General features: G+C 37.1%; 13 protein-coding genes, 3 non-coding genes and 10 pseudogenes across 20 annotated transcripts; 11 read left to right on the top strand and 15 right to left on the bottom strand.

Annotated features, from left to right (window-relative positions):
* Window positions 1-12,366: 12,366 nt before the first annotated feature.
* On the top strand, window positions 12,367-19,258 carry LOC109800886 (type I inositol polyphosphate 5-phosphatase 2). Of its 4 annotated transcripts, none has more exons than XM_020361802.3 (12): window positions 12,367-12,566; window positions 13,276-13,610; window positions 13,696-13,801; window positions 13,897-13,989; window positions 14,455-14,542; window positions 14,635-14,739; window positions 15,407-16,196; window positions 16,444-16,628; window positions 16,730-16,838; window positions 17,008-17,156; window positions 17,285-17,533; window positions 17,924-18,309. In XM_020361802.3, the coding sequence occupies exons 2-11, from the start codon at window positions 13,581-13,583 to the stop codon at window positions 17,490-17,492; spliced, it is 1,863 nt and encodes a 620-aa protein (XP_020217391.1). In that variant the 5' UTR covers window positions 12,367-12,566; window positions 13,276-13,580; the 3' UTR covers window positions 17,493-17,533; window positions 17,924-18,309. The 4 variants fall into 4 exon arrangements, with proteins under 4 accessions (XP_020217391.1, XP_082922394.1, XP_082922395.1 ...); XM_083066268.1 differs by lacking the exon at window positions 12,367-12,566 and adding an exon at window positions 12,677-12,768; XM_083066269.1 differs by lacking the exons at window positions 12,367-12,566; window positions 17,924-18,309 and adding exons at window positions 12,860-13,051; window positions 19,235-19,258.
* On the top strand, window positions 18,458-20,576 carry LOC109801355 (Peroxidase superfamily protein). Its single transcript, XM_020362406.3, has 4 exons — window positions 18,458-19,351; window positions 19,433-19,624; window positions 19,726-19,891; window positions 20,076-20,576. Exons 1-4 carry the CDS (start codon window positions 19,139-19,141, stop codon window positions 20,501-20,503), a joined length of 999 nt encoding a protein of 332 aa, XP_020217995.1. The 5' UTR covers window positions 18,458-19,138; the 3' UTR covers window positions 20,504-20,576.
* A 156-nt stretch (window positions 20,577-20,732) lies between these two features.
* LOC145953633 (small nucleolar RNA Z101) lies at window positions 20,733-20,827 on the bottom strand. The gene has a single exon (XR_014430916.1). It is a non-coding gene; the product is annotated as a small nucleolar RNA Z101 (small nucleolar RNA).
* Window positions 20,828-23,030: 2,203 nt separating this feature from the next.
* Window positions 23,031-23,813, bottom strand: LOC145952994 (uncharacterized). The gene has a single exon (XM_083066197.1). The coding sequence runs from the start codon at window positions 23,641-23,643 to the stop codon at window positions 23,164-23,166; it is 480 nt and encodes a 159-aa protein (XP_082922323.1). The 5' UTR covers window positions 23,644-23,813; the 3' UTR covers window positions 23,031-23,163.
* Window positions 23,787-30,403, top strand: LOC145952993 (pentatricopeptide repeat-containing protein At5g66520 pseudogene; annotated as a pseudogene).
* On the bottom strand, window positions 25,304-26,264 carry LOC145953553 (peroxidase 20-like). The gene is made up of 4 exons (XM_083067529.1): window positions 26,112-26,264; window positions 25,842-26,007; window positions 25,469-25,658; window positions 25,304-25,370 (listed from the first exon to the last, which is right to left on the bottom strand). The coding sequence occupies exons 1-4, from the start codon at window positions 26,262-26,264 to the stop codon at window positions 25,304-25,306; spliced, it is 576 nt and encodes a 191-aa protein (XP_082923655.1).
* Window positions 30,404-40,531: 10,128 nt separating the features above from the next.
* On the bottom strand, window positions 40,532-41,155 carry LOC145953552 (uncharacterized). The gene has a single exon (XM_083067528.1). The coding sequence runs from the start codon at window positions 41,153-41,155 to the stop codon at window positions 40,532-40,534; it is 624 nt and encodes a 207-aa protein (XP_082923654.1).
* Window positions 41,156-42,597: 1,442 nt separating this feature from the next.
* On the bottom strand, window positions 42,598-43,999 carry LOC145953551 (uncharacterized; annotated as a pseudogene).
* On the bottom strand, window positions 43,980-45,518 carry LOC145953211 (pentatricopeptide repeat-containing protein At5g66520 pseudogene; annotated as a pseudogene).
* A 99-nt stretch (window positions 45,519-45,617) lies between these two features.
* LOC145953212 (pentatricopeptide repeat-containing protein At5g66520-like) lies at window positions 45,618-47,255 on the top strand (annotated as a pseudogene).
* On the top strand, window positions 47,137-49,571 carry LOC145953550 (uncharacterized; annotated as a pseudogene).
* Window positions 49,572-52,557: 2,986 nt separating this feature from the next.
* Window positions 52,558-53,645, top strand: LOC145953017 (peroxidase 20). The gene is made up of 3 exons (XM_083066341.1): window positions 52,558-52,692; window positions 52,793-52,958; window positions 53,145-53,645. Exons 1-3 carry the CDS (start codon window positions 52,666-52,668, stop codon window positions 53,570-53,572), a joined length of 621 nt encoding a protein of 206 aa, XP_082922467.1. The 5' UTR covers window positions 52,558-52,665; the 3' UTR covers window positions 53,573-53,645.
* Window positions 53,646-53,801: 156 nt separating this feature from the next.
* Window positions 53,802-53,896, bottom strand: LOC114916060 (small nucleolar RNA Z101). The gene has a single exon (XR_003804362.1). It is a non-coding gene; the product is annotated as a small nucleolar RNA Z101 (small nucleolar RNA).
* Window positions 53,897-57,183: 3,287 nt separating this feature from the next.
* Window positions 57,184-60,950, bottom strand: LOC145953018 (uncharacterized). Its single transcript, XM_083066342.1, has 2 exons — window positions 60,282-60,950; window positions 57,184-57,593 (listed from the first exon to the last, which is right to left on the bottom strand). Exon 1 carries the CDS (start codon window positions 60,763-60,765, stop codon window positions 60,286-60,288), a length of 480 nt encoding a protein of 159 aa, XP_082922468.1. The 5' UTR covers window positions 60,766-60,950; the 3' UTR covers window positions 57,184-57,593; window positions 60,282-60,285.
* LOC145953016 (pentatricopeptide repeat-containing protein At5g66520 pseudogene) lies at window positions 60,903-63,397 on the top strand (annotated as a pseudogene).
* LOC145953549 (peroxidase 20-like) lies at window positions 62,420-63,380 on the bottom strand. Its single transcript, XM_083067527.1, has 4 exons — window positions 63,228-63,380; window positions 62,958-63,123; window positions 62,585-62,774; window positions 62,420-62,486 (listed from the first exon to the last, which is right to left on the bottom strand). Exons 1-4 carry the CDS (start codon window positions 63,378-63,380, stop codon window positions 62,420-62,422), a joined length of 576 nt encoding a protein of 191 aa, XP_082923653.1.
* A 3,062-nt stretch (window positions 63,398-66,459) lies between the features above and the next one.
* On the bottom strand, window positions 66,460-67,083 carry LOC145953548 (uncharacterized). The gene has a single exon (XM_083067526.1). It carries the CDS (start codon window positions 67,081-67,083, stop codon window positions 66,460-66,462), a length of 624 nt encoding a protein of 207 aa, XP_082923652.1.
* A 1,623-nt stretch (window positions 67,084-68,706) lies between these two features.
* LOC145953547 (uncharacterized) lies at window positions 68,707-69,917 on the bottom strand (annotated as a pseudogene).
* LOC145953224 (pentatricopeptide repeat-containing protein At5g66520 pseudogene) lies at window positions 69,786-71,436 on the bottom strand (annotated as a pseudogene).
* Window positions 71,437-71,535: 99 nt separating this feature from the next.
* Window positions 71,536-73,173, top strand: LOC145953223 (pentatricopeptide repeat-containing protein At5g66520-like; annotated as a pseudogene).
* On the top strand, window positions 73,055-75,431 carry LOC114916956 (uncharacterized; annotated as a pseudogene).
* A 3,014-nt stretch (window positions 75,432-78,445) lies between these two features.
* On the top strand, window positions 78,446-79,568 carry LOC145953265 (peroxidase 20-like). The gene is made up of 3 exons (XM_083067169.1): window positions 78,446-78,616; window positions 78,717-78,882; window positions 79,068-79,568. Exons 1-3 carry the CDS (start codon window positions 78,590-78,592, stop codon window positions 79,493-79,495), a joined length of 621 nt encoding a protein of 206 aa, XP_082923295.1. The 5' UTR covers window positions 78,446-78,589; the 3' UTR covers window positions 79,496-79,568.
* Window positions 79,569-79,724: 156 nt separating this feature from the next.
* LOC114915737 (small nucleolar RNA Z101) lies at window positions 79,725-79,819 on the bottom strand. The gene has a single exon (XR_003803813.2). It is a non-coding gene; the product is annotated as a small nucleolar RNA Z101 (small nucleolar RNA).
* Window positions 79,820-83,106: 3,287 nt separating this feature from the next.
* On the bottom strand, window positions 83,107-87,381 carry LOC109794842 (uncharacterized). Its single transcript, XM_083066183.1, has 2 exons — window positions 86,199-87,381; window positions 83,107-83,516 (listed from the first exon to the last, which is right to left on the bottom strand). Exon 1 carries the CDS (start codon window positions 87,247-87,249, stop codon window positions 86,203-86,205), a length of 1,047 nt encoding a protein of 348 aa, XP_082922309.1. The 5' UTR covers window positions 87,250-87,381; the 3' UTR covers window positions 83,107-83,516; window positions 86,199-86,202.
* A 145-nt stretch (window positions 87,382-87,526) lies between these two features.
* On the top strand, window positions 87,527-99,640 carry LOC109801384 (pyruvate kinase isozyme G, chloroplastic). 2 transcript variants are annotated; one of them, XM_020362441.3, is made up of 13 exons: window positions 87,527-87,852; window positions 87,937-88,218; window positions 88,553-88,718; window positions 88,951-89,085; window positions 89,223-89,333; window positions 89,596-89,684; window positions 90,542-90,604; window positions 91,728-91,903; window positions 97,504-97,606; window positions 97,735-97,883; window positions 98,538-98,646; window positions 98,734-98,835; window positions 99,248-99,640. In XM_020362441.3, the coding sequence occupies exons 1-13, from the start codon at window positions 87,691-87,693 to the stop codon at window positions 99,272-99,274; spliced, it is 1,674 nt and encodes a 557-aa protein (XP_020218030.1). In that variant the 5' UTR covers window positions 87,527-87,690; the 3' UTR covers window positions 99,275-99,640. The 2 variants fall into 2 exon arrangements, with proteins under 2 accessions (XP_020218030.1, XP_020218029.1); XM_020362440.3 differs by having other exon boundaries at window positions 87,527-87,855.
* Window positions 99,641-99,962: 322 nt separating this feature from the next.
* LOC109801383 (protein NRT1/ PTR FAMILY 7.3) lies at window positions 99,963-106,408 on the bottom strand. Its single transcript, XM_020362439.3, has 5 exons — window positions 106,248-106,408; window positions 105,761-105,875; window positions 102,048-102,265; window positions 101,373-101,935; window positions 99,963-101,164 (listed from the first exon to the last, which is right to left on the bottom strand). The coding sequence occupies exons 1-5, from the start codon at window positions 106,278-106,280 to the stop codon at window positions 100,303-100,305; spliced, it is 1,791 nt and encodes a 596-aa protein (XP_020218028.1). The 5' UTR covers window positions 106,281-106,408; the 3' UTR covers window positions 99,963-100,302.
* Window positions 106,409-123,936: the final 17,528 nt, after the last annotated feature.

The raw sequence follows: 123,936 nt of genomic DNA, 5'->3' as shown, positions 1-123,936 counted from the left end.
AAGAAGATGATTATAAAAATAGAATATAGACTTATAAAACTAGAGTTGGTAATTTTTTTTTATTTACCACGAATAAAATTATTTTTAAAATTATAAAACGTGTAGAGATAAAAGTATCTAACAAAAATAAAACTAAAACATGGTTATATGAATATGAATCCTTTATAGTATATAAATTTGCCTTTTCCTTTGACTTTCAAACTTTCTCCGTTGTTTTTATCCTTTCTGTTTGTTCGGTAGATATATACCTCATTTTTGTGTGTGAAAGGTAGGAAGAATAAATGAATAATAAAAATATAGATAGATAGATAGAGTACAAATGTTATAAAAATATTGTGGAATTGTTCGAATATCATTATCGGTAGATATTTAATTTCATTTGTTCAGTTAAAATCGAATCATGTCACTGTTTTAACAAACAAATGTTTGAACTTATTGATTCTTTTAATAAAGGAAATAAGACATTCCTTTATTATAAACAAATAATACCTTCATATTCAAATCAGATAGCGAAAATTACTAAATTCGGCAAACCGAAAGATAGGTTGCAAATCTCGAATTTATTCTTGGCAGGGTATTATAAAAGAATATTATGATAAAATAATAAAGATAAAAAAGTTTAAATAAATAAATAAATCCAAATATTACATGAGATTATATTGGTGGATTAATTATCATTTTAAACTTTATAACGTTTTTTTTTTTCGTCTCTGGAATATCTAGATCCCAAGATTTAACGCAGCTGCATATACAAGGCAGGATTTGAACTCCTGACCTTACTTAAGCGTGAATCAACCTCTACCGCTAAGTCACACGCTTGAGATTCTTTATAACGTTTTAAATTATAGAAATTAAAAATAAAATTTATGAAATTCTATAAAAAAAATAATTAATTCATACAAGTGAGTTAAAGAAAAAAGGTGTATATATTATATCATTAAACAAGGCGAGGCTTTTTGTATATGAGAACAAGTTCTCAATCAATACTAATTACTTTATAAAAAAAAATTAAAACTAATTAGTAACAAGAGTAACATATTATATCTTCACATTCAAGTCATTATCTGTTTTTGTGTTTGGTATACTAATATATCTATAGCATATAGATTTGGTGTACAATATATATTTTTTTTTACAATTCTTTAAATTACTTTCTTACACTATTTTTTTTCTCAATATTTCTCTTCATTCTATTTTTTTTTTAATTTATATCCTTTGGTCATAATTATGTTCTTAGTTACATGATCCACATATTAAAAGAGAGATGCATTTATAATCTATCATTGATTTTGACTCTCAAATAATGTGAGGCTTTTTAAGATGTTGAAGAAAAATATTATTAAAATTACTAAAATAGATGCTTTATTAAATAAAATATAATTTAAGATAATTAAATAAATGAAAAATAACTTAAAAAGCTTTTGAAAGACACATAAAATCTTGAGAATGTAAGATATTATGTCTCATGTGGGAAATATGTGATATATAAATGGGTTTAATGGAGCAATTATGAGAATAATTGTTATTTGATGGGAATAACAATATTTAAGGGTTATAAATATCCACTAATGTGAAACAAGGTCCACACCCCTGACAGAAAGTATTCTCTCAAACCCTAGCCATCACGAAAGATAGAGAGAGTAGAAAGAAAAGTCAAAGGGAGTGAAATCTTGGTTTTCTTATCAAGAAGATCAAAACACTCTAAGGATCCAAGGAGTTTTCTACTATGGAGAAAAGTACACACTTTCTTATTATTATGTGAGTATCATGAATTTCAAAGATCCTTTAATTTTCTATAATTGATGAAAATCATAGAACTTACATGTGGTATCAGAGCCAGGTTTCGAAATTGAATGATCCTCCGTGAATGATATGTGTTGTAAAATTATATAATTCTCCATGAATGTTATATATATACATATATAACGATTTTGCAATGATCGAGAAGACATTGTCAAATTAAGAAATTTCAAGCAATTTTTTTTTTCTCACCGGAAGTGAGATAATTGTGCAACAATGAAAAATAAAATGATATTTTCTCACCAGAAATGAGATAATTGTACGATAATGAAAAGAAAAGAATATTTTTCTTACCGGAAGTGGAAAAATAATATGAAAAGTGAAAAAGAAAAGGATAGATAAAGAAACAAATATGATATAAATATTATATTTGATCCTTTGAGTACCACCGGAAGTGGAATAATTTTATCAAGGTCATTATTGCAATGTTTAATGATGTTTGGGACAATTATATACATATAAATCCCAATTCATATGAACCCTAATTTTATAAATTAGGAATTATGATTTAATTTTTCGCTGCATGTTGTTTGTTTGGATCATGAATGAAATTCTTAATTTTGAATTATGATCAATATATTAAATCCCACATTATCGAAATGCTAATGGCAATCGCAAAAGAATTATTTTCATGAAATCGAGTGATTGAAAGAAAGTTTCCTTTTTTGAAATGCATGAATTAATATTTCAAATTGGAAAGAATTGATTTTTTCCTTTTGATCAAATTTTGGAATTCGTGACTGCGCATTCTACCCTTATGTATTTCAACGTAGAAATTAATATTTCAAATTGGAAATAATTGATTTTTCCTTTTAACCAAATTTTGGAATTTGTGACTGCGCATGTTACCTTCATGTATTTCAACGTAGAATTTCAATGTTCTCAATTTTTAAAGTATGAAGTTTTATTTTACTTTCTTTTATGAAATTCATGAATGACTTTAAATTGGGACTAGTAAAGTTTTTATTTACTTGGAATTAATTCTATGATGAATTTGTTAGTCACCAAAATGGCCAGATTTTATATTTATTTAATTCCAAATTAATGGTGATTTAATTCAATTACCCATAGAATAATGGATGCTAAATAAAATAATTGTTTGTTTATGGGTATATTGAATTCATTATTATAAGACATTTATGTATCGCCCAAAGGTTGATTAGTTGTTCTCATAATTAATGAATATAATTGTGTGTGACTTATGTGTGCTATTAAATTATTTATATACTCAAAGGTATTAGATAATTTTAATTGGTGCATGTTTAGTTGCAAAATAATGATTAAATTTATTAGCATCATTATGTTTGTATGTTGTGTGTTGATGTATCACCCAAAGGAGAGCATCAATATACTATTGATTGATGTTTGTATATATTATATGTGTAGCATGTGCTTTATGTCTCAAAACACTCATGTGAAATTTTATTATAAAGTATTTGTTCCTAATTCACTGAATTCTCTTGTAGCGTATGTTCCAATTTTAATAGGCTTAACTTCTTTGAATGGAATGAGCAAGTCTAATTTCACCTCGGTGTATTGGATCTAGACTTTGCTATATTGGAAGAGAAATGTGTTGCTATTATTGATTCTAGTAGCGATGAAGAGAAAGCCTATTATAAAGCTTGAGAAAAGTCTAACAGATTTTGCCTAATGTTCATGAGAATGACTGTTGCTGACAGTATTAAGAAAACTCTTCCCAAAACTGAAAGTGCTAAAGATTTATGGGTTTTATGGGAGAGTGCTCTCAAACAACTGATAAGTCTTTTGCTGAGACACTAATGAGTACATTAAACACCATGAAGTTTGATGGTTCATGTACTATGTATGAGCATGTCATTGAGATGACAAATATTGCAACAAGACTTAAGTCTTTTAGAATGATTACGAATGAGAACTTCCTTGGGAATGTTCTGCTTTCTTGTGGCATAAACGTTTAGGTCACATTTCTAGAGAAAGAATGGAAAGATTAATTAAAAAAAATAATAATAATAAATTCTTCCAAATCTAGATTTTATGGATCTAAATATTTGTGTGGACTGTATTAAAGGAAAACAAACAAAACATACAAAGAAAGGAGCTACAAGAAGCACTCAGCTTCTTGAAATTGTGCATACCGATATATGTGGTCCTTTTGATGTCAATTCTTTCGGAAAGGAAAAATACTTCATTACCTTTATAGATGACTATTCACGTTATGGTTATGTCTATCTATTGCATGAGAAATCTCAAGCAGTCAATGCCTTAGAAATTTACTTGAATGAAGTAGAAAGACAATTAGACAAAAAAGTAAAAGTTGTAAGATCTGATAGAGGTGGTGAGTATTATGGAAGATATAATGAAACTGGGCAACACCCAGGTCCATTTGCTAAACTTCTTCAGAAATGTGGCATTTGTGCTCAATATACAATGCCAGGTACACCACAACAAAATGGTGTATCAGAAAAGCGTAATAGAACATTAATGGATATGATTAGGAGTATGTTAAGTAATTCAACTTTACCCATATATTTGTGGATGTATGCCTTGAAAACTTCCATGTATTTGTTAAACAGGGTTCCTAGTAAGGCAGTTTCAAAGACACCTTTTGAACTGTGGACTGGTAGGACACCTAGTTTAAGGCACTTACATGTTTGGGGTTGTCAGGCAGAAATAAAGATTTATAATCCACAAGAAAAGAAATTGGATGCAAGAACAATCAGTGGATATTTCATTGGTTATCCAGAAAAATCAAAGGGGTATATGTTTTATTGTCCTAATCATAATATGAGAATTGTTGAAACTGGAAATGCAAGGTTCATTGAAAATTGTGAAGTTAGTGGGAGTACAATTCCACAGAAAGTGGAAGTCAAAGAAGTTAGAATGCAAGTTCCTTTGACTTATGCCTCTGGCAATAAAGTAAGTGTTCCTCTAATTGTTGAGTCAAACAACAATGAAGAAGAGCAACACAATAATGAACCCATGATTCATAATGAACCTATTGTAGAACAACCACAAGAAATAGCATTAAGAAGGTCACAAAGAGAAAAAAGACCAGCTATTTCGAATGACTATATGGTATATCTACATGAGTTAGAAACTGACTCAAGTATTAACGAGAATGATCTAGTTTCGTTTTTACAAGCTGTAAGTTGTGATAATTCTGAAAAGTGGTTAAATGCCATGAAAGAAGAATTAAAATCCATGGAACAAAATGATGTTTGGGACCTTGTAGAATTGCCAGAAGGTTGCAAGAGAGTTGGTTGTAAGTGGGTCTTTAAGACTAAACGTGACTCTGATGGCAACCTTGAAAGGTACAAGGCTAGACTTGTTGCTAAGGGTTTTACTCAAAAAGATGGCACTAATTACAAAGAGACTTTTTCACTCGTCTCACGAAAAGATTCCTTTAAAATTATCATAACATTAGTAGCCCATTATGACTTGGAGCTACATCAAATGGATGTGAAAATCGCCTTTCTAAATGGAAATTTGGAGGAGAATGTTTTCATGGACCAACCAATGGGGTTCTCGGTTGAAGGAAAGGAACACATGGTGTGCAAATTAAAGAAATCAATATATAGACTTAAGCAAGCTTCCCGCTAATGGTATTTAAAGTTTAATGATACCATTGTTTCCTTTGGATTTAAAGAAAAAATTGTTGATCGATGCACATATTTGAAGGTCAGTGGGAGTAAAGTTATATTTTTAATTCTGTATGTTGATGACATCTTGCTTGCAACTAATGATCTTGGTATTCTTCATGAGACTAAGAAGTTTCTCTCTAGTAACTTTGAAATGAAAGATATGGGCGAGGAAAGCTATGTGATAGGAATAGAAATATTCCGAGATAGATCACAAGGACTGTTAGGCTTGTCTCGAAAAGCATATATCAATAAAGTACTAGAGAGATTCAGGATGGAAAAGTGCTTAGCATCGCCCGTTCCAATTCAGAAAGGAGATAAGTTTAGTCTCACTCAATGTTCTAAAAATGACTTGGAACGAAAACAAATGGAAGCAATTTCGTATGCATCAGTTGTTGGGAGTATCATGTATACTCAAATTTGTACTCGACCAGATATAAGTTTTGCAGCTGGAATGTTAGGAAGATACCAAAGTAATCCGGGAATGAAACATTAGAAAGCTGCAAAGAAAGTTTTGATATACTTATAGGGAACAAAGTGTTACATGCTTACATATAGGAGGTATAATCACTTTAAGGTGATTGGATATTCAGATTTTGATTTTGCTGGATGTGTGGATTCAAAAAATCCACTATTGGCTATGTATTTCTTTTAGCTGGAGGAGCAATATCATGAAAAAGTGTAAAACAAACAATTGTTGCTTCATCGATTATGGAAGCTAAATTTGTAGCATGTTTTGAGGTTATAATTTAGACTAATTGGTTGCAGAACTTTATTTCAAGGCTTGGAATTGTCGACAGTATTGTCAAGCTGCTGAAAATGTAATTTGATAATTCTGCAGCAGTATTTTTTTTTTAAGAATGACAAGTACTCTAAGGGTGCTAAACATATGAAATTAAAGTACTTTATCGTGAAGGAAAAAGTTCAGAAACAAAGAATGTCAATAGAACATATTAGCACAAACCTTATGATAGTTGACCCTTTAACAAAGGGATTACTGCCCAAAACATTTATTGAGCATGTTAAAAATATGGGCATTATTGTTACTAATGATTGCTGAGTATTATGTTTATTTGATATTAAGTGATTGACATTTTGAGCTCATTAATGATATGTTTCTGAGTACCTGTTTTCTATGGTTTTATGCATATTTGTGTTAAAGTAATGTAAACAGGTGTTATCTTGAATAAAGATATAATGTTGGACCAATTATGTGCTCCTTATTAACGATCATATTAAGAAGAAGACTCGTTTGTAGTACACGGAAGGGACTATGTCGATTAAACTGATGTACAATCGCCATGACTCAAATTAGTTCATATTTTTAAATATGAAATTATGATGAACCCAATGTATAAAATGATTTAGCCATTTTAATGCGCATTATGTTAATTTAATTTATTTATTTATTTGTCCGTTGTGAGAAATGTCACATGAGTCAAGTGGGAGAATGTAAGATATTATGTCTCATGTGGGAAATATGTGATATATAAAGGGACTAATAAATAAATAATTAAATAATTAAAGACTAAATCATAAATGAGTTTAATGGAGCAATTATGAGAATAATTGTTATTTGATGGGAATAACAGTATTTAAGGGTTATAAATATCCACTAATGTGAAACAAGGTCCACACTCCTGATAGAAAGTATTCTCTCAAACCCTAGCCATCACGAAAGATAGAGAGTAGAAAGAAAAGTCAAAGGGAGTGAAATCTTGGTTCTCTTCTCAAGAAGATCAAAGCATTCTAAGGATCCAAGGAGTTTTCTACTATGGAGAAAGATACACACTTTCTCAAGAAGATCAAAGCACTCTAAGGATCCAAGGAGTTTTCTACTATGGAGAAAGGTACATACTTTCTTATTATTATGTGAGTATCATGAATTTCAAAGATCCTTTAATTTTCTATAATTGATGTATTAGAAAATCATAGAACTTACAGAGAATCCTGAAGGTTAGATTTAGATATTCTGAGGCATTTGCAGTGCATCTTTTTAGTTTGAAGACAGAAAGCATCAACAGGGTTGTCAATGTCTTAACCTGAAGATTCTGTGACACGCATGCATGCATGTGCTGCTTATTATTAGTGCCTTCATTGTTGAATTCTAGCATTATGAAATGCTTCACTAGTTTTTATCTCTTAATCTAATTTTCTGGGGTGAGTTCAGAATCCACTTTATTTCATTATAAAAAAAGATATATGTTGGAGAAGAGAAAATAATTTGATAGTTCATTTTTTAGTTAAAAATTATTTTTTTTAATAATATTTATAATAAATTTTTCATTATATTTAAAATATTATTTTAATAAAAAAAATCCTTTTTTTTTACTAATAAAACTAAAAACAGGTGATGAGAAGAGACAATATAAAATAGTAGTAGATGAAATAACTATGATAAGATCAATAATAATAATAATAATAACGAAAAATAAAATAAAATAAAAATATATTTCATATATATCTTCTTAATTGTTGATATTTTAGAAGTTTTGTTTCTATTATTTTGTTTTTTCAAAGTTTAAGGTGACATTAGTTTTTTCTTTGTCAATCATATTTTTACTTTTTACTTAACTTTTAATCAATTTACTCATTTATATCTGATATTCATTTATTGTAGAGTAAAAATAAAAGGGTATAATATGAATGTTCAAAACTATTTTATAAAATTTGGAAAAATTTATCATATTTTATAATTTGTGTATAAAACACTAAAATGATACTTAAAAAATAGTTGTGCTGAGGAGAGACTCTACTAAAAATAATTAATCAAAATTTTTAATAAATATTAATTATTTCAAATTTAATGAATATTTCATATCAATAACATTACACAAGATTCAATTACATTTCAAATATAAATTTTATCCATTAATACATACAAAATTATAATATAAAGACTAGACTTGCTAAAATAAATGTCTGTCAATTAATCATCGTAAATAATCTCATAAAATATGCAAGTTTCAATTATTTTTCCTTTTTATTTTGACGTTTTAGCTCGATTGGCATTTACAAAATAAAATAATAAATGCACTTTCCTTATTGTGTTTTAAATATTTATTATCGAGAAATAAAATAATAAAAAATACAAATGAGAGAGAATTTAATTAATATAAAAGATAAAAAAAAGTATGTTCAAATGCATAAAACTTACATGAAGTATTATAAATATTGTAACGACCCGGCTGGTCACTACACACTACAACTCGACTGGTCACTACACACTACATAGTACACCTGAAAATCGGAGAGAAAGGAATAAATATATACATATAGTGTCTAGAATATACATATATACATGGTCCAAGTCTGACTAGATTCAAAATATACAAAAATACATCCAAAGTTACTACACCAAGTAGCTGAAACAACAAAACATCATCAAGGATCAGCTCCGCCTGCCAGCTGCGGACTCACCACTAGCCACCAACCTATCCCTGCTCTGCTCCCATACATAGTATGATCATCGCAGTCCAAAACCACATGGAAACAACAAAGGGTAAGCTAGTATAAAGAGAACAACGTATAACAAAATTTAAGTAATATGAACAGCTACAACTATCAACACTTCGTCAGCATACATCTCATCAGTTGTACAGCATAATCAGCAATAAGCACACAATGCGTCGTCACGCATATCATCTCGGAGATCTCCTACTACAGTTCAGCCTTACGGCCTACATTAACTCAGCCTTACGGCCTACAACAACTTAGCCTTACGGCCTACAATAACTCAGCCTTACGGCCTACAACAACTCAGCCTTACGGCCTACAACAATTTATATCAACATACAACACAGCATAACTTTACAGCACAACATATCATCTTACAGCACATCGAAACATCTTACAACAATATACATCTAATACAGCTCAACATCATCGAACAACATTTTTAGTTGGTCATCACATTATATTCATCAATTTCAGCTTATACTCATCATAAAACAACTTCTAATAGCATTTAGTGAAATTAAAATCTTCGCGCCCGGCGCACTCGTGGTTGCGCCCAGCGCGGTACAACCAGAGAGCACCAGGGGCGCGTTGGCATTCCCGCGCCCGGCGGGACTCAGCCAGAGAGCCCAAGGCTCACACGCGCCCGACGCAATACCAATTGCGCCCAGCGCATGCCAGGCAGAGACTCCAAGGAGTCTCACGCGCCCGGCGTGCCTAAACCCGCGCCCGGTGCGGGGAAGGTAGAGACCTCCCCAAGGTCTCACACCCAGCGCAATTCAAATTGCGCCTAGTGCCCTCAAGGCAGAGACTCTCAAGGAGTCTCACGCCCAGCACGACAAGGGTCGCGCTCAGCGCAGAATCAAAAAGCCCAAAACAGGTTACAACTGGTATCGCGCCCAGCGCGATCAAAGTCACGCCCAACGCGGACCAACCAGAGACCCACATCCTCAAACGCGCCCGGCGCACCCATCATTGCGCCCGACGGGCTTGCCTAAATGGAGTCCCCTAGTGGCCACGCTCCCGGCGCGAAGAACGGCGCTCAGCGCGAAGCTCGGTAGCAACTTCACCAAGTTCGAAAGTTTGCCCAAAACCTGCAAGAATCCACTTTCCAGCACATGCAATCCAGCCAAGATACCATATTTTCATCCAAGAGTTCAAAAATAACATCTTTTTACACATGCATCCACAAATCAAAGAAAAACCAAGAATTTTCTCAAAACCCCAAAGACCCCAAAAACTCAAATTTTCACCCGATTAGTAAAGAATCAACAATCATAAACAACCAAATGAGTTCTTAGACCCATTTTCAGCCAAAACGCAACAAGAAAACTAGCTTCCCTTACCTCGGGCAAGGATTTCGAGCTTCCAAAAAGAGAAACGGAGAAGAAGGTTGAAGAAGGGCTTGAACGGATGAGGAAGGAGAATGAAGAAATCCGTACACCAGCTAGCAATCCAACTACTCAACACCACCACCTTGAATCCAAGAAATCGAAAGTGAAACATCAAAATGAGAAGAAGAGAGTGGGAGTTTAGAGTAAAGGAGTGAGACTTTCGTGAGTAAGAGTGAAAGGGTAGAAATGGGAAGGAGAAAAAAGAAAGGGACCTCACAAATATTGTTATAGTTATCTTTTCATCAGAATTAAAATTTTATTTTAATAATGTACATAATAAAAAATATTTAAATTTGCATGTTATATATAAATTATGGCATTATATATAAGTTTTCTCCGTTAAAAAGTTGTACAAAATAGTTCCTCTAATTTTATATGTAAGATCCAAACTAAGAATTAATCCAAATATATATATATATATATATATATATATATATATATATATATATTTTGCAAAAGGTCCTTTATTAAAATCATTTATCTTAATTTTATAAAATTTAATAAAGTATAAATTTCACTAATATTAAAGATAGTTTTAAAAGAAAATTATAAGTTTAAGACAAATTTAATACTATTAATTAAATTAACTAATTTTTTCTTCTATTTATAATGAATTAGATAACTAAATTTTATATAAAAAACTACATAAAACAATATTTTTTAATAATTTTTTTAACATTTCTCATATAGTCATACACAAAATTCTTAAATGTTAAGCAAAAATGAACGTAAGAAAAGTATAACCTAATAATACAACGAGACAGAGGCAGAGGTTGCCGACAAGCCCATTTAGTCCAAGAATGTTCCTGCTCATACTATCGTGTTTTTTTCGTCGATATTGCAAAAATATTATTATTTTGACTATCTCATTTTCGTGACACAACTCATTTTGGCACACAATTTTTTTCTTTTTTTTCTAAATTAAAATAATTCCTTTCCTGAGATGAGAATCATGTTCCATTTTGACGTAACTTAAACAATTGTCAAATTGTCATGGAAAGACAAGACCGAGTAAAGCTTGACGGTGGTTAATCATATCCTCCTAAACCACTTGTTTTAGTCACTTATCCTTCAATAAAGTCATGTTATTATTAAATTAATTAATTACCGTTAGCGTCATTTAATTTTAATTAATGAGTTGCCATGTTTCCCTGAATTCCAAGGCTCAAACTACCAAGTGGAAAAGAGTAGCCCTGTCGGGTTATACAAAGTGATAAACGCACATTTATGTTGGATTAATCTTTAACTTTTTTTCATTTTTTTAATTTGTTAGATATGAGTCAATTGCCGAACTCTTTAAAAAAGAATTTCAATCAAATTACAGGATATAAAATACATTTTTTTTCATCATTTATATATAGTCTCTTCTCAAATTTTTCTTTTTTTTAAAAAATTAATGTAAATGAATTAAGAAATATCTAATAGATATAATTTTGGACTGAAAGAATTTTATTTAGTATTTCATTATACTAAATTTATTACTGTATCTTATATTTTACAAATAAGTAAAGATTTGATAAAAATCAATTGGGTAATAAGAGTTGGATCTAATTAAGGGATGTTTTATGTGAATTTTGTATAACAGATTCATTGATGATATTTAGGAAAAAGGACAATAACAAACTATTTTTCAAATTATAAAGACTGAAAAAAATATCTTTGAATTAGAAAAAAAAAAACTTACCTCAAATTTAATAGATTAAAAATATATTTAAAATTTTAGTATATTAGTCTTATTTACATGTACAAGGAGGTTTAAAAAATTATGATTATTAAATAAATTAGTAATATTTATTATATTTATCATGCCATGTATTTATTATCAAAAAAATCAATTTTCACTAATATAAAATTATAATTTTATGTTAATTATATATGTATATAATTCCAAAATTAATTACAAGGTCAGCTTTTATTTTCATTATTCGAATTTGTTTCAATCTCTTCTAGATGGTGCCACTCCCTCCTTCAAATCTCAATGAATGGTTAATGTAGTACTGTTCACGTTTCCATGTGGCCATGAATAAAAGAGAAACTTTTCTTCCTTTTTCCTTGCTCAATTCGACTTGTGTGCGGTTGTACTTTTCCTATTGCTCAAAAAGTTTTTAGCTTTTATTATTATTTTCAGTTTATAAGCTAATCACAGTCAAAGGAATGAGTTAAGAGAAGAAGTACTATTTTCTCTTCACGTTACACCCCAACGCGTTGCTTCTTCATTTTCAAAAGTTGAAAACTCAGAATTGTTATCTTCACACATAGTGCTAGTTTGCTGGTCTGCATCCTCCTCATCCTCATCTTTGTGGGTCAATGTCTTCACTCTTCTTCTTCTTTATTTTTTATTAAGTATTTGTCAGTTTCTAAATCAGTACATATATATATATAGAGAGAGAGAATATAACTGTATAAGGTGGATCAGCTAACCAATGGGTCTACAGCTGTCCCTGACATGATGAAATCTTAGTTTACTTTAGTTGTCCATTTTAACTAAGCATCCATTTAATGTAAGTGTCAATTTCTGTTTATTTAATGATAAGGTTGTTCCTTGTTACTGACACCTCACCATTTGTGGGGTCACTAGCACATCTTGGCTGTGATTATACGCTTTATTTTTATTTTATCCATCATGGTTTTTTAATTTCCATTCTTTCATCACTTTTGGTGTCTGCAAATGTGTATTTATTAGCTTCTGCATTTGAGGCATGCTAAATCTAAATCAAACATATGTAGCTCTAGCAGATGATATTATTTGTATCATTGTTCCAATTTTTTATTAAAAAAATCCGGGTTAGTATTGTTATTAATTATTTCATTGCTTGCTTGGTTGAATTGAATGTGCTGATTTTCTGTAAGTTAATGTGTAACATTGATGTTTTTGTTTGATGTTGCCCTGGCCTCTCATGATTTATATTTTTTAGTGAAAATGACATATGGTTTTATTGGACTTGCTTTTGGGTTTGTAACGAAATTTCAACTTAGTGTGTTGTGTTTTATACTTTTATTATTATCAGAAAATTGCGACGTGGTGTGAGGACCAGCAGTGCAATTTTCCTTCTACAAGTTGCGGTTGTGGATGTGTTGCTGAGATGTTCACACATTTTCTGTCTTTTTCTGCTTGGTTCCAATAGGGATCTTCCTCCTCATCGACATTCAATTAACCCCATTTTTCGTATTCTTACAAACGCCTCATATTTAAATATTAACTGCCAAATAAATGTCAGTGACTGGTTCCATATTTAAGAAGTTGTGCTTCCAAAGTCCAGAAGAATACGCAAGTGTGTTTTTGGGTTCTGTTTTGGTCTTTTGATCAAAAACAATGAAGGCGAGGAGAGGAAAACGTTCTGAGGTGAGGCTTAACCTTAGCATGCTTTGAATGTTGCTTTAGATTGAAACCTTGTTCTTGCAGTCTTCATCATTTCATTTTATTGCAGGCCTTCTGGCCTTCCATTGTGATGAAGAAATGGTTGAACATCAAGCCTAAGGTCAATGATTTTAGTGAAGATGAAGTGGACACTGAAACTGAGAGTGAAGATGATGGTATGCTATGAGTTTTATTTCACCATAATCGTTTTTTCCGTTTTAGCTTGATAGTTTTCAATTTTTCTCATTTGGTTCTTTGGGTTTTTGTCCAGCTTGCTCTCTTAGAGGCTCAAGATTGAGTGTGGGTGAAGATAATCCACTTAGAACAGAAGGGATTCAATCCATATTCCCAAGTCAAACATCAGGCAATTCTCCATTCCTTTTGAGAAATCTAGTTCTTTGTGGAATACCAACGGAAAAAGAAAAAGATCCATTTAATTGCGATTTAAAAATTGTTCGACTTTTTCTTTGCTCTTATAGACCTTATTCCATTCTTGGTGGTTAGAAATTTATAATAGTTGCTTTTTATGGAATCAAGAATCTAAATAACATCTTGTCATGCCTTCATAACTTTGTTCCCATCTTTTGGTAGAAATTTGAGTTTTTAACTGGAGCCAAACTTGGCCATGCTACACATAACTTTGTGATGTTTTTGATGCAACTATGAGCTGAAAAATTGATAGAAAAGGTTGTCTAAGCATTTTTTCTTGTGTTGTATTTAGAAGACAAAAAGACTTTTTACATCAACCATCTTGGTTAGTTTTCTGAATTCAAGTGATTTTGTTTTCATCACCTGACACCATCATCCGTGATTTGGTTTTGTAATTCAGTTGCATCTTATAAGGGCCACAAGACAAGACATAGAAGAGGAAAATCAGAAACTCTGCGTGCTCAGTACATTGACACGAAGGAAGTGAGGTATGGTGGTAACCTGGTTATGCAGCATGACATTTAAAGTTATCAATTTAAGGATATCAATGAAATACATCTTAAATTTGGTTATTCTTCAGGGTTACAATTGGCACTTGGAATGTTGCTGGAAGACATCCATGTGAGGATCTTGAGATTGATGACTGGCTTTGTACTGAAGAGCCAGCTGATATTTACATTCTTGGGTCAGTAGTTGCTGATGCTTCATTATTTCTATTGAATCTTTATGTTCTGTATACCAAATTTGCCGTACATATCTTTGAATGGTACCTTGTACCTTCACCTGTTTGTACTTTGATGACATTTGTGGGTCCTACTTTTTCTTCTGACTTCTGACGCATTCACAAATTTTTTTAAGATGCACTAATTAACATTTTATTGAGGCTTCACATACGTTTTCCAGAATAGCTTTTTAGTGGTTGGTTTATGTAACGTACATGCATGAAATTATGCGTTCGTGTTGGGATACGATGCACGACAGTTACTATCTTCAGTGCCCCCTTTGATGATTGTTGTCATTTCTGGTTCTGTATATATCATCTAGAGGAAATTACAGCGACACTCCTTAATTTTCGTGACATTGCACACAATCTCCTTGTTCTTTTTAATTACAATAACTTCCATTATTGGGAGACACACGGTGTAATGTTTTTCAAACGAATTAAGACGGGTTTGTGTAATGTCTAAGGAGTGCTAGTATAATGTTTTTCAAACAATTAAGGAGGTTAGTGTAGGAATAGAAAAACAAGGGTATACATGCAATTTTACGAAATCTCAGGAGTTTTGGTGCAATTCACTCTATCATTTACTGCATGGTGTTCTTGTAACTAAAATCTTCGTGGCGATTCACAGTTTCCAGGAGGTGGTTCCACTGAATGCTGGAAATGTTCTAGGCGCTGAAGATAATACACCTATACCAAAATGGGAGGCAATCATTCGAAGATCTCTAAACAAATCTTCTGAGCCTGACAGTAAACACAAAAGCTACAGTGCCCCTCCTTCTCCAGTGTTAAGAACTTCTTCTGCGGCTGATATTCTAGCAGACACTATAGATGCTGATAATCCAATTGATATGATGATTGAGGAGTATGTAGCAACCGTTGACAATAATGAAGTGGAACAACAAGAAGTGAAAAACATAATTGATATAGAGAATAACTTACAGTTAAGGAGAATATATGGCATTGATATTAACTGGCCTGAGCGTTCATTAGATGCAGTCCCCCAAATTATTGATTCCAATTCAAAGTTGCGGAGAGTACTAAGCAGCTCAGCCAGAATTGGCTTTAACAGAAGTGAGAGTACTTTGATATATGGTGTTGGACTGAAACGTTCACACCACAGTTCTGGAAATTTGGGCTTGTTATGGGATGAACAGCAAGTGATACCTGAAGTTGTTGATGTCTCTGAAGTGTTGTCAGCTGAGGATGATGATGCTTTTAATGAATTACCTAATAACCAAGATGATAATGAATTAGGTACCATGAAATCATGTCAAAGTCCAAGGTATGTCCGGATTGTGAGCAAGCAAATGGTAGGGATATATGTATCTGTTTGGGTGCAGAGGAGGTTGAGAAGGCACATTAATAATTTGAGTGTTTCCCCGGTTGGAGTTGGACTTATGGGCTACATGGGAAACAAGGTAAGACATGTTTCACCCTGAATGAGACATCATTATGGCAGACATGTTTCAAAGCATTCCTGGCCATGAGAAATTTCATGCAAGTGTTAATTGACTAGGCTTCATAAACACTACAGAATTAAGTACTAGTATTTGACTCATGTAATAACAAAGTCTAGTGTATTTTTATGATCACTAACCAATTAACCATCAGTGCAAGTAGTCTTTATACACTGGTCAATGTGATGACACATTCTCACTGATGCAGGGGTCGGTTTCGATTAGTATGTCTCTCTTTCAGTCACGTCTGTGCTTTGTGTGTTCCCATCTGACTTCTGGTCAGAAGGGAGGGGCTGAACATAGGCGAAACTCTGATGTTAATGAAATTCTGAGACGCACTTGCTTCTCATCTGTCTTTGATGCAGATCAACCACAAACAATTCCATCTCATGAGTAAGCTTTACTATATGATCAAAGTTTTCTTTCCTTTGCAGTTTTATGCAAAGTTCTCCTGAAAGATTCTGTGTTCATTGAGTGTTGTTTCTTGCTAACAGCCAGATTTTCTGGTTTGGGGATTTGAATTATCGTATCAATATGTTGGATTCTGAGGTCAGAAAATTGGTGGCTCTAAAGAAGTGGGATGAGCTCATGAATAATGATCAGGTGAGACTTCAACCTGCAAAATATGCTAGTTTTTCAGTTTTTACATGGTATTTCTCAAAGTCTAAAGTGATCTGTATTATAAAAGATTTCATGTTATATACATTTCTTTATAATGAATGCAATTTATCACAGAGGAATATAACTTCTAATTGGTTTTCCTAATTTGTAGCTAAGCAAAGAATTGCGTATTGGGCATGTATTTGATGGATGGAAAGAGGGGTTGATAAACTTCCCACCCACTTACAAGTATGAGATTAACTCTGATAGATATGTCGGTGAGAGCCCAAAAGAAGGTGAAAAAAAGAGATCTCCAGCCTGGTAAGTGCAAGACAACAGGGTTATGAACCTATGAATATTTTGTATGTACATCATATATCATAATAACTTAATAACTATTGAATAGGCAAAGTAAGATGCAGTAGTTTAATCTGGGTAAGAATATGCAGGTGTGATCGTATATTGTGGCTAGGAAAAGGAATAAAACAACTACAATATGGACGTGCAGAAATTAAGCTCTCTGATCATAGACCAGTTAGTTCAATCTTCTTGGTTGAAGTTGAAGTATTTGACCATCGCAAACTAAAGAGAGCTTTAAATTTCACTAGTGCAGCAGTACACCCAGAGATCTTTCTTGATGAAGATGGAGAAATATAATCATATTAGACATTCATTGAAGTACAATCATATTATAACCGGTAAATACACTTCTATTTTTTCATTACAACAATCCAATTCATCACACGCTGTGTAGGATATGCTTCTGAATAGATAACATAGAAAAGGACTAATACATCATTATGCATTTCAAATGTATGATTTGGTTGATCATAACTAAATTCAGTTCTAAACAATTGACTTGATTTTTGAGAATTCTGTGTATAAACTGAGGCTATTTATAAATAAGAATGATCAATCTCTTTTGTTCAAAACGACTATTTAGTTAACTGGAAAATTAACAGACAACTTTGCTTTCTAGAATTAGCTAAAACTACCAGCTTAGCACTTGCTAACAGTGTGTTAGAGTTTGTGCTTGTATATGATTTAGCTTTGTATGCATGTGTTAACATGGATTTATTTTCAAGCAGGGTGTTAAAATCTTGGCTCTTTTTGAAGTAATGTTGCGAATGTGAGACAACCGAACTGTTATACTCTTTTCTAAACTGAGCTTCAAGGTGTCAAATTCAAGGAATACACTTCTAAGCAGAATGAAGCCTCCTTTGAGATTAACTGGGATATCAAGAATTTTGCTAATCTAAGTTGCATAGGAAACCATTAAACTGTATATAGTCATACAAAAGGATGATTATAGGATTTTTTTTTTTTAATCCCTATTCGATTTTGGCCTCATCAGTTGTGCTTCCCATTTATTTTATCTTTTGGGCAATAAACATTGGTGTGGGTGGTTTTTCTGTAACAGTACACAAGTTCTATGTAAACTCATTGATTTGATTTGAGCATTGGTTTTCTGAAATGACCTTGGCTGGTTTCAGCCTGATTGTTGCAAGTTACATATTACCATTTTGCTTCAACACATGCTATGCACGTCTAGTTCTTATTATCGTTCTTTGCTCCCCCTTCACAAAGTTGCCCCTTAAAAACCTCATGAATTCCGTACTGCTTTACATATAAAGTAATTAAGGGTTATGTGCCATTAAATTTGGTTATTTGGATGAGATCGATCAATATCATCCAGCATATCATTTGGTCATTTTTATCATTGTTATCTGAAAACAAGATTGAATTAGAGAAATGATAATTCTACAACTAAGAGGAAGAAAGAGATAGAAACTCAAAATGTTATAAATGACATGATAAACTCAAAATGTAATTAAAATGTAACATCAATATTGTAAACATACCAACTTAGAATTTTGATGTAAGTCTAACTTAATCTTAAAAATTAGCTAAGGTTGTTCTCCACTTGCATAATATTTACTGTCTATATCACTAGTCTATTCATTGCAGAACCGATCTGTCAAATAACAGCTTACGGGATTTCCCTTTTCATTCTTTTTTTTTGATTTTTTTTTCACTAAAGCCTGTACCAAAAGAAAGAAATTATCTCCAAACAGAATTTAAAAAACAACAAGTCAAGTTGGTTGTATCAACTCTTGGTGAAACCGAAAGCACCTGGTAAAATTCTCCAACCTAAAGTTGGTTTGAAAATTTAGAAAAACACTAACGAACGGAACATGGAAACATCTACATCAAACTTTTTAGTCTACACACATAGAGATAGAGCATAAGATAAGACTGCTGCAGCATTCCCTCTCCCTCTCCCTTTTTCATCATTTCCTTCGATGGAGCGTACGAGACTCTCGCTCATCTTGATTTCTGTATTGTTCAATGGCATAACTCTAAGTGGTGCTGAACTTCTTGTTCATGACTACTACAAGGAGAAGTGTCCCTTAGCTGAAGACATCGTGAGACACAACGTTGAGGTGGCAGTCTTAAAAGATCCTCGGTTGGCAGCCTCGCTACTTCGCTTGCACTTCCACGATTGTTTTGTCATGGTATCTAACCATTTCATTTTTCATGGTCCATCATTCTCTCTTTGATTTAACTTCTATTTTTCTTGCATTGTTCTATATAAGGGGTGCGATGCATCGGTGCTTTTGGATAATATTGAGGGCATGACAAGTGAAAAGCTGGCTGGACCAAATCTGAACTCTCTACGTGGATTTGAGCTCATAGACAAGATTAAGTATTTGCTAGAAGAGGAATGTCCCATTACTGTTTCATGTGCTGACATCCTTGCCATGGCTGCACGTGACGCGGTTGAATTGGTAAACACTTCTTTGTATCGAGTCAAATGCATGTTTTATGTATTATTATTATTATTATTATGTTTTTGCTTCACAACAATTTCTATTGTTTGTTTTTGAAGAGAGGAGGACCAAGATGGGAGGTATTGCTAGGGAGGAAGGATTCTCTAGAGTCAAGTTTTAGTGGGGCTAACTTATTCATCCCTGCACCAAATTCCTCTTTAGAGATTCTCATAAATAATTTTAAGCAACAAGGCCTTGACATAGAAGACTTGGTAGTTCTATCAGGTATATTCATTAGATAAAACTTGGTAATTGATTCTATTAAATAACAATACATACCATGATTAACACTCCCATTCCGATAGGAAAGTAATACTAATATTACTTCGATACTGTATTTATAATAACCAGTTAAAAAAAAAGAGATTAAACATCTAATCACATAAAGTTCCTGCTTGACAAAAAACAGGTAGCCATACTATAGGAAGAGCAAGATGTCTAAGCTTCAGGCAGAGGATATATGAAGCCAAAGAGGAATATCACTGTGGCTATGATCGTTATAAGCGATACACAAACTTCAGGAGAATCCTGAAGTCTATATGCCCTGTTGAAGGAAGGGACAGCAAATTTGCACCCCTGGATTTTCAAACTCCAAAGAGGTTTGATAACCACTACTTCATAAACATTCTTGAAGGGAAGGGCTTGTTGGGTTCTGATAATGTTCTGATCAGCCAGGACTTGGATGGAAAAATTACAGAGCAGGTGTGGGCTTATGCCTCCAATGAAAAACTTTTCTTTGCTTCATTTGCTAAATCTATGATTAAGATGGGAAACATCAATGTTCTTACAGGAAATGAAGGAGAAATTAGGAGGCATTGTAGGTTTGTCAATGCTTAGTTGTTATGTATCGCATATGGCTTGTAATAGACTTATTGAGACGTAATCTTATTACTTTGCACCTTTTCATCAACCTCAACAAAAACAGAACAATCGAATTTCAATTCCACATGAAACTTGTTATTTACGATGTTTAGAGAACATAAATCTAGACAAAACGCAATTGATGTTAATGCAGAAAAATATTACAAAAATAATTATTCGTACAAGGATAAAAATAATTAAAAGATAAGGGCATCAGTTCTCCAAGGTGATATATCATCAATGAATTTATTCAGACGCAAATTACCCATTTGTTACTATGAGATTCATCACATGCCCATTTGAAACGAGAGAAAACTTGGTTAACTTCTATGGCCTCAAATCAGAAGCTAGAACACAGCTATGAAAATGAAATTAAAAATTGTTTAGAAAAAGAATTCAGTATCCCTCTCCAACAAATATTAATGATATTCAACCTAACTTGATATTTTTACAAAAGTGGCGAACACAACAGAGACTCGGCTCCGGCACCATGCGATGCTACTTTGTGAGAACAGGGAATGAGGTTTGTGACATTATAATTCTTGAAATAACAAAATAAAGACTAAATTGATCCATACATAATAATTTGATTGAATATATAGTGTTTTTATAATTTTAGAAAATAAATTAATACTTGTGAGTTGTGACTTCGTGAATAAAGTTAACGCAAGATAAAATATAAGTTCAGTATCCACTCATTGAATATGGTTTTAAAATTTTATTTAAACTAATTCTGTTTTACTACAATGTGGTGAATTCTATTTGTAGATTGCCACTAGGCAGCAACACTTATAGTATTAACTTAATTGTGTTTTTATCTCTTAAATATAGCAATTGTCCGATTTTGATCCTCAAAATTTTAATTAGACAATTTTAGTTCTAAAAGATTCAAATTGTGTAATTTTGCTCATTTAATTTTTAATTGAATAATTTTAGTCCCTTAAATATTATAATTATGTGAATTTTAATATTTTCCATTAAAAATTTAATAATTTTAATATATATATATATATATATATATATAATATTTTAAAATTATATAATTATTTGTCATTAACGCATATATATTCATTTTTAATAAATAAATAAAATTTATATATTATTATTTTTATGATATTACTAATAAATTAATATCAATAATATTATTAGTATATTTATAGATAAACTATTAATATATACTAAGTCATATTTATTAAATTATTAGTTTATCTATAAATATACTAAAAATATTATTGATATTAATTTATCAATAATATTAAAATATTAATAATATATAAATTTTATTTATTTAATAATAATAAATATATATCACTTGATATATTAACAAAAAAATAATATAATATACATTAATTTAAATAAGTAAACAAGTGTATAATTTTAAAATATTATATATATATATATATTCTAAAATTACTAAATTTTAAATAAAAAAGACTAAAATCGCACAATTATAATAGTATAAGAACTAAAACTATTCAATTAAAAATTAAGGGACTAAAATCATATAATTATAATTTTTTAGAGACTAAAATTACCCAATTAAAATTTTAGTGATTAAAATTGCACAATTATAATATTTAAAGGATAAAAACGCAATCATATAATATTTCATCAAGTTAACCAGAGGTATTGTAAATTACAGTGTTGCTAATATACAATTAGGTTTTACACTTTAAAAAATTTGAACTAAGGTCCTTTTGTCACACTCTTGCATTCGAGAATCATATCATATCATATGTCAACCAACGGCAAACTGGCTAAGGACTACTTTGAGAATGTCCTGGTTCATTTGTCACTATTAGATCTGGGCCATCTTATGTCAGATACCAAACACCCCAAATTATTAGAGAACCCTTTAATCAGATAATTACCAATTGGCTCTTTAATTACTTTTTTCTCATTGTTCATCATCACCTTTAGACCATGGCAATAATGGCACGGCGATACAGAAGAGTAAACTACACTTCAAGTTTGGAGTAAAATTCCTTTTATCAGACTTTAGCATTTTAGAATCGTTTGTTCAAGCAATGACTGAGAGCTACTTTCAGGCATATATGCCAAATTATATTAATCTATCATCATCCATAACATCAGATATTTAAACACAACAAAATGTTGATAACAACACAACGAGCGTAAAAATTGTAAGAACTAAGAAGGAAAAGATAAGTCTAAAGTAAAGCAGACATTAATTGATCAAATTATCAATTCATTGTTGAACAATGCTACCATCATGAATAGGCCAAATAGTTTCACCCAGTTTGTTACAGAAAGAATTGTTAACTGCAGGAAATAGTTTTTGTGTTTGTAATAATCATCTCCTGAATTTACAACTATGACAACCTCTCGGTTGCAGAAGGGGCTATGATTAATTTATTTAAAGAAAATAAAACAAGCACTTTAACATTATATTATAATCGTTTATCACATTTAATTATTAAATATGACCTAAATGCAAAATTAATGATCAACAGCTACAAAAATTCTATCATGCCTCCTCTCATCCACATAAATGATAATTTGATTATATTACCCTTAACAAACTGGTATAGTAGTAATGTAATTAATCAATTAACAAAAAAGAGAAGCCGAGATTTTATACACATTGAAAAAAAGTAACAAGGAACATGACCTTGCTAAGAGGTAGTAGCGGCCTTGATGGCTTTCTGTAACTCAGCTTCCACGTCACTCTGCGACTTGTTTGGTTGGTTTCTATCATCCTCTTGTTTCCCACTCTTGTAACTTTTCCAACGCTGAAACTCCCCAGAGCCAGAGCCTTCACTCGTTCGATTGGGTTGTTGCAGCGAAATTTCTTTTCTGGCTGTTGAAATCCCCAATTTGACCTCATCCAAAACGCGCTTCATCTCCCTGTTTTCCCTCTCCACGTTCTCCAAGTCTCTCCCCATCCACAAACACATTCCCTTCAACAGTTGCAAATCGTTGACGGAAGCCTCTTTGTTATTGTCATTATTATCCTTTGCTTCCTCAACCCTCTCTAAACGTATCTTATTAACGGTTAAGCTTGGCATTTTGGAGGCGAAGCTCCGGGGGAAATTGACGCCCCAGCGGAAGTTCAAGAGGAAGCCCTTGGCCACGGGCATAACGGTCCGAGCCATAACCCTAATGTGAGGATTTCAGGTGCGGGAGGGTGAGAGTGAGAGTGAGAGTGAGAGTGAGAGAGGGGTTGGGCGTTGTTTTCCGACAGAGAAATCTGCTTTTGGGTACCTGAGCTACTCTCCCTCTGAGCTAGCTATTTGCTATGAGCCCAATCCCTCACACACACAGACACATTCCATCTCCATGCATTCGTCTCTTGGAGCAATGCTCTAGCATGAGAGAAATGAAGCAAATCCACGCTCACGCCATCACCCACGGCCTCGCTCGCTTCGCCTTCGTCGCAAGCAAACTCCTAGCCTTCTGCGCCCACGCCGAACTCCGCTACGCCCTCACCATTTTCACCCACATCCCCCTCCCCACCGTCTTCGACTACAACGCTATCATAACCGCCTTCTCCCGCCGCCACCACCTCCACCGTGCCGCCTCCCTCTTCCCCCAAATGCTAAACGACGCCGTCCGCCCCAACGCCCGCACCTTCGCCCTCCTCCCCAAAGCCTCCCCCTCTCTCCCCTTCCTCCTCCAGCTCCACTCCCACATCCTCAGGCGCGGCCACGTCACCCACTTCCACGTCATCTCCTCCCTCCTCAGTGCCTACTCCAGCCTCGGAGCCACGTGCGTCGCGCGCCGCGTGTTCGACGAAAGTCCCCACGCCAACGACGTGTCGTTTAGCGCAATGGTGTCTGGCTACGTCAGAAACGGCCTCTTCTGCGAGGCGATTCAGCTCTTTCGCGACCTCAAGGCGTTCGTGAAGCCGAACGGCTCCCTCTTGGTGAGTGCTCTCAGCGCGTGTGCAGCCGTCGGTGCGTTTGGAGAAGGGAAGTGGATTCACGCCTACGTGGACCGACAACACGGGGTAGAGAAATATGAACTCCACCTCGGAACTGCGTTGATCGATTTCTACACCAAATGCGGGTGCGTGCAACCGGCCAAGGAGGTATTCGGTAAGATGAAAACCAAAGACGTTGCTGCGTGGAGTGCTATGATATTGGGCTTGGCTATTAACGCCAGGAACCGCGAGGCGCTTGGGCTGTTTGCGGAGATGGAGAAGGTTGGGCCCAGGCCCAATGCGATTACTTTCATTGCGGTTCTCACTGCGTGCAATCACAGAGACCTGTGTGGTGGTGCCATGAGGATGTTTAGATATATGAGTGAAAAATACGGCATTGTGGCGTCGATTGAGCACTATGGATGCGTGGTTGATGTTTTGGCTCGGAGTGGGGAAATCGAAGAGGCCTTTGCGTTTATTAAGAGTATGCCAGTGGAAGCGGACGGAGCCATATGGGGGTGTTTGCTGAAGGGGTGTTTGTTGCACGGTCATGTTGAGTTGGGACACAGGGTTGGCGAGTATTTGGTGGAGTTTGAGCCTGGGCATAGTGGAAGGTACGTTCTTCTGGCGAATGTGTATGCGAGTGTGGGAAAATGGGAGCGTGTTTTGGAGATGAGGAAATTGATGAAAGAGAGAGGTGTGCCACCCGTTTCTGCTTGGAGTTTCATAGAGATTGATCAAACTGTTCACAAGTTTGTTGTTGATGATAGGAGTAGCTCTTATTCCGGAGAAGTGTATCGAGTATTAAACCACCTGGGAAGGAAACTTGAGGATTATTCCAAAGCAAATGATTGTTTTCTGATACCATGATAACCTTCCACCGATCCTCTGGCTTATGGAGGTGGGTTTGTTTGATTGTTTCCGAGGAGTTTACATTGGAGGCATAAGCCCACACCTGCTCTGTAATTTTTCCATCCAAGTCCTGGCTGATCAGAACATTATCAGAACCCAACAAGCCCTTCCCTTCAAGAATGTTTATGAAGTAGTGGTTATCAAACCTCTTAGGAGTTTGAAAATCCAGGGGTGCAAATTTGCTGTCCCTTCCTTCAACAGGGCATATAGACTTCAGGATTCTCCTGAAGTTTGTGTATCGCTTATAACGATCATAGCCATAGTGATATTCCTCTTTGGCTTCATATATCCTCTGCCTGAAGCCTAGACATCTTGCTCTTCCTATAGTATGACTACCTGTTTTTTGTCAAGCAGGAACTTTATGTGATTAGATGTTTAATCTCTTTTTTTAACTGGTTATTATAAATACAGTATCGAAGTAAGATTAGTATTATTTTCCTATCGGAATGGGAGTGTTAATCATGGTAATGTATTGTTATTTAATAGAATCAATTACCAAGTTTTATCTAATAAATATACCTGATAGAACTACCAAGTCTTCTATGTCAAGGCCTTGTTGCTTAAAATTATTTATGAGAATCTCTAAAGAGGAATTTGGTGCAGGGATGAATAAGTTAGCCCCACTAAAACTTGACTCTAGAGAATCCTTCCTCCCTAGCAATACCTCCCATCTTGGTCCTTCTCCCTTCAAAAACAAACAATAGAAATTGTTGTGAAGCAAAAAAAAAATAATAATAATAATAATAATACATAAAACATGCATTTGACTCGATACAAAGAAGTGTTTACCAATTCAACCGCGTCACGTGCAACCATGGCAAGGATGTCAGCACATGAAACAGTAATGGGACATTCCTCTTCTAGCAAATACTTAATCTTGTCTATGAGCTCAAATCCACGTAGAGAGTTCAGATTTGGTCCAGCCAGCTTTTCACTTGTCATGCCCTCTATACCTGTCTAAGGGCACACTCGTAGTCTTCTAGTAACTGGAGGGCCAAACGAGAGCTTCAAGTTGATGCTTCAGAGGGGGGAGGTACCTGCAAAAGACACTCTGAATCTCAAGTCCGGATGAGCATAATTCTCGAGAGTGATAAATGAACAGTGACATAACTCATTTCGTGTGACTTAATTATACTACCTGTCATGGGCCTGAGCGGGGTGGGTCTTCTCTGACATTTACCGAATTAGGTAATACGATATTAATCGGCTGGTTACACCTTAATTGCGTGTTTGTCTTTCGTTAACCATGATTATCATCCTAACCATTCTCTATTGGTCCTTGGCCGAGCCGACAGGGCACGATCGAGACAACCTCTTTGGCCGAGCCGATAGGGAACGGCCGAGACAACCTCTGGCCGAGCCGACAGGGCACAGCCGAGACATCCTCTTTGGCCGAGCCGATAGGGAACGGCCGAGACAACCTCTGGCCGAGCCGACAAGGCACAACCGAGACAACCTCTTTGGCTGAGCCGATAGGGAACGGCCGAGACAACCTCTGGCCGAGCTGACAGGGCACGGCCGAGACAACCTCTCTGGTCAAACTGATAGGAACAGGGTTGAATTCTCCATGCTTCTCGACCCCTTATAGAGCCGAAGTAGTGGCCGAGCCGATAGGAAAAGGTCAGGACAACCTCTTCGTTCTCGGCCTTTGGCCGAGCCGATAGAAAGAGGGTTGGGTTGTCCCTAGTTTTCGACCCTCTGCCGAGCCGAGGTCGTGCTGAGAATTGTATCAAAGTCCGATAGGACATCACATGTCGGTCCACGTGGCCGATAGGTCCCTTCCGGTACACAAGCCCCCCAACCTTGAGGAGCGAAGCGACGTAGAGGGTAATACTTGTCTGGGCGGTACAGTCGTAATCTTCTCATAATTTAAAGGCCAAATAGGTTTAAGCTACCGAGGATGCCGAACGGGTTTAGGCTACCGAAGGTGCCGAACGGGATCAGGCTGTCGAGGGAGTCTTTCAATGGTAATCAAACGGTGAACTGAGTGACGACTCAGTAGGGAAAATTTTTCAAGAAATCTAAAGGTACATCCTTGGTCGAGTGACGACTCGGTAGGGAAACCTTCTCAAGAAATCCAAAGGTACATCCTTGGCCGAGTGACGACTAGGGAGGAAAACCTTATCAGGAAAATTGAAGGTACATCCTTGGCCGAGTAATGACTCGGTAGGGAAACCTTTTCAAGAAAGTCAAGCTACATCCTTGGCGAGTGACGACTCGGGAGGGAAACCTTTTTAGGAAAGCTGAAGGTACATCCTTAGGCGAGTGACGACTCGAGAGGGAAATCTTTTCAAGAAATCCAAAGGTACATCCTTGGCCGAGTGACGACTCGGGAGGGAAACCATTTCAAAAAATTTGAAGGTACATCCTTGGCCAAGTGACGACTCGGGAGGGAAACCTTATCAGGAAAATCGAAAATACATCATTGGCCGAGTGACGTCTTGGGAGGGAAACCTTTTCAGGAAAGCCGAAGGTACATCCTTGGCCGAGTGATGACTCGGGAGGGAAACCTTTTCAAGAAATCTAAAGGTACATTCTTGTCCGAGTGACGACTTGGAAGGAAAACCTTATCAGAAAAATCGAAGGTACATCCTTGGCCGAGTGACGACTCGGGAGGGAAACCTTTTCAAGAAATCCAAAGGTACATCCTTGGCCGAGCGACGGCTCGGGAGGGAAACCTTATCAGGAAAATCGAAGGTGCATCCTTGGCCGAGTGACAACTCGGGAGGAAAACCTTTTCAGAAAAACTGAAGGTACATCTTTGGCCGAGTGACGACTCGGGAGGGAAACCATATCAGAAAAATCAAAGGTACATCCTTGGGCGAGTGAAGACTCGGGAGGGAAACCTTATCAGAAAAATTGAAGGTACATCCTTGGCTGAGTGACGACTCGGGAGGAAAACCTTTTCAAGAAATCTAAAGGTACATCCTTGGCCGAGTGACGACTCGGGAGGGAAACCTTCCCAGAAAATTCGAAGGTACATCCTTGGCCGAGTGACGACTCGGGAGGGAAACCTTATCAGGAAAATCGAAGGTACATCCTTGGCCGAGTGACAACTCGGGAGGGAAACCTTTTTAGAAAAATTGAAGGTACATCCTTAGCCGAGTGACGACTCGGGAAGGAAACCTTTTCAGGAAAGTCGAAGGTACATCTTTGGCCGAGTGTCGACTCGGGAGGGAAACCTTTTCAAGAAATCGAAAGGTACATCCTTGTCCGAGTGATGACTCGAAGGGAAACCTTATCAGAAAAATCGAAGGTACATCCTTGGCCTAGTGACAACTCGGAAGGGAAACCTTTTCAAGAAATCCAAAGGTACATCCTTGGCCGAGCGATGACTCGGGAGGGAAACCTTATCAGAAAAATCGAAGGTGCATCCTCGGCCGAGTGACGATTCGGGAGGAAAACCTTTTCAGAAAAATCGAACGTACATCCTTGACCGAGTGACGACTCGGGAGGGAAACCTTATCAGAAAAATTGAAGGTACATCCTTGGCCGAGTGAAGACTCGGGAGGGAAACCTTATCAGAAAAATCGAAGGTACATTCTTGGCCGAGTGACGACTTGGGAGGGAAACGTTTTCAAGAAATCCAAAGGTACATCTTTGGCCGAGCGACGACTCAAGAGGGAAACCTTATCAAGAAAATTGAAGGTGCATGTAGACCCCTAAAATTGTCCGGGTCGGAAATAAAGCTTGAAGACTCTCGAAGACTGAAGGATAATCAGCCAGAAGGACTCCTCGAAGGCCCTAGGAGGGTTCTCTGTAGGTCCAGAGGTCTTAGAATAGCTCAAAATAAAGAAGTGGAGGGAAAAAGCCCAATACGGCCGTACTGAACTCAATACGGCCGTATTGAAGCTTCAATACGGCCATACTGAAGTCAGTACGACCGTATTGACACTTCAATACGACCGCTGCGAACTCAATACGGGCGTATTGAAATTTCTGACTTTCAATACGACCGTATTGAACCCCAATACGACCGTATTGAAGTTCAAAAATTTCAATACGGCCGTATTGGCCCTGTAGGCCGTACTGCGCCTATTCCCTATAAATATGACGTCAATTGGACGTCATTCCGGACTTTTCAACATAGTTTGAACCCTCTCCTTGAGTATTCTGGGGTTTTTGAGCAGTGTTCTGCCCTAGAAATCACTCGGAGAGTTGATCCGACGAAGTTCTTGAGCCCCGAGCCATTTTGCTTGAGGATCGAACCTAGTCGAGGGGAAATCTCTTTGATTCCCTTAGTTAAAATTTTGTTCTAGGAGAGCGAGGAGCGGGCTTGTAGAGCGAGGGAACGCCAAAACGCTTCCCAGTTCATTTTTTATAAAAAGCACGCTTCAAGAGGTTTCCCTTCAATCCTTCCTTTTACTGCTTTCTGTGTGCATATTTAAACTGTCATCATGTAGATAGTCAATTCATAATTGTTTAGAATAAATAGGGGTAATTTAGTAATTTTATACTGTTCTTTTAAAAATAATCTGTCATAGGGAACCCGAAAGGGGCGCCGTGGGGTGCTAACACCTTCCCCACGCGTAACCGACTCCCTTACCCAACTCTGGTTGTAGTGGCCAAAGTTGATTTTTAAATCAATTGTCTTATCCCTTTTTCCAATGTTTTGAGTAAAACATTGGTGGCGACTCCACGAACCCTCTCTTTATGAAAACCACTAATCCATGGAGGGTCCCGCTTGGGATTAATATGGATTAGTGAGCCTTTTAATAAAATTGCTCGTTTGACGAGATCTCAGTTTGAGAATAAGTCATTCTAGCAATCCACATTTTTTTAAAACAAATAAACGAGTCCAACCATCCTTCGCGAATGCCGAAAGCCCGTTTCGGGCCGGTGGCGACAGATGGCGACTCCGCTGGGGAAGCTTCGAGAGTCAGTCCCATTTAGTGACAGATTATTTTTAACAAATAATAGTTAAAATTACTTCATTACCCCTTGCTTGTATTATAATATGTTTATCTATTTGGCTTTAAATAACTGTTGTTTGTTTAAAATTCCGCAAATTGTTTGGAATAAATTGCACACAAACCTTTGCACACAACAGTTCCCTCTATACCCGGGGGCATGAGTGGTAATCCATAGGGAGTGGATGTTAGTACGGCCGGTTGATGGGTTTATAGGAGCCTATGAGACCGTTGTCGAAAAGCATCACTCAAGGTGATAACCATGAACTTGAGTCCGACGGTGCGTTGGAGCTTTCCATCGACCTACGACAAGAGGAATTGGGTCCCTATAATGGGGGCACCTTGGGGGCCTTTGACCAAGTGAGAACAGTTAGATCCTCCTTGAATATGCACTTTTCTGCAGGAGACCCCTACCTCGTAATTCGCTCGTGACTGTTCGTGGATGAGTGAATTGTCTGTGCATTGACTATGTGACATTGTATGAGCATACATTTGCATTCTTTAAACATACAATATTCCTAGTAAAATAAAAATAAATAGAAATAAGGATCTTCTAGTGCATGGTGTTGACATCTACCCTCATCACATTCATGTAGACAGTTTCCCTTTTCACCAAAAAAAAAAATACAAAATACAAAAAATAATATTTACCCAAACCAAGCAATATCATGCATCATGTTAGGAAAATCCCAAGAAACATGATAATGCCTAGTTAAATAAACACTATGCATGCATATTCATCTCCATCATCTCATATCATGCATTTTACTGTAGATCATGGAGGGATCTAGGGGAGTGCAAGGGCAATTGAAGAAAGTGGACTTCTTATTATACCGTGCCGAGAGATTGGATCACCTCTGTACCTTGATGCCACGAGAGGCTCGTTTGGAGTTTGAAAAATCCTATGGACGAGTTCTCGACTTAATGAAGATTTGTGTAGATCCATCCTTTCTGAGAGCATTGGTCCACTTTTGGAGTCTCGATCTACATTGTTTCGAGTTCCCCCAGTTTGACCTAGTTCCTACTCTCGAAGAATACGAGCTCATGCTACGATGGCCCAAATCAGCTGGGGTCTATATCTTTCATGATAACCATGTGGCCGTGGAGAGAGTTGCCACTCAGGTCAAATTACCATCACGATCAGCTGCCTTGGTGGGGAACGGCAATGTTAAAGGTTGGAAGCTTGCTATGATTGAAGACCACCTTTCTTCCTTGGCTGGTGAGGGAGATTGGTTAGCTTTCAACAAGACTCTAGCATTAGCTGTATTTGGGATGATCCTTTTCCCCTTCTACGCTAACACAGTGGACCATGCTGCAATGGACGCTTTCTTCGCTTGGGACGTACACATGAAGAGTCCCGTGCCTGCCATTCTTGCCGACACCTTGCTCTCTGTTCATTTGTCTCAACAGAAGCAAGGGAAAACCATTCGATGCTGCACCTCCTTGCTGTATGTATGGGGCATTACACACTTCTATGCTTCTAGTCATATGGGGACCTTGCCCGATCCATTGAGGAGTTTCTCCAAGATCCCCGTACGCCGCCGATATGCTTCCGAGTGGAAGGAAGAAATGGAACAGTGGAACATTAATCACTTCACATGGGTTTGCCCTTGGTTCCATCCGAGCCATATATTGACGAGATGCGGCAGTTATCCAAGCATACCATTGATGGGCCTCAGAGGTTGCATAGCCTACTCGCCTAAATTGGTTATGAGACAGCTAATGAGGACCCAAATTATTCCTACTAAAGAGGAGCTTGGAGGGTCGTGTTTCTCCTATGATTCCGAACATCAAAGGGATATGCACTCCGTCATAAGAGCGTGGGAGAGACCAACCTATGAGGGAGATCTCGAACTTGGAAAGCCTCGGGTATCCGTCTCCATTGATTATGAGGAATGGAGGAGCAAGAGGGGGGTGCCTCAACCATCCACTTCTTGTGCAACCACAGCAACAAGGAAGGCATTGCAAGAACAAGTCGACGCCTTGACCAAAAAGCTGGAAATTATGGGAGCTCAAATGAGAGTTCTTGAAGAGAAAAATGAAGAATCCAGTTTTACTATTGACGGTCTTCAAAGGCAATGCAAGAAGAAAGACCACGAGATAGAGCGGCTCAAGGATGAGTGTGCTAACCTCAATGAGGAGACTACTCGGGCATCCAAAATGCAAAAAATTGAACCGAGTAGTCAACTCCAAGAAGTCAACGCAAAGATAGCGCATCTGGAAGCCGAACGTGCAAAGCAGGCACAGTTGATCAGGGACATGCAAGAGGACTTGCTATCGACTCGATCCGACGCACAGAAATGGCGGGAGGTCGCTCAACGACAAGCCGCAAACCTTTCCGACTTCCGCAAAAAGGAAAGGGAAGGATTGGCACGAATGGCTAAACTCCAAGAGGAGAAAGATCGAGCCGAAGACGAGCTGAACGAGCTGCAGGCCATGATCAACTATCACACTCAGAAAGCGAAGGAGGCTCAGAAGACTTGTGATGATATGAGCCAAGCCGTCCACTTGCAAGTTGAAGCAATGGCACGCCATGTTGAGGAAGCCGAAGAAGAATGGCAACGACGTATGAACCCGCCTGTGGGTTTCTACCGGCTTTTCTCTTTTTGTAAAAAATTGCTTCAAAGCATTGTATAAAAAGTTGTGCACTTTCTTCAATGAATAAAATCGAATTCTTGAGATTTATCGCCTTTGCATCTCATTAGTCATTCATTTTGCATTTATCTCTCCTAGTAATTAATAATAAAGATTAATAAAAAGAAAGAATTAATCGATGTGTATGTTCAGAATGGATCGCACGCCATTTGTGATAAAATGCAAACCAACAACTACGCAAAGCGAACACACGACGACGCCGTTGTTGGTAGTCAAGATAGAAAAAGGGGAAGGCCCCACGCCGTTAAGGATTGTCGCTCCAAGACCTTTCCCTTACGAATCAAATAAGGCTGTGCCATGGATATACGACATCCATACTTCTACCGGCAGTGATATCTCCAACATCGCTGGACTTGGGGGCATGACTAGGAGTGGCAGGATCTACACTCCCGAAGATCTGCACGATAAAACTCCCAAGAATAAAGGAAAAGAAAAGGAGAAAACCGAGGAAGATAGAGAATCCGAGGAGGAGACTGATGAGCTGTTAAAATTCATCAAACAAAGCGAGTACTCCATTGTGGATCAACTTCACAAGACACCAGCAAAGATCACTTTGTTGTCATTGATCCTAAGCTCCGAACCGCATCGGCAAGCTCTGTTGAAGGTCTTGAACGAGGCATATGTGTCGCATACCATCTCCCAAGACAAGTTTGAGGGAATTGTTAGCCACATCACGGCTAATGACCACCTCACTTTCACCGATGAAGAAATCCCCGCCGAGGGACCTAATCACAACAAACCCTTGCACATCTCTGTAAAGTGCAAGGAGTACCACATCGCAAAAGTCTTGGTGGATAACGGATCTTCCTTGAATGTGATGCCCAAAAGAACTCTTGATCAAGTGGCAATCAAGGGAGTCCAAATGCGCCCGAGCAACATGATCGTTCGAGCTTTCGACGGTTCTAAGAGAGAAGTGGTGGGAGAAGTCAATCTTCCGATCCAAATTGGACCTACCATCTTCAACGTCGAATTCCAAGTGATGGATATTACTCCTGCATACAGCTGTCTCCTAGGCCGACCTTGGATTCATGATGCGAAAGCTGTGCCCTCTACGCTCCACCAAAAAGTCAAATTCATTGTGGGTGACAAACTGGTGACTGTACAAGCTGAAGATGACATACTCATCAGCAAGCCATCCAACATACCTTATGTGGATGCAGCAGAGGAAGCTTTGGAAACCGCCTTCCAAGCATTGGAAATTGCCAATGTTGAAACGTTTCCCCGAGAAATGAGGAAGGTAGCCCATATGCTCACAAAGAACGGATACTTGCCAGGACAAGGATTGGGCAAGTACTCCCAAGGAATCCCGGAGCTACCTATTATCAAGGACAATCCGGGGAAACAAGGGTTAGGATACAACCCTGTTAAAGATCAAAGAACGAAGAGGAATCAAGATCCTTCTCAACGTTCTTTAAGCCAGATCTTTAAGAAGGCTGGTTCACAAACGTCAAGGCCGGTCGTCGTCATCAAGTGTCCTTTTCCTTCTAATAGGGATGTGTAAATTCAGTGACTATTAGAGATCACTCCTTGGGGACAGCCCGACCCCCAAGCCTCGATAGGGCACATGTTTCCATTATGATTATAATAAAATCATTCTTCATTAATTCTTTATTGCTTCTTTTCTCGCTTGCAATAAAATTCTAGACCACATTATTTTAACCCTGTTTGAATAAACATGAATGAGGTTAAAATCATCTTAATAATAATAAACCCACATCATTTTTATGTGGAAGTGTGTGTGTCAACTTGGAGCACCTTTTCTTGGCCTCAATAAGTGCCATCATGGATAAAGAAATCCTAAAGAGCAAAAGACCCGCTAGGAATCCCACAAAAGGGTGACCTAGGCAAAAGTTAGGGTTACAAAATAAGACCAAAAGACCCGCTAGGAATCCCACAAAAGGGTGACCTAGGCAAAAGTTAGGGTTACAAAAACCCGCTAGGAATCCCACGAAAAGGGTGACCTAGGCAAAAATTAGGGTTACAAAATAATGAACAAAAACAAAAGCCCGCTAAGACATCACAAATGGGTGTTTTAGGCAAAAGTAAGGGTCATCAAAAAGAAAAAGAATAATAATAAATCCATGATGGTACCATCAATTGAATTCAACAAGGGGCTCAAGAAAAGCTATCCAAGTTGTCAAAGCACAATCATTAATAACAAAGATGTGCTTAACCTCATAAGTGTTTAATCGAACAAGCCTAAACACATAAGCCTACCATGGCCAGCCATTCCTACAAAATCCATTTTTCAAAAATAAAACAATCCCCTCTAAAACACAAACTTTTGAAAAATATACCTTTTCCTTCTTTTCTCTCTTGTCCCTAACGATTTTTGAATAATCTAGTGGAAACATGGAGATATAGTGGTCAATAAGAGGGTTGACACATCTTCTAAAGGAAGGGAGAATCATTTGGTTGATAACACCAAAAAACAAATACGCATCATTCCTCGGTTACAGAAATCGGCAAAGCACAGTCTGTCTGGAGGAATGGCAAGATCCAAACAAAGAACGCATCGATTAATTCTTTTGAAAAACTGAATCAAATAGAATTAGGTGCATCTCATTCGCATACATACATACAGATGATAGGTGTACTAGAAGACCACTTATTCTCTGTTTATAAAAAAAAAAAAAAAAAAAAAAAAAAAAAAAAAAAAACCATAAAATCAGAAAAAATCCAATACGCCCGTATTGGTATTAATACGGTCGTATTGGAGTTAACGTTAAGCACAACGTTTCAACTCCAATACGGGCGTATTACAATCCAGTACGATCGTATTGAATCCCAATACGATCGTATTGAATCCAATACGGTCCGTATTGGTTGTAGATTTTGTACATCAACGGAAAGGCCAATACGGCCGTATTGAATCCAATACGGGCCGTATTGGCGGAATTTTGCCTATAAATAAAGGCTTCCCCTCCCTCATTTTGCATACCTTTCTTCATTCTCCACATTCCTTGCTTGTGAGTGCATTCCTAGAGAGATTATCGGAAATGGCAGAATCTTCTCGCAAAAGGCAGAGAGCCCCGGCCAGACGTGTAATGACAGACCGACACCGAGACCGTCTGCAGCTCATAGAGACGTTCACCATCGAGCCGTCAAGAGTGCTCGACTTTGAGCTTCTCCAAGCGGTGGGCTTGGAGAATGATGTCAGGAACTACTTCGACGCTATAGGATGGGGATTTGTCCTTAATCCACCATCCCAGCTATATTTGACGGCCACGAAGGAGTTCTTGGCCACAGTCGGCGTCACGGAGTCGACTAACAGCTACGGGGAGGATGTTTGCGCGGTGGATTTCTGGATGAATGAAGGATACCGCACGCTGACGTTGGACGAGTTCAACGTCCAGGCAGGGTTTTTCAGCCGCACTGATCAGCTGGCCTTCCGAGATGCCATATGTGAGTGGCCTGATCAGTGGACTCCGGTTGAGATGTGGAGTTTGCTCACTGGCCGACGGGATTATCATTCAGGGGTGAAGGGCTCCCGGCTCCCGACTGCTCTTAGGATCTGTCATAAGATCCTCACCAGTACCATTCATGGCAGGTCCAAGAGTCAGGAGTCGATTACACGACCGGATCTGCTGGCCTTATACTGCATGGCCACCGGCCGGAAGGCCAACCCTGGATATTTCTTCCTTGAGCACGTGAAGAAGTTTGGGATACGAGAGGGAGGAGAGTCCAGACAGGGGTACATCTTGGTTGCCCCACTCCTCTCACAGCTGGCGGAGACATGGGGATGTCCCGATGGTGCGGAGCCAGGGGCGTTGGCGCCAAAGTTGATTGGTGCCTCCACCCTGATCAACATGAAGATCATCGCTAGATCGCCAGGAGGGGGGTTTGTGCGAGTAGATGGCCTCGAGACCTTCGACGACCTCCTCAACAATCTCGACTTTGAGGGAGGCGACACCCCGCAGCCAGAGGCTAGCACGTCACGGTCGGACAGGGGATACTTTGACGCCCGCTTCGACACACTGCAGCAGAGCATTGACACGCGATTCGATGCTTTTCAGCAGAGCATCGACACGCGATTCGATGCTTTTCAGCATAGTGTCGGTACATGGCAGCAGAGTACCGATGCTCGACTAGATACCTTGGTGCAGGGGTTCGACAACCTCTCCGTCTGGATGCATCGCCGCTTCCCGGACTCGCCACAGGACCCGCCAGCAGAGGAGTGAAGACTGGCTTCTGTTTTAGTGCTTTTTCATGTACTAGTTTGGTTGGGCTTAGCCCCATTTCCCAAATTTTTCTTGTACAAATTCATTTTTAATGAAATTTGCCACTTTTGAATTCAAAATTCTCTAGCAATTTAAATTCTATACCGCAAAAGCCAAAAACATAAAGAAAAAGGCAAAATACAGAAAAAGCCAAAAAATAAAAAAGGCAAGGATACAGAAAATCCAACAACCAGTTCGCACAGAATAACTGAGCCTGGAGAGGCTTGCCGAAACAATACTCCTCATCCCCCACATCTCAAAATAATTGAGCCTGGAGAGGCTCGCAGAAATAATACTCCCCAGAGAAACCTCAACTCACGCTCTTGGACTCAAAATCCCCAGCAAGAGCTATCAAAACAAGATCGACAACATTCCCAATGGAAGTACGATCACCCAAGCAGAATATCCAAGTCAAAGGACTTAAACTGCCTCAGTGAAGATAGCTCTCCAACTCAAGTGTCGAGTGAGGCTAAGCCTGTAGAGGCTTCCTAAATAATACTCTGGGATACATAAGATCCCCAAATCCCCAGTCGCCTACTCAAGAGGCATCCCTGCAGAAGGAGAAGAAAATAAAAATCAATGATCATTCCCCAAGTGGAATCTGGCTCTTAGCCAATCATTGAACGTCAAGCTGATACGCCTAACAGAAGAGGCTAATCAAAATCAACGACAATATCCCCCAGTGGATAACAGCCTACACAGAGGCAGCAAAATCAGAAAACCAAAAGAGACACCCGAACAAGGATAACCGGGATACTCCACCAACGTCGAAAGGACGTCAGCCAATCATAAGGCACCGCTCACATCAGAAAGAGCATCTTTGTGTCTACACCCAAAGGAATCAGAAATTCCCCAGTGGGAACCAACTACGCTATAGAAAGTTGGGGCACAAGAACCTATGAGTAACTGCACATCCCCTAGACGGATCCCTGCGTTATCCAGCCCTTAGTGGCACAAAATCAGAAACAACCGTCGAAGCAGCACCGTGGACTGTGGAGACAAAATCGTCACGAATCCCTGGAAAGGAGATATTCACGCTACCCCGTCGTCACAAACACGGAGGTATGCAGCTTCCGGCTCGGACAATGAGCGAAGCTATCTCTGAAAAAGGGTACTCACCGCCTACCGTTGTCATAAAGGTACTTAGCTTCCGGCTCGAACAAAGAGTGAAGCTAAGCCTGGAGAGACGGTACTTACAGCTTCCAGCTTGGGCAACAAGCAAAGCAAGGCCTGGAGAGGCAAAACTCATACTGCTCACCGTCGTCACAAAGGTGCTTAGCTTCCGGCTCGAACAAAGAGTGAAGTTAAGCCTGGAGAGACGGTACTTACAGCTTCCAGCTTGGGCAACAAGCAAAGCAAGGCCTGGAGAGGCAAAACTCATACTGCTCACCGTCGTCACAAAGGTGCTTAGCTTCCGGCTCGAACAAAGAGTGAAGTTAAGCCTGGAGAGACGGTACTCACAGCTTCCAGCTTGGGCAACAAGCAAAGCAAGGCCTGGAGAGGCAAAACTCACACTGCTCACCGTCGTCGCAAAGGTGCTTGGTTTCCGGCTCGAACAAAGAGTGAAGCTAAGCCTGGAGAGGCGGTACTCAACCATCAGCGTCATCAGAGGCGCGTTGATGTCCAACTTCCGGCTCGGGCGTCGAGTGAAGTTGGCCTTGGAGAAGGTAAACTCAGCTACCGAGGATGTCAGAAGCGCCGAGGTATGCACCCACCTGGAGAGGCTACTCAACATTTTCCCACCGGAAGACGCTACAAGTCAGAAGGTCGGCACAATACCCAGACAATTGGGTCAACTCCTTTACTTGTCAGCCGATACACCAAGAGGCCGTCCGACTAAGTAAAGGGGGGGCAGCTGTAGACCCCTAAAATTGTCCGGGTCGGAAATAAAGCTTGAAGACTCTCGAAGACTGAAGGATAATCAGCCAGAAGGACTCCTCGAAGGCCCTAGGAGGGTTCTCTGTAGGTCCAGAGGTCTTAGAATAGCTCAAAATAAAGAAGTGGAGGGAAAAAGCCCAATACGGCCGTACTGAACTCAATACGGCCGTATTGAAGCTTCAATACGGCCATACTGAAGTCAGTACGACCGTATTGACACTTCAATACGACCGCTGCGAACTCAATACGGGCGTATTGAAATTTCTGACTTTCAATACGACCGTATTGAACCCCAATACGACCGTATTGAAGTTCAAAAATTTCAATACGGCCGTATTGGCCCTGTAGGCCGTACTGCGCCTATTCCCTATAAATATGACGTCAATTGGACGTCATTCCGGACTTTTCAACATAGTTTGAACCCTCTCCTTGAGTATTCTGGGGTTTTTGAGCAGTGTTCTGCCCTAGAAATCACTCGGAGAGTTGATCCGACGAAGTTCTTGAGCCCCGAGCCATTTTGCTTGAGGATCGAACCTAGTCGAGGGGAAATCTCTTTGATTCCCTTAGTTAAAATTTTGTTCTAGGAGAGCGAGGAGCGGGCTTGTAGAGCGAGGGAACGCCAAAACGCTTCCCAGTTCATTTTTTATAAAAAGCACGCTTCAAGAGGTTTCCCTTCAATCCTTCCTTTTACTGCTTTCTGTGTGCATATTTAAACTGTCATCATGTAGATAGTCAATTCATAATTGTTTAGAATAAATAGGGGTAATTTAGTAATTTTATACTGTTCTTTTAAAAATAATCTGTCATAGGGAACCCGAAAGGGGCGCCGTGGGGTGCTAACACCTTCCCCACGCGTAACCGACTCCCTTACCCAACTCTGGTTGTAGTGGCCAAAGTTGATTTTTAAATCAATTGTCTTATCCCTTTTTCCAATGTTTTGAGTAAAACATTGGTGGCGACTCCACGAACCCTCTCTTTATGAAAACCACTAATCCATGGAGGGTCCCGCTTGGGATTAATATGGATTAGTGAGCCTTTTAATAAAATTGCTCGTTTGACGAGATCTCAGTTTGAGAATAAGTCATTCTAGCAATCCACATTTTTTTAAAACAAATAAACGAGTCCAACCATCCTTCGCGAATGCCGAAAGCCCGTTTCGGGCCGGTGGCGACAGTGCATCCTTGGCCGAGTGACGACTCGGGAGGAAAACCTTTTCAGAAAAACCGAAGGTACATCCTTGGCCGAGTGACGACTCGGGAGGGAAACCTTATTAGAAAAATCGAAGGTACATCCTTTGTCGAGTGACGACTCGAGAGGGAAACCTTATTAGAAAAGAAGGTACATCCTTGGTCGAGTGACGACTCGGGAGGGAAACCTTTTCAAGAAAGTTGAAGGTACATCCTTGGCCGAGTGACGACTCGGGAGGGAAACCTTTTCAGAAAAAACGAAAGTACATCCTTGGTCGAGTGACGACTCGGGAGGGAAACCTTCTGAGTTAATATTCGAGCAAACAGTAAAGAAAAAAGTCCTTTGTGTATACATCATTTCAAACATACATCAGTTTCTCTGTCTCTCCCATAGTTTCAGCTCGAGCTTGGTTGCGGAAATCAGCTAGCTCTTCCATCTGCATGTACTTGTCGGCTCGTCTTCTTAAGTCGTCTATGTCAGTCGGTGGCTTCTTGTAGATACTGTTGGCAAAAGGTCCCGACTTCAACGCTGTGGTGAGGTGGTGAAGTGCCACAGCCAGGTTCAGGTCTCGAATTTCCAATGTCGCTTTATTGAATCGGCTCATGAAAGTCCGAAGAGATTCCTTCTTCTCTTGCCGAATGCTCACCAATGCCAGGGAAGTTAATTGATGAGGCCGGCTAGTGGAGAATTGAATGGTAAATTGGGAGGCCAACGTGTTGAAAGAGTCAATCGAGTTGGCCGGGAGTCGAGTGAACCAGCTTAATGCTTGGCCCTTTAGCGATGTTGGAAAGATTCGGCACAGGACAGCGTCATCGGTAGTGCTGAGGGTAACTTGGGTCAAAAAGATGTCGACATGCTCGTTTGGATCGGTCGTCCCGTCATACTTGTCTAATGGTAGGGACTTCCAATGATCAAGAAATGAAGATTGCATGATGTTTGGGGTGAAGGGGTGTCGGTGTGCTTCGGCCAGCACGGTGTGCATGGGTTGGCCAGGTGCCTGAGCAGTCGAGGCATGGTTTCCTAGGGCGGCAACAGAAGTACGAGGAATGGAGGTATGATGTTCGAGTGAGTGGAATGATCCCTAAGTGTGGGTCGGCTCGGAGGGTTTCTGCGTGGGATCTTAATTTTGGTGTTTCAGGGCGGCGTTCTCTTCCCTCAAGGCGGCCATTTCGCGAGCATCATTCTTTCGTTGTTGCTTCATGGCGGCCATTTCCTCCTTCATTTGCCGTACCACTTCGACCATGTTTGTCTCGTCAACTGTCTCGGCATTGTCTGCCTCGGATCGGTGTTCGTCTTCAGATCGGTGGTCTTCGGTGTTGGTCTTCCTTGTCTTTACCATAATGCTCTCACTCAGTTGGTCTTCTTAAGTGTCTCGGTTCGGCCCCACGCTGGGCGCCAAAATGTACATGTCTAAGGGCACACTCGTAGGCTTCTAGTAACTGGAGGGCCGAATGAGAGCTTTGAGTCGATGCTTCAGAGGGGAGAGGTACCTGTAAAAGGCACTCCAACGCTCAAGTCAGGATGAGCATAATTCTCAAGAGTAATAAATGAACAGTGACATACCTCGTTTCGTGTGACTTATTTATACTACCTGTCATGGGCCTGAGCGAGGTGGGCCTTCTCTGACATTTACCGAATTAGGTAATACGATGTTAATCGACTGGTTACTCCTTAATTGCGTGTTTGTCTTTCGTTAACCATGATTATCATCCTAACTATTCTCTATTGGTCCTTGGTAGAGCCGATAGGGCACGATTGAGACAACCTCTATGGCCGAGCCGATAGGGAACGGTCGAGACAACCTCTAGCCGAGCCGATAAGGCACAGTCGAGACAACCTCCTTGGCTGAGCCGATAGGGAACGGCCGAGACAACCTCTGGCCGAGCCGACAGGGCACAACCGAGACAACCTCTTTGGCCGAGCCGATAGGGAACGATCGAGACAAGCTCTAGCCGAGCTGACAGGGCACGACCAAGACAACCTCTCTGGTCGAACTGATAGGAACAGGGTTGAATTCTCCATGCTTCTCGGCCCCTTATCGAGCCGAACTAGTGGTCGAGTTGATAGGAAAAGGTCAGGACAACCTCTTCGTTCTCGGCCTTTGGCCGAGCCGATAGAAAGAGGGTTAGGTTGTCCCTAGTTTTCGACCCTCTGCCGAGCCGAGGTCGTGTCGAGAATTGTGTCGAAGTCTGATAGGACATCACATGTCAGTCCACGTGGCCGATAGGCCCCTTCGGGTACAGATGACACAGCATAAATTCAACCGATCAGACCAAAACGCCAAATATGATTGGGTATAGTAGAAATCCTCTATTAAATATTAATGAATAGAAATGGTGTCAATCAACTTTCAATAATTTTTCTTTTTAAACAAAGGATATTCCGACTAAAAGTTAGGAACTAATTTACCTACATATTAAAATCCATTTAAAGGATCTGATATCTTCAACAAATGTTATTTGACACACCTAGATCTTAAAATGAAATCTCTAACCACATGTGGACATAATTACCTATTAATTATAACACACTATGTCAGCCAAATAATTTCATTTTTCCCAAATATTACACCTATATTGATTAAGCTTTGTGTGAGATAATAATAATCCCACATACACAACTAAATCTGCATCTGTACAAATGTAAATTATATGGTTGTACGCAGTGAAAAGCAGCTTAACTCATAAACTTGAGCCCACTCCTGAAAGCAATGCAAGTCTGCTACCTAGAGGAGTTCTATCACATAGCATATATCACTACAATCAAAGGTGCACTGTTTTGAACCTATCAATTACAGAGACTATGTGCTATTTCATTGGATTAATGACAACTCAAGGGAAGTTCAAATATAAATATTATCTATTCCCTGAACTGGGAAAGAATCCATGAAGAAAATAAGAAAGATAAAAGATCCCTTCCTCCCTGCCATGCCATGTTTCTTTTTAGGAAAAATTCTTTTTTTTTTTCAGTCTATTTCTCAGACCTTTCAACTCTACTGAGATGAGCTTTCCTGTTGCTACCAGGGCATGAAAAAATTAGCCATCACCTTCGGCGTTGGAAAGGTTAAAATCATTGACAACAAATCAAGGGAAAATTATTGTACTACAATACCATACTACAACACCATTTACGAGCTGTGGGAACTGGGAAGATCTAATTTCTGGTGTCAATTTTAGAATATCTTAATAATAATAATAATAATAATAATAATATGCTACATTGTAATTAAGAATAACATAGAACAAACCCATTAAAGATCATACCCTCCATTTTCTTCATTTCCATTTCAGCTTTTCTTATCTGATGATTCTCCCATGGTTGCATCTTCACCTCTTCACAGTTGAACCTGGCTATATAATTAGCACATTCTGCCTCATCCCAAGGCATTGCTCGGCCTCTAGAGAACTCAAATTTCTAGATTGACCTTCAACCCTCTTGCAAGGGCGTGTTGATCCACCTCCACACTCTCAGAAACTTGCAACCCATTTGAGTTCTTGAGTAGCAATTGGTGTCATCTCAGTCCCCGTGCTCTAAAACATATTGATTGGACTTGGATAGGGTATTCTGAAGCCTCATTGGATAACCAAATTGACTCATCACATTCTAACCTTTCACTAGTAGTCATGAAACCATGGCAAACATCATTTTTTTCCTCTTCCTTCTCGCTACTTAAGTAATAATCATTCTCCTTCTGTGGCAGAGAAAATATCAGACTCAAATCATCTGCATTTGAGTTTCTTGGCTTGCTTTTGGAGTGGCTTTTCTCTTATATGGACCAGAGGAAAATGTAAACTCCTCGGAAACAATCAAACAAAACCACCTCCATAAGCCAGAGGATCGGTGGAAGGTTATCATGGTATCAGAAAACAATCATTTGCTTTGGAATAATCCTCAAGTTTCCTTCCCAGGTGGTTTAATACTCGATACACTTCTCCGGAATAAGAGCTACTCCTATCATCAACAATAAACTTGTGAACAGTTTGATCAATCTCTATGAAACTCCAAGAAAAAACGGGTGGCACACCTCTCTCTTTCATCAATTTCCTCATCTCCAAAACACGCTCCCATTTTCCCACACTCGCATACACATTCGCCAGAAGAACGTACCTTCCACTATGCCCAGGCTCAAACTCCACCAAATACTCGCCAACCCTGTGTCCCAACTCAACATGACCGTGCAACAAACACCCCTTCAGCAAACACCCCCATATGGCTCCGTCCGCTTCCACTGGCATACTCTTAACAAACGCAAAGGCCTCTTCAATTTCCCCACTCCGAGCCAAAACATCAACCACGCATCCATACTGCTCAATCGACGCCACAATGCCGTATTTTTCACTCATATATCTAAACATCCTCATGGCACCACCACACAGGTCTCTATGATTGCACGCAGTGAGAACCGCAATGAAAGTAATCGCATTGGGCCTGAGCCCAACCTTCTCCATCTCCGCAAACAGCCCAAGCGCCTCGCGGTTCCTGGCGTTAATAGCCAAGCCCAATATCATAGCACTCCACGCAGCAACGTCTTTGGTTTTCATCTTACCGAATACTTCCTTGGCCGGTTGCATGCACTCGCATTTGGTGTAGAAATCGATCAACGCAGTTCCGAGGTGGAGTTCATATTTCTCTACCCCGTGTTGTCGGTCCACGTAGGCGTGAATCCACTTCCCTTCTCCAAACGCGCCGACGGCTGCACACGCGCTGAGAGCACTCACCAAGAGGGAGCCGTTCGGCTTCACGAACGCCTTGAGGTCGCGGAAGAGCTCAATCGCCTCGCGGAAGAGGCCGTTTCTGACGTAGCCAGACACCATTGCGCTAAACAACACGTCGTTGGCGTGGGGACTTTCGTCGATCACGCGGCGCGCGACGCGCGTGGCTCCGAGGCTGGAGTAGGCGCTGAGGAGGGAGGAGATGGCGTGGAAGTGGGTGACGTGGCCGCGCCTGAGGATGTGGGAGTGGAGCTGGAGGAGGAAGGGGAGAGAGGGGGAGGCCTTGGGGAGGAGGGAGAAGGTGCGGGCGTTGGGGCGGACGACGTCGTTTAGCATTTGGGGGAAGAGGGAGGCGGCGCGGTGGAGGTGGTGGCGGCGGGAGAAGGCGGTTATGATGGCGTTGTAGTCGAAGACGGTGGGGAGGGGGATGTGGGTGAAAATGGTGAGGGCGTAGCGGAGTTCGGCGTGGGCGCAGAAGGCTAGGAGTTTGCTTGCGACGAAGGCGAAGCGAGCGAGGCCGTGGGTGATGGCGTGAGCGTGGATTTGCTTCATTTCTCTCATACTTGAGCATTGCTCCAGGAGACGAATGCATGGAGATGGAATGTGTCTGTGTGTGTGAAGGATTGGGCTCATAGCAAAGAGCTAGCTCAAAGGGAGAGTAGCTCAGGTACCCAAAAGCAGATTTCTCTGTCAGGTACCTGAGCTACTCTCCCTCGGAGCTAGCTTTTTGCTATGAGCCCAATCCCTCACACACACATACACATTCCATCTCCATGCATTCGTCTCCTGGAGAAATGCTCAAGCATGAGAGAAATGAAGCAAATCCACGCTCACGCCATCACCCACGGCCTCGCTCGCTTCGCCTTCGTCGCAAGCAAACTCCTAGCCTTCTGCGCCCACGCCGAACTCCGCTACGCCCTCACCATTTTCACCCATATCCCCCTCCCCACCGTCTTCGACTACAACGCCATCATAACCGCCTTCTCCCGCCGCCACCACCTCCACCGCGCTGCCTCCTCCTTCTCCCAAATGCTAAACGACGCCGTCCGCCCCAACGCCCGCACCTTCGCCCTCCTCCCCAAAGCTTCCCCCTCTCTCCCCTTCCTCCTCCAGCTCCACTCCCACATCCTCAGGCACGACCATGTCACCCACTTCCACGTCATCTCCTCCGTCCTCAGCGCCTACTCCAGCCTCAGAGACACGCGCGTTGCGCGCCGCGTGTTCGACGAAAGTCCCCACGCCAACGACATGTCGTTTAGCGCAATGGTGTCTGGCTACGTCAGAAACGGCCTCTTCCGCGAGGCGATTTAGCTCTTCCGCGACCTCAAGGCATTCGTGAAGCCGAACGGCTCCCTCTTGGTGAGTGCTCTCAGCGCGTGTGCAGCCATCGACGCGTTTGGAGAAGGGAAGTGGATTCACGCCTACGTGGACCGGCAACACGGGGTAGAGAAATATGAACTCCACCTCGGTACTGCGTTGATCGATTTCTACACCAAATGCGGGTGCGTGCAACCGGCCGAGGAGGTATTCGGTAAGATGAAAACCAAAGACGTTGATGCATGGAGTGCTATGATATTGGGCTTGGCTATTAACGCCAGGAACCGCGAGGCGCTTGGGCTGTTTGCGAAGATGGAGAAGGTTGGGCCCAGGCCCAGTGCGGTTACTTTCATTACGGTTCTCAATGCGTGCAATCACAGAGACCTGTGTGGTGGTGCCATGAGGATGTTTAGATATATGAGTGAAGAATACAGCATTGTGGCGTCGATTGAGCACTATGGATGCGTGGTTGATGTTTTGGCTCGGAGTGGGGAAATTGAATAGGCCTTTGCGTTTGTTAAGAGTATGCTAGTGGAAGCGGACGGAACCATATGGGGGTGTTTGCTGAAGGGGTGTTTGTTGCACGGTCATGTTGAGTTGGGACACAGGGTTGGCGAGTATTTGGTGGAGTTTGAGCCTGGGCATAGTGGAAGGTACGTTCTTCTGGCGAATGTGTATGCGAGTGTGGGAAAATGGGAGCGTGTTTTGGAGATGAGGAAATTGATGAAAGAGAGAGGTGTGCCACCCGTTTTTTCTTGGAGTTTCATAGAGATTGATCAAACTGTTCACAAGTTTGTTGTTGATGATAGGAGTAGCTCTTATTCCGGAGAAGTGTATCGAGTATTAAACCACCTGGGAAGGAAACTTGAGGATTATTCCAAAGCAAATGATTGTTTTCTGATACCATGATAACCTTCCACCGATCCTCTAGCTTATGGAGGTGGTTTTGTTTGATTGTTTCTGAGGAGTTTACATTTTCCTCTGGTCCATATAAGAGAAAAGCCACTCCAAAAGCAAGCCAAGAAACTCAAATGCAGATGATTTGAGTCTGATATTTTCTCTGCCACAGAAGGAGAATGATTATTACTTAAGTAGCGAGAAGGAAGAGGAAAAAAATGATGCTTGCCATGGTTTCATGACTACTAGTGAAAGGTTAGAATGTGATGAGTCAATTTGGTTATCTAATGAGGCTTCAGAATACCCTATCCAAGTCCAATCAATATGTTTTAGAGCACGGGGACTGAGATGACACCAATTGCTACTCAAGAACTCAAATGGGTTGCAAGTTTCTGAGAGTGTGGAGGTGGATCAACACGCCCAGGTCAATCTAGAAATTTGAGTCCTCTAGAGGCCGAGCAATGCCTTGGGATGAGGCAGAATGTGCTAATTATATAGCCAGGTTCAACTGTGAAGAGGTGAAGATGCAACCGTGGGAGAATCATCAGATAAGAAAAGCTGAAATGGAAATGAAGAAAATGGAGGGTATGATCTTTAATGGGTTTGTTCTATGTTATTCTTAATTACAATGTAGCATATTATTATTATTATTATTATTAAGATATTCTAAAATTGACACCAGAAATTAGATCTTCCCAGTTCCCACAGCTCGTAAATGGTGTTGTAGTATGGTATTGTAGTACAATAATTTTCCCTTGATTTGTTGTCAATGATTTTAACCTTTCCAACGCCGAAGGTGATGGCTAATTTTTTCATGCCCTATTAGCAACAGGAAAGCTCATCTCAGTAAAGTTGAAAGGTCTGAGAAATAGACTGAAAAAAAAAAAGAATGTTTCCTAAAAAGAAACATGGCATGGCAGGGAGGAAAGGATCTTTTATCTTTCTTATTTTCTTCATGGATTCTTTCCCAGTTCAGGGAATAGATAATATTTATATTTGAACTTCCCTTGAGTTGTCATTAATCCAATGAAATAGCACATAGTCTCTGTAATTGATAGGTTCAAACAGTGCACCTTTGATGTGTAGTGATATATGCTATGTGATAGAACTCCTCTAGGTAGCAGACTTGCATTACTTTCAGGAGTGGGCTCAAGTTTATGAGTTAAGCTGCTTTTCACTGCGTAAAACCATACAATTTACATTTGTACAGATGCAGATTTAGTTGTGTATGTGGGATTATTATTATCTCACACAAAGCTTAATCAATATAGGTGTAATATTTGGGAAAAATGAAATTATTTGGCTGACATAGTGTGTTATAATTAATAGGTAATTATGTCCACATGTGGTTAGAGATTTCATTTTAAGATCTAAGTGTGTCAAATAACATTTGTTGAAGATATCAGATCCTTTAAATGGATTTTAATATGTAGGTAAATTAGTTCCTAACTTTTAGCCGGAATATCCTTTGTTTAAAAAGAAAAATTATTGAAAGTTGATTGACACCATTTCTATTCATTAATATTTAATAGAGGATTTCTACTATACCCAATCATATTTGGCGTTTTGGTCCGATCGGTTGAATTTATGCCGTGTCATCTGTACCTGAAGGGTCCTATCGGCCACGTGGACCGACATGTGATGTCCTATCGGACTTTGACACAATTCTCGACACGACCTCGGCTCGGCAGAGGGCTGAAAACTAGGGACAACCTAACCCTCTTTCTATCGGCTCGGCCAAAGGCCGAGAATGAAGAGGTTGTCCTGACCTTTTCCTATCGACTCGGCCACTACTTCGGCTCGATAAGGGGCCGAGAAGCATGGAGAATTCAACCCTGTTCCTATCAGTTCGACTAGAGAGGTTGTCTTGGTCGTGCCCTGTCAGCACGGCCAGAGGTTGTCTCGGCCGTTCCCTATCGGCTCGGCCAAAGAGGTTGTCTCGGTTGTGCCCTGTCGGCTCGGCCAGAGGTTGTCTAGGCCGTTCCCTATCGGCTCAGCCAAGGAGGTTGTCTCGACTGTGCCCTGTCGGCTCCACCAGAGGTTGTCTCAATCGTTCCCTATCGGCTCGGCCATAGAGGTTGTCTCGATCGTGCCCTGTCGGCTCTGCCAAGGACCAATAGAGAATAGTTAGGATGATAATCATGGTTAACGAAAGATAAACACGCAATTAAGGAGTAACCAGCCGATTAACATCGTATTACCTAATTCGGTAAATGTCAGAGCAGGCCCACCCCGCTCAGGCCCATGACAGGTAGTATAAATAAATCACAGGAAACGAGGAATGTCACTGTTCATTTATTACTCTTGAGAATTATGTTCATCCTAACTTGAGCGTTGGAGTGCCTTTTGCAGGTACCTCCCCCCTCTGAAGCATCAACTCGAAGCTCTCGTTCGGCCCTCCAGTTACTAGAAGACTACGAGTGTGCCCTTAGACATGTACATTTTGCTTCAGGGTACCTTCGATTTTTCTGATAAGGTTTCCCTCCCGAGTCTTCACTTGGCCAAGGATGTACCTTCGATTTTTCTGATAAGGTTTCCCTCCCGAGTCGTCACTCGGCCAAGGATGTACCTTCGGTTTTTCTGAAAAGGTTTTCCTCCCGAGTTGTCACTCGGCCAAGGATGCACCTTCGACTTTCCTGATAAGGTTTCCCTCCTTAGTCGTTGCTCGGCCAAGGATGTACCTTTGGATTTCTTGAAAAGGTTTCCCTCCCAAGTCGTCACTCGGCCAAGGATGTACCTTCGATTTTTCTGATAAGGTTGCCCTTCCAAGTCGTCACTCGGACAAGGATGTACCTTTGGATTTCTTGAAAATGTTTCCCTCCCGAGTCGTCACTCGGCCAAGGATGTACCTTCGATTTTTCTGATAAGGTTTCCCTCCCGAGTCTTCACTCGGCCAAGGATGTACTTTCAATTTTTCTGATATGGTTTTCCTCCCGAGTCGTCACTCGGTCAAGGATGTACTTTTGATTTTTCTGAAAAGGTTTTCCTCCCGAATCGTCACTCAGCCGAGGATGCACCTTCGATTTTCCTGATAAGGTTTCCCTCTCGAGTCGTCGCTCGGCCAAGGATGTACCTTGGATTTCTTGAAAAGGTTTCCCTTCCGAGTTGTCACTCGGCCAAGGATGTACCTTCGATTTTTCTGATAAGGTTTCCCTTCAGGTCGTCACTCGGACAAGGATGTACCTTTCGATTTCTTGAAAAGGTTTCCCTCCCGAGTCGACACTCGGCCAAGGATGTACCTTCGACTTTCCTGAAAAGGTTTCCCTCCCGAGTCGTCACTCGGCTAAGGATGTACCTTCAATTTTTCTGAAAAGATTTCCCTCCCGAGTTGTCACTCGGCCAAGGATGTACCTTCGATTTTCCTGATAAGGTTTTCCTCCCGAGTCGTCACTCGGCTAAGGATGTACCTTCAAATTTTCTGGGAAGGTTTCCCTCCCGAGTCGTCACTCGGCCAATGGTGTACCTTTGGATTTCTTGAAAAGGTTTTCCTCCCGAGTCGTCACTCAGCCAAGGATGTACCTTCAATTTTTCTGATAAGGTTTCCTTCCCGAGTCTTCACTCGCCCAAGGATGTACCTTTGATTTTTCTGATATGGTTTCCCTCCCGAGTCGTCACTCCGCCAAAGATGTACCTTCAGTTTTTCTTAAAAGGTTTTCCTCCCGAGTTGTCACTCGGCCAAGGATGCACCTTCGATTTTCCTGATAAGGTTTCCCTCCCTAGCTGTCGCTCGGCCAAGGATGTACCTTTGGATTTCTTGAAAAGGTTTCCCTCCCGAGTCATCACTCGGCCAAGGATGTACCTTCAATTTTTCTGATAAGGTTTTCCTTCCAAGTCGTCACTCGGACAAGGATGTACCTTTGGATTTCTTGAAAAGGTTTCCCTCCCGAGTCATCACTCGGCCAAGAATGTACCTTCGGCTTTCTTGAAAAGGTTTCCCTCCCGAGACGTCACTCGGTCAAGGATGTATTTTCAATTTTCCTGATATGGTTTCCCTCCCGAGTCGTCACTTGGCCAAGGATGTACCTTCGAATTTTTTGAAAAGGTTTCCCTCCCGAGTCGTCACTCGGCCAAGGATGTACCTTTGGATTTCTTGAAAAGATTTCCCTCTCGAGTCGTCACTCGGCCAAGGATGTACCTTCGGCTTTCCTGAAAAGGTTTCCCTCCCGAGTCGTCACTCGGCCAAGGATGTACCTTCGATTTTTTCGATAAGGTTTCCCTCCCGAGTCGTCACTCGCCAAGGATGTACCTTGACTTTCTTGAAAAGGTTTCCCTACCGAGTCGTTACTCGGCCAAGGATGTACCTTCAATTTTCCTGATAAGGTTTTCTTCCCGAGTCGTCACTCGGCCAAGGATGTACCTTTGGATTTCTTGAGAAGGTTTCCCTACCGAGTCGTCACTCGACCAAGGATGTACCTTTAGATTTCTTGAAAAGTTTTCCCTACTGAGTCGTCACTCAGTTCGCCGTTCGATTACCATTGAAAGACTCCCTCGACAGCTTGATCCCGTTCGGCACCTTCGGTAGCCTAAACCCGTTCGGCATCCTCGGTAGCTTAAACCTATTTGGCCTTCAGATTATGAGAAGATTACGAGTGTACCGCCCAGACAAGTATTACCCTCTACGTCGCTTCGCTCCTCAAGGTTGGGGGGCTTGTGTACCGGAAGGGTCCTATCGGCCACGTGGACCGACATGTGATGTCCTATCGGACTTTGATACTTTTCTCGGCACGACCTCAGCTCGGCAGAGGGCCGAAAACTAGGGACAACCCAACCCTCTTTCTATCGGCTCGGCCAAAGGCCGAGAACGAAGAGGTTGTCCTGACCTTTTCCTATCGGCTCGGCCACTACTTCGGCTCGATAAGGGGTCGAGAAGCATGGAGAATTCAACCCTATTCCTATCGATTCGACCAGAGAGGTTGTCTCGACCGTGCCCTGTCAGCTCGACCAGAGGTTGTCTCGGCCGTTCCCTATCGGCTCAGCCAAAGAGGTTGTCTCAGTTGTGCCTTGTCAGCTTGGCCAGAGGTTGTCTCGGCCGTTCCCTATCGGCTCGGCCAAAGAGGTTGTCTCGGTTGTGCCCTGTCGGCTAGGCCAGAGGTTGTCTCGACCGTTCCCTATCGGCTCGGCCAAAGAGGTTGTCTCGATCGTGCCCTATCGGCTCGGCCAATGACCAATAGAGAATGGTTAGGATGATAATCATGGTTAACGAAAGACAAACACGTAATTAAGGTGAAACCAGCCGATTAATATCGTATTACCTAATTTGGTAAATGTCAGAGAAGACCCACCCCGCTCAGGCCCATGACAGGTAGTATAATTAAGTCACACGAAATGAGGTATGTCACTGTTCATTTATTACTCTCGAGAATTATGCTCATCCGGACTTGAGATTCGAAGTGCCTTTTGCAGGTACCTCCCCCTTCTGAAGCATCAACTTGAAGCTCTCGTTTGGCCCTCCAGTTACTAGAAGACTACGAGTGTGCCCTTAGACAGGTACAGAGGGCAAGACAAGATTAAGTATTTGCTAGAAGAGGAATGTCCCATTACTGTTTCATGTGCTGACATCCTTGCCATGGCTGCACGTGACGCGGTTGAATTGGTAAACACTTCTTTGTATTGAGTCAAATGCATGTTTTATGTATTATTATTATTATTTTATTTTTTTGCTTCACAACAATTTCTATTGTTTGTTTTTGAAGAGAGGAGGACCAAGATGGGAGGTATTGCTAGGGAGGAAGGATTCTCTAGAGTCAAGTTTTAGTGGGGCTAACTTATTCATCCCTGCACCAAATTCCTCTTTAGAGATTCTCATAAATAATTTTAAGCAACAAGGCCTTGACATAGAAGACTTGGTAGTTCTATCAGGTATATTTATTAGATAAAACTTGGTAATTGATTCTATTAAATAACAATACATTACCATGATTAACACTCCCATTCCGATAGGAAAATAATACTAATCTTACTTCGATACTGTATTTATAATAACCAGTTAAAAAAAAAAGAGATTAAACATCTAATCACATAAAGTTCCTGCTTGACAAAAAACAGGTAGTCATACTATAGGAAGAGCAAGATGTCTAGGCTTCAGGCAGAGGATATATGAAGCCAAAGAGGAATATCACTATGGCTATGATTGTTATAAGCGATACACAAACTTCAGGAGAATCCTGAAGTCTATATGCCCTGTTGAAGGAAGGGACAGCAAATTTGCACCCCTGGATTTTCAAACTCCTAAGAGGTTTGATAACCACTACTTCATAAACATTCTTGAAGGGAAGGGCTTGTTGGGTTCTGATAATGTTCTGATCAGCCAGGACTTGGATGGAAAAATTACAGAGCAGGTGTGGGCTTATGCCTCCAATGAAAAACTTTTCTTTGCTTCATTTGCTAAATCTATGATTAAGATGGGAAACATCAATGTTCTTACAGGAAATGAAGGAGAAATTAGGAGGCATTGTAGGTTTGTCAATGCTTAGTTGTTATGTATCGCATATGGCTTGTAATAGACTTATTGAGACGTAATCTTATTACTTTGCACCTTTTCATCAACCTCAACAAAAACAGAACAATCGAATTTCAATTCCACATGAAACTTGTTATTTACGATGTTTAGAGAACATAAATCTAGACAAAACGCAATTGATGTTAATGCAGAAAAATATTACAAAAATAATTATTCGTACAAGGATAAAAATAATTAAAAGATAAGGGCATCAGTTCTCCAAGGTGATATATCATCAATGAATTTATTCAGACGCAAATTACCCATTTGTTACTATGAGATTCATCACATGCCCATTTGAAACGAGAGAAAACTTGGTTAACTTCTATGGCCTCAAATCAGAAGCTAGAACACAGCTATGAAAATGAAATTAAAAATTGTTTAGAAAAAGAATTCAGTATCCCTCTCCAACAAATATTAATGATATTCAACCTAACTTGATATTTTTACAAAAGTGGCGAACACAACAGAGACTTGACTCCGGCACCATGCGATGCTACTTTGTGAGAACAGGGAATGAGGTTTGTGACATTTTATAGGTGCAGATTAGGGTTTCGTACTAGGGATTAAAATCCTGTCTTCAATTCCTGTCTCCACTTCCTATCCCTCTAATCCCTCCAATCACAAAATGCCATCTCAACTACATTCTTACTTTTAATTTTAATTTTAATTTTTAAAAAGTAAACCCATCATCCGTTACAAACCTCTGTTACAGTATTTTTTTATTCTCTTAACTTTTTTTTTTCACGGATACGTTTTTTGTTTTAACTTTTTCCATGCTTTTTAATTCTATAATTTTGTAAATTTCTTATATTTTATGATAAACAATTTTAAATTTCTTGAATTTATCTGTTTAATACTAGAGTTAAATTAAATAACTATAATTTAAGTATATATTAAATTAAATAACTATAACTTAAGTATATATGAATTTGATAATTTAGATTTTTATTATGTAAAGATATATTTTTCAGTCTATCAATGTTGAATAAACTGAAACAAGAAAGGTGGCCGCGACAGAGGAGGATTCACGAATGTTACCAAAATCGCAAACGGCACGAAGTGAAAATGCAAGCGGGGAAGGTGCAGGGTTTTTCTACGTTGGTTTTATGAATAGGAGCAAAAATATAAAAATAAAAAATAAAAACAAACAAACAAGTCGGTTATGGAAAAAGTTAAAACAAAAAACGTATCCGTGAAAAAAAAAAAGTTAAGAGAATAAAAAAAAACTGTAATGGAGGTTTGTAACGAATGATGGGTTTACTTTTTAAAAATTAAAATTAAAATTAAAAGTAAGAATGTAGTTGAGATGGCATTTTGTAATTGAAGGGACAGGAAGTGGAGACAGGAATTGGAGACAGAAGATTTTAATCCTCGTACTAGCATGTTGGAATTTTGGTTGGGGTGTGCCATTGTATACTACAGGCCCATTCTTTTTTTTAAGCATTACAGGCCCATTCTATTCATCGAATAAAATTAAAAAAAAAATTGGCTAAAAAATTGACAAACTTTTGATCTATGTAACGTGGATTTGGACACAATAAAAGATACGAAAATATGATAAAATCAATGAAATATGAGATATGTGAACATTACATATATAATATATGAGTTAATCATCTATATATTACTAGTATAAAGTTTTTTACACTAATAATTAATTATATTTTTTAATTGTGTCATGTTACTATTAAAAGTAAATGTGTTTATAGTGACATGACAGAATTATAAGATATAATTGGTTGTCAGTATAAAAAAAAATTTATATTAACAATGTATAGGTGATTAACTCATAATATATTATATAAATAAGGGAATGCTAATATACTCTCACTTATTTTTTAGTGGGAGTATGTTAGCAATCTACACCAAAATTTTAAGACAAAAAAATCACTCATTTCTTTTGATTTGGTTAATTTGTATAAGGGATATTATAGTAATTTAATTTAATTTTAAATGAAAATAAAATATTTTCTCTATCTTATTAACTTAATTCTCCAATTCATTTATTTTTTTCTATTAGTTAATTTTTTAATTTTTATTTGTTAGGGGGGAGACATCATGAGTGATGAGAAATGAGTTAAAGACGGAATTTAATATGAGAGAGATAAATAAGTTAGAGAAAAAATTTAATAGGAAAAATAAATGAGTTGGAGAAGGAATTTAATAGGAAAGAGAAATGACTTAGAGAATAAAGTTAATAAGAGAGAGAAAATATTTTATTTTTATTTAAAACTAAATTAAATTACTATAATATCTTTTGTACAAATTAACCAAATCAAAAGAAATGAATGATTTTTTTGTCCTAAAATTTTGGTGTAGGTTGCTAACATACTCCTACTAAAAAAATAGGTGAGAGTATATTAACATTCCCTTATAAATAATATTATAAAATTATATATTAATATAATAATAATTTATTAAAATTTAAAAATAAATTGTTAATAAATATTATAATGTATAATAATTTTTTTTAATATCAAATCCTCCTTATTAAATAAAAGTTGAGCAAGGAGAATCAATTTTTTTTATCTTTTTTATTTTTATTTTTATCAAGACTTTTTTTCTTTTTTTTTTAAATCTCAAATATTTATTATTATTATTATCAAGATTTATTTTATAAAAAAAATCCATTTTTTCTTTATTTATGTTTTTATCGAGATTTGTTTTAAAAAAAATCCAAATTCCCTTTTATTTGTTTTTGTTTTTATCAATATTTATTTTTATTTTTGTTTCTTTATTTTATGTGTCTATGATGGAAATGTGTTTAATTTGTGTGGACATAGTCCATTAAAGACATATCCACTTTGAAAAAGTGTCAAACTTGGGACACGGTAGTCTAATTTGATGTTTCTTTTAATTTAATGGTAAAGAAATATTTTTCACTATATTCATAAAATAAAATAAGGAAAATTATTTTTTTACACACAAATATTTGTTTTTATATATATTTTATCCTACTAGTTCGTGATTAATTTAATTCTAAAAATTATACACAATTTATTTAATTGTTAAAAATATTAAAATATCACTTTAGAATTTAAAATAAAAAATTATCCTTATCCCTTTGAAATCTTTTCAAGTGAAATTCACATCTCCTCTAATTTTTAAATAGACATTCACTTCTCTTATATTTTAATAAAATAATACTTATTTTTATTTTATTTATCAAAGTGGCACAGACCCCTTCTTCAAAATACTATCTTGGAGAAATTGTTCATTTTTTTTAAAAAAAATATCTTTTTGGTTTTTATAATTTTATTTACTTTATCTTTTAGTCACTATAATATAAAATAAAAAAATTTAGTCTTTATATTTACTTCTTTTAATAATTTTTTAAAAATTTTTATAGTATAAGATAAGCCTTTTTTAGTTACAATACTTACCTTTGTAAACTTTTTATAGTGCCTTTAAACTGATACTAACATCTCTCCTGTGTAACATGCTAAAAGTTTTTGATTTTGTGTTTTTATATTGAATTTATTCTTGTTGGAATTATCCTAGCTAGATCTCTCAACATTCTATCTCTTTTTTACTCTCACTTATATTCATTATTGATCTACTTATTGTCCAATTTTTTCACAATTGATATTGTCATATTTTGATTACTATTATTCATGTTAATTAACTATGATAATGTTGTATGTGAAAAATCAAACAATAATTGTCTCAACAATATTTTTTTTTCCTAGGCAAAATGAAATATATTAAAAGCGAGTACAAGGGGTACTCTAAACCATATACAGTTAACTTAATAAAGATTAAGACATGCAGCAGGTTCCCCAACAAGAGAACGAATAGTAAAAATCAAGATCTTTAGCTTTCAGCCACTTCCAAGAGCGTAGTTTTATCAATTCGACCAGATCATTTAGAGATGTAAATTTATTAGTAAATATAGCTTCATTTCTCGCCAACTAAATACTCCAAATTGAAGCCAACCAGATCACTGCCCATTTGTACTGATTTTTAGCACCACAACTCGGAAGGCTTAGAAACTGCTCAAAATGAGATATGAAATTATTTTGATGAACTGTAAAGAGGCCACACCATTTCAAACACAACATCCAAACCTGGTATGCAAATGAACATTCAAAAAATATATGGCAAGAGGTATCAAGACCTTGATTACACTACACACAACTAAAATTAGAAGATAGTAACAAATTTCTCTTTACAAGATTAACTTTGATGTCAAGCATCACCCTCCAAGCAAAACAAAATAAATTTAAGATCAAAGACACATTTGAAAGCCTATGCTATGTTAATATAAAAGAGACTAAGTTTCAAAGAAATTAAAGGCAATAACTAAAAGAAATTTAGAAGGGTAAGTATAGAAATTAAATTTATTTTAAACTATAAGAATTAAAAAGGTTTAAAAATATTTATTTTAAACTATAGAAATTAAAAAATAAAATAAGTAAAATTATAAAAACTAAAATTATATTTTTAATTATTTTTTTTTTAAAATCAGAGATAGTGTAACATGTCGTTTACAAAGACCAAGAAAAAATAAGTGCAATTTTCCCTAAAATTTATAAACGGCAGTCATTAATTCACTATATTACCTAGCAACAGACATTATAATTCTTGAAATAACAAAATAAAGACTAAATTGATCCATACATAATAATTTGATTGAATATATAGTGTTTTTATAATTTTAGAAAATAAATTAATACTTGTGAGTTGTGACTTCGTGAATAAAGTTAACGCAAGATAAAATATAAGTTCAGTATCCACTCATTAAATATGGTTTTAAAATTTTATTTAAACTAATTCTGTTTTACTACAATGTGGTGAATTCTATTTGTAGATTGCCACTAGGCAGCAACACTTATAGTATTAACTTAATTGTGTTTTTATCTCTTAAATATAGTAATTGTGCGATTTTGATCCTCAAAATTTTAATTAGACAATTTTAGTTCTAAAAGATTCCAATTTTGTAATTTTGCTCATTTAATTTTTAATTGAATAATTTTAGTCCCTTAAATATTATAATTATGTGAATTTTAATATTTTCTATTAAAAATTTAATAATTTTAATATATATATATATATATATATATATACAATATTTTAAAATTATACAATTATTTGTCATTAACGCATATATATTCATTTTTAATAAATAAATAAAATTTATATATTATTATTTTTATGATATTACTAATAAATTAATATCAATAATATTATTAGTATATTTATAGATAAACTATTAATATATACTAAGTCATATTTATTAAATTATTAGTTTATCTATAAATATACTAAAAATATTATTGATATTAATTTATCAATAATATTAAAATATTAATAATATATAAATTTTATTTATTTAATAATAATAAATATATATCACTTGATATATTAACAAAAAAATAATATAATATACATTAATTTAAATAAGTAAACAAGTGTATAATTTTAAAATATTATATATATATATATATATATTCTAAAATTACTAAATTTTAAATAAAAAAGACTAAAATCGCACAATTATAATAGTATAAGAATTAAAACTATTCAATTAAAAATTAAGGGACTAAAATCATATAATTATAATTTTTTAGAGACTAAAATTACCCAATTAAAATTTTAGTGATTAAAATTGCACAATTATAATATTTAAAGGATAAAAACGCAATCATATAATATTTCATCAAGTTAACCAGAGGTATTGTAAATTACAGTGTTGCTAATATACAATTAGGTTTTACACTTTAAAAAATTTGAACTAAGGTCCTTTTGTCACACTCTTGCATTCGAGAATCATATCATATCATATGTCAACCAACGGCAAACTGGCTAAGGACTACTTTGAGAATGTCCTGGTTCATTTGTCACTATTAGATCTGGGCCATCTTATGTCAGATACCAAACACCCCAAATTATTAGAGAACCCTTTAATCAGATAATTACCAATTGGCTCTTTAATTACTTTTTTCTCATTGTTCATCATCACCTTTAGACCATGGCAATAATGGCACGGCGATACAGAAGAGTAAACTACACTTCAAGTTTGGAGTAAAATTCCTTTTATCAGACTTTAGCATTTTAGAATCGTTTGTTCAAGCAATGACTGAGAGCTACTTTCAGGCATATATGCCAAATTATATTAATCTATCATCATCCATAACATCAGATATTTAAACACAACAAAATGTTGATAACAACACAACGAGCGTAAAAATTGTAAGAACTAAGAAGGAAAAGATAAGTCTAAAGTAAAGCAGACATTAATTGATCAAATTATCAATTCATTGTTGAACAATGCTACCATCATGAATAGGCCAAATAGTTTCACCCAGTTTGTTACAGAAAGAATTGTTAACTGCAGGAAATAGTTTTTGTGTTTGTAATAATCATCTCCTGAATTTACAACTATGACAACCTCTCGGTTGCAGAAGGGGCTATGATTAATTTATTTAAAGAAAATAAAACAAGCACTTTAACATTATATTATAATCGTTTATCACATTTAATTATTAAATATGACCTAAATGCAAAATTAATGATCAACAGCTACAAAAATTCTAACATGCCTCCTCTCATCCACATAAATGATAATTTGATTATATTACCCTTAACAAACTGGTATAGTAGTAATGTAATTAATCAATTAACAAAAAAGAGAAGCCGAGATTTTATACACATTGAAAAAAAGTAACAAGGAACATGACCTTGCTAAGAGGTAGTAGCGGCCTTGATGGCTTTCTGTAACTCAGCTTCCACGTCACTCTGCGACTTGTTTGGTTGGTTTCTATCATCCTCTTGTTTCCCACTCTTGTAACTTTTCCAACGCTGAAACTCCCCAGAGCCAGAGCCTTCACTCGTTCGATTGGGTTGTTGCAGCGAAATTTCTTTTCTGGCTGTTGAAATCCCCAATTTGACCTCATCCAAAACGCGCTTCATCTCCCTGTTTTCCCTCTCCACGTTCTCCAAGTCTCTCCCCATCCACAAACACATTCCCTTCAACAGTTGCAAATCGTTGACGGAAGCCTCTTTGTTATTGTCATTATTATCCTTTGCTTCCTCAACCCTCTCTAAACGTATCTTATTAACGGTTAAGCTTGGCATTTTGGAGGCGAAGCTCCGGGGGAAATTGACGCCCCAGCGGAAGTTCAAGAGGAAGCCCTTGGCCACGGGCATAACGGTCCGAGCCATAACCCTAATGTGAGGATTTCAGGTGCGGGAGGGTGAGAGTGAGAGTGAGAGTGAGAGAGGGGTTGGGCGTTGTTTTCCGACAGAGAAATCTGCTTTTGGGTACCTGAGCTACTCTCCCTCTGAGCTAGCTATTTGCTATGAGCCCAATCCCTCACACACACAGACACATTCCATCTCCATGCATTCGTCTCTTGGAGCAATGCTCTAGCATGAGAGAAATGAAGCAAATCCACGCTCACGCCATCACCCACGGCCTCGCTCGCTTCGCCTTCGTCGCAAGCAAACTCCTAGCCTTCTGTGCCCACGCCGAACTCCGCTACGCCCTCACCATTTTCACCCACATCCCCCTCCCCACCGTCTTCGACTACAACGCTATCATAACCGCCTTCTCCCGCCGCCACCACCTCCACCGTGCCGCCTCCCTCTTCCCCCAAATGCTAAACGACGCCGTCCGCCCCAACGCCCGCACCTTCGCCCTCCTCCCCAAAGCCTCCCCCTCTCTCCCCTTCCTCCTCCAGCTCCACTCCCACATCCTCAGGCGCGGCCACGTCACCCACTTCCACGTCATCTCCTCCCTCCTCAGCGCCTACTCCAGCCTCGGAGCCACGCGCGCCGCGCGCCGCGTGTTCGACGAAAGTCCCCACGCCAACGACGTGTCGTTTAGCGCAATGGTGTCTGGCTACGTCAGAAACGGCCTCTTCTGCGAGGCGATTCAGCTCTTTCGCGACCTCAAGGCGTTCGTGAAGCCGAACGGCTCCCTCTTGGTGAGTGCTCTCAGCGCGTGTGCAGCCGTCGGTGCGTTTGGAGAAGGGAAGTGGATTCACGCCTACGTGGACCGACAACACGGGGTAGAGAAATATGAACTCCACCTCGGAACTGCGTTGATCGATTTCTACACCAAATGCGGGTGCGTGCAACCGGCCAAGGAGGTATTCGGTAAGATGAAAACCAAAGACGTTGCTGCGTGGAGTGCTATGATATTGGGCTTGGCTATTAACGCCAGGAACCGCGAGGCGCTTGGGCTGTTTGCGGAGATGGAGAAGGTTGGGCCCAGGCCCAATGCGATTACTTTCATTGCGGTTCTCACTGCGTGCAATCACAGAGACCTGTGTGGTGGTGCCATGAGGATGTTTAGATATATGAGTGAAAAATACGGCATTGTGGCGTCGATTGAGCACTATGGATGCGTGGTTGATGTTTTGGCTCGGAGTGGGGAAATCGAAGAGGCCTTTGCGTTTATTAAGAGTATGCCAGTGGAAGCGGACGGAGCCATATGGGGGTGTTTGCTGAAGGGGTGTTTGTTGCACGGTCATGTTGAGTTGGGACACAGGGTTGGCGAGTATTTGGTGGAGTTTGAGCCTGGGCATAGTGGAAGGTACGTTCTTCTGGCGAATGTGTATGCGAGTGTGGGAAAATGGGAGCGTGTTTTGGAGATGAGGAAATTGATGAAAGAGAGAGGTGTGCCACCCGTTTCTGCTTGGAGTTTCATAGAGATTGATCAAACTGTTCACAAGTTTGTTGTTGATGATAGGAGTAGCTCTTATTCCGGAGAAGTGTATCGAGTATTAAACCACCTGGGAAGGAAACTTGAGGATTATTCCAAAGCAAATGATTGTTTTCTGATACCATGATAACCTTCCACCGATCCTCTGGCTTATGGAGGTGGGTTTGTTTGATTGTTTCCGAGGAGTTTACATTGGAGGCATAAGCCCACACCTGCTCTGTAATTTTTCCATCCAAGTCCTGGCTGATCAGAACATTATCAGAACCCAACAAGCCCTTCCCTTCAAGAATGTTTATGAAGTAGTGGTTATCAAACCTCTTAGGAGTTTGAAAATCCAGGGGTGCAAATTTGCTGTCCCTTCCTTCAACAGGGCATATAGACTTCAGGATTCTCCTGAAGTTTGTGTATCGCTTATAACGATCATAGCCATAGTGATATTCCTCTTTGGCTTCATATATCCTCTGCCTGAAGCCTAGACATCTTGCTCTTCCTATAGTATGACTACCTGTTTTTTGTCAAGCAGGAACTTTATGTGATTAGATGTTTAATCTCTTTTTTTAACTGGTTATTATAAATACAGTATCGAAGTAAGATTAGTATTATTTTCCTATCGGAATGGGAGTGTTAATCATGGTAATGTATTGTTATTTAATAGAATCAATTACCAAGTTTTATCTAATAAATATACCTGATAGAACTACCAAGTCTTCTATGTCAAGGCCTTGTTGCTTAAAATTATTTATGAGAATCTCTAAAGAGGAATTTGGTGCAGGGATGAATAAGTTAGCCCCACTAAAACTTGACTCTAGAGAATCCTTCCTCCCTAGCAATACCTCCCATCTTGGTCCTTCTCCCTTCAAAAACAAACAATAGAAATTGTTGTGAAGCAAAATAATAATAATAATAATAATAATAATACATAAAACATGCATTTGACTCGATACAAAGAAGTGTTTACCAATTCAACCGCGTCACGTGCAGCCATGGCAAGGATGTCAGCACATGAAACAGTAATGGGACATTCCTCTTCTAGCAAATACTTAATCTTGTCTATGAGCTCAAATCCACGTAGAGAGTTCAGATTTGGTCCAGCCAGCTTTTCACTTGTCATGCCCTCTATACCTGTCTAAGGGCACACTCGTAGTCTTCTAGTAACTGGAGGGCCAAACGAGAGCTTCAAGTTGATGCTTCAGAGGGGGGAGGTACCTGCAAAAGACACTCCGAATCTCAAGTCCGGATGAGCATAATTCTCGAGAGTGATAAATGAACAGTGACATAACTCATTTCGTGTGACTTAATTATACTACCTGTCATGGGCCTGAGCGGGGTGGGTCTTCTCTGACATTTATCGAATTAGGTAATACGATATTAATCGGCTGGTTACACCTTAATTGCGTGTTTGTCTTTCGTTAACCATGATTATCATCCTAACCATTCTCTATTGGTCCTTGGCCGAGCCGACAGGGCACGATCGAGACAACCTCTTTGGCCGAGCCGATAGGGAACGGCCGAGACAACCTCTGGCCGAGCCGACAGGGCACAGCCGAGACATCCTCTTTGGCCGAGCCGATAGGGAACGGCCGAGACAACCTCTGGCCGAGCCGACAAGGCACAACCGAGACAACCTCTTTGGCTGAGCCGATAGGGAACGGCCGAGACAACCTCTGGCCGAGCTGACAGGGCACGGCCGAGACAACCTCTCTGGTCAAACTGATAGGAACAGGGTTGAATTCTCCATGCTTCTCGACCCCTTATAGAGCCGAAGTAGTGGCCGAGCCGATAGGAAAAGGTCAGGACAACCTCTTCGTTCTCGGCCTTTGGCCGAGCCGATAGAAAGAGGGTTGGGTTGTCCCTAGTTTTCGACCCTCTGCCGAGCCGAGGTCGTGCTGAGAATTGTATCAAAGTCCGATAGGACATCACATGTCGGTCCACGTGGCCGATAGGTCCCTTCCGGTACACAAGCCCCCCAACCTTGAGGAGCGAAGCGACGTAGAGGGTAATACTTGTCTGGGCGGTACAGTCGTAATCTTCTCATAATTTAAAGGCCAAATAGGTTTAAGCTACCGAGGATGCCGAACGGGTTTAGGCTACCGAAGGTGCCGAACGGGATCAGGCTGTCGAGGGAGTCTTTCAATGGTAATCAAATGGTGAACTGAGTGACGACTCAGTAGGGAAAATTTTTCAAGAAATCTAAAGGTACATCCTTGGTCGAGTGACGACTCGGTAGGGAAACCTTCTCAAGAAATCCAAAGGTACATCCTTGGCCGAGTGACGACTAGGGAGGAAAACCTTATCAGGAAAATTGAAGGTATATCCTTGGCCGAGTAATGACTCGGTAGGGAAACCTTTTCAAGAAAGTCAAGCTACATCCTTGGCGAGTGACGACTCGGGAGGGAAACCTTTTTAGGAAAGCTGAAGGTACATCCTTAGGCGAGTGACGACTCGAGAGGGAAATCTTTTCAAGAAATCCAAAGGTACATCCTTGGCCGAGTGACGACTCGGGAGGGAAACCTTTTCAAAAAATTTGAAGGTACATCCTTGGCCAAGTGACGACTCGGGAGGGAAACCTTATCAGGAAAATCGAAAATACATCATTGGCCGAGTGACGTCTTGGGAGGGAAACCTTTTCAGGAAAGCCGAAGGTACATCCTTGGCCGAGTGATGACTCGGGAGGGAAACCTTTTCAAGAAATCTAAAGGTACATTCTTGTCCGAGTGACGACTTGGAAGGAAAACCTTATCAGAAAAATCAAAGGTACATCCTTGGCCGAGTGACGACTCGGGAGGGAAACCTTTTCAAGAAATCCAAAGGTACATCCTTGGCCGAGCGACGGCTCGGGAGGGAAACCTTATCAGGAAAATCGAAGGTGCATCCTTGGCCGAGTGACAACTCGGGAGGAAAACCTTTTCAGAAAAACTGAAGGTACATCTTTGGCCGAGTGACGACTCGGGAGGGAAACCATATCAGAAAAATCAAAGGTACATCCTTGGGCGAGTGAAGACTCGGGAGGGAAACCTTATCAGAAAAATTGAAGGTACATCCTTGGCTGAGTGACGACTCGGGAGGAAAACCTTTTCAAGAAATCTAAAGGTACATCCTTGGCCGAGTGACGACTCGGGAGGGAAACCTTCCCAGAAAATTCGAAGGTACATCCTTGGCCGAGTGACGACTCGGGAGGGAAACCTTATCAGGAAAATCGAAGGTACATCCTTGGCCGAGTGACAACTCGGGAGGGAAACCTTTTTAGAAAAATTGAAGGTACATCCTTAGCCGAGTGACGACTCGGGAAGGAAACCTTTTCAGGAAAGTCGAAGGTACATCTTTGGCCGAGTGTCGACTCGGGAGGGAAACCTTTTCAAGAAATCGAAAGGTACATCCTTGTCCGAGTGATGACTCGAAGGGAAACCTTATCAGAAAAATCGAAGGTACATCCTTGGCCTAGTGACAACTCGGAAGGGAAACCTTTTCAAGAAATCCAAAGGTACATCCTTGGCCGAGCGATGACTCGGGAGGGAAACCTTATCAGAAAAATCGAAGGTGCATCCTCGGCCGAGTGACGATTCGGGAGGAAAACCTTTTCAGAAAAATCGAACGTACATCCTTGACCGAGTGATGACTCGGGAGGGAAACCTTATCAGAAAAATTGAAGGTACATCCTTGGCCGAGTGAAGACTCGGGAGGGAAACCTTATCAGAAAAATCGAAGGTACATTCTTGGCCGAGTGACGACTTGGGAGGGAAACGTTTTCAAGAAATCCAAAGGTACATCCTTGGCCGAGCGACGACTCAAGAGGGAAACCTTATCAAGAAAATTGAAGGTGCATCCTTGGCCGAGTGACGACTCGGGAGGAAAACCTTTTCAGAAAAACCGAAGGTACATCCTTGGCCGAGTGACGACTCGGGAGGGAAACCTTATTAGAAAAATCGAAGGTACATCCTTTGTCGAGTGACGACTCGAGAGGGAAACCTTATTAGAAAAGAAGGTACATCCTTGGTCGAGTGACGACTCGGGAGGGAAACCTTTTCAAGAAAGTTGAAGGTACATCCTTGGCCGAGTGACGACTCGGGAGGGAAACCTTTTCAGAAAAAACGAAAGTACATCCTTGGTCGAGTGACGACTCGGGAGGGAAACCTTCTGAGTTAATATTCGAGCAAACAGTAAAGAAAAAAGTCCTTTGTGTATACATCATTTCAAACATACATCAGTTTCTCTGTCTCTCCCATAGTTTCAGCTCGAGCTTGGTTGCGGAAATCAGCTAGCTCTTCCATCTGCATGTACTTGTCGGCTCGTCTTCTTAAGTCGTCTATGTCAGTCGGTGGCTTCTTGTAGATACTGTTGGCAAAAGGTCCCGACTTCAACGCTGTGGTGAGGTGGTGAAGTGCCACAGCCAGGTTCAGGTCTCGAATTTCCAATGTCGCTTTATTGAATCGGCTCATGAAAGTCCGAAGAGATTCCTTCTTCTCTTGCCGAATGCTCACCAATGCCAGGGAAGTCAATTGATGAGGCCGGCTAGTGGAGAATTGAATGGTAAATTGGGAGGCCAACGTGTTGAAAGAGTCAATCGAGTTGGCCGGGAGTCGAGTGAACCAGCTTAATGCTTGGCCCTTTAGCGATGTTGGAAAGATTCGGCACAGGACAGCGTCATCGGTAGTGCTGAGGGTAACTTGGGTCAAAAAGATGTCGACATGCTCGTTTGGATCGGTCGTCCCGTCATACTTGTCTAATGGTAGGGACTTCCAATGATCAAGAAATGAAGATTGCATGATGTTTGGGGTGAAGGGGTGTCGGTGTGCTTCGGCCAGCACGGTGTGCATGGGTTGGCCAGGTGCCTGAGCAGTCGAGGCATGGTTTCCTAGGGCGGCAACAGAAGTACGAGGAATGGAGGTATGATGTTCGAGTGAGTGGAATGACCCCTAAGTGTGGGTCGGCTCGGAGGGTTTCTGCGTGGGATCTTGATTTTGGTGTTTCAGGGCGGCGTTCTCTTCCCTCAAGGCGGCCATTTCGCGAGCATCATTCTTTCGTTGTTGCTTCATGGCGGCCATTTCCTCCTTCATTTGCCGTACCACTTCGACCATGTTTGTCTCGTCAACTGTCTCGGCATTGTCTGCCTCGGATCGGTGTTCGTCTTCAGATCGGTGGTCTTCGGTGTTGGTCTTCCTTGTCTTTACCATAATGCTCTCACTCAGTTGGTCTTCTTAAGTGTCTCGGTTCGGCCCCACGCTGGGCGCCAAAATGTACATGTCTAAGGGCACACTCGTAGGCTTCTAGTAACTGGAGGGCCGAATGAGAGCTTTGAGTCGATGCTTCAGAGGGGAGAGGTACCTGTAAAAGGCACTCCAACGCTCAAGTCAGGATGAGCATAATTCTCAAGAGTAATAAATGAACAGTGACATACCTCGTTTCGTGTGACTTATTTATACTACCTGTCATGGGCCTGAGCGAGGTGGGCCTTCTCTGACATTTACCGAATTAGGTAATACGATGTTAATCGACTGGTTACTCCTTAATTGCGTGTTTGTCTTTCGTTAACCATGATTATCATCCTAACTATTCTCTATTGGTCCTTGGTAGAGCCGATAGGGCACGATTGAGACAACCTCTATGGCCGAGCCGATAGGGAACGGTCGAGACAACCTCTAGCCGAGCCGATAAGGCACAGTCGAGACAACCTCCTTGGCTGAGCCGATAGGGAACGGCCGAGACAACCTTTGGCCGAGCCGACAGGGCACAACCGAGACAACCTCTTTGGCCGAGCCGATAGGGAACGATCGAGACAAGCTCTAGCCGAGCTGACAGGGCACGGCCAAGACAACCTCTCTGGTCGAACTGATAGGAACAGGGTTGAATTCTCCATGCTTCTCGGCCCCTTATCGAGCCGAACTAGTGGTCGAGTTGATAGGAAAAGGTCAGGACAACCTCTTCGTTCTCGGCCTTTGGCCGAGCCGATAGAAAGAGGGTTAGGTTGTCCCTAGTTTTCGACCCTCTGCCGAGCCGAGGTCGTGTCGAGAATTGTGTCGAAGTCCGATAGGACATCACATGTCAGTCCACGTGGCCGATAGGCCCCTTCGGGTACAGATGACACAGCATAAATTCAACCGATCAGACCAAAACGCCAAATATGATTGGGTATAGTAGAAATCCTCTATTAAATATTAATGAATAGAAATGGTGTCAATCAACTTTCAATAATTTTTCTTTTTAAACAAAGGATATTCCGGCTAAAAGTTAGGAACTAATTTACCTACATATTAAAATCCATTTAAAGGATCTGATATCTTCAACAAATGTTATTTGACACACCTAGATCTTAAAATGAAATCTCTAACCACATGTGGACATAATTACCTATTAATTATAACACACTATGTCAGCCAAATAATTTCATTTTTCCCAAATATTACACCTATATTGATTAAGCTTTGTTTGAGATAATAATAATCTCACATACACAACTAAATCTGCATCTGTACAAATGTAAATTATATGGTTGTACGCAGTGAAAAGCAGCTTAACTCATAAACTTGAGCCCACTCCTGAAAGCAATGCAAGTCTGCTACCTAGAGGAGTTCTATCACATAGCATATATCACTACAATCAAAGGTGCACTGTTTTGAACCTATCAATTACAGAGACTATGTGCTATTTCATTGGATTAATGACAACTCAAGGGAAGTTCAAATATAAATATTATCTATTCCCTGAACTGGGAAAGAATCCATGAAGAAAATAAGAAAGATAAAAGATCCCTTCCTCCCTGCCATGCCATGTTTCTTTTTAGGAAAAATTCTTTTTTTTTTCAGTCTATTCCTCAGACCTTTCAACTCTACTGAGATGAGCTTTCCTGCTGCTACCAGGGCATGAAAAAATTAGCCATCACCTTCGGCGTTGGAAAGGTTAAAATCATTGACAACAAATCAAGGGAAAATTATTGTACTACAATACCATACTACAACACCATTTACGAGCTGTGGGAACTGGGAAGATCTAATTTCTGGTGTCAATTTTAGAATATCTTAATAATAATAATAATAATATGCTACATTGTAATTAAGAATAACATAGAACAAACCCATTAAAGATCATACCCTCCATTTTCTTCATTTCCATTTCAGCTTTTCTTATCTGATGATTCTCCCATGGTTGCATCTTCACATCTTCACAGTTGAACCCTGCTATATAATTAGCACATTCTGCCTCATCCCAAGGCATTGCTCGGCCTCTAGAGAACTCAAATTTCTAGATTGACCTTCAACCCTCTTGCAAGGGCGTGTTGATCCACCTCCACACTCTCAGAAACTTGCAACCCATTTGAGTTCTTGAGTAGCAATTGGTGTCATCTCAGTCCCCGTGCTCTAAAACATATTGATTGGACTTGGATAGGGTATTCTGAAGCCTCATTGGATAACCAAATTGACTCATCACATTCTAACCTTTCACTAGTAGTCATGAAACCATGGCAAACATCATTTTTTTCCTTTTCCTTCTCGCTACTTAAGTAATAATCATTCTCCTTCTGTGGCAGAGAAAATATCAGACTCAAATCATCTGCATTTGAGTTTCTTGGCTTGCTTTTGGAGTGGCTTTTCTCTTATATGGACCAGAGGAAAATGTAAACTCCTCGGAAACAATCAAACAAAACCACCTCCATAAGCCAGAGGATCGGTGGAAGGTTATCATGGTATCAGAAAACAATCATTTGCTTTGGAATAATCCTCAAGTTTCCTTCCCAGGTGGTTTAATACTCGATACACTTCTCCGGAATAAGAGCTACTCCTATCATCAACAACAAACTTGTGAACAGTTTGATCAATCTCTATGAAACTCCAAGAAAAAACGGGTGGCACACCTCTCTCTTTCATCAATTTCCTCATCTCCAAAACACGCTCCCATTTTCCCACACTCGCATACACATTCGCCAGAAGAACGTACCTTCCACTATGCCCAGGCTCAAACTCCACCAAATACTCGCCAACCCTGTGTCCCAACTCAACATGACCGTGCAACAAACACCCCTTCAGCAAACACCCCCATATGGCTCCGTCCGCTTCCACTGGCATACTCTTAACAAACGCAAAGGCCTCTTCAATTTCCCCACTCCGAGCCAAAACATCAACCACGCATCCATACTGCTCAATCGACGCCACAATGCCGTATTTTTCACTCATATATCTAAACATCCTCATGGCACCACCACACAGGTCTCTATGATTGCACGCAGTGAGAACCGCAATGAAAGTAATCGCATTGGGCCTGAGCCCAACCTTCTCCATCTCCGCAAACAGCCCAAGCGCCTCGCGGTTCCTGGCGTTAATAGCCAAGCCCAATATCATAGCACTCCACGCAGCAACGTCTTTGGTTTTCATCTTACCGAATACTTCCTTGGCCGGTTGCATGCACTCGCATTTGGTGTAGAAATCGATCAACGCAGTTCCGAGGTGGAGTTCATATTTCTCTACCCCGTGTTGTCGGTCCACGTAGGCGTGAATCCACTTCCCTTCTCCAAACGCACCGACGGCTGCACACGCGCTGAGAGCACTCACCAAGAGGGAGCCGTTCGGCTTCACGAACGCCTTGAGGTCGCGGAAGAGCTCAATCGCCTCGCGGAAGAGGCCATTTCTGACGTAGCCAGACACCATTGCGCTAAACAACACGTCGTTGGCGTGGGGACTTTCGTCGATCACGCGGCGCGCGACGCGCGTGGCTCCGAGGCTGGAGTAGGCGCTGAGGAGGGAGGAGATGGCGTGGAAGTGGGTGACGTGGCCGCGCCTGAGGATGTGGGAGTGGAGCTGGAGGAGGAAGGGGAGAGAGGGGGAGGCCTTGGGGAGGAGGGAGAAGGTGCGGGCGTTGGGGCGGACGGCGTCGTTTAGCATTTGGGGGAAGAGGGAGGCGGCGCGGTGGAGGTGCTGGCGGCGGGAGAAGGCGGTTATGATGGCGTTGTAGTCGAAGACGGTGGGGAGGGGGATGTGGGTGAAAATGGTGAGGGCGTAGCGGAGTTCGGCGTGGGCGCAGAAGGCTAGGAGTTTGCTTGCGACGAAGGCGAAGCGAGCGAGGCCGTGGGTGATGGCGTGAGCGTGGATTTGCTTCATTTCTCTCATACTTGAGCATTGCTCCAGGAGACGAATGCATGGAGATGGAATGTGTCTGTGTGTGTGAAGGATTGGGCTCATAGCAAAGAGCTAGCTCAAAGGGAGAGTAGCTCAGGTACCCAAAAGCAGATTTCTCTGTCAGGTACCTGAGCTACTCTCCCTCGGAGCTAGCTTTTTGCTATGAGCCCAATCCCTCACACACACATACACATGCCATCTCCATGCATTCGTCTCCTGGAGAAATGCTCAAGCATGAGAGAAATGAAGCAAATCCACGCTCACGCCATCACCCACGGCCTCGCTCGCTTCGCCTTCGTCGCAAGCAAACTCCTAGCCTTCTGCGCCCACGCCGAACTCCGCTACGCCCTCACCATTTTCACCCATATCCCCCTCCCCACCGTCTTCGACTACAACGCCATCATAACCGCCTTCTCCCGCCGCCACATCCTCCACCGCGCTGCCTCCTCCTTCCCCCAAATGCTAAACGACGCCGTCCGCCCCAACGCCCGCACCTTCGCCCTCCTCCCCAAAGCTTCCCCCTCTCTCCCCTTCCTCCTCCAGCTCCACTCCCACATCCTCAGGCACGACCATGTCACCCACTTCCACGTCATCTCCTCCGTCCTCAGCGCCTACTCCAGCCTCAGAGCCACGCGCGTTGCGCGCCGCGTGTTCGACGAAAGTCCCCACGCCAACGACATGTCGTTTAGCACAATGGTGTCTGGCTACGTCAGAAACGGCCTCTTCCGCGAGGCGATTTAGCTCTTCCGCGACCTCAAGGCATTCGTGAAGCCGAACGGCTCCCTCTTGGTGAGTGCTCTCAGCGCGTGTGCAGCCATCGACGCGTTTGGAGAAGGGAAGTGGATTCACGCCTACGTGGACCGGCAACACGGGGTAGAGAAATATGAACTCCACCTCGGTACTGCGTTGATCGATTTCTACACCAAATGCGGGTGCGTGCAACCGGCCGAGGAGGTATTCGGTAAGATGAAAACCAAAGACGTTGATGCATGGAGTGCTATGATATTGGGCTTGGCTATTAACGCCAGGAACCGCGAGGCGCTTGGGCTGTTTGCGAAGATGGAGAAGGTTGGGCCCAGGCCCAGTGCGGTTACTTTCATTACGGTTCTCACTGCGTGCAATCACAGAGACCTGTGTGGTGGTGCCATGAGGATGTTTAGATATATGAGTGAAGAATACAGCATTGTGGCGTCGATTGAGCACTATGGATGCGTGGTTGATGTTTTGGCTCGGAGTGGGGAAATTGAATAGGCCTTTGCGTTTGTTAAGAGTATGCTAGTGGAAGCGGACGGAACCATATGGGGGTGTTTGCTGAAGGGGTGTTTGTTGCACGGTCATGTTGAGTTGGGACACAGGGTTGGCGAGTATTTGGTGGAGTTTGAGCCTGGGCATAGTGGAAGGTACGTTCTTCTGGCGAATGTGTATGCGAGTGTGGGAAAATGGGAGCGTGTTTTGGAGATGAGGAAATTGATGAAAGAGAGAGGTGTGCCACCCGTTTTTTCTTGGAGTTTCATAGAGATTGATCAAACTGTTCACAAGTTTGTTGTTGATGATAGGAGTAGCTCTTATTCCGGAGAAGTGTATCGAGTATTAAACCACCTGGGAAGGAAACTTGAGGATTATTCCAAAGCAAATGATTGTTTTCTGATACCATGATAACCTTCCACCGATCCTCTAGCTTATGGAGGTGGTTTTGTTTGATTGTTTCTGAGGAGTTTACATTTTCCTCTGGTCCATATAAGAGAAAAGCCACTCCAAAAGCAAGCCAAGAAACTCAAATGCAGATGATTTGAGTCTGATATTTTCTCTGCCACAGAAGGAGAATGATTATTACTTAAGTAGCGAGAAGGAAGAGGAAAAAAATGATGCTTGCCATGGTTTCATGACTACTAGTGAAAGGTTAGAATGTGATGAGTCAATTTGGTTATCCAATGAGGCTTCAGAATACCCTATCCAAGTCCAATCAATATGTTTTAGAGCACGGGGACTGAGATGACACCAATTGCTACTCAAGAACTCAAATGGGTTGCAAGTTTCTGAGAGTGTGGAGGTGGATCAACACGCCCAGGTCAATCTAGAAATTTGAGTCCTCTAGAGGCCGAGCAATGCCTTGGGATGAGGCAGAATGTGCTAATTATATAGCCAGGTTCAACTGTGAAGAGGTGAAGATGCAACCGTGGGAGAATCATCAGATAAGAAAAGCTGAAATGGAAATGAAGAAAATGGAGGGTATGATCTTTAATGGGTTTGTTCTATGTTATTCTTAATTACAATGTAGCATATTATTATTATTATTATTATTATTAAGATATTCTAAAATTGACACCAGAAATTAGATCTTCCCAGTTCCCACAGCTCGTAAATGGTGTTGTAGTATGGTATTGTAGTACAATAATTTTCCCTTGATTTGTTGTCAATGATTTTAACCTTTCCAACGCCGAAGGTGATGGCTAATTTTTTCATGCCCTATTAGCAACAGGAAAGCTCATCTCAGTAGAGTTGAAAGGTCTGAGAAATAGACTGAAAAAAAAAGAAGAATGTTTCCTAAAAAGAAACATGGCATGGCAGGGAGGAAAGGATCTTTTATCTTTCTTATTTTCTTCATGGATTCTTTCCCAGTTCAGGGAATAGATAATATTTATATTTGACCTTCCCTTGAGTTGTCATTAATCCAATGAAATAGCACATAGTCTCTGTAATTGATAGGTTCAAACAGTGCACCTTTGATGTGTAGTGATATATGCTATGTGATAGAACTCCTCTAGGTAGCAGACTTGCATTACTTTCAGGAGTGGGCTCAAGTTTATGAGTTAAGCTGCTTTTCACTGCGTACAACCATACAATTTACATTTGTACAGATGCAGATTTAGTTGTGTATGTGGGATTATTATTATCTCACACAAAGCTTAATCAATATAGGTGTAATATTTGGGAAAAATGAAATTATTTGGCTGACATAGTGTGTTATAATTAATAGGTAATTATGTCCACATGTGGTTAGAGATTTCATTTTAAGATCTAAGTGTGTCAAATAACATTTGTTGAAGATATCAGATCCTTTAAATGGATTTTAATATGTAGGTAAATTAGTTCCTAACTTTTAGCCGGAATATCCTTTGTTTAAAAAGAAAAATTATTGAAAGTTGATTGACACCATTTCTATTCATTAATATTTAATAGAGGATTTCTACTATACCCAATCATATTTGGCGTTTTGGTCCGATCGGTTGAATTTATGCCGTGTCATCTGTACCTGAAGGGTCCTATCGGCCACGTGGACCGACATGTGATGTCCTATCGGACTTCGACACAATTCTCGACACGACCTCGGCTCGGCAGAGGGCTGAAAACTAGGGACAACCTAACCCTCTTTCTATCGGCTCGGCCAAAGGCCGAGAACGAAGAGGTTGTCCTGACCTTTTCCTATCGACTCGGCCACTACTTCGGCTCGATAAGGGGCCGAGAAGCATGGAGAATTCAACCCTGTTCCTATCAGTTCGACTAGAGAGGTTGTCTTGGCCGTGCCCTGTCAGCACGGCCAGAGGTTGTCTCGGCCGTTCCCTATCGGCTCGGCCAAAGAGGTTGTCTCGGTTGTGCCCTGTCGGCTCGGCCAGAGGTTGTCTCGGCCGTTCCCTATCGGCTCAGCCAAGGAGGTTGTCTCGACTGTGCCCTGTCGGCTCCACCAGAGGTTGTCTCAATCGTTCCCTATCGGCTCGGCCATAGAGGTTGTCTCGATCGTGCCCTGTCGGCTCTGCCAAGGACCAATAGAGAATAGTTAGGATGATAATCATGGTTAACGAAAGATAAACACGCAATTAAGGAGTAACCAGCCGATTAACATTGTATTACCTAATTCGGTAAATGTCAGAGCAGGCCCACCCCGCTCAGGCCCATGACAGGTAGTATAAATAAATCACAGGAAACGAGGTATGTCACTGTTCATTTATTACTCTTGAGAATTATATTCATCCTAACTTGAGCGTTGGAGTGCCTTTTGCAGGTACCTCCCCCCTCTGAAGCATCAACTCGAAGCTCTCGTTCGGCCCTCCAGTTACTAGAAGACTACGAGTGTGCCCTTAGACATGTACATTTTGCTTCAGGGTACCTTCGATTTTTCTGATAAGGTTTCCCTCCCGAGTCTTCACTTGGCCAAGGATGTACCTTCGATTTTTCTGATAAGGTTTCCCTCCCGAGTCGTCACTCGGCCAAGGATGTACCTTCGGTTTTTCTGAAAAGGTTTTCCTCCCGAGTTGTCACTCGGCCAAGGATGCACCTTCGACTTTCCTGATAAGGTTTCCCTCCTTAGTCGTTGCTCGGCCAAGGATGTACCTTTGGATTTCTTGAAAAGGTTTCCCTCCCAAGTCGTCACTCGGCCAAGGATGTACCTTCGATTTTTCTGATAAGGTTGCCCTTCCAAGTCGTCACTCGGACAAGGATGTACCTTTGGATTTCTTGAAAATGTTTCCCTCCCGAGTCGTCACTCGGCCAAGGATGTACCTTCGATTTTTCTGATAAGGTTTCCCTCCCGAGTCTTCACTCGGCCAAGGATGTACTTTCAATTTTTCTGATATGGTTTTCCTCCCGAGTCGTCACTCGGTCAAGGATGTACTTTTGATTTTTCTGAAAAGGTTTTCCTCCCGAATCGTCACTCGGCCGAGGATGCACCTTCGATTTTCCTGATAAGGTTTCCCTCTCGAGTCGTCGCTCGGCCAAGGATGTACCTTGGATTTCTTGAAAAGGTTTCCCTTCCGAGTTGTCACTCGGCCAAGGATGTACCTTCGATTTTTCTGATAAGGTTTCCCTTCAGGTCGTCACTCGGACAAGGATGTACCTTTCGATTTCTTGAAAAGGTTTCCCTCCCGAGTCGACACTCGGCCAAGGATGTACCTTCGACTTTCCTGAAAAGGTTTCCCTCCCGAGTCGTCACTCGGCTAAGGATGTACCTTCAATTTTTCTGAAAAGATTTCCCTCCCGAGTTGTCACTCGGCCAAGGATGTACCTTCGATTTTCCTGATAAGGTTTTCCTCCCGAGTCGTCACTCGGCTAAGGATGTACCTTCGAATTTTCTGGGAAGGTTTCCCTCCCGAGTCGTCACTCGGCCAAGGATGTACCTTTGGATTTCTTGAAAAGGTTTTCCTCCCGAGTCGTCACTCAGCCAAGGATGTACCTTCAATTTTTCTGATAAGGTTTCCTTCCCGAGTCTTCACTCGCCCAAGGATGTACCTTTGATTTTTCTGATATGGTTTCCCTCCCGAGTCGTCACTCCGCCAAAGATGTACCTTCAGTTTTTCTTAAAAGGTTTTCCTCCCGAGTTGTCACTCGGCCAAGGATGCACCTTCGATTTTCCTGATAAGGTTTCCCTCCCTAGCCGTCGCTCGGCCAAGGATGTACCTTTGGATTTCTTGAAAAGGTTTCCCTCCCGAGTCATCACTCGGCCAAGGATGTACCTTCAATTTTTCTGATAAGGTTTTCCTTCCAAGTCGTCACTCGGACAAGGATGTACCTTTGGATTTCTTGAAAAGGTTTCCCTCCCGAGTCATCACTCGGCCAAGAATGTACCTTCGGCTTTCTTGAAAAGGTTTCCCTCCCGAGACGTCACTCGGTCAAGGATGTATTTTCGATTTTCCTGATAAGGTTTCCCTCCCGAGTCGTCACTTGGCCAAGGATGTACCTTCGAATTTTTTGAAAAGGTTTCCCTCCCGAGTCGTCACTCGGCCAAGGATGTACCTTTGGATTTCTTGAAAAGATTTCCCTCACGAGTCGTCACTCGGCCAAGGATGTACCTTCGGCTTTCCTGAAAAGGTTTCCCTCCCGAGTCGTCACTCGGCCAAGGATGTACCTTCGATTTTTTCGATAAGGTTTCCCTCCCGAGTCGTCACTCGCCAAGGATGTACCTTGACTTTCTTGAAAAGGTTTCCCTACCGAGTCGTTACTCGGCCAAGGATGTACCTTTGGATTTCTTGAGAAGGTTTCCCTACCGAGTCGTCACTCGACCAAGGATGTACCTTTAGATTTCTTGAAAAGTTTTCCCTACTGAGTCGTCACTCAGTTCGCCGTTCGATTACCATTGAAAGACTCCCTCGACAGCTTGATCCCGTTCGGCACCTTCGGTAGCCTAAACCCGTTCGGCATCCTCGGTAGCTTAAACCTATTTGGCCTTCAGATTATGAGAAGATTACGAGTGTACCGCCCAGACAAGTATTACCCTCTACGTCGCTTCGCTCCTCAAGGTTGGGGGGCTTGTGTACCGGAAGGGTCCTATCGGCCACGTGGACCGACATGTGATGTCCTATCGGACTTTGATACTTTTCTCGGCACGACCTCAGCTCGGCAGAGGGCCGAAAACTAGGGACAACCCAACCCTCTTTCTATCGGCTCGGCCAAAGGCCGAGAACGAAGAGGTTGTCCTGACCTTTTCCTATCGGCTCGGCCACTACTTCGGCTCGATAAGGGGTCGAGAAGCATGGAGAATTCAACCCTATTCCTATCAATTCGACCAGAGAGGTTGTCTCGACCGTGCCCTGTCAGCTCGACCAGAGGTTGTCTCGGCCGTTCCCTATCGGCTCAGCCAAAGAGGTTGTCTCAGTTGTGCCTTGTCAGCTTGGCCAGAGGTTGTCTCGGCCGTTCCCTATCGGCTCGGCCAAAGAGGTTGTCTCGGTTGTGCCCTGTCGGCTAGGCCAGAGGTTGTCTCGACCGTTCCCTATCGGCTCGGCCAAAGAGGTTGTCTCGATCGTGCCCTATCGGCTCGGCCAATGACCAATAGAGAATGGTTAGGATGATAATCATGGTTAACGAAAGACAAACACGTAATTAAGGTGAAACCAGCCGATTAATATCGTATTACCTAATTTGGTAAATGTCAGAGAAGACCCACCCCGCTCAGGCCCATGACAGGTAGTATAATTAAGTCACACGAAATGAGGTATGTCACTGTTCATTTATTACTCTCGAGAATTATGCTCATCCGGACTTGAGATTCGAAGTGCCTTTTGCAGGTACCTCCCCCCTCTGAAGCATCAACTTGAAGCTCTCGTTTGGCCCTCCAGTTACTAGAAGACTACGAGTGTGCCCTTAGACAGGTACAGAGGGCAAGACAAGTGAAAAGCTGGCTGGACCAAATCTGAACTCTCTACGTGGATTTGAGCTCATAGACAAGATTAAGTATTTGCTAGAAGAGGAATGTCCCATTACTGTTTCATGTGCTGACATCCTTGCCATGGCTGCACGTGACGCGGTTGAATTGGTAAACACTTCTTTGTATTGAGTCAAATGCATGTTTTATGTATTATTATTATTATTTTATTTTTTTGCTTCACAACAATTTCTATTGTTTGTTTTTGAAGAGAGGAGGACCAAGATGGGAGGTATTGCTAGGGAGGAAGGATTCTCTAGAGTCAAGTTTTAGTGGGGCTAACTTATTCATCCCTGCACCAAATTCCTCTTTAGAGATTCTCATAAATAATTTTAAGCAACAAGGCCTTGACATAGAAGACTTGGTAGTTCTATCAGGTATATTTATTAGATAAAACTTGGTAATTGATTCTATTAAATAACAATACATTACCATGATTAACACTCCCATTCCGATAGGAAAATAATACTAATCTTACTTCGATACTGTATTTATAATAACCAGTTAAAAAAAAAGAGATTAAACATCTAATCACATAAAGTTCCTGCTTGACAAAAAACAGGTAGCCATACTATAGGAAGAGCAAGATGTCTAGGCTTCAGGCAGAGGATATATGAAGCCAAAGAGGAATATCACTATGGCTATGATTGTTATAAGCGATACACAAACTTCAGGAGAATCCTGAAGTCTATATGCCCTGTTGAAGGAAGGGACAGCAAATTTGCACCCCTGGATTTTCAAACTCCTAAGAGGTTTGATAACCACTACTTCATAAACATTCTTGAAGGGAAGGGCTTGTTGGGTTCTGATAATGTTCTGATCAGCCAGGACTTGGATGGAAAAATTACAGAGCAGGTGTGGGCTTATGCCTCCAATGAAAAACTTTTCTTTGCTTCATTTGCTAAATCTATGATTAAGATGGGAAACATCAATGTTCTTACAGGAAATGAAGGAGAAATTAGGAGGCATTGTAGGTTTGTCAATGCTTAGTTGTTATGTATCGCATATGGCTTGTAATAGACTTATTGAGACGTAATCTTATTACTTTGCACCTTTTCATCAACCTCAACAAAAACAGAACAATCGAATTTCAATTCCACATGAAACTTGTTATTTACGATGTTTAGAGAACATAAATCTAGACAAAACGCAATTGATGTTAATGCAGAAAAATATTACAAAAATAATTATTCGTACAAGGATAAAAATAATTAAAAGATAAGGGCATCAGTTCTCCAAGGTGATATATCATCAATGAATTTATTCAGACGCAAATTACCCATTTGTTACTATGAGATTCATCACATGCCCATTTGAAACGAGAGAAAACTTGGTTAACTTCTATGGCCTCAAATCAGAAGCTAGAACACAGCTATGAAAATGAAATTAAAAATTGTTTAGAAAAAGAATTCAGTATCCCTCTCCAACAAATATTAATGATATTCAACCTAACTTGATATTTTTACAAAAGTGGCGAACACAACAGAGACTTGACTCCGGCACCATGCGATGCTACTTTGTGAGAACAGGGAATGAGGTTTGTGACATTTTATAGGTGCAGATTAGGGTTTCGTACTAGGGATTAAAATCCTGTCTTCAATTCCTGTCTCCACTTCCTATCCCTCTAATCCCTCCAATCACAAAATGCCATCTCAACTACATTCTTACTTTTAATTTTAATTTTAATTTTTAAAAAGTAAACCCATCATCCGTTACAAACCTCTGTTACAGTATTTTTTTATTCTCTTAACTTTTTTTTTCACGGATACGTTTTTTGTTTTAACTTTTTCCATGCTTTTTAATTCTATAATTTTGTAAATTTCTTATATTTTATGATAAACAATTTTAAATTTCTTGAATTTATCTGTTTAATACTAGAGTTAAATTAAATAACTATAATTTAAGTATATATTAAATTAAATAACTATAACTTAAGTATATATGAATTTGATAATTTAGATTTTTATTATGTAAAGATATATTTTTCAGTCTATCAATGTTGAATAAACTGAAACAAGAAAGGTGGCCGCGACAGAGGAGGATTCACGAATGTTACCAAAATCGCAAACGGCACGAAGTGAAAATGCAAGCGGGGAAGGTGCAGGGTTTTTCTACGTTGGTTTTATGAATAGGAGCAAAAATATAAAAATAAAAAATAAAAACAAACAAACAAGTCGGTTATGGAAAAAGTTAAAACAAAAAACGTATCCGTGAAAAAAAAAAAGTTAAGAGAATAAAAAAAAAACTGTAATGGAGGTTTGTAACGAATGATGGGTTTACTTTTTAAAAATTAAAATTAAAATTAAAAGTAAGAATGTAGTTGAGATGGCATTTTGTAATTGAAGGGACAGGAAGTGGAGACAGGAATTGGAGACAGAAGATTTTAATCCTCGTACTAGCATGTTGGAATTTTGGTTGGGGTGTGCCATTGTATACTACAGGCCCATTCTTTTTTTTAAGCATTACAGGCCCATTCTATTCATCGAATAAAATTAAAAAAAAAATTGGCTAAAAAATTGACAAACTTTTGATCTATGTAACGTGGATTTGGACACAATAAAAGATACGAAAATATGATAAAATCAATGAAATATGAGATATGTGAACATTACATATATAATATATGAGTTAATCATCTATATATTACTAGTATAAAGTTTTTTACACTAATAATTAATTATATTTTTTAATTGTGTCATGTTACTATTAAAAGTAAATGTGTTTATAGTGACATGACAGAATTATAAGATATAATTGGTTGTCAGTATAAAAAAAAATTTATATTAACAATGTATAGGTGATTAACTCATAATATATTATATAAATAAGGGAATGCTAATATACTCTCACTTATTTTTTAGTGGGAGTATGTTAGCAATCTACACCAAAATTTTAAGACAAAAAAATCACTCATTTCTTTTGATTTGGTTAATTTGTATAAGGGATATTATAGTAATTTAATTTAATTTTAAATGAAAATAAAATATTTTCTCTATCTTATTAACTTAATTCTCCAATTCATTTATTTTTTTCTATTAGTTAATTTTTTAATTTTTATTTGTTAGGGGGGAGACATCATGAGTGATGAGAAATGAGTTAAAGACGGAATTTAATATGAGAGAGATAAATAAGTTAGAGAAAAAATTTAATAGGAAAAATAAATGAGTTGGAGAAGGAATTTAATAGGAAAGAGAAATGACTTAGAGAATAAAGTTAATAAGAGAGAGAAAATATTTTATTTTTATTTAAAACTAAATTAAATTACTATAATATCTTTTGTACAAATTAACCAAATCAAAAGAAATGAATGATTTTTTTGTCCTAAAATTTTGGTGTAGGTTGCTAACATACTCCTACTAAAAAAATAGGTGAGAGTATATTAACATTCCATTATAAATAATATTATAAAATTATATATTAATATAATAATAATTTATTAAAATTTAAAAATAAATTGTTAATAAATATTATAATGTATAATAATTTTTTTTAATATCAAATCCTCCTTATTAAATAAAAGTTGAGCAAGGAGAATCAATTTTTTTTATCTTTTTTATTTTTATTTTTATCAAGACTTTTTTTCTTTTTTTTTTAAATCTCAAATATTTATTATTATTATTATCAAGATTTATTTTATAAAAAAAATCCATTTTTTCTTTATTTATGTTTTTATCGAGATTTGTTTTAAAAAAAATCCAAATTCCCTTTTATTTGTTTTTGTTTTTATCAATATTTATTTTTATTTTTGTTTCTTTATTTTATGTGTCTATGATGGAAATGTGTTTAATTTGTGTGGACATAGTCCATTAAAGACATATCCACTTTGAAAAAGTGTCAAACTTGGGACACGGTAGTCTAATTTGATGTTTCTTTTAATTTAATGGTAAAGAAATATTTTTCACTATATTCATAAAATAAAATAAGGAAAATTATTTTTTTACACACAAATATTTGTTTTTATATATATTTTATCCTACTAGTTCGTGATTAATTTAATTCTAAAAATTATACACAATTTATTTAATTGTTAAAAATATTAAAATATCACTTTAGAATTTAAAATAAAAAATTATCCTTATCCCTTTGAAATCTTTTCAAGTGAAATTCACATCTCCTCTAATTTTTAAATAGACATTCACTTCTCTTATATTTTAATAAAATAATACTTATTTTTATTTTATTTATCAAAGTGGCACAGACCCCTTCTTCAAAATACTATCTTGGAGAAATTGTTCATTTTTTTTAAAAAAAATATCTTTTTGGTTTTTATAATTTTATTTACTTTATCTTTTAGTCACTATAATATAAAATAAAAAAATTTAGTCTTTATATTTACTTCTTTTAATAATTTTTTAAAATTTTTTATAGTATAAGATAAGCCTTTTTTAGTTACAATACTTACCTTTGTAAACTTTTTATAGTGCCTTTAAACTGATACTAACATCTCTCCTGTGTAACATGCTAAAAGTTTTTGATTTTGTGTTTTTATATTGAATTTATTCTTGTTGGAATTATCCTAGCTAGATCTCTCAACATTCTATCTCTTTTTTACTCTCACTTATATTCATTATTGATCTACTTATTGTCCAATTTTTTCACAATTGATATTGTCATATTTTGATTACTATTATTCATGTTAATTAACTATGATAATGTTGTATGTGAAAAATCAAACAATAATTGTCTCAACAATATTTTTTTTTCCTAGGCAAAATGAAATATATTAAAAGCGAGTACAAGGGGTACTCTAAACCATATACAGTTAACTTAATAAAGATTAAGACATGCAGCAGGTTCCCCAACAAGAGAACGAATAGTAAAAATCAAGATCTTTAGCTTTCAGCCACTTCCAAGAGCGTAGTTTTATCAATTCGACCAGATCATTTAGAGATGTAAATTTATTAGTAAATATAGCTTCATTTCTCGCCAACTAAATACTCCAAATTGAAGCCAACCAGATCACTGCCCATTTGTACTGATTTTTAGCACCACAACTCGGAAGGCTTAGAAACTGCTCAAAATGAGATATGAAATTATTTTGATGAACTGTAAAGAGGCCACACCATTTCAAACACAACATCCAAACCTGGTATGCAAATGAACATTCAAAAAATATATGGCAAGAGGTATCAAGACCTTGATTACACTACACACAACTAAAATTAGAAGATAGTAACAAATTTCTCTTTACAAGATTAACTTTGATGTCAAGCATCACCCTCCAAGCAAAACAAAATAAATTTAAGATCAAAGACACATTTGAAAGCCTATGCTATGTTAATATAAAAGAGACTAAGTTTCAAAGAAATTAAAGGCAATAACTAAAAGAAATTTAAAAGGGTAAGTATAGAAATTAAATTTATTTTAAACTATAAGAATTAAAAAGGTTTAAAAATATTTATTTTAAACTATAGAAATTAAAAAATAAAATAAGTAAAATTATAAAAACTAAAATTATATTTTTAATTATTTTTTTTTTAAAATCAGAGATAGTGTAACATGTCGTTTACAAAGAACAAGAAAAAATAAGTGCAATTTTCCCTAAAATTTATAAACGGCAGTCATTAATTCACTATATTACCTAGCAACAGACATTATAATTCTTGAAATAACAAAATAAAGACTAAATTGATCCATACATAATAATTTGATTGAATATATAGTGTTTTTATAATTTTAGAAAATAAATTAATACTTGTGAGTTGTGACTTCGTGAATAAAGTTAACGCAAGATAAAATATAAGTTCAGTATCCACTCATTAAATATGGTTTTAAAATTTTATTTAAACTAATTCTGTTTTACTACAATGTGGTGAATTCTATTTGTAGATTGCCACTAGGCAGCAACACTTATAGTATTAACTTAATTGTGTTTTTATCTCTTAAATATAGTAATTGTGCGATTTTGATCCTCAAAATTTTAATTAGACAATTTTAGTTCTAAAAGATTCCAATTTTGTAATTTTGCTCATTTAATTTTTAATTGAATAATTTTAGTCCCTTAAATATTATAATTATGTGAATTTTAATATTTTCTATTAAAAATTTAATAATTTTAATATATATATATATATACAATATTTTAAAATTATACAATTATTTGTCATTAACGCATATATATTCATTTCTAATAAATAAATAAAATTTATATATTATTATTTTTATGATATTACTAATAAATTAATATCAATAATATTATTAGTATATTTATAGATAAACTATTAATATATACTAAGTCATATTTATTAAATTATTAGTTTATCTATAAATATACTAAAAATATTATTGATATTAATTTATCAATAATATTAAAATATTAATAATATATAAATTTTATTTATTTAATAATAATAAATATATATCACTTGATATATTAACAAAAAAATAATATAATATACATTAATTTAAATAAGTAAACAAGTGTATAATTTTAAAATATTATATATATATATATATATATATATTCTAAAATTACTAAATTTTAAATAAAAAAGACTAAAATCGCACAATTATAATAGTATAAGAACTAAAACTATTCAATTAAAAATTAAGGGACTAAAATCATATAATTATAATTTTTTAGAGACTAAAATTACCCAATTAAAATTTTAGTGATTAAAATTGCACAATTATAATATTTAAAGGATAAAAACGCAATCATATAATATTTCATCAAGTTAACCAGAGGTATTGTAAATTACAGTGTTGCTAATATACAATTAGGTTTTACACTTTAAAAAATTTGAACTAAGGTCCTTTTGTCACACTCTTGCATTCGAGAATCATATCATATCATATGTCAACCAACGGCAAACTGGCTAAGGACTACTTTGAGAATGTCCTGGTTCATTTGTCACTATTAGATCTGGGCCATCTTATGTCAGATACCAAACACCCCAAATTATTAGAGAACCCTTTAATCAGATAATTACCAATTGGCTCTTTAATTACTTTTTTCTCATTGTTCATCATCACCTTTAGACCATGGCAATAATGGCACGGCGATACAGAAGAGTAAACTACACTTCAAGTTTGGAGTAAAATTCCTTTTATCAGACTTTAGCATTTTAGAATCGTTTGTTCAAGCAATGACTGAGAGCTACTTTCAGGCATATATGCCAAATTATATTAATCTATCATCATCCATAACATCAGATATTTAAACACAACAAAATGTTGATAACAACACAACGAGCGTAAAAATTGTAAGAACTAAGAAGGAAAAGATAAGTCTAAAGTAAAGCAGACATTAATTGATCAAATTATCAATTCATTGTTGAACAATGCTACCATCATGAATAGGCCAAATAGTTTCACCCAGTTTGTTACAGAAAGAATTGTTAACTGCAGGAAATAGTTTTTGTGTTTGTAATAATCATCTCCTGAATTTACAACTATGACAACCTCTCGGTTGCAGAAGGGGCTATGATTAATTTATTTAAAGAAAATAAAACAAGCACTTTAACATTATATTATAATCGTTTATCACATTTAATTATTAAATATGACCTAAATGCAAAATTAATGATCAACAGCTACAAAAATTCTAACATGCCTCCTCTCATCCACATAAATGATAATTTGATTATATTACCCTTAACAAACTGGTATAGTAGTAATGTAATTAATCAATTAACAAAAAAGAGAAGCCGAGATTTTATACACATTGAAAAAAAGTAACAAGGAACATGACCTTGCTAAGAGGTAGTAGCGGCCTTGATGGCTTTCTGTAACTCAGCTTCCACGTCACTCTGCGACTTGTTTGGTTGGTTTCTATCATCCTCTTGTTTCCCACTCTTGTAACTTTTCCAACGCTGAAACTCCCCAGAGCCAGAGCCTTCACTCGTTCGATTGGGTTGTTGCAGCGAAATTTCTTTTCTGGCTGTTGAAATCCCCAATTTGACCTCATCCAAAACGCGCTTCATCTCCCTGTTTTCCCTCTCCACGTTCTCCAAGTCTCTCCCCATCCACAAACACATTCCCTTCAACAGTTGCAAATCGTTGACGGAAGCCTCTTTGTTATTGTCATTATTATCCTTTGCTTCCTCAACCCTCTCTAAACGTATCTTATTAACGGTTAAGCTTGGCATTTTGGAGGCGAAGCTCCGGGGGAAATTGACGCCCCAGCGGAAGTTCAAGAGGAAGCCCTTGGCCACGGGCATAACGGTCCGAGCCATAACCCTAATGTGAGGAGAGAGAGCGTGTTTTGAATCGGTGTTGGGGTTTAACTGGTGCGTGTTGTTAGAGTCAACACAGGGTTCCAGTTTCAAATTGTGCCATCCCGAGGAAGATCCATCGGTGACGATTTCAGGTGCGGGAGGGTGAGAGAGGGGTTGGGCGTTGTTTTCCGAGAAAACGGTTTTGTGGAGAGAGAAGTGGCCGAGTTGGGGTTTGAAGTGGAGGAAGAAGGAAGGGAGAGGGGAGTGGGAAGGGGAGAGGGAGAAATTGGCGGAGAAGACGAGAGGGGAGTGGGCCGGGGAGCCCAGGAGGCCCAGGCCCGATTTCAGGGAGAGGGAGAAGGGGAGGGAGGCCGAGGGGGAGTAGGAGAGGCGGAGGGATGGGCCAGATGGGAAGTTTGTGGACAGTGAGAAGGAAAAGTGGGAGGGAGAGTGGGTGCTCGTGGTGGCTGTCACGCCCGAAATAAATGGGTTCGAACATATACTGATGGGTACCTTTGCTGTCATGATTTGCGTGCTGTATTTTTCTTTTTCATCTTCGCCCTCCAACTTCAGGGACAGCTTCATCTTGTTATTCAGCTCTGATCAATAACTGAAAAGTGAAGAAGAAGAACATGAACCAACCACTTTGTCCATCATCAGGACGACCTTCTCTTTGGGCCAATCAACGTGGGCTTCAACCCATTATATGCTTTCAGCCCAAAAGTTATTTATTTTAAAGGCTAATTATTGATCGGTATATTTATTATTAAAATAAAAATAAAATATGACGAGCAGGTATTTCGTGACGTCACAAGTACAACGCCAGTGGCATGGCACCTGGTTGTGATTACTGATTACTGATTAGTTGGTAGTGGAGCAAGGAGACTTGTGTTAGATGCATCATGCATGCGAATGCTATATGCTAGTATGCTGCCATCGCTCATGCTCCTTTCTCGTGACTGCTAATTAAACCCTCTTTAGTCTTCACCTTCTTCGTCTCTCTTTTTCTATCTCAAATCAACGATCATGGCATCCATTCATCTTTCTTCCGCCGCTACGGCTCTCTTCCAATCCGATTTCTCTCTCTCCAAATCCCCCACCAAACGCATTCCACGCCTACCTACAATCGCCCGGATAACCAACCACACCGAGGGAACGCAATTCAACTCCTCCAACGGCTCTCCCACCGTCGTAACTTCCTCTCTGCAAACTATCTTCACTTTCCAATCTACAACCTCTGTTCGTTATTCAATTGAATCGTTGATTGTGCAGGTCAACGCAACCTCTCCGGTTGAGGTTCAGTCCGGTAACTATGGCGCGGGACACGCCTGGGATAATTCCGACGCACGTAGGAAAACTAAAATCGTTTGCACTATAGGTCCTTCTACGAGCTCACGTGACATGATATGGAACCTGGCCGAAGCGGGAATGAACGTGGCGCGTTTGAACATGTCGCATGGGGACCACGCGTCGCACCTGCAAACCATTGATTTGGTGAAAGAATACAATGCTCAATTTCAGGATAAGGTCATTTCCATCATGCTCGACACCAAGGTCAACTCCTTTTTTTCATACCTTCCGTTTTCGTCTTTTTAGCTTAACACTTAATTTCAATGTTACCATAAAACTCCTCATTAATGATTATCGATGTTCCGAAATATTATTATTTTTTGTCCTGGTATGAGTATCCCGGTCCATTGGAACAGAGACTAACTCTGCTCGTGCTTCGGTGAGTATGTGACTGCCGCTGGCCTGAAGGATTTTTACACACTTATTGTTTATATTAGTATCCTTCTTGTGTGAGATGATAATTAAGGTTTTTTGAATTTGTAACATGTATTTTTAGTTTTGAATATAGAACGGGTGTGTTGTTTGGCGTGCTTGGCAGGGTCCTGAAGTTAGAAGTGGGGATGTACCTCAACCAATTTTACTTAAAGAAGGACAAGAATTCTATTTCACCACTAGGAGAGGGGTCAGCACAGAAGACACGGTTAGCGTGAATTATGATGGTTTTGTGAATGATGTGGAGGTTGGAGATGTGTTGCTGGTCGATGGTAAGAACGGTGGTCTCTTTCTGTGCAATGCACACAGTTGTTTTGCTTGATTAGGTGAAAGTTTTGACATTGATTGTCGTAGTTATAGCTAACCATGCATGACCTACCAGTAAGATATTTCTCCTATTTTTGTAATCTCAAATGTTTTGGAGGAATTCATTAAATTGTTGCATAACCACTGATTTTGATTATCTGTAGAGGAGATTTTAATCTCTTCTGATTGTTATTTTAGGAGGAATGATGTCTCTTGCTGTTAAGTCAAAGACAAAAGATATTGTTAAATGTGAGGTTGTTGATGGGGGTGAATTGAAATCTAGGCGTCATTTAAATGTCCGTGGAAAAAGTGCAACACTTCCTTCCATAACAGGTATAAGTATGTTATATTTGTTGTTGACACATTGCATGGGCATTATGTTTCAGTTATTCACTTGTACCTGGATACTCTTAGTATGCAAATGCATTTGACAATTTTATGCTCTGTTGCCATGTGTTTCTACTTCACAGACAAGGACTGGGAAGATATCAAGTTTGGGGTGGACAATCAAGTAGACTTCTATGCTGTCTCATTTGTCAAGGATGCTAGAGTGGTTCATGAGTTAAAAGATTACCTCAAAAGTAATTATTTTCCTGTCTAGTGTCCTTTCTATGCTAGTGTATTTAGGAGCATGCAACTGTGTGTATAAGTTTCTTTTTTCTTGGGGTATTATAGCCTGTCTGTTGGGAATGGATAATCACTATCATGAGCAGTCATGCATTATTAGATACGTGTAATAAGTGTCACGTTGGCAGTTATGGGTAGAAGTTAGAAGCAGTAATGTATTATTTCAATGTTTCATCATTCTCATTATCAACTGTTATTGTAAACTTTTTTATATAGGTCATAATGCCGATATACATGTGATTGTAAAAATTGAAAGTGCAGATTCCATACCAAATCTTCATTCGATACTTTCAGCTTCAGATGGGGTTAGTTTCATACTGTTCACATTATGTATTGTGGATATTACATATTAATAAGATTGAAATTTAGGTCATGTTGGTTATCATGTTTTTTGGCCTGCTTTTATTATTTATTTGTTTCGGTGCAATTAGTATTGAACATATGAGAACTGAAATTGATTACATGGAGGAATAGATATTTGTTATGAATAGCAGTTCTTACTTCTATTATGTTTTCTGTGAAAATAGTACCTAAAAAGACACTGAAAAATTGGAACATTTCAAGTTAACCTTATCACTTATTCTACAAGTGAGTCAGGATTTGAAAATTCTTAATCATTGTATAAGGCACAAAACTCAAGTAACTGGGTTGCTGTTTTCCTCAGTAAGTTGATCAGTCTGGTAAATATTCTTCAAAATCTTATCAAGATATGTGTCTCATTCTACATGGGGTGTAAGGGGAACATAATTGCATCTTGAGCTGATGATGGGTTGATCAGAAGCTACTGTAGTTTTCCCTGTCTTAGTATTGCACATGTGATATCTGTTATGCGCCATATGATGGTGCACGTCTTGTCTTGTTGCAGTATGCTCCTTATCATTTTTAACATAGGAAACCATTTCATGCAATCATGGTGGTAACTGTCTTATGATAGCAATAGCATATACACTGCTTGCATGATTTCTGGACAAATAATGGACCAATGGTGGTTTTTTGGTGCTTGTTGTTTCTGCATGATTGATTGATTTCTTGATTTACAGATCAAAATACCAGATAACTAGGTGTAATGGAGATTCTTTTGTTTAAATATCATGAATCAAAGCAAGATCTTTACCATTATGAAGCATCCAGTTTCATTTTGAGAGTTTTATTTATTTTGCAGGCCATGGTTGCTCGTGGGGACCTTGGAGCTGAACTTCCAATAGAGGAAGTTCCATTATTGCAGGTAATGTGGTGCTCAGAGTAACGTGATGTGTATGTCAAAGTTCACAGTTGATGAGATGTATACAAGTTCTTGCATGACATAATCTACAAAATATGTTGATAATAATTGTTTTGGTATAACTAACTTTGGATGCAGTTTTTACTGTCATTAAGAAAACCTAATAAAATAAGAGGAACTTCATTAGCTGTTGTGAGTTGCACTTTGTAGGATCATATTGATAGTCACATACATCAATTTTGTGGAAAGCCCTTCTCTTTCTGCTTGTACAGTGAACTCCCAATGATGGTCTTTCTCGACTACAATCTTACTTTTTCATAAAGGGTGGTGATATAGAGCCTGTTAAAAACAATTCAAATCTAGGTCTGTTATATTCGATGCCTTTAAATTTGAAAACCAAAAAATTGCTTACGAATGAGGTCATTGGATGTCCAAGGATATCTTATCCACCATGGGATATATAGTACCCACTTAAGAGAAACAAAAGTCTTATCCCACGAGGTGAAGTTGGTTACATGACTCCATTTGACTCTGTTAAAGACCAATCATCAGAGATATTATTCACCATGATATCCCTCTTAACAACTTCTTCCAATGTCCTGCTTGGTGAGACAAATTACAATGTGAAAGACTGGTTCCATCACTTGAGATTTGAGAAAAGTAGATGATGTTATGCTGGAAGCATTTAATGCTATTCCTTTGGTATTAAAATTTTTCATTTTAATGATGATATATTTAAAAATTTACCTATAAAAGAAATTGCATGTTTGTGTATATTGTGTAAAACCAATCAACTGAAATAGAATTTGAGAAGAGAAAATATTTTCCTCTCCTCTGATGCTTCCGTATAACAGAGTAAAAGGTTTGAAGATCATATTGCTATTATGTCCTACCGATACCAACTCATGTAACAGTTTACTCAAACTAGATGATGTCATGTAATTATTAGATTATGACATATAATGTTTTCAAACTTATGTTTTTGTTCTGTTTTATTAGTTTTCTTTAACCACTTCTTTCCTTGTTATTGGAATGATTATGTTTCTCGTTTCACTGATATTTAGGAACTGGGACTATGCTTAATTCTGTGTTCTATGTAGTTCATTCCCCTTTTTTAATCAAACAGGAGGACATCATTAGAAGATGTCACAGTATGCAAAAGCCAGTTATTGTGGCAACAAATATGCTTGAAAGCATGATTAATCATCCCACACCAACAAGGGCAGAAGTCTCTGACATTGCAATTGCGGTAAGACAAGGTGCTGATGCTATCATGCTCTCAGGAGAAACTGCACATGGAAAGTGAGTTAGTTCACTATTCCTTGGTGACTTTGGTTCATATATTTTATTTTTGTTTTATATTTTCAATATTTTTTCATTATTCATTTTTCCTATTTGTAATGCACAAGAGTTACTCCTTACCTTTTCAGATAAAAAATGTATCATTAGGGAAGAGAATGAAAGAAGCTCAAGAATGGGGGATAACATATCGTAGGGGAAAACACAAAAAATAAGAAATGGAAAGGAATGTCAACTAAACAAGGCTTAGAAATCTCTCTGCATGTCCAACAAACAGGAATTATTTACCTTGTTGTATAATTGAAAACTGTACTCTTTTTTCTCTCTCAATAATTTGCATTAGTGAATGATTTTTAGTGGTTTGTGATTAGTAAACTTATCTTTGTTTTTTGGGAGCTAACGTTTTTGGGAAATGTAAACATCATTCATAATAAAAAGATATCCTTGTCTACATTGATGTTAGATAAAATCAAGAGAGGTAAAATGTAATAGTGAAGTTTTATTATCATTGATGCTTACGAAGGAATACAAGGAGAGCTGAATATATAGGGAACCTTTTCTAAAAACAACAGTGAGAGAAAAGAGAGAAAACGGTTGTAAAAGCAACCAGCAGAGAGAGAAAAATTAGAGAGGTGGCAGGACAGCTGTCCACTAAAAAGATTCTGAAGATATCCTAAAGATATCACAGAATGCAAAAAGCAAAAAGCACAAACAAACAAATATTCCCTTTTGTTGTAACCCATATACACTAACAGCCCCCCTCAAACTCAAGGTGAAGTTTTGACACAAAAACTTTGCACTTTGAGTTTGTTCCTAAGAACTTCAAACCGAGCAGCAGACAAAGGCTTAGTAAGAAGATCAGCCCATTGATCAAGAGCTGGTATGTGATAAACTAGAAGTTGCTTGGATAGGACTTTGTCACGAACAAAGAACACATCAATCTCCATGTGCTTTGTTTTGCTGTGGAAAACAGGATTGTGAGCAATGGCCACCGCGCTTTGATTGTCACAGAGTAAAGTAGGTGTAGAAAAGGGAACCTTAAGTTCCTGCAAAAGGGCTTGAATCCAAGTTAATTCAGCAGAGGCTTGGGCTATACTGCGATATTCAGCTTCTGTGCTGGACCGAGCAATAACACGCTGTTTCCTGGACCACCAAGATATCAAATTGGGTCCAAAAAAGATAGCAGAACCAGAAGTGGACCTCCTGTCATCAATATCAGAGGCCCAATCAGCATCACAAAAGGCAGTGAGAGAGATGGGGCCGTTTACAGCAGCAGGTTGAATATGAAGACCATAAGAGAGTGTGCCTTTTAAATACTTGAGGATACGTTTGACAGCCACCCAGTGAGAGTCAAGAGGAGTAGCCATAAATTGACAAACTTTGTTAACAGCAAAACTGATTTCAGGTCTTGTAAGTGTAGCATACTGTAAGGCACCAACAACAGATCGAAAAAAAGTGGGATCATGAAAGAAGTCATTCCCAGACCTGGACAATTTGCAGTTAGAGAACATAGGAGAAGGAGCACCATGAGCTTCAGCCAAATTAGTTTTAAAAAGAAGGTCTCGAATGTACTTGCTTTGAGTCAGAACCAGAGACTTGTCAGGCAAGTGTTTAACCTCAATACCTAGAAAGTAATCCAAGCTTCCCAATTGCTTTAAAGAGAAAATTGAGTCAAGTTGGTTGGTGATTTGTTGAATGAGCAAAGAAGAGCTGCCAGTGATAATGATGTCGTCCACATAAACTAGAATAAAAATGGTATGAGTTTGATGTTGGTACTGAAACAGAGATGGATCACATTTGCTAGCTTGAAAGCCAAACCGAGTTAGAGTCAATTTTAATTTGTTAAACCATTGACGAGGAGCTTGTTTCAAGCCATAGAGGGCCTTGTTTAGCTTGCAAACCAGACTCTTATCCCCAGCTTCAAATCCAGGAGGCTGCACCATGTAAATAGTTTCTTCCAAAGTGCCATTCAGAAAAGCATTATTTACATCAAGCTGAAATAGATTCCAATTATTGGTGAGAGCAAGAGTAAGAATAATGCGAATAGTTATAGGTTTAATAACAGGGGAGAAAGTCTCATGAAAATCAAAACCATGCACTTGATGAAAACCCTTTGCAACTAGCCGAGCTTTGAGCTTATCTATAGAGCCATCAGCATTTTCCTTGACTCTGAAAACCCATTTACATCCAACTGCTTTGCGATCAGATGGCAGAGAAACTAAATCCCAAGTATGATTGAGCATTAAGGCATTGTACTCTTGTTGCATAGCAGAGAACCAGTTAGGATCAGCAAGAGCTTGCTTAACAGTTTTAGGTTCACTATGAGCTAAGAACAGGGATGGATGTATCCGAGGATTATGAAAGCCAGATTTAGACCTAGTTTGCATAGGATGGTTATTAATGGTTCTTGGTATACTGGCAGGGGCAGTGGAAGAGGTAGGAGAAGAGACATTTTGTGAGGAAGACTCAGGAGATGAAGGAGATACATTTTGGGAAGAAGACACGGAAGGAATGATTGATACACTTGAATCACCAATTTGAGAAGGCAAAGGAGGCTGCTGGGAGAGAACAGTTGAAGTGGTGCAAGGAGGAGACAAATCTGGATTGAGATTGAAATATTGACATGGAGAGACATTTTGTGTAAGGCTTGGCTGAAACAAATCTGTGTAAGGAAACCTATGTTCATTAAAGATGACATCCTTTGAAATGTAAATTCGGCCAGAAGAAGAGAGACATTTATACCCTTTGTGAGAGTTTGAGTATCCCAGAAAAACACACTCCTGGGATCTGAAATTAAGTTTATGACTGGCATATGGTCTTAAGAAAGGAAAACAAGCACAACCAAAGGTTCTTAAGAATTTGTAATCTGGTGATTTGTTGAATAAAGTAGTGAAAGGAACATTAAAGTTTAATGCAGCAGAAGGCAATCTATTGATAAGATAAACAGCAGTGGTAAAAGCAAAATCCCAAAATTTTAGAGGTAAGGAGGCATGATGAAGAAGGGTGAGACCAATTTCAACAATATGTCTATGTTTCCTTTCAACCACACCATTTTGATGATGTGTGTGGGGACAAATCACTCTATGTTGGATTCCATTTGTGGCAAGAAAGGAAGTAAAAGCTCGGTATTCCCCTCCCCAATCAGATTGAACACTTTTAATTTTGGTGTTGAATTGTAATTCAGCCATAGCCTTAAATTGTTGAAAAACAGATAGAGTTTCAGCCTTTGATTTTAAGGGATATATCCAGGTGTATTTAGAGAAAGCATCAATAAAGGCAACATAGTAAAGATAACCAGAAAAAGATGTAATGTGAGATGGTCCCCATAAATCAGTGAAAATTACATCCAAGGGGGCAGAATATATAGTTTGAGATGCAGAAGAAGGAAGTCTACGAGATTTTCCAACACAACAAGATGAACAAAATTCAGTAACATGTGTATTTGATGAGAGAAGGTTACATTGTGTAAGAACAAGCTTAAGAACATGAGAATTAGGATGACCAAGTCTAGTATGCCACATAGTGGAAGAACTAGATACATCAGAATTTTTATTGAAATTGAAACTATCTAAGACTGCAGAAGGTGAAACAGCAGACTGAGAGGGTATTTGAGCTGAAGAAGAGACCAATGCCGAGGGACCTTGGAGCTTTAGATGAGGAAAAGAATAAAGCCCATCAGCACCAACAACACCTTGAAGAAGAACCTCATTGGTGTCCTGAGATTTGACAAGACAATGATTAGCATGAAACTCAAAGAAAACACAATTGTCTTTAGCAAACTTACTGACACTCAACAGATTTTTGGTGATAAGAGGAACATGGAGAAGATTATTCAGGTGAAACTTAAATTGAGAGTTGATAGGAGAAATAAAAATGGAAGTACCAGAACCATTGATTTGCAAACCTTGACCATTTCCTATGAAAATTTGGTCTGGACCATCAAAATGCTCAAGTTGATGAATGTTCTGAGGCTCACCAGTAACATGAAATGAAGCACCAGAATCAGGAATCCATGAAGAGTTAGCACCTGGTTGAGAAGTATTAGCAACCATAGCACTTGGTGTGACATTAACACGAGCCTCCTGGCTGGGCTGTTTCGGATTAGGATTCACCCAAGTGTTGGAGCCTTTAAGATTTGAAGAAGAATTGACCTGCACAGGCTGCAGTGTGGTAGGATCATACAGAACAAGGGATTCTGCAGGTTGATAATTAACATCAGCTCTATAGAAACAAACATTGGCAGTATGGCCATACTTGAAGCAAATCTGGCACTGGAAATTAGCAAAACGACCACCACGGCCTCTGCCCGAACCTCGACCACCACGACGCCCACTGTGACCACCACTAACACTGCCACGAGAATAACCCTGAGTGTAATTAATTGAAGGAGAAAAGGATTGCTTACGAAACCGGTTAGCTCTTGACTCATGAGCAAGAAGAAGAGCTTCCACTTCAGCAATAGGAGGAGTGACAAACTTGCTTTCAATAACAGAGACCACAGGTGCATACTCCTGAGGCAGACCTTCAAGAACAGCATCAACATATTCTTCAAGAGACACAGGACTCCCAACTCCAGCAAGTTCATCAGCAATAGTTTTAATTTGAGTCAGAAAATCACGCATAGACTGACCATCAAGAGTGGTGGAACGCAGGTCAGTGCGGAGCTGTCGAGCACGAGCTTTAGTTTGAGTATGAAAATACTCGTGAACCTTGTCCCACACTTGATAAGAGTGAACGGAGCCAATGACACGGGAAAGGATAGACTTCGAGAGCGTCGATTGCAGCCATGTGAGAAGCATTTGATCCTGGACCTCCCAGGTTTCATATGCTGGATTAACAATATCAGAATCACGATCAGCATCTGTCAGATACCGGGGTGGAATTTGCGGATTAACCACAAACCGTTGAAGTTTGTGGGATTTGATGACTGGTTCGATCTGCTGCCTCCAGTGAAGATAATTTGAATCATCAAGTTTTTCAGCTATGGAGTTGGAGAAAAATTGTGAAAAGGGAGAGGAATTATTTGAAGTTGCCATAGAAGAGATGAGGAAGAAAAATTAAGATCCGGGTACAGGATCAGAAGGCTCTTGATACCATGTTAGATAAAATCAAGAGAGGTAAAATGTAATAGTGAAGTTTTATTATCGTTGATGCTTACGAAGGAATACAAGGAGAGCTGAATATATAGGGAACCTTTTCTAAAAACAACAGTGAGAGAAAAGAGAGAAAACGGTTGTAAAAGCAACCAGCAGAGAGAGAAAAATTAGAGAGGTGGCAGGACAGCTGTCCACTAAAAAGATTCTGAAGATATCCTAAAGATATCACAGAATGCAAAAAGCAAAAAGCACAAACAAACAAATATTCCCTTTTGTTGTAACCCATATACACTAACAATTGACTACAAACCCCTAATTAGAAGATTATGTGTAGATTGTTGTAATTGCTATAGAACTGTTTTCCATTTAGAAGAGCATGTCATTCATTTTTTTCAAAAAAAATTGGTTACTAATGTTTAACCTTGTGCAGATGAAATTATGCATTTGACTTGCTGCTTTTCCAATATTTTTCATCTCATAAAATTATCAGGATTGCAATTGTTTCAGATTTCCATTGAAAGCCGTTAAAGTTATGCATGTGGTGGCCCTTAGGAATGAATCCAGTGTTCAAAGTGGTGTTGCTTATCCAAGTCAATTGAGTTCCCATGAAGTATGTGCTTGATTAAGAAATAAGGCAGTTTTGGCGTGTTGTTTCACGTGTGGAGGATTTATTGCTGTATTTTATTGATAATTGATGACATCCTAAAATCTAATTACTTCTTGTTTACTTGTTGACAGAGCCATATGGGAGGAATGTTTGCTTTCCATGCGACAACAATGTCTAACACTCTTAATACTCCTATTATTGTTTTCACAAGAACAGGATCCATGGCTATTCTTTTGAGCCATTATAGGCCTTACTCAACTATCTTTGCATTCACTAATGAGTAAGCATTAACAGGATTTTTTTATTTTATATTTCTTTTTGTGTTTGTTTTAATTATGTGCTGTGAATTCACATGCATCTAACCTGAAAATAAACTTTTGTTGATGAAATTTCCCTGTACTTTGGTTGTGTCTGAGCTATTTTTCAGGAGGAATAGTACTTGTTTATGTTTTGGAAAATAAATAGAAAATTTTCTGGGCTTGAGCATATGTATGATACTATCTTGAGAAAAGTCAAGCATCTCTCTTGCTAACTCAAGTATTTTTCAGATTATCTAATTTGTTAGAGTTATCTTGATGCATTTTTTGTGTATGATATGAACTAACTAATGATAATTCTTTTGACATACATTTTTCCTTCTTTTTTTTTTCAAATTTAGTCTTCTACAATTTTTTCTTTAGCACTTTTGATCAACCTGGTTCAATTCCTGGAATCCTGGTAGATGAAATTTTATCCTATCCTAGCCCGGAAAAAAAAATAAAAATGAATACACTACAGGAAGAAAAAAGAATGAAGCATAAGACTCTGAAAGCTACTGAACATAGGCAGTGATTTTTTTTTGTCTTTTTCTGCTTTCTAATTTTTGGATGGTGGTATAGGTGCTTTAAGTTAATGTTCTATTGCACCCACAAATTTATGATTTCACTATTCGCAGGGCTAGGATTAAGCAGAGGTTGGCGCTTTATCATGGTGTTATGCCCATATACATGCAATTTTCAAATGATGCAGAGGAGACTTTCTCTAGAGCCCTCAAACTACTAATGGTTAGTAAGAACTCCCTCACATGCACAAATATTCCTTTTCTTGATAGTTTTTCTTTTTAATGTTGCTGAAAAGTCTCCATATTTTAGAGTAAGGGTCATTTACACGAGGGACAGCATGTTACTCTTGTTCAAAGTGGAGCACAACCAATCTGGCGTGAGGAATCCACTCACCATATACAAGTTCGCAAGGTTCATAGATAAATTTTTTCTTTCAAGGGTCTTTATTTCTCATAAGTGTACAGTTTTTTATTTCCCTTCCTCGCTCTCTTTTGTAATTATTATTCTTACACTGAATTATAGTTATGGTGTTATTAGGCACGTGAAACACCAAAGTTGGATAGTAAAGGAATTTTCATATTGCAAATAGTGATTTATTGACGAGGAATTGCCATAGCCTCCATGAAGTTCTTTTATAACTATGTATTCTTTTAACATACTTTTTCATCTTGATATTTTATCTTGGCTTAAAGAAATCACATTGACCTATTGCTGTTTGTGGAACTATTGTGGCATAATAGATTTGGCAGCTTCATGCATAGGACCATCCTTTATAATTTACTTACATCTGTTTAACTTGTTTCAACTTTATTACCTTTCCCAGTTTTTGGTCTATACATTTGAAAGGTGACGTTATCATTCCAAATATGACAAAAGAATGAAAGAAGAACAAGATAATTTCTGCAACGTCCTACTTAATAAAGCAGAAAGTGACCAAAAAGATATATCTCTTATGCCGGATAATGTATGTCATGTCCTACTTTATTAGTACCTTTCTTTCACCTTAATCCCATTTTGATTATGCAAATTTTGATTCGGTTGACCCTAAGCATTGCCTGTTAAATCCTCTGGTTGTTTCGACAAATCTTCCAAATATTGATTTGCTGCTGAGGGAGCTGTTGGCACCCATAAAAGCATTTTGTAAATTTCTTAGATCACATATTTATGTTGTCTTTTTTTGCAAGTGATCTTATACAGAAATTATTCCGTCAAATAATTGCCAGCAATATTAAGTTAATGCTTTATGCTGTTCTTTGCGAGTGATCTTATATAGAATTCTTTGCCTTTCCACATTGCTGTAGGAATGACATTGGGTACACCACTGCCAATTCTTAATTTGTTTGGTTGATTGGCTCAATCACCTAAATCTAAATATATCAGAAAATCCCGACTACAAATTTCTCTTTCTGTGTCTCTTTCAAAATATTGCATTCGTTTGTGGATTGTCCATGAGTGTATTGTTTGTTTACGGACAGAAATTCTAGGGTTAACTTTGGGGAGGGAAGCTTAGCTAAGTTCTGTAAATAGTCGGAACCATGTCACACTTGGAAATCCACATAGCATATTTAACTTCATCTTTAACAATGGAACTTACAAATGAGAAAGAAAGGAAGTTTCTAGGGACCCTAAAACAGTCATTGTCTCGTCAAAGTTTAGTTTTATACAACTGGGCTTCATGAACATATTTAAGCCTTAAAAACAGTGAGCCAAGTTGTAAGAGAGTCAAAGACTCGTGTAAGAAGGGCTTCTCTTTCCGCAAACCTACAAACTATTTCTTCTAACAGCAACTATAACCAACATTATTTTGACTAGTTGCTCCTTTCTTTCTCTTATTAATATATGCTGTTACCATTGCCTTTCCATGATGTCCCTTGCAAATTATACTCCTGGCTCATCATTCTCTTCAGGTTTTCCACCTAGCTGTATACTCTTGTACCATTTTGCACATGCAATATAGGCGATCATGTCTATTGATGTCATGGCGGCTAAGAGGAAGTAAAACCTATCTAAGTGACCTTTGTTGAGGTTTCCAGGGATCCATCCTGGCATGTGATCCTCGGTGGAGATCTTCATAACCATACTAACAAGTATGCTACTCACATAGTTCCCAAGAGAAATGGATGTCATGCAAAGTGCACTTCCAAAGCTCTTTAAGCCATCTGGTGTCTGAGCGTTGAAGAACTCCAACTGGCCTACGTACATGAAAACCTCGGAAGCTCCTATAAATGCGTACTGAGGGATTTGCCAGAAGATGCTTAAAGTGCTCGTGTCATTGCAGTGGATGCAACCTTTTTTTGCATACTTGAGCCTATAGCATTCAACTATTCCAGCCGAAACCATTGCCAGTACAGCTATAACAAGTCCAACTCCCATTCTCTGAAGCTCTGTAAGACCCTTGGAATCTGTCTTTTTAAGTTTACCCACAAACGGATCAAGAACTCGACGGTAAAAGAAAATGAAAACTGCCACACTGAGGATATCAAAGCTAGACATGCTAGCTGGTGGTATTTTGAAGTGCGAAATTGTTGTTTTCATGGCAGCACCTTGCTCTACAAAAAGCGAAGCCATTTGTGTGAAAACCACCGAGTATATTATGGTGCAGAGCCAAATTGGAAGAAGTCTCAGTATGCATTTCACTTCTTCAACTTGACTTACAGGACAGAGACGCCAGGGGTTGTTACCAATCTCTTTCTGGTCCTCCAGATCCCTTGAAGTTATCAACGCTGCCCTATCCAAGAACCTGCAATACAGTAACAAATGGCAAATTGATCAAACCGCTATTGCTCAGTACAATCAAGAATGGTCAACAATACTGAAAACCTTTTGTGTTTGATTTGTAGCAAAATGATCGTATAAATACAGGAAAAGCTTTTCATGCACCATGCAGCCTCAGTTACATATGAATACATTCAGTGTGGTTTCAGCTGAAAGGAGCCCCCATTACTTACTTGAAACCGCTAGTGTAGAGAATCTTTCTGTTGTTATTGTTGGAAGGCTCCTTCATATCCATGTCATACAAGTCCTCTCCATTTGATAACATTTGAAATTTGGATTTCCTTGATGCAGCCACGAGGACTTGGCTAAACCTGGAGAGAGGGTTACCACTGGGTTTGAAGTGTCTATACCTCGGGGTGCCTGCAAGAAACAAGACCAGTGCGGCAAAGGCACAGCCTGCAGACACCCAGAAACCAAGAGCCCACATTCCTTCATCCTCGTAATAGACCAGAATGGTGTTTGAGAAGAGTTGGCCAATGTTAAAAGCTAGGTAGAAGTAGCTAAAGAAGGCCACCTTAGAGTGACCCTCCGTTGAGTGCTCCTCATCATACTGATCAGCCCCAAATGTGGCAATAGTTGGTTGATAACCTCCATTCCCCAAGGCAACCAGATAGATGGAGAGGTAGAACATCGCCATCTCCCATCTTGAATGTTTCCCACAATGAAGTAATTCATTCCCACAACCTTTAGGCTTAATCAAGAAGAGGTATGAGGACAGGGATAAGGACATTAGACCCTGTCATGTTAAGCCAGAAAGCTTCATTGATTAGTCAAGGAGTTAATGCTACAGCTAGGAATTAAAGAGAAAGATTATGAACGAGAGGGGAGAAAATGGAGGCATTACTTACTATAACAAAGATGACCTGAAAGACAGCACAAGTTTTATATCTTCCCCAATAAGAGTCACTGAGGAAAGCACCCACAAGAGAGAAGATATAAACTGTTCCGGTCCACTTGCTCACATTGTTAGCAGCTTCAGCATTATTTTGTCCTACCACCCTTGTCAGGAACAGCACTAGGTTCACTCCGATCCCAAAGAATGCAAGGGTTGCTAGTCCTTGGTTCACTGATTTATACAATCAACAAATTACAGAACAAGAAGCATTAGCACCATCTTCTCGATTCATTGAACCACGTGAATTACATACATTCGCATGCATAGTTGATAATTGTGCATTTATATCTATAGGCATTACGCACTGATAAGTATCTGCTTCAGTATCCGAGGTTGTATGTGTATGATTCCACATCGCAAAAGTTAAAAACTTTCCAAGACAACTTCAGGATCATCTGCTAAAGTTCCTTTTAAAAGCCGGTATAGCATAGAAATATATGAATTTTCGTCGGAAATAATCAATGTATAGCCTTACTCAGATGGTGCAGTAAAAGTTGTAAAGGAGGTTTTTTTTAAAAATTAATAATAATAAGAAATGTTATCAATGCACATTTAAGTCGATTCCATCAGTTAGTCTTCACTACAATGGAATAGGATTATCAACATAGCTTTGGTGTGTACTTCTTAATGTTTTTTCATTAAAAGCTTTTAAAAAGTTGTGATAACTATATAAGTTTTAAAAAAATGAAAATTTTGCTTTATTATTTTTATGATAAAAATAATAATTATCAAAAAGTATGAAAAAAATTGTCGCATAATTATTTTTTGAATTAAAAAAAAAGGTACTATAGGTATGTTAGAATTTGCCTTTATATAAAACAATCGAATTAGTATTGGTTTAACGTGTTAGATAACACTTGGAAAGATTGGATTTATAAATAGAATTTATTTTTAAAACTTAAACTGTAATTTTAACTATTTTTTTTTTTCGAAAAGGAATAACGTGATTTTCATATTATGATTCCTGAATTCACTTGTTGACTCTCGTTCGTATCCTCATGTTGCAGGCAAAAGACACTTTTTCCGTTTAGCATGATAGTTTTTTTTTTTTTTTTTTTTTTTTAATAATATGAAGATGTACCTACAAACTTATTTATAACACATAAAACTTTTTTTCCTTCGCACAAATGCATATATATATAAATAAAAAATAAATAAAATAAACATGGTAACACAATGTACCCAAAAAAAAAAAAGGTAACAGCTGAAACTTGCTTTATTACAATACTACAATATTTTTTTAAAACGTATATTATTACAATACTATTATTACAATATTATTTTTTTATACAGATATTAACTAATAGAAAACTCAAAACATATTAAAATAATGATAATATATATATATATATATATATGTATATAATTATTTGAATATTATTTTTAATTTTAAATTAATTATGCCTATAAAGATTAAGTTTGCGTAAAAATTACATTTCTTGTTATATTAATTTAACAATTTATCGTCATTTTTTTGTACATCTACCTTAATTTACTGTACTTATTGGAAAACGAGTTCTAATCCTCTATTATTCTTTCTGATCTCCAAGTAATTTGACAATTGATACGGAGAGTAAGAAAAGTACAATTGAACAAACATTTTTCATCTTTTTTAGACCTGGAAGGGGGGATGCCTTTTATTTCCATACACAAACAACAACCTCAATTGGCATGGTTTCAATATCCGGCATTATTATTTAACTATCCACAATCCATGTAGTAAACGAGAAAATATCTTTCCCCACCACAAATCTAAGACAAATAAATATTATTTTCAAGACCTCACGTAATTTCTTACACTTCTTTTATGTTTCTAGTGAAATGTCTAGACACCTAATACATAAAGAGAAGAGGGTTTGCTTTTCAAACAATAATAATAATAAAGTGAAGAGGGAAAAAAAAAGGATATTATATATATATATATAAGCTAATCAGAGTTCTATATGCATGTATATATAAAAGGTTGGAATTTAAAATTAAAATTCTTATACCAACCCCAGAAAAAGAAAATAATATATGTATAAACATTAATTACACATGCAAACATATCACTTGTTCACGTTGTTTAACTCAGCACTCAGAACGCACGGCACGACTTATAAATAACCTAAAAAGGATTGTAAATAATTATAAGATGGTGACCTATATCAGTTTTCCTTACTAAGAACGAACTACAGGGACGTGCATTTATCAAGTAACCCGAAACAGCTGTTAGTATTAATATACTTGGCCATCACCCTCCTTTTCTATGCACTAGTAAATCCTAACACACAATTTTACACTTGCACCCATTTACATGCATATGTGTGTCTATCCTTGCGGACACGTGGCATCAGCCATGTCATGCAATTTTCCGCCACTTATTACGTGTCAGAAACGTATTTCTCTGAAATGCATGCTTCTTTTCCTCACTATATAACTTATCCCTTTTCCAACTTATTTACACACTTCCCGGCCTCTTGTCGCTTATAAACAAGGACAAAGCCAAAACCTTCATTCAGAATCTCTATCCTCTGTCAGATCACAGATTTTAAGTAAACATAAATTCTTATTTACATGTTTTCAATACTATCCTTTTAATCATGCACTATTCAACTTTATTTTACTAATAACAATATATATCAAATAAACTTTCTCTTCTACTAACTCATCTTCATCTTTAACTAACATTCTTCGCAATTGATTATAAGGGCTGTCATGATGCACGAATCATCGATTTATCATGTCTTATCAATACATATTAATTCTTATTTATCAGTTTTGTAAAAGAAAACCTGTTTTTCTTTAACATAAATTTTTATTACATAAACTACGAAATTAAGAGTCCAATATATGTGCATCTAAATTAAGCTAATAATTGAATTTTGTCTCTCTCTAGAAAGAGAAAGATGCATGCATGGTGGAAGAAGTAGTTATATAGTAGCGAGACAGCCGAGGCATAGCTGTATGTAACTGGCTGCTAGCCAAACACAGTTCACAAAGCAGGCTTGCAGAAAAGCAAAGCTGACTGAAATGTTTCGTTTGGATTTTGTACAACAAATGGAACACGTTCCTGCATTTAACTCTTGTCGTTTCCTTCTTTTCCGTAACTCACACTTTAGCACCTAACTTGGTCGCTTCTAGTTCCATAAAACCAACCCCTTCTGATATATATCATGATAAGCTATCTAATATGCACACAACCGCATCAATATGCAGAACAAGACTCTTGAAACTTCTATGCCTACGTATTCGTATATATCACACTAATCATCTCATCATGTGCGTATACGTATTTTTATGTATGTATTTAAGTCTGCATGTGTATTTTACTTTTATATTTTACCCTTGAGATTCATAGGCTCAATCATGATATGTATAGTAATGGAAATTCAAACGTTCATTTCATTCGAGTAATAACTGGTGAAGGAATTGTCCCTTAACAGAAACAGTTTCTTAATTAAGGGAAATGGAAAGGGAGATAGTTAACATATTGTGCCATCGGCTATTTCCGTGTTACCATTTACCTGTTTATAAGGACAGAAACGCAAGCTATTGTACATCAAAAGACTAAAGAAGGATACACATGATGTGATGCTTTACCCTTTATCAAGTTCCAAAAATAAAAAGTTAGATAATAAAGTATACTAAAAAAAATATTCTGTAATTAATGATTTTGGAGCTTACAGAGTAAGATAATTCCAGCAGGCCATCTTCCAGATTTGGCTCTGATTGCAGGACGGCCATGCAAATCAACACTCCCATCAAGAGTGATCTCTTCTGATTCTTCTCCATGCTTTCTCTGTTGAGAGTGTTCAACACAAAATAAATGAACAAGTATTTTAGTATTTGTCACATTAATTGTTGATAAGCCTAAATATATGGTTCCGCGGATCCCAAACGATAGATACAAACTTTTTATACAAATACCGGACATGATATAGAGACAAACTTTTTTATATGAATATCAAACACTACACAAACACAAATTTTTTGACATGAACACCAGACACAAACTAGATCCGATATAGACACGAATTTTCTAGCATGAACACTAGACATGATACAGACACATATATGAACTTTATGACACAAGTATAAATTTTGAAGTTTTCAAAAGTTTATGAGTAAATAAATAACTATGCAATGCATGTATGGAAGTTGTTATACTGACCTCTTGGCAGACCTCAGTTTCTAAGCAAGACATGATGAGTGATATGAAAAGAGAAAGATAGTTGAAAATGCAGGGGAAGGCACTCAAACAGAGGAAGGTTGTTGTGTTGAGGTGAAGATAAGAAACAAAGTTTCACAAGACAAGGGTAAGGGTTGAGTGGGAGAAACTGAATAAATAGATGAATGAAGGTTGCCGTGAACGGTGGAGATATCAGAATAAGCCAAAAAAAAAAAAAAAAAAAAAAGTGGGGGCATTCACATGATATAAAATTGTTGTTTGATGTGCAAATATGGCTACTACATGTAAGGAAAATTCTATTTAATTTATGTAGAAAATAGATAAGGAAATTATTTGACACGTAAAACTGTATACGTATTCTTATATTCACATGTTCTGTATACGAAAATAGGAGAAAGAAAATAGATAGGTTTTTCTCTCCCTCTTTATTCACAGATACATTAATATGTATCTTCACATGTTCTGTATAACATTTTTGAATTTGGAAGATTCGATAAATAATTGTGAAATTTATGCTAAATTTTTAATAAAAAATCAATATATTTAATCAATGATTTTAAAAATAAGATCATTTTGAAAAGCTTCAATTTACATAAAAGTTTGGTAATTGATGTAACATGTTTGATAATTTTAAGTGTTGCTCTATATCGGTATGTCCTATTGGGACTAGGCTTATCAAATAATTATGTTGATACTATTTGTGAATATAAAAATGTCAAATAAAAAAAAGGTATATTAATTAGACATTGAAAATATAAAAGATTTTAATTATTTTTTATTTGAAATTTAAAAATTGTAATTAAGATTGGTTAATTTGGAACTTTTTTCTTTAAAATTATATATTTTTAGAGTTTTGTTTTTTCAATATTTTTATATGTAATTAACATAAAAAATATTAAATGAAAAAATATCTCTATATATAATTTTATTTTGGCACCATCTCTATATATAAGTTAGGAGTCATACATCATGCTTAACGTGCATAATTATTTGCCAATTATTCAACATCATACTGGTCTTTGTTATAATAAATAATATACGGAGTAATTGTTCTTTATAATAATTATTGTTATAATTATATTATCAAGTTTTAATTGATTATCTAATTTTTTACTATTTTTATTTTCTTATTATTAAAATATTATATTTTATTACTTATTTTTTAAAATAAAATAAAATAAAAGGAAAACTTGTTTGTTAAAAGGTTCAAGTGTAGTTTTTTTTATAAAAAAAAATGTACATAATTCTGCAGTGTAAGATAGCACGAGGCTTGAAAATAAAAATATGAAAATAACAGATTTTAAACCACCTGTAATTAAACCATATCCAAACCCTTTTTTTTTTTTAATGATTGAAAATAATTCCTGAAAATTACAATCAAACAGGACCTTAGTCACATGCACAAGAAAACTACTTAATACTTTCAAATATAATGAATTTAATTAACTCAATTTTGTTTGTTGAGTATCCAATGAATTTTTACATAATTAGGGGGAAAGAGACATCTATTTTTTTTTAAATAAAAAGAATAAAAGAAAAAATGAAGTGTTTAAAGGTAGTTATTATAAAAGTAAAATAATTTTAAAAAATATATAAAATAACATCTCTTATATATTATATGTAGATGAATATAGATGATGTAACAATCTATAGGGAAACAAGTTTTAGTTACCATAAAGGCTTTGAAGTGATTTCATGCATGGAATATGGGTATAATTTGTTTCTAGGAATAATAATCTAATCAAAGAATATGTGAGATGGGATATAATTTGAACCTGTTCGATAGTAACAGTTGAATTTGCCTACCACAAAAGAAAAGTTTTCGGTTACGAAATTGTATTATTCCATGAATATATATCTAGGATAGTTCATTTCACCATTCACATCTTATATATACATAGGTAAGCTACCACACTAGTTGTGAAGTGAACTCTCATGACTATCACATTAAAACTAACTATAAAAAATGAATGTAACATTCCTTGGAATAAACGTGATTGTTACATGGATATGATTCCATCATTGACTATTCTATAGACATGCATATTTCATCACTTATTGATACCTATAAGGTTTACAATTCCAATGTATCTCTTTCATGAGTGGAAAACAACCAATATTTTTATCAAGTGAATGATGATTAATTATGAACTAATAATAACTTATTTATTGACTTTTCTAACTAAGTTGTCCAGCCCGAGACATTCTTTATTATATAATATCCTTGGTAATATGTAGTAAAATAAAGTTATGAAGTAACCATCAAACTTATCAGTTAAAGTAATCATAGGAAAATATTACACAATAAGATGAATTTGGATAAACTTAAACTTTTACTTAAGATTAATACTCGCATGTTATGCAGCCGAGTTACTGAAAACATTAATTTGTACTTATAATTATTGATTTTTATATTAATAATATCAATTTTTTAAGTTTTCAATTAATTAGTTTACTCTTTTTTAATAATTTTTTTTAATTAATTAAAATATGATTATCATTGATTAATTATATCTCTAATCCTCAATTTTTTACTAATATTTGATCTAGAAGTGGATTTGAAACAACTTGAGTAAGAGATGAAACATGGAAATGAAGAGAAAATAACTAAAGAAGGCCTCTTTGAAGATTCTACAATGTCAGATAACATTTTCCTTACTTCCAATGTAATTTTAACAAAGAGTTTGTCTCGCTCTTGTTGACACACCTATATTCACACTCAACGTGATCTGGTAAAAATAGTCCTTTCTTATTATTGTATTTGTGTTTAGCTAGTATGGATTAATTTGTGTTGGATATCATTTTAATTATGTAACTTTTTTTGTTTATTTTATTTCTCTCTCTTTGAGATTTCGGGAAACATCTCATATAAGATGAGTTTAAGATCTTCCAAATGCTACTAGGATTTCTTTCACCACCTTAAAGCTTCTGATTGGTTCTTTATCTTCCATAAATTCTGCTTTCTTTTTGTATTTTTTGTGATAATAAAGAGCTAATTTCATCTTTATTGAAATTAAATGTAACCAACTAATATATATATATATATATTTCTAATCTTAATACTTGTTATAGAATGATCAACTATAATTTAATATTTGATTCATTAAATATTCTTTTGTAATCTTGAAATAAAATATCTAATAAAGTTCATAAAATTCTTCATATAATAAAACTGGTAAAAAAAATTTATCATAATAGTTAGAAATCAAATCAAATTACAATAAAAAAAATTAAAGTACATTTTACATATATATATATATAATCTTAAATTAATATTATTATAAATATATAAAATAATAATACATTAATAATAAAAATAATTAATATATATACACAATAAATTTTATCCTTAACTTTTTTTTTACAAGATATATATACACAATATATGTATTAATGATAACTAACTATTATTCTTAATTTTGTATTTTACAAGATAAATATTTTTATATATAATATTCATAATGAATAAGTATATTTAAAATTTTAATATGAATTAGATAAATATTATAAATATATAATTTATATTTTAATTTATAATAAATAATTTATATTATAATATAAAATTATTTTAAAATTAAAATAAATAAATAATTAAAAATCACATTCTTTAAAAAATAAATCACATTCTTTCAAAAATAAATCACATATACACGTGTATATATATGCACACACATATACATATAAATTGATAAGATAAATTATATATTAGTTAATGATATTTTTATGTGTAGATTGAATATTAATTTATATCTTATTATATATTATTTTTATATAAAAATTAAAGTCACACTACATGTCACAACAATCTAAATATAAATTATAAATATGAATTTATAAATATAATAATGAACATATAAATTAATAAAATATTATTTTATTGTCATAAATCTTATTTTAATTTAGATTAAAAAAATAATAAAAATAATATAAAATAATATATATATATATATATATATATATATATATATATATATTAATTTAAAAAAAAACAAATTTAATGATCATCTCTTAATTATGCAGCACATGCATTTTATCTTAGTTTAGTTATATTAATATTGGACAATGAATCTGCACCTAGCACCGATTCATTTATTTTCCATTAACACTTTATATACGTGTCCTAATCAGAAACCACTCATGCATAAGATGTTAAAATTGCAATGTGAAAAAAGATGGTATATATTTACAATAAGGAAGACACCTGTTAGGCACGACATGCATGGTTGAAGTATCCTCACTACAGCTAGAAGCAGAAAGAAAATGATAGAATGAAAAAGATGACAGAAGCAAGAAGAGCATTCACACAAAGTGTGGGGTGGAACTGCAAAGAATGACAAAAACATTGCCGTAATGTAGTGTTTTCCTAAGCTAGCTCTTCCCTTCCTCGATCGGTGAACAATTGTATTGTGGTACATGCTCTTAATATTTTGTCCACAATAATTCATGTTCATGCATATACTATAAATTTTACATTGAATGTTTTCTTTTTTAATGAAGTATTAAAAGATTGCTACTAGACATATAATCTTATTTAGTCAATGTTGTTTTATGTTTGGAGACAAATTGTTTCAGTTAGCTCGGATACTAAATAGATGAAATATTTGTTAATAAAGAAATAGACATGCATGTATGCGTAAAATTTTCATATATATGACATGATAATGTTGCGTTCTACTCGACATAATTTATTCCAATAACAAAGTTGAAAAGTGTGCCGGACAAATTATATATATGTAATTGGTCCAACACTTTCAGTGTCTTGATTTGTAGGATACGGTGACGCAAAATTGTAAATGGATCAATTTGTTATATTTATGATACTATTATTAATGTTATGTTTTAAAAAATTAATAGATCATTTAATTAGCTAAAATGTATAAATTTAATTAAAAGTTAAGAGTTTATATAAACATATCAAATTAAAAGTATTTGATGAAATTTAAAATAAAAAAATATTAAAAAAAATACATGGTATATTTATAAAAATTTTAATTGGATTTTTAAATTTTAAAAATTATAATTAGTTGATTTTTTCCAATTATTATAATTGATTCTTAAAATTAATTTGAAGTTGCTTCAATCTGTCATAAAACAAAAAAAAAAAACGTGGCAATTTTACTAGTTTCAAGAACTCAATTATAAAAATTGTAAAAAAAAATAAAAAATAAAAAATAAAAGGCTCAATTACAAACATTTTTAAACTAAAGACTTAATTAAAAATTCTAAAAAAAATTAAGAATATAATGATGCATTAAACCTATAAAATAACATTAGAAAACACATTTATAATCAATATAATTTAACATAAATAAGTGTATCAAAATATTTATATAACATAATCTAAAAATGATTTCAGAAAAGAGAGAATAATTAACAAAGAAAACTTCTTAAAATAATAAAAATGTAAAATAGAATTAAAAAACTTATATAGTACAAACTAATGAAATAAATTTAATTACTAAACACTTTAATTTAATCAAACAAATTTATTAGAATACCTCTATAAGAGTTACTTAACTATAAAATATTATTTTAGTATATTCTACATATGATTTTAAATTACTTAAAATTAGATAGAGATACCTTATATAAGAAACTATAGAGTACATTGTAGATTGTTCATATAGGAGAAAGAATACAAAATCTTCAAGAAAGTTAAAATATATTTATAACTTAAACAATTTTTTAATTGAAACTTCCATTGAAATAAGAATTAAATGGATTACTTAAAATTATAAGGTATCACATATAAATCTATTTAAAGAGATAAAGTGAATTGCTTATTTGAAGATATATATGTACTCACTATAATACAAAAAGTTTTAAGTAATATTTAAAAAATGTTATATAATTATATATAAATGTTAATTTATTTCTACAATATATTATTAAATATTGTATATAACTTATGTCATTAAAAACTTTTAATAATATTTTTATATAATTAATTAATATTTTTTAAATGTTATTAAAATAATATTTTTGTAACATTTTAATAATATTACTAAGTTTTGTTAACTTTATAAAATAATAATTAATTTTAATATAGATGTTGTTATCAATTATTATATTTTATGCTTTCTAAATTTTAAGTTCTTTAAGAGAAAGTTAGAAATATTCTTAATTAATTACTACTAATTAAATATCAAATATCAAAATTTGTTTATCTTAAATATAACTATATATATGGGTCATTCATTTACTCGATATAGAATTTTAATTATGAGAAACAATTAAAAATGAGATAAATATATTTTTTATGTGATATTTTTTTATTCAACTTAAAAGTAATAAAAAGAACAATATTGATATAAAAAATATATATTACTTATTTATAGTAATATTTTTCAAAAATTATTACAAAATAACATATTTATTTGATATATAATAATATTTTAACAAATATAAGTAAAAAAATATTATTAAAGAAAATTGTAGTAGTGGTGACTCTAAGCTAGTGAAATAATTGTTGAAAAGATAACTTATTAAACATGTCAAATACAGTCTGAATAAATCAAATTTAAATAAAAAAGAAATATTTTAAATATATTGAAAATAAAATATTTAAAAGTTTATTTAATAATTATAAAAATAATAAAAAATAAATAAACTGGTGCCAATAAATTTCCTTTTTTTATATGAAATTAACCGGTATTAGTTCACTTTGAAATGAAATTGCTCGTATTGCATGCATGTAACTGACTTATCACAGGATTTTCTTACACACACAGCACCGAACAAATAAAATAAATAAATGAATCCTTGTTTTATCATCAGCTGCCATGTTTCACTTTGGTCTTTTCTCTGTTCTAAATAGTCAGATCCCATAATAAACATCAACGTCGTGACCGAATTTTAATCAAAGAATCCATTTCACGGAACAACGTTTGATGATGTGCCATGAGTTACGCTGATGCTCATGGCCACACTTACGCACATTTATTGGTTGGCTTCAAAAATTGTTAGGTTCGATCTTCACTAATTGAGTATTATATATTGATTCTATTTTGTAATTTAAAACTTCTCCAAGACTATGAATATGCAATGATCTTGGACATTGGACTACCTAACAAGCAATTCTGTGGATTCACTTATCAATCTGATCACAATATTATGATACTTTAGGAATCAAAGCAACCATTTATTACTGCTGGTGTTTCAATTTCTGAATTCACTTATCATGCACTCTTCTTTTGTCACTCTCCTATGAGCAGTAATGAGTGCTATCAGGCTGATTGTGTCTTGTGTGGATAATGTCATAAAGTTAATTGGATTTTAGAATATAATCATTGTTACCATTTGGTAAACCATGGCAATATTGTGAGGACCTTATTATAGCTACTTATCTGAACCACGAATATTTGATGTGAGGGCACTGCTTTTGTTTGGTGGGTGACATTAATTTTGTTTTCCTTTCTGATTCGGTAGGGTCCATCACTCCCATATATAATTGTCCATGCGTATGAGTTGGATAATTAATTAGTAACTAGTTAGTGCACTAAACATCAGCGCATGCTTGCCCTTAATTTGAGGTGTACATCTTTTACTGGTTCAACAGCAAAATGAAGTTTTCAATCCTATCAGATTTGTGTATCAACAATCAATAGTTGAATATTAATGGTGGAAACAGACCTTCACATATAGCCACAACGGTGGAGTGGAGACAGAGACTGAGATTTCATTTCATTTAAGTCGATCTTCCTAGCTACTAGCAAATCATACTCTTTAAAATGTTTGGCTCACTTCTCTTATTGTTGTTGAGATGCCTTGAATTTGTAATTTTATCCGTTACTATTTCTATTTTTATTTGGATTGTAGCGAGACTGTTATATTTTATCATTGTTATAAGGTTAAAATGCATTTGTATCATTATCTCTATTCATTTAGAAATAATAAATTTTTGAACTGCCCGTAGACGTAGGTCACACTGACTGAACCACGTAATTTGTGTGTCGTCTTCTTTCTCTTGATCTCTTTCTTTTACATATTGTCATAACAATTGGTATCAGAGCTCTAGGTTACGCTAGGGCCTGATCTGAAGAAACGCAATGTCTTCGTACAAATTCGATATTGATAAATTCAATGGATCGAATGATTTCACTTTGTGGAAATTGAAGATGAAAGCGGTTCTTGTGCATCAGGGTTGCGCTGCAGCACTGGAGGGTGCGGATAAATTACCCACAACTATGACTGATGATGTAAAGAAAGCGATGTTGGAAAAGGCGCACAGTTTGATTCTCTTGAGTTTGACTGATGAGGTTCTGCGAGAGGTAGGTGAAGAGACAACGGCTGCAGGGATGTGGAAGATGTTGGAAGATAAATTCCAGAAGAAATCTCTAACCAATCGGTTGTATCAGAAGCAACGTCTCTATACCTTGCAGATGTCTGAGAATATGTCTGTGAGAGATCATCTTGATAATTTTAACCGAATTATCTTGGACCTACAGAGTATTGGAGTTAAAGTTGATGATGAGGATCTAGCTATTATTTTGTTATGCTCACTGCCAAAATCATATGAGAATTTTATTGATACTATGTTGTATGGCAGGGATAGTATTACTCTCAATAATGTGAAGGACAGCTTACAATCTAAAAAATTGAAGAGAAGAGTAGTCTCTAGTTCTAATGTGGATGATGTAGGTCTGACAGTTAGCAGAGGCAGAAGCATGGAGAGAGGAAATAGTAGCAAGGGTCATACACGCAGTAATTCACTTTCAAAGTCAAAGAAAGTGAGATGTTACAAATGCAAAGAGGTGGGGCACATAATGAAGAATTGTCCACAACTGAAGAAAAATAGAAATAGTAACGCCAGTGCAGCTGTTGTTCGTTCTAGTGCAACTGTCTCTAGTGAGAGTTCAGATGAAGGAGATGGCGGAGATGTTTTGACTGTCAGTACTATTGGTTTTGCTGATACATGGGTCATAGATACCGGAGCTTCTTATCACATGACTTTTAACAGGAAGCTGCTCAATTCATTTAAAGAATGGAATGGTAGTGTAAAGTTAGGTGATGATGAAGAGCTTGGAGTAAAAGGTAGTGGCGTTGTACAGATAAAAATGTATGATGGCATGGTTAGAATGTTTGATGCTTGGTATGTTCCTGGCTTACGGAAGAACCTGATTTCTATTGGTACCTTAGATAAACAAGGGTACAGTTTTTCAGGAAATGATGGACAGATTACAGTTTCTAAAGGTGCTCTGGTTGTTATGAAAGGAAAGTTACAACATGGAATTTATGTTATGCTTGGCAATTCCTTTCAGGGAATGGTGTCTATATCCCATTCCTTAGAGCAACATGTTGATAATACAAAATTATGGCATTATAGGTTGGGACATATGAGTGAGCGTGGACTTGCAGTGTTGAGTAAACAAGGACTGTTGGGTGGAGCGGTGACAGGGAAATTAAAGTTCTGTGAATCTTGTGTTATGGGTAAATAACGCAGGCTGAAATTTAGTCACGGTAAGCACACTTCAACCGAAATATTGCAATATGTTCATTCTGATTTATGGGGTCCTTCCCCAGTGCAGTCCCATGGAAGGAGCAGGTATTTTGTGACATTTATTGATGACTACTCTAGAAAGGTTTGGGTGTATTTTTTGAAGTCCAAGGATGAAGTGTTTGGGCGTTTTAAGGAGTGAAAGACTATGGTTGGGAAAAGAACCGGGAAATTAGTCAAGACTCTAAGAACAGATAATGGACTGGAGTTCTGCAATGCATTATTTGATGATTACTGTAAAGAAGCATGTATAGTTAGGCACCTCACAGTGAGACATACACCACAACAGAATGGCGTCGCTGAACGAATGAATCAAACACTATTTCAGCGTGCTCGGTACATGCATTTAAATGTTGGTCTCTCAAAAGAATTCTAGGTTGAAGCAGTTAATACTGCAGCCTATTTGGTGAATAGGTCTCCATCTACTGCAATTGACTTAAAGACTCCTCAGGAGGTATGGTATGGTAAACCTTCTGATTATTCTAGCTTACGTATATTTGGTTTTCCTGCTTATGCTCATGTTAATGATGGTAAATTAGAGCCTAGGGCAATGAAATGTATATTTCTTGGGTATCCTACGGGTGTCAAAGGATATAGATTATGGTGTACTGAAAATAACAGAACAAAAAAATTTGTTATTAGCAGAGATGTTACTTTTAATGAGTCTGCTATGTTTGGCCAGAAAGAGGAGGTTGAAAATCTTGCAGGAAATAAAAGTACAAATAAGGGAGTTCATCAGAAGGTGGAGCTTGACGTTGAAGATTCAAATAAAGAAAATTTGAATCCTGTGGAACAATCCAGTAATGCTCAAGAAGAGCCTCAAAGCATAGCAACAAGGAGAACAAGGAGGGAAATCAGAAAACCTACGAGGTATGCAGATGTTGCTAATGTTATTGATACTAACTCTGTTGCATATGCCTTGGTAGTTGGTGAAAATCTTGATTCTGATGAGCCTAAATTCTATAAGGAGGCAATTCAAAGTAAAGAAGCATCGAAATGGCTAATTTCCATGGATGAGGAGATGCAGTCACTTAAGAAAAATCAAACCTAGGAGTTAGTACCATTACCTAGAGGTGTGAAGCTAGTGGGATGCAAATGGGTGTTAAAAAGGAAAGAAGGGATTCCTAGTGTTGAACCATCTAGGTTCAAGGCAAGACTTGTGGCAAAAGGTTTTTCACAGAAAGAGGGAATTGATTACCATGAAGTGTTCTCGCCTGTGATAAAACATAAGACTATTCGAGTTCTGTTGGCTATGGTGAGTGCTTTGGATATGGAGTTAGAGCAGTTTGACGTGAAAACTACATTCTTGCATGGAAATTTAGAAGAGCAGATTTACATGTCATAGCCAGATGGATTCCTTTAGGTCGGAAAAGAGAACCATGTGTGTTTGCTGAAAAAATCCTTGTATGGCTTAAAACAGAGCCTGAGGCAGTGGTACAAGAGGTTTGATGCTTTTATGATTTCCTATAATTTTGTTCGAAATGAGTTTGATAACTGTGTTTATAGTAGGAAGCTATCAGATGGTTCCTATATATATTTGTTGTTGTATGTGGATGACATGCTAATTGCAGCTAAGAGCAAGACTCATATTGATGCTCTTAAAGCTATGTTGAGCAGTGAGTTTGAGATGAAGGATTTGGGTGCTGTCAAGAAGATTTTAGGAATGGAGATTTGGAGAGACAGGAATGGAGATTTGGAGAGACAGGAATGCAGGTCTACTTTATGTATCTCAGAAGAAATACATTGAAAAGTTGTTGCAGTCTTTTCAAATAGAGAATTCTAAGCCTGTTAGTACTCCTTTGGCAACACATTTTAAACTTGATGCTAGCACTCTTCCTAGTACTGATGAAGAGAAGGAGTATATGAATACGGTTTCTTATTCTAGTGCTGTTGGGAGCTTAATGTATGCCATGGTTTGTACAAGACCAGATTTGGCTCATGCCGTGAATGTGGTTAGTAGATTTATGAGTAATCCTGGAAAGGCTCACTGGGAGTCTGTGAAGTGGATTATGCGATATTTGAAAGGTACTAGTAATATCTGCTTAGTTTATGGTTCTAATGATATTGGGTGTGGTCTTATTGGCTATGCAGATTCTGACTATGGTGGAGATCTCGTGAGGAGAAGATCTTTGACATGTTATATCTTCACTCTTTATGGTTGTGTTGTTAGTTGGAAAGCAACACTTCAACCTACTGTTGCTTTGTCTACCACTGAAGCGGAATACATGTCCTTGACAGAAGGGGTTAAAGAAGGTATATGGTTACAAGGTCTTATTGATAGTTTGGGTTTGAATGTGCAGAGACGTATACTTTATTGTGATAGTCAAAGTGCTTTATATTTGGCAAAAAAATGTAGTCTATCATGAAAATCAAAGCATATTGATGTCAGATTGAATTTCATACGAGATGTAATTGAAGACAAATTGTTCTCCATAGAGAAGATAGCTACTGTAGACAATCCAGCAGATATGTTGACTAAACCTTTGTCTTTTGAAAAGTTTAAGCATAGCTTGAACTTGGTGAATGTTCGCATTGCTTGAGACCCTTCGGGGAGAATAGGCAGGAGAGTTGTTCTTAGTTACTGGTGACTTGGGAAAATTCAAGTCAAGGTGGAGAATTGTTGAGATGCTTGAATTTATAATTTTGTCCGTTACTATTTCCACTTTTATTTGGGTTGTAGTGAGGCTGTTATATTTTATCCTTGTTATAAGGCTAAAAGGCATCTGTATCATTATCTCTATTCATTCAAAAATAAAAAACTCTTGAACTGCCCGTGGACGTAGGTCACACTGACTGAACCACGTAATTTGTGTGTCGTCTTCTTTCTCTTAATCTCTTTCTTTTACATATTGTCATAACAATTGTTTCTTTTACATATTGTCATAACAATTGTTTCTTTTACATATTGTCATAACAATTGTTTCTTTTACATATTCTCATAACAATTGTTTATATTGTTTGTTGTTTATTGTTATATTATATGCTATGAGGTGAAAAACGTGTCTCTTCTTATACAAAAGCATGCCTGTAACCCAATTAAAGCTAAATGAAAACTATCAGAAAAGTGGAAGAAGAATATACTATATATGCAATTGAGTTGGCTTCAATTATGGTAGGACTGAGAAATGAAAGCAAGTGACTGAATAGTCAAAAGTTGCAATGCCTTATATGTTCAATTGACTTCTTGTTTTGGTCCTACTACGTGACCTGAGAAATTTGAAATGGCCACGAGTAGTGGTTGTATTTCAGGATCTAGAGATATAAGAACAACAAGAATAATTATTGATTGATAAATGTTATAATAAATAATTAAAATACAAATAACAGTGTTTATTTTTAGAAAACCAAATGAAAATTCAGTCCAATATAATTTAAATGACTTGTTTAATCCGGATATAAAAATAATTCTGGGAAAATGGAAAATTTTAATAATAATCTTTGGATTACAATTAAGGGAAAAATACAAATGAGATTAAAGTTAATTATAAATTATTTGTATGAGATAGTTGTTACTTCTATGACTTTTTCATCATTGTTAATATAATATTATTGTCATCATTACAATTATTATCTCAATAAATAATTACTGTTATTATTTAGTTGACAACAATAATAGTAATAATGATAATAATGAACGGCAGAAATTATTTTGGTAGAGTCGATGACAATAATTTTTTCGTAAGATTAGTTTATAATTGAATTTTAATTAATATCAACCGTAATTTATTTAATTGTAATTCATTAATTATTATTAAAAAAAATTATTTCTTATGTATGTGTATGTGAACATGATGTCTTAAATAAAAAACTTCTTAAAATAAGAAATGATAATTATTAATTAATTATAAGTAATGACAATATTATTTTGTTTTTAATTTAATATTCAAACAAATTATTATTATATTTGATATTTTAAATTTAGTTAAAAATTAAATTTTTATTTTAAAATTCTCTGCACAAGCGCATTATCATGAGCGGCAAATAATTAATTAGGTCATGATGGAAAAAGACCCAAATGTAGCCACAAGTTTGGATGTGAGATTATAATTATCCACCAACTATCTTATCAATTAGGTCACTTCTATTAATCAATAATAATCACAATTTTGTTTTTGCATGTATTCAATTCCTAGAAGCGTAACCCTTTTATGCAGGCAATGAAATAATATATAATTATGAAGAACTGACATATGTTTCATGGTATATCTATTTTCTATTATATATATGTACCTGCTTGGCTGCTTTAATTTATGATTGTTTCATGGTATGAATAAAGATGGAGAAAGTATTATAAAAAAATTATCATATAATAATACAATAAATGTCACTAAAAATTATTTTTATTTATATAATAAATATAATATATGTTAGTATATTATTAAAAAGTGTGAGTATAAATTATAGTGACATATAAAATATGTTGTTAAATTTCATTTAAAATTAATACTAAAATTGTGTATAGCTATATGTCAAATAGATATATACTTACATATATTATATTTATAGTGACACTTTTTGTATGTAATTATATGTAATAATTTATTGTAGTAAAGAAATTCTCAAACTTCAACGAGATTCATATGGTTACTAGCTACTTGCTGATTTACACGTTTCAACTCTCAAATTGTTTGTGTGAGGAGAAAAGCATGGTCAACTAATTAATGTAAAGATAATGTCTACATTTTAAAAACATTAATTTTAGTTTTTGTACTTTTTGCAATGAATTTCGTCTTCGACCATATATTTCATTTTGATTTCTCTTAATTAAGTGAATATTTTTATAAAAGAATTCATTTTTAAATTTAAAGTATTTATTAATAAATCATATACACAAATTTTTATATTAATTTAAAATATTTGATATTTCATTTATATAAATTAAAATTAATATAATATTTATATTTTTAAATGCACTAATATATGAATAATTTGATTATTTCTTTTAATTAGTATTTAATTTAAAAAAATTAAATTTGACATAAAAATATAAGATAATATGAAATTGTAATTCAACAACTAAAAAATAAAATTTATATTTAATATAATTATTGAATAGTGTAGAAGTTAATAAAAGTTATATTTATATAAGTAATTTTTAAATTTTTTAAAAAATTTATAAACTTATTTATATAGTAAAAATTTTTAATTTAACATTTAAATCGTTAAAATTTGATGTAGAATATAAATTATAGAGTACAAAAAATTTCCTCCTCTATATACATTATTTTGCAACACATTTTTTTTATACCTTTTATATTTGTTATTCTCAATTTCGTTATTCTGTAACACATTTTTTATATACTTTTTTAATTCTTAAATGATTAATTATTTTCCAAAAAAAAAATTTATTTTCTTTATTTAGAAATATCAGCTGAGTTTTCCTAAAATATTTTTTAAAATTCTAAAATTTCTTATTATATCAAAATCTCAACTACCTATATCACACTATATAATAATAATAATAATTATTATTATTATTATTATTATTATTATTATAACGTAACAAGTGGGATTTTTTTTTTAATGTACGATGACCTACAATAAAGTTTGATAATAAGATTTTATGCGAACTATCAAAATCATTTATTACTGAGTTGACTTTAATGAGTTTCATAACAAATTACTTTTGACATCTATTTTTTTTTAGTTTTATTTTTATAGTCTATTATTTTGAATTAATTAGAAATAGAAATTTCTTCCTTCTCCAATTATTTTTATTTATATTTTTCCGTTTTTAAATTTTTTGTAGTATAATAAAAAAGAGAAACCAGTTGAAAAGAGAAGGGGAAAATTTGAAAGAATAAGATAATTGATATAATGGAGAGATTAGAAAAGTACAATATTAAAAAATGTTATAAATAATATAACTCTTAATGTTGTCTCAATGGCATCTGATTGAGGGAACATAAAGGGTATTGATTTGTTCACTGTTCAGCCACTTAGGATCTAAAATTTATGTGATAAAAAGGAAGATCGTAAGTAGGAGTGTCTCAAACGCTTGAAACTTCCCTCAAACAAGTAAGCAAAGCTTTCTTCAACAAAGCTTCTTTCGTCATCCTTTGTTCTTTTTATATATTCATTGGATCATCGTAGTCTATATGAAAAATTCACTTGCTACGCATATATATACAGGAACTGAATCAAATTTTAGATGTAAAATTTTGAACAACTTTGGCGGAGAAATTTTGCTGGAAAACACTAAAATTGGATTCAACTTAAGTGGATTAGATAAATCTATTTATTAATAAGCACCTCTGGCTCTGGGTATCTTTTCTTGTCCTTCACAATATTTAAATTCGAAACTTGTTTAAAGAAAGAAAAATAAACTTTTTGTCACTAAGATCAACAAACGTTTGTATAAGGAGACTTTCTTAAATAATATGCCTTTTAAAGTATATGATCGGTTGTGAATCATGTGTTCTTTATTAATTATATTTAGTATTTTTTAAAAGATCATTAGAGTTAGTTTAGTGATTGGGTAAGGAGGGATTATCTTTATAAATTTTCTTATTTTTACAAAAATAATAAATACTTTTGCAAAAAAAAATTATATTAAGGATAATATATGAACAAATATATTAATAGAGGAAGGTTATAATAACACCGGTGTAACTTTTACCAAGTATTACACTACTCAATAACTTTATATTAATTGTAAATTTTGTAAATTCAACCGTTAGATTGAAAGTTCATATCACTTTATATGTGTATATCAAATTTTATTAAAATTGAGCAACAACTTCAGTGTTCATATTTTAGTATATTTTGAAATGAATATATTATGTCAATTTTGTTTTGTAAGAATGAAGTATCAAATCATCTTGGATTAATATAAAATTTTGTATATATGATCTAAGATATATGAAATTTCAATCTAACGGTTGGATTTTCAAAATTCACATAATTTAATATAAAGTTATTTAGTAGTGTAATATTTAGTAAAAGTTATACCGGTGTTATTATAACCCTCCTCATATTAATATATCATTGATTTGAGTAGAATTTGTTTCTATATATTTTTTAAAATAAGATATAAATATCAAATTATTTAAATAAAAAAGATATTATTAAAAAGTAAAATTTCATTAAAAATAACTATATCTCTTGATAAAAATTAGTTATGAACGAGACTGAAAAATAGTTCTTCATGATTACGTATAAGGGTGAATTACGGCGGGATGCAGGGGTGGAGGGAATAGCAATTAGAAGAAGAGAATTTTTACGGTACTCTCTATAAAAGAAGGGTATCGGTACTGTTGATGATGTGTGACTTACGTGTCATTATTTTAAATCCAAGTCATTTATAATTTTTTTATTTATTTAAAATTTACATCCACGTCAGATAAATGGTTAATATGAAGTTCACATTTTTTAATTTGTTTTTCGGAATCTTTCTGGCTTCGTGTTTCTTCCCTCTCTTCCTGGTTCTTTCACGCCGACAATCTGGCCCTGTAGGCCGGCGAGTGAGACGGCAAAGGCGGAGAGTGCGATTGCAGGCGAGTCGTGGAGGAGGAGCATGGCGGAGAGGGAGAGGACATCAAAGCGGCCGTGGAAAGTGACGGTGGCACCGGGGGTGACAGAGGGTTGACGGAGAGTGACGTTGGTTATGCATTCGGGTTGGCGAAGGCGGAGAGTGCGATTGCCGGCGAGTCATAGAGGAGGAGCGTGACGGAGAGGGAGAAGACATAAAAGCGGCCGTGGAAAGTGACGGTAGCGCTGGGGTGACATAGGGTTGACGGAGAGTGACGTTGGTGACGGAGGGTTATTCATTCGGGAAATTCAATTGATGACGTTTAGGTTAGCATTACTCTTACACGATAAATGCCACAAAAAAAAAACGTACGAACTTTTTCTACTGAATCACGGGAAAGTTCTTTTTGGCAGGGGAGAGGTGAGAGTAGAGGAGGGAGACGGAGGGGAGGAGGAGAACGATAGAGATCAACAGTACACGAAAACAAGGGTTACTATGGTATAATTATAAAAATATTAATAAAAACTTAAAAATAAATAATATAAAAATTTAAATACAAAATAATTCTTATTTAAAAAGTTGATATGATATTTAAATGATGTGTACATACACATCATATACAGTACCAAAATCTCTTATTTAGTGGGGTTACAGTAGCAACCCCTTAAACAAAGGATCTGTAAACTTTTACACTTACAAGTCAG

The sequence above is a fragment of the Cajanus cajan genome, chromosome 11 (assembly GCF_000230855.2).
Source record: "Cajanus cajan strain Asha chromosome 11, NIPB_CcT2T_4, whole genome shotgun sequence".
Classification (NCBI taxonomy): domain Eukaryota; kingdom Viridiplantae; phylum Streptophyta; class Magnoliopsida; order Fabales; family Fabaceae; genus Cajanus; species Cajanus cajan.
The sequence above is the reverse complement of the archived record's forward strand: the minus strand, read 5'-3'. Positions and strand labels throughout refer to the sequence as shown.

Excerpts from the sequence above, each read along its gene's own strand:
- LOC109794842 (XM_083066183.1), bottom strand. The coding sequence starts at position 87,249 with ATGAAGCTGTCCCTGAAGTTGGAGGGCGAAGATGAAAAAGAAAAATAC.
- LOC109801384 (XM_020362440.3), top strand. The coding sequence starts at position 87,691 with ATGGCATCCATTCATCTTTCTTCCGCCGCTACGGCTCTCTTCCAATCC. Across the intron at positions 88,719-88,950 it reads AGATGTGTTGCTGGTCGATG|GAGGAATGATGTCTCTTGCT; the intron begins GTAAGAACGGTG and ends TTGTTATTTTAG. Across the intron at positions 90,605-91,727 it reads AGGAAGTTCCATTATTGCAG|GAGGACATCATTAGAAGATG; the intron begins GTAATGTGGTGC and ends TTAATCAAACAG.
- LOC109800886 (XM_083066269.1), top strand. The coding sequence starts at position 13,581 with ATGAAGGCGAGGAGAGGAAAACGTTCTGAG. Across the intron at positions 13,611-13,695 it reads GGAGAGGAAAACGTTCTGAG|GCCTTCTGGCCTTCCATTGT; the intron begins GTGAGGCTTAAC and ends ATTTTATTGCAG. Across the intron at positions 14,543-14,634 it reads ATTGACACGAAGGAAGTGAG|GGTTACAATTGGCACTTGGA; the intron begins GTATGGTGGTAA and ends GTTATTCTTCAG.
- LOC145953549 (XM_083067527.1), bottom strand. The coding sequence starts at position 63,380 with ATGACAAGTGAAAAGCTGGCTGGACCAAATCTGAACTCTCTACGTGGA. Across the intron at positions 62,775-62,957 it reads AGACTTGGTAGTTCTATCAG|GTAGTCATACTATAGGAAGA; the intron begins GTATATTTATTA and ends GACAAAAAACAG. Across the intron at positions 62,487-62,584 it reads GATTTTCAAACTCCTAAGAG|AGCAGGTGTGGGCTTATGCC; the intron begins GTTTGATAACCA and ends GAAAAATTACAG.
- LOC109801383 (XM_020362439.3), bottom strand. The coding sequence starts at position 106,280 with ATGTCTTGCTTAGAAACTGAGGTCTGCCAAGAG. Across the intron at positions 101,936-102,047 it reads TTCAGGTCATCTTTGTTATA|GGTCTAATGTCCTTATCCCT; the intron begins GTAAGTAATGCC and ends TTAACATGACAG. Across the intron at positions 101,165-101,372 it reads CTCTACACTAGCGGTTTCAA|GTTCTTGGATAGGGCAGCGT; the intron begins GTAAGTAATGGG and ends ACTGTATTGCAG.
- LOC109801355 (XM_020362406.3), top strand. The coding sequence starts at position 19,139 with ATGGAGCGTACGAGACTCTCGCTCATCTTGATTTCTGTATTGTTCAAT. Across the intron at positions 19,352-19,432 it reads TCCACGATTGTTTTGTCATG|GGGTGCGATGCATCGGTGCT; the intron begins GTATCTAACCAT and ends GTTCTATATAAG. Across the intron at positions 19,892-20,075 it reads AGACTTGGTAGTTCTATCAG|GTAGCCATACTATAGGAAGA; the intron begins GTATATTCATTA and ends GACAAAAAACAG.
- LOC145953552 (XM_083067528.1), bottom strand. The coding sequence starts at position 41,155 with ATGCACACCGTGCTGGCCGAAGCACACCGACACCCCTTCACCCCAAAC.
- LOC145952994 (XM_083066197.1), bottom strand. The coding sequence starts at position 23,643 with ATGGCTCGGACCGTTATGCCCGTGGCCAAGGGCTTCCTCTTGAACTTC.
- LOC145953548 (XM_083067526.1), bottom strand. The coding sequence starts at position 67,083 with ATGCACACCGTGCTGGCCGAAGCACACCGACACCCCTTCACCCCAAAC.
- LOC145953265 (XM_083067169.1), top strand. The coding sequence starts at position 78,590 with ATGGCTGCACGTGACGCGGTTGAATTG. Across the intron at positions 78,617-78,716 it reads CACGTGACGCGGTTGAATTG|AGAGGAGGACCAAGATGGGA; the intron begins GTAAACACTTCT and ends TTGTTTTTGAAG. Across the intron at positions 78,883-79,067 it reads AGACTTGGTAGTTCTATCAG|GTAGCCATACTATAGGAAGA; the intron begins GTATATTTATTA and ends GACAAAAAACAG.
- LOC145953018 (XM_083066342.1), bottom strand. The coding sequence starts at position 60,765 with ATGGCTCGGACCGTTATGCCCGTGGCCAAGGGCTTCCTCTTGAACTTC.
- LOC145953553 (XM_083067529.1), bottom strand. The coding sequence starts at position 26,264 with ATGACAAGTGAAAAGCTGGCTGGACCAAATCTGAACTCTCTACGTGGA. Across the intron at positions 26,008-26,111 it reads CACGTGACGCGGTTGAATTG|GGAGAAGGACCAAGATGGGA; the intron begins GTAAACACTTCT and ends TTGTTTTTGAAG. Across the intron at positions 25,659-25,841 it reads AGACTTGGTAGTTCTATCAG|GTAGTCATACTATAGGAAGA; the intron begins GTATATTTATTA and ends GACAAAAAACAG.
- LOC145953017 (XM_083066341.1), top strand. The coding sequence starts at position 52,666 with ATGGCTGCACGTGACGCGGTTGAATTG. Across the intron at positions 52,693-52,792 it reads CACGTGACGCGGTTGAATTG|AGAGGAGGACCAAGATGGGA; the intron begins GTAAACACTTCT and ends TTGTTTTTGAAG. Across the intron at positions 52,959-53,144 it reads AGACTTGGTAGTTCTATCAG|GTAGTCATACTATAGGAAGA; the intron begins GTATATTTATTA and ends GACAAAAAACAG.